The 144,179-nt window shown below is 43.2% G+C and overlaps 4 protein-coding genes across 9 annotated transcripts; 2 read left to right on the forward strand and 2 right to left on the reverse strand.

Annotated features, from left to right (window-relative positions):
* Window positions 1-19,310: 19,310 nt before the first annotated feature.
* Window positions 19,311-28,887, forward strand: TMEM221 (transmembrane protein 221). Its single transcript, XM_070732463.1, has 3 exons — window positions 19,311-19,699; window positions 25,269-25,354; window positions 28,382-28,887. The coding sequence occupies exons 1-3, from the start codon at window positions 19,422-19,424 to the stop codon at window positions 28,885-28,887; spliced, it is 870 nt and encodes a 289-aa protein (XP_070588564.1). The 5' UTR covers window positions 19,311-19,421.
* A 7,176-nt stretch (window positions 28,888-36,063) lies between these two features.
* On the reverse strand, window positions 36,064-45,140 carry BORCS8 (BLOC-1 related complex subunit 8). 2 transcript variants are annotated; one of them, XM_070746245.1, is made up of 4 exons: window positions 45,010-45,140; window positions 41,245-41,357; window positions 38,342-38,406; window positions 36,064-36,424 (listed from the first exon to the last, which is right to left on the reverse strand). In XM_070746245.1, the coding sequence occupies exons 1-4, from the start codon at window positions 45,044-45,046 to the stop codon at window positions 36,319-36,321; spliced, it is 321 nt and encodes a 106-aa protein (XP_070602346.1). In that variant the 5' UTR covers window positions 45,047-45,140; the 3' UTR covers window positions 36,064-36,318. The 2 variants fall into 2 exon arrangements, with proteins under 2 accessions (XP_070602346.1, XP_070602357.1); XM_070746256.1 differs by lacking the exon at window positions 45,010-45,140 and adding an exon at window positions 44,819-44,897.
* Window positions 45,023-69,801, forward strand: RFXANK (regulatory factor X associated ankyrin containing protein). 5 transcript variants are annotated; one of them, XM_070746212.1, is made up of 9 exons: window positions 45,023-45,186; window positions 49,871-50,046; window positions 53,076-53,159; window positions 60,444-60,509; window positions 64,212-64,312; window positions 64,507-64,632; window positions 65,960-66,026; window positions 66,333-66,413; window positions 69,055-69,801. In XM_070746212.1, the coding sequence occupies exons 2-9, from the start codon at window positions 49,917-49,919 to the stop codon at window positions 69,132-69,134; spliced, it is 735 nt and encodes a 244-aa protein (XP_070602313.1). In that variant the 5' UTR covers window positions 45,023-45,186; window positions 49,871-49,916; the 3' UTR covers window positions 69,135-69,801. The 5 variants fall into 5 exon arrangements, with proteins under 5 accessions (XP_070602313.1, XP_070602296.1, XP_070602305.1 ...); XM_070746195.1 differs by lacking the exon at window positions 45,023-45,186 and adding an exon at window positions 45,236-45,427; XM_070746204.1 differs by lacking the exon at window positions 45,023-45,186 and adding an exon at window positions 46,347-47,152.
* Window positions 69,802-73,021: 3,220 nt separating this feature from the next.
* On the reverse strand, window positions 73,022-92,897 carry NR2C2AP (nuclear receptor 2C2 associated protein). The gene is made up of 6 exons (XM_070732474.1): window positions 92,724-92,897; window positions 85,596-85,735; window positions 82,879-82,969; window positions 79,967-80,072; window positions 74,627-74,695; window positions 73,022-73,503 (listed from the first exon to the last, which is right to left on the reverse strand). The coding sequence occupies exons 2-6, from the start codon at window positions 85,634-85,636 to the stop codon at window positions 73,388-73,390; spliced, it is 423 nt and encodes a 140-aa protein (XP_070588575.1). The 5' UTR covers window positions 85,637-85,735; window positions 92,724-92,897; the 3' UTR covers window positions 73,022-73,387.
* Between the last annotated feature and the right edge of the window lie 51,282 nt (window positions 92,898-144,179).

Below are 144,179 nucleotides of genomic sequence, written 5' to 3' on the forward strand. Positions count from 1 at the left end.
AACGATTTGCCTCGAGAAGTTGTGAATGCACCAACAGTGGAAGTTATAAAGAAGAAATCGGATAACTATTTGACTGAAATAGTGTAGGATTTCCTGTTTGAGCAGGGGGTTGGACTAGAAGATCTTCAAGGTGCCTTCCAATTCTGTCCTGTCATGTCCTATCCCAGTGCGCCTGCGCGGAAGCGAAAAAACCCAAAAATCGGTGAAATCTCACGCGCAAGAGTCCTCACGTGAGATTACGCTTACTGGGCATGTGCAGAAACTGAATCTTGCGCCAATGGGTGCGTGCCCGCCTACTGTCCTGCCGGGCTCTCTGGTATGAGCCTCCCGAAAATTCAAGGGTACAAATTTCAGACACACACACACACACTTGAAAATTCAAAACAATGTTCTTTATCACAAAATTCAAAAGAAACAAAGCACCCTTTTTGTATTGCAAAGAGCACTCGTCCCAAAACAACCTTGTAGGCTGTACAATCCCCTTAATCAGTCCTTAAGTACTTAGCTTGCAGCTGTGAAGGAACGTCACAGCCCTCCTTCTTCCATGAAGTGAAACACACACACATTTTGCTCTGCTTTGGCTTCAAAGTCATGAAAAATCAACAAAGTACGGAGACAGCAAGGCCATCCTGAAGAAGAACGATCAAATAATCTTCCACAACGGCCAAACCCACACGCTGCTATTTATATCAGCAGCACTAATTACTGGAGCCCCACCCAAACACAGGTGGCCTCTCTTATCTCCTGTAATATTTCTGCAATAGGTCTCTTCTACGCATAATACTGCGCCTGCGTGGGTCCAAGACTTCTGCATCCAAATCGACCGAAGATAATGGAGATTGGCTTCTTCGGCTGTGTGCCAAGCCCCCCTCTTCCTAGTCACTCCCACCTTCTTCTTCGTCCGAAGAAACTGCACTACCTGACTCTGTCGGCAATAACACAGGCCTGTGACATGTTGAAGTTTCCCCCACATCCACCTCCACATTCCCTGGGGCAGGAGCTGGGCCAGAGCCAACCACAACACCTACTGGTTATGGAGAAGCCAAATCTCACACATGCACACGTGTGCATGCATCAGGGGCATAGAAATGCGTGCGCATCTCCATTTTTACTACCGGAACCCCTGATTCCAGCTGTACCGGCTGCAACCCATTACTACACAGGGGTGAAATTCAAAAATTTTCCCTACTGGTTCTGTGGGCGTGGCTTGTTTGTGGGCGTGGTAGGGGAAGGATACTGCAAAAATCCCCATTCCCACAATACTCTGGAGCCGAACTGCTCAAAATTTCCGCTACCAGAAACCTGTCACAAGCTGCTGGATTGCACCCCTGGCACAACATATTAATTTAATTTTAATTTAATTTATTAGATTTGTATGCCGACCCTCTCCGCAGACTCGGGGCGGCTCACAACAACAATAAAAATAATATAAAATGTAACAAATCTAATGTTTAACAGAAAACACATTAAAAACCCAACATTTAAAAACCATTCAACACAAGCATACCATACATAAAACTATATAAGCCTGGTGCAGATGTCTCAATTCCCCCTTGCCTGGCGATATAGGTGAGTCTTAAGCAATTTACGAAAGACAAGGAGGGTGGCGGCAGTTCTAATCACTGGAGGGGAGTTGATTCCAGGGGGCCGGGGCCACCACAGAGAAGGCTCTTCCCCTGGGTCCTGCCAGACGACATTGTTTAGTCGACGGGACCCGGAGAAGGCCAACTCTGTGGGACCTTATCAGCCGCTGGGATTCGTGCGGCAGAAGACGGTCCCGGATATTGCGAAATCCCTGCCAGTTACTCCCCTGACTGGTCCTGTAGGACAGTGTTTCCCAACCTTGGCAACTTGTAGATATCTGGACTTCAACTCCCAGAATTCTCCAGCCAGCATTCGCTGGCTGGGGAATTCTGGGAGTTGAAGTCCAAATATCTTCAAGTTGCCAAGGTTGGGAAACACTGCTGTAGGATGTACAAACCCCAGGAGACAGATTGGTATGAAGAGCCCAGACAGAATAATATGCCAAAGACATATTTTTTATATTTTTTTTCAGAATTAGTTTCTCAATTTCCCTGGGGTGCAAGAAACCCAGCTTATACCGTACCACCAACGCAAGAGACCAAACGGGCATCCGTGGGCGCTTCCGTGTTGACTGAAGGGTCTGGTTTTCTTCCTGTGCTGGGGTAGAAGAGGGTTATTGGAAAGGGCAAAGCTGGATAGTGGAGGATATCTATATTCAAAAATAGGACGTCGACTGGTGTATTTTGGCCAGGCTGAAATTGTTGCAAATTTAGGGATACGGTAATAAAAGTGGAAATCCAGGAGGCTAAATCTCACCCCAGTGGGGAAAAAAGAGTTTTTGAATCAGCTTGGGGCCTTGGTTTTGAATGCCTTCTTCCCAGGGACCGAGCGTAGGAATTCCCAGGGCTCGATTTGTTAAGCCGCATATTTCCCATTTATCACCCCCTGAGTAATCATTTAAATCCGGACACAAAAGATACGCATGGTTTTATTAATGGGTTTTAAACTGTCTTTTGAATCGTTCCTTTTTAAATCCTGTTTTTTGCTGTAGGCCTCCGGGAGTTGGGCGGCATATAGATTAAATTAATTAATAAATAATAAATAAATAAACCAGAAACCTTCAACTATAAATACAGGATTAATGCCTGCTTCTAAATCGAATGGATGTTTTCATGCTAGTTATCCTTACCAAGTAGAATAGAATAGAATAGAATTTTTATTGGCCAAGTGTGATTGGACACACAAGGAATTTGTCTTGGTGCATATGCTCTCAACATACATAAAAGAAAATATACATTTGTCAAGAATCATGTAGTACAACACTTAATGATTGTCATAGGGGTCAAATAAGCAATGAAGAAGCAATATTAATAAAAATCTTAGGATATAAGCAGCAAGTTACAATCATACAGTCAACATGGGAGGAAATGGGTGATAGGAATGATGAGAAAAACTAGTAGAATAGAAGTGCAGATTTAGTAGAAAGTCTGACAGTGTTGAGGGAATTATTTGTTTAGCAGAGTGATGGCGTTCGGAAAAAAACTGTTCTTGTGTCTAGTTGTCTTTGTGTGCAGTGCTCTGTAGCGACGTTTTGAGGGTAGGAGTTGAAACAATTTGTGTCCAGGATGTGAGGGGTCAGTAAATATTTTCCTCACCCTCTTTTTGACTCGTGCAGTATACAGGTCCTCAATGGAAGGCAGGTTGGCAGCAATTGTTTTTTCTGCAGTTCTGATTGTCCTCTGAGGTCTGTGTCGGTCCTGTTGGGTTGCAGCACCAAACCAGACAGTATTGAAGAGAAACATAAATGCTGACCACAAAATTTCCCTGTGCAAAATTGAAAAATTCCTCTCCTTTCGAAACTGTCTTCTGCTTCATGTGTCCCAGCGGCTGGTCAGATCCCACAGAGTCGGCCTTCTCCGGGTCCTGTCAGCTAAGCAAGTACCAGCTGATGGACCACGAGGAAGGGCCTTCTCTGTGGTGGTCCTGGCCCTCTGGAATCAACCCCCCCTGGAGATTTGTACTGCCCCCACCCTCCTGGCCTTTTGAAAGGCTTTAAAAACTCAGCTTTGATTGCAGGCCTGGGGCCCTTGAGCGATAACAACCAGTAGTGGGTTAGTGGAGTGGACGAGTGATGGATGATTGTCTTTTAAATTGGGCGGTTTTATATTGTATTTTGGTTTTTAATTTTGTATGCCGCCCTGAGTCCATTGGAGAAGGGCAGCCTATACATTTGATTAAATAAATAAATAAATAAATAGTGGAAACCTTTCCAATTGTTAAAATCTGTGGTGGTGCTGAGGGGAGGGCTTCCCTTTAAAAGTGCAGATAATCATTTAGGTTGTAGTTGTTGTTCCAATGTTGTTTTTACAAAAGGCAACTGAATGTTCTTCGGTTTTTTGCTATTTATTTATTTATTTATTTATTTATTTATTTATTTATTTAGTTAGTTAGTTAGTTAGTTAGTTAGTTAGTTAGTTAGTTAGTTAGTCCAATACACAATGAGGGTTTTAGTGGGTATATATCTATATACACATAGTAAAATACGTGATGAAGGTTATAGAGGAGATACTCATAGTAAAATATATCTAAGAAATGATAGAAAAGAAGCTAGAGTAATAGAACATATCAATGAAAGAATAGAAGAAGAGATATAGGAATAGAAGAAAGGTATAGGAGATATAGGAGAATAATAAGACAGGGGACGGAAGGCACTCTAGTGCACTTGTACTCGCCCCTTACTGACCTCTTAGCAATCTGGATAGGTCAACTGTTGTATCCTTGTAAATAGTTTGTTCCTTTTGAAAACGCTGTCTGAGCTGGAAACAGGAAGTCGCTCCTGATTGGCTCAGACGCGGGCTGCTCTCTTTTGGCGGGAGCCGCAAATGTATAAAAAGAGCGGTTTCTCCCCTGGTAGAGCAGACGTGTTCCGCTGATTGTCACTTCCCCTTTTAAGAGCTGAATAAAGGAACCGTCTTTACTTAGCCTGTATCCGGACTCTTCACTGGCGACGACGGACGGAAGAACCACGCGTGCAAAATGAACAACCTTCAAATCGGCCGGGCTCCTGAGTTCTTCGATCCGGAGAAATCCTCCTGGGACGCCTACATAGCCAAGTTCGAGATCTTCCTTGAAGCCGCGGGAATAAGGGACGCCGACGCCGAACGAAAGCGGGCAATCTTCCTGAACTACTGCGGCCCAGAAATATTCGATCTCGCCCAGACTCTCACCGATCCGCTCCCAGCCAAATCCGTCGCTTGGGACGTCCTGCAAACCAAGCTCGCGAGCCATTTCAAGCCTACGAAACCAGCCGTCGTTTTCCGGCACCAGTTTTCAAGAATGGCCCAGCTCGAATCCGAATCCATTAATCAGTTCGCTATGCGTCTTCGAACGGTGCTTTCAAAATGCAAGTTTGATAGCCCGGAAGCTCGCCTCACTGCTGCCTTAATTTTCGGCATGAGAAATGCCATGGTCCGGAACAAACTCCTCACCGAAGACGAGCTGTCTCTCCAGGCAGTAATCAAGCTGGCACAAACCGCAGAGGTCGCCGACGCTGCTGCCAAAGAGTTGAAGGAGCACGACAAGCGAGAAGTCATCGCCAAGATCGACTCCACGTTTTCCCGCGCTGAGGCCCCAGACGACCTCAGCCCACCAGCCCTCAACGAGGACAGCTGTTTCCTGCTGCAACAGGACCAACCGAGACAACCCAGATACCCTCGCCCCGTCGCCCCCTGCGCCGGCTGCCGAGGAAACCATCCGCACCAACGCTGCCCCTTCCGGGACGCCATTTGCCGCCGCTGCAACCGACGCGGCCATATCGCCGAAGCCTGCAGAGCACCTTTACCCGAGGAATCTTTCTCCACTCCTCGTCCTCCTCATTTCCAGACTCAAACACCTCAACCGCGCGAAAACCGGTTTCCCCGGTTTTCCGGCCGCAAGAACTACTCAACCGCTAACCGCGACTACTCAAGAGGTAACAATCAATTTTCCGTGAATAGCACGGCAACAAAAAATGGGGGCAAGATTGTAATCTCACTGCTCCTAAACAACAAGCCATGCTCTATGGAACTTGATACGGGGTCTAAATACACCATTATGCCGTGGGAAAAGCTTATAATGTACATGCCTAGCCTCTCAAAGTCTGACCTTTTACAAACCTCATTGGTAATTAGAGATTTTCAAGGGGGAATAATACCTGTTCTAGGCCAAGTGAATGTACCTATTATGTTTAAGACTGTTAAATGTACCCTTCCTATGATTGTTGTTACAGGGGCTAGACACTCTCTCCTGGGTTTGGCTTGGATGGAACCATTGGGAATTGAAATTTCTGGTATATGTACTGTTAACTCTGATAGCATGCCTAACTTCTTACAGGAATTCCCAGAAGCGTTTAGCCCCACCTTGGGATCGTATAAAGGGCCCCCTATCTCCTTTTCTATTGACCCCAAGGTCCCTCCTGTCCGGCTCAAACCTCGCAGGGTACCCCTCCCGCTCCTTCCCAAGGTTGACCTACAGCTAGACAAGCTCATAAGCCAGGGCATTTTAGTTCCTGTAGAGCAGGGGCCATGGGAAACACCCATAGTTACGCCTCTTAAACCGGATGGCTCTTTGAGGGTTTGCGCTGACTATAAGTCTACGCTCAACAAAGCCCTCCAACATCACCCTTACCCCATTCCAGTGGTACAACAGCTCCTTCACTCCCTGGGGGAAGGGAAAGTGTTCGCAAAAATCGATTTAGCCCAAGCTTACCAGCAACTCCCTGTCGATGAACCCACAGCACTCGCACAGACAATTGTCACCCACAGGGGTGCATTTAAATGTACCAGATTACAATTTGGGGTAAGCATAGCTCCCGGGATTTTTCAAAGCATAATGGAACGTTTATTGTCAGGAATTAAAGGGACCATTCCCTATTTTGATGACATTTTAATTTCAGGAGAAAACCAATCTCAACTCAACAAAAGAATAAGAGAAGTATTACAAAGACTACAAGATAAAGGGTTAAGAATCAAACCTGACAAATGTGTGTGGGGAACCAACAGTGTAGAATTCTTAGGATATAGAATCGATGGGGAAGGCATACACCCCACTACTGAAAAATTAAAAGCCATCAGGGAAGCCCCAGAGCCACAGAATAGAACAGAATTGCAGGCATTTTTAGGCCTCCTAAACTTTTACACTGTCTTTTTAAAACAGAAGGCAACAGCAGCAGAGCCTCTACACCGACTACTTCAGAAAGGAACTCTTTGGACATGGGGGAGAACTGAGCATGAAGCCTTTTTACAAATAAAGCAGTTGTTAACTTCCGCAAGTGTAGTAGTCCAGTATAGCACTTTGTTACCCGTCAGGCTTACGTGCGATGCATCCCCATATGGCGTGGGAGGGGTCTTGGCACATGTGTTGCCTAATAATACAGAGGCCCTAATTGCCTTCCTTTCAAGGACAATGACCAATACGGAGAGAAATTACAGCCAACTAGATAAGGAGGCTCTAGCGTTAGTGGCTGGGGTGAAGAAATTTCATAATTATCACTTTGGCAGGAGTTTTGAATTGGTTACCGACCACAAGCCTTTATTAGGCCTCTTAGCCCCCAACAAACCAACTCCCCCATTTATGTCTCCAAGATTAATCAGGTGGGCCTTGTTCCTCTCAGGATACCAGTACGAGCTCATTCACAAAGGGGGTAAAACCATCAACCACGCAGATGGTCTCAGTAGGTGCCCAATGGCAGAGTTAGTAGAGGACCCTGCCCCATCTGCTGATGTTTTAATGATAGAGCTCGAAGATAACCCACTAACAACAGCAAGGGAGGTGGCTGCGCACACGCAGCAAGATCCAATTTTGAAAAAGGTGGTAAACTGTGTACTTAAGGGGTGGCAGAATGACTCTGTAGAATCTGACTTAAGTGATTTTAAAACCAAAAGATTGGAATTGTCATATGTTAAAGGTTGCCTGTTGTGGGGTGATCGAGTAATCATTCCTGAGAGTCTAAAGACCAAAGTACTCACAATAATACATGTGGGCCATCCTGGTATTGTCAGGATGAAGGGCCTAGCTAGGGGGCACTTATGGTGGCCAGGTCTGGATACTGATATTGAAAAGTGGGTAGCCAAGTGTGATCCATGCCAAGAGTCTCGGCCTAACCCCCCCAAAACAACTCCAGCAGAGTGGGAACAATCTGCAGGGCCTTGGTCCAGGGTCCATATTGATTTTGCAGGGCCAGTGGGGTCACAATATTTCTTAATAGTGGTAGATGCATTTTCCAAGTGGGTGGAAATCATTGCAATGAATAATATAACCACGAGTGCCACAATTAAGGTTCTGCACCATTTGTTTGCCACCCATGGCTGTCCTGACATCTTAGTGTCAGACAATGGACCCCAATTGACAGCCAGGCAATTTGAATTATTTTTAGATAACTTGGGGGTCAGACATGCTCTCATCTCGCCTTACTCACCCTGGGCTAATGGTTTGGCAGAACGATACATTTGGGTGGCAAAAGAGGCATTGCGCAGGTCAGGCCCTGGAGATGTACAACAGCATCTGGACCAATTTTTGTTAACACAACATATTACACCAAATTCCCACACACGCATAAGCCCTGCTGAAATACTAATGGGAAGGAAACTTAGGTCTCCACTGGATAGGTTACACCCAAGGTTTTGTACTCATAATCCTATGTATGTGAACCCTGAAAGACAATTGTATTTGGGTCAAAGTGTTTTTGCAAAGAATTTTGATGGGGGTTTGAATTGGATGAAGGGAATAATTGTACAACAAACTGCTCCTAAAACATACATTGTAAAATTGGATGATGGTCGAATGTGGAAGCGGCACATTGACCATGTACGAAAGTGCATTGAAACCTCACCTGAGCAAACCACTAAAACAGACTCTCCCACTCTAATAGACTGTAACGCGCAACCCACATTAATGGACATTCAAATGGACTTATCCAGTCAGGAAGGGTCCTCCAGCGACGCCGAGCCGTCTTCATCCTCAGAGGTCGGTGTTGTGCCTGCCCAATCGACTCAGCGGGCCGGAGCCCAAACTAGGCCCCAGCCGCACTGGGGAAGTACAGGCGAACCGACCTCCACCGTTGGAAGCGAGGACTCAAATGAACTGCGCAGGTCGGAGCGAGCCCTGCGAAGACCGAGCAGATTGGAGGACTTCGTCACGTGGCTTTCTTGAGTGATGTATTCTGACTAAGGAGGGAGGGGTGTTGTATCCTTGTAAATAGTTTGTTCCTTTTGAAAACGCTGTCTGAGCTGGAAACAGGAAGTCGCTCCTGATTGGCTCAGACGCGGGCTGCTCTCTTTTGGCGGGAGCCGCAAATGTATAAAAAGAGCGGTTTCTCCCCAGGTAGAGCAGACGTGTTCCGCTGATTGTCACTTCCCCTTTTAAGAGTTGAATAAAGGAACCGTCTTTACTTAGCCTGTCTCCGGACTCTTCATCAACCATAGATAACCTAAGGGTAAATTGTTGGGGGTTTGGGGATGACACTACGGAGTCTGGTAATGAGTTCCATGCTTCGACAACTCAGTTACTGAAGTCATATTTTTTACAGTCAAGTTTAGAGCAGTTTCTCCAGTTCAGGTCAGCAGAGAGTTGCTTCTAGTTTGGACCAGTTCTAAGAATTGGTATAACGTTTTGCTAGGTGCCCTAAGTAGTTGCCACAGGATATACAGGTAGTCTTCAACTTACAGTTGTTTTCAGGGACTGTTAAAAGTTACAACAGTATTGAAAAATGTGATTTATGACCAGTTCTTTTATTTATGACCTTTGCAGCATCCCTATGATCAGTCATCTCATTGTTGGAATGACTCTAGGTGGCTTTTTGAATAACACATCCATGCAGTTCAGTGAAAAACCTTATTGAGTTGTGTTCTGCCGGGCTCTCTGATAGGAGCCTCCCGAAAATTCAAGGGTACAAATTTCAGACACACACACGTTTGAAAATTCAAAACAATGTTCTTTATCACAAAATTCAAAATAAACTAAGCACTCCTTTTGTATTGCAAAGAGCACTTTTCCCAAAACAACCGGGTAGTCTGTACAATTTCCCTTAAGCAGTCATTAAGTACTTAGCTAGCAGCTGTGAAGAAACTTCACACCCCTTCTTCTTCCAACGAAGTGAGACACACACACACACACGTTGCTCTGCTTTGTTTTCCACAGCATAAAAAAGCAACAAAGTCCAGAAAACACAAGATTCCTGATGAACTCCGATCAGATATTCTTCCACAACGGCCAAACCCATATGCTGCTATTTATAGCAGCAGCCCTAATTACTGGAGCCCCACCCAAACACAGGTGGCCTCCCTTATTTCCTGTAATATGTTCTTACTTGGTCTCTTCTACGCATAATTCTGCGCTTGCGTGGGTCCAAAATGTCATCATCTGAATCAAGGGAAGATAAGGGAGAGTGACTGCCTGGGCTGTGTGCCAAGCCTTCCTCTGCCGAGTCACTCCCACCTTCTTCTTCGTCCGAGGAAACTAAACTCTGAACTGATTCTGTCGGCAATAACACAGGCCTGTGACATGTTGAATTTTCCCCTGCATCCATTTCCCCATTCCCTGGGGCAGGAGCTGGGCCAGAGCCAACCACAAGTTGAGCTCAACTTTGGCAGTGGCAATGACACAGATGTGCAGTTTTATTGGCAACACTGTGGAGGCGACATAAATTTCGCTTCTTTTCAAGGTATTCTTGGAATGGATACGGTGCAGTAGTGAGTGTATCACTACTGATGAGAGGGATAGCATAAGTGAAATAAATCAATACATTTGATTTACAGTATGTTAGAGATGCTATTTATATAAAGCACCACAGAGCAAACTAAGGGCACAGTCACCATGTGCTTTACTGCTCAGCTATATAACTGTAACAGGAAACTAGAAACTCTATTCAGAACAAAAGAGCATTGAGCAGTGATGGCGAACCTTTTTTGCCTCGGGTGCTGAAAGAGTGTGTGTGTGCGCTATCGCACATGCCAAGTGCCCACATCCATAATTCAATGCCTGGGGAGGGCGAAAACAGCTTCCCACATCCCCCAGAGGCCCTTTGGACGCCAGAAATGGACTGTATCACAAATTCTGGGGGCCCAGTAGGCTCGTGTTTCACCCTCCCCAGGCTCCAAAGGCTGCCCTCCAGCTGGGGAAAGGTAAAAATGCCCTTGCTCATCAACCGCAACAACACAAGAGCACGCAACAGATTCAAACTTAATATTAACCGTTACAAACTTGACTGTAAAAAATATGACTTTAACAATTGAGTTGTCGAAGCGTGGAACTCATTACCGGACTCAATTGTGTCAACCCCCAATCCCCTACACTTCTCCATTAAACTCTCCACGATTGACCTCTCCAGGTTTCTAATAGGTCAGTAAGGGGCGTACATAAGTGCACCAGTGTGCCTTTCGTCCCCTGTCCAATTGTCTTTCCTTTATCTCATATATCATATATATTTTCTTCCTTTCATATATCTTCTCCTCTATTTTTACATATTATCTTTATATATATATTACTTCATGTCTATTCTCTTCCATATGTATTGTGTATTGGACAAAATGAAGAAATAAAACAAACAAACAAACAGACCGCAGAGGCTCTCTGGAAGCCAAAAACGCCCTTCCAGACCCTCTGTGCGAAGCAAAAATCAGCTGGCCGGCACACGCATGCAGTTGAGTTTGGGCAATGGCTCGTGTGCCAGAAAATATGGCTCCATGTGCCACCTGTGGCACTCGTGCCATAGGTTCGCCGTCACTGGCATAGAGTATATACCATAGATCCAAACTTGTAAGTGCTGCCATCTACTGGCTGAATACGCCTGTAGTTGTTTCATAGAAATACATTCCAACAATGGATTCCAATACAGGAAGTGTTATGTCTTGCAAAGCTATTGAAAAGCTGTGCGCTGATTGGTTAAGACGCGGCAAGTCAAATAGACTTGCCGCCAAAAACGAATAACTGTCAAAAGGTTTCCCCGCACTTTTGAAAGTATAAATAGACGCGGCTTTTGCCGTTGTCCTCAGTTGAAGTCTGTTAGCAGAGCTGAACACTGATTGTTCTCTTCAATAAAAAGAGCTTTATTTATTTATCTATCTATCTATCTATCTATCTATCTATCTATCTATCTATCTATCTATCTATCTATTTATTATTTATTTATTAATTAGATTTGTATGCCGCCCCTCTCCGTAGACTCGGGGCGGCTGTTATCAACTCGAGGTTTCCAGCCTCTGATTTAACAGGAAGTCCTCAATTGATTATGCCAATTGAGATCAATTTTCCACTGGAAATCAAGGTAGATGGCAAGTACATTGCACCTGATTTTACTTTTTTTTTTGCCCCAGTTGTTAAGTGAATCACTGCAGTTGTTAAGTTAATCATGCAGTCATCAAGCAAATCCAATTCCCCCCCCTCAATTTTGTTTCTCAGAAGCTTCTGGGAACGATGCAAATGATGAGCACATGACCCAAGGGCACTGTAACCATCATTTTTTAAACGTTTATTTATAATGCCCCTTTAACAAAGGGCATAACAGCATGTTAGCAATAGCACTTTTCAACAGAGCCAGCCTATTGCCCCCCACAATCCGGGTCCTCATTTTACCCACCTCGGAAGGAGGGAAGGCTGAGTCAACCTTGAGCCGGTGATGAGATTTGAACCGCTGACCTGCAGATCTACAGTCAGCTTCAGTGGGCTGCAGTACAGCACTCTACCCCCTACGCCACCTCTGCTCATTAGTACATGTTGGTTGCCAAGCGCCCAAATTTTAATCATATGATCATGATAACCCGGGGATGCCACAACAGCGGTAAATGTGAAGATTTATTTATTTATTTATTTATTTATTTATTTATTTAGTTAGTTAGTTAGTTAGTTAGTTAGTTAGTTAGTCCAATACACAATAATATGCAATGAAGCTTATAGAGATATAGTATTTATTTATTTATTTGTTTGTTTGTTTATTTATTAATTAAATTTGTATGCTGCCCCTCTCCGTAGACTCGGGGCGGCTCACAGCAGTGATATAAACAATGTACAATACAAATCTAATAATACGAAGTTAAAACCCATCATTTAAAAAACATGCACACAACACACCAGACATAAATTATATAGGCCTGGGGAAGATATTTCAATTCACCCATGCCTGACGGTAGAGGTGGGTTTTGAGAAGTTTACAAAAGGCAAGGAGGGTGGGGGCAATTCTGATCTCTGGGGGGAGTTGGTTCCAGAGGGTCGAGGCCGCCACAGAGAAAGCTCTTCCCCTGGGTCCCGCCAAATGACATTGTTTAGTCAAAGGGACCTGGAGAAGGCCAACTCTGTGGGACCTAACCGGTCGCTGGGATTCTTGCGGCAGAAGGCTGTGCTGGAGATATTCTGGTCTGATGCCATGAAGGGCTTTATAGGTCATAACCAACACTTTCAATTGTGACCGGAAACTGATCGGCAAGCAATGCAGACTGCGGAGTGTTGGTGAAACATGGGCATACTTGGGAAAGCCCATGATTGCTCTCGCAGCTGCATTCTGCACGATCTGAAGTTTCCGAACACTTAGTAGAGAAGATATACGAGATATAGGAGAGACTATAGGACAGGGGACGGAAGGCACTCTAGTGCACTTATGTACACCCCTTACTGACCTCTTAGGAATCTGGAGAGGTCAAGTGTGGATAGTCTAAGGGTAAAATGTTGGGGGTTAGGGAATGATACTACGGAGTCTGGTAATGAGTTCCACGCTTCGACAACTCGATGACTAAAGTCGTATTTTTTACAGTCATGTTTGGAGCGGTTAATATTAAGCTTGAATCTGTTGTGTGCTCTTGTGTTGTTGTGGTTGAAGCTGAAGTAGTCTTTGATAGGCAGGACATTGCAGCATATGATCTTGTGGGCAATGGCCCTAAGTCACTTTCTTCAGTACTGTTGTAACTTTGAAGAGTCACTAAGCAAATTTATTTATTTATTTTTATTTATTTATTAATTAGATTTGTATGCCGCCCCTCTAACCTGTAAAATGTCTAAAGAAAGGCACAACAAGACTGTCATAGAATGTCCAGTTACAGAGAATACACATTGTACTCAAATTCCTAGCATAGCCAACTAAAACATGAATAAGATTGTGGTCTTCAGCTGCCACTTTGGTTCTGAAAGTGCTGGGTTTCCTGTTCTCTAGGTCAGCAATATCTATATTTATCCATTTTTTCCTTTCGCATTACTGCTCGAAGTTTGATAAGGAGAGCAAAAAAGGACAATGTATTTTTGTTTCATAAATAAATAAATGAAGAATTGGCCAACATGAAAATTAACTCGATTTAAGGGTATGTGATAAAATAGGAAGAGAAAGGCACAAGAATGAAGGGTGTGACTTTGTGTAGAAAGAAGCACTAGTAAAATGAAATTCATTGGTGAGGAGGAGGTTAGGTCATAAAGAGAGAATGAGTAAGATTCAAACTGCAGCTTCGAAAGGAAGAATTAGTCGGTCGAGACTGAGAAAACTGTGGTTGAGATGAAATTGCCGAGTTCTTCAGAAGAAAAGAAGTGAGAAGAACAACAGGAAATGCATGGAAACATGGAGAGAAAGATCAGCAGCGAGTAAATTGTGGTAGTGTAAACTTGATTCGGCTAGATTTATCATTTCCCTGATTTGCTATTGCATATAATACGTTCCAAGAAAGAAATGAATAAAATGCTAGCCAAAAAAACAGAGAATTGTGTATGTGTGCATGCACATATTATCAATGCCCTTTATTATCAACTACTATTAATCTTCTCAACATTTCCATCACCCATCTCCTCCCACAAATGACTGTAACTTTGCTGCTTTTTATTTTATTTATTTATTTTATTTATTTTTGTCTAATATACAATACATATGGAAGAGAATAGACATTAAGTAATATATATGAAGATAGAAAGTAAAAAAGAAGAGAAGTGGATGGGAGGGAGAGGATATATATGATATAAGAGATAAGGAGAGAATACATATGATATATATATATATATATAGATAGATAGATAGATAGATAGATAGATAGATAGATAGATAGATAAGGAGAGAATATGTATGATATTTAAGATAAGGGAAGACAATTGGACAGGGGACGATAGGCACACCAGTGCACTTATGTACGCCCCTTACTGGCCTCTTAGGAACCTGGAGAGGTCAATCGTGGAGAGTCTAAGGGAGAAATGTTGGGGGTTAGGGGTTGACACTATTGAGTCCGGTAATGAGTTCCACGCTTCGACAACTCGATTGTTAAAGTCATATTTTTTACAGTCAAGTTTGGAGCGGTTAATATTAAGTTTGAATCTGTTGAGTGCTCTTGTGCTGTTGCGGTTGAAGCTGAAGTAGTCGTTGACCGGAAGGACGTTGCAGCATATGATCTTGTGGGCAATACTTAAATCGTGTTTTAGGCGCCACAGTTCTAAGCTTTCTAGACCCAGGATAGTTAGTCTATTTTCGTAGGGTATTCTGTTTCGAGTGGAGGAGTGAAGGGCTCTTCTGGTGAAATATCTTTGGACATTTTCAAGAGTGTTGATGTCTGAAATGTGGTGTGGGTTCCAGATAGATGAGCTGTATTCGAGAATGGGTCTGGCATAGGTTTTGTAAGCTCTAGTCAGTAGTGTGAGATTGCCAGAGCAGAAGCTACGTAGGATCAGGTTAACAACTCTGGAAGCCTTTTTGGCGATATTGTTGCAGTGGGCTTTAGCTTGTATCCTTACAATTTATATTGACTGGTTCCTAATATGATTTGATTGCTTATTTGTATCTGGACTCTCATTAAGTATTGTACCTCAAGATTCTTGACAAATGCATATTTTATTTTATGTACGCTGAGAGCATCTGCACCAAAGACAAATTCCTTGTGTGTCCAATTACACTTGGCCAATAAAGAATTCTATTCTATTCTATTCTATTCTATTCTATTCTATTCTATTGAAGTACGTGACAATATTTATTCTCAGTAACTTTAAGATCTATGGAAATGCCTGGGAAATTCTGGGGGTTGAAGTCCACACATTAAGAAGTTTATTATTTTTATTTATTTATTTGTTTTGTCAAGTACATATTGGAGATAGGTAAGAATATAATAATATTCATACACATATTAGTAACAAGAAAAAAATAAGAAGAAACATTAGATAGAATAATATTCATAATCAAGGTCCTAATAAAAAAGAAAGAAAACACATTAAGGACAGGGCATGGAAGGCTCGCCCCTTACAGACCTCTTACGAATTGGGAGAGGTCAACAGTGGATAGTCTAAAGGTAAAGTTTTGGGGGTTAGGAGATGATTAATTTAATTTAATTTAATTTATTAGACTTGTATACCGCCTCTCTCCGAAGACTTGGAGCGGCTACAGTCAGGTAGTGAGTTCTATGCATCAGCTACTTGGTTACTGAAGTCGTATTTCCTGCAGTCAAGTTTGGAGCGGTTTACTTTAAGTTTGTATCTGTTGTGTGCTTGTGTGTTGTTGTTGTTGAAGCATAAGTAGTCGTTGACAGGAAGGGTGTTGTAGCAAATGATTTTGTGGGCTATGCTTAGGTGCTGTTTAAGGCGACGTAATTCTAAGCTTTCTAAACCTAGGATTGTAAGTCTACTTGCATAGAGTGTTCTGTTGTGAGTGGAGGAGTGGAGGGCTCTTCTGGTAAAGTATCTCTGGACTGGGCATGGATAGCCTAGAGAAAAGGAGGGACAGAGGGGACATGATAGCTGTGTACAGGTATACGAGGGGTTGCCACAGAGAGGAGGGGGTCACTCTATTCTCCAGAGCAGTGTTTTTCAACCAGTGTGCCATGGCACACTAGTGTGCCGCGAGACATGGTCAGGTGTGCCGCGAAGAAGGAAGCTCAGGTTCCGGTCTCGCAACTTTTTGCTGAGAGAGTGAGAGTGAGAAAGAGAGAGAGAGAGAAAGAGAGTGAGAGAAAGAAAGCAAGAGAGAAAGAAAAGAGAGAAAGCGAGAGAAAGCAAGAGTAAGAGAGAAAGAAGGCGAGAGAGAAAGAAAGCAAGAGAGAGAGAGAAAAGGAGAGGAAGGGAGAGAGAGAGAGAGAGAAATGAGCAAAAAGGGGAAGAAAAAAGAAATGAGAAAATGATTGAGACAGAGAATGAGAGGAAAGAGAGAGAAACAAAAGAGAGAGAGAGAAGTGACTCTTGATTTAAAGCATATGATAAAAAGCACCCAAAGAATAAGAGAGAGAAAAACCCAGCCCTCACCTGTTTTTATACACACACACATACACACAAGGGTGGGGAGGAGACAGGGATGGAAAAAGAGAGGAGAGTGTCTTAGGGTGTTATTTTGTGTCATTTTGGTTGGTGGTGTGCCCCAGGATTTTGTAAATGTAAAAAATGTGCCGCGGCTCAAAAAAGGTTGAAAATCACTGCTCCAGAGCACCAGAGGGCCGGACGATGAACAATGGCTGGAAGCTGACCAAGGAGAGATTCAACCTAGAAGTAAGGAAGAACTTCTTGATGGTGAGAGCGATCAACCAGTGGAACAACCTGCCTGCGGAGGTTGTGAACTCCCCAACTCTGGACATTTTCAAGAGGAGATTGGACTGTCACTTGGCTGGGGTGCTTTAGGATTCCTGCTCAGGCAGGGGGTTGGACTTGATGACCTGCATGATCCCTTTCAACTCTATCAATCAATCAATCAATCAATCAATCAATCAAAGTATCTTCTGGTAAAATTGCTGTGCTTATGAAACATAGGAAGTGCTCGATTTATGACCGGCCATTGGCAATCATTCAAAGTCATGACGCACCTCCTCAGAATTATTTATGGCTTGGGTTTGAAGTTATGACTGCTGTTTGTGCGCGTGCGCGCGTGTGTTTTCTTTTGGGGCATCTGGAAACCAGCCCACATTTTACAGCCCTTTGCAGCACCCCCACTGTCACACAGGATCACAATACAGTATAGGACTTTTTTTTTTCTTTTTTGGCCAGTCACCAGCATTTACTTCTGATTTCCAGCAAAAAAAAAAAACCCCATTGGAGAAAATATGTTTTAGCTAGCATAACTGGCTGGAGAATTCTGGAAGTTGAAGTCCACAAGACTTAAAAGTTGAAGCCCACAGATCTTAAGGGGACCCCTGGTGTAGGGACTCCTGCTTGGGGGTGGGTGAGCCCACTGCAACAACATTGCCAAAAAGGCTTTAAGAGTTGTTAACCTAATCCTCACAGCTTCTTCTCTGGCAATTTTGAACTACTAACAAGAGCTTACAAAACATTTGTCAGACCAATCCTAGAATACAGCTCGCCTGCATGGAACCCACATTGCATATCTGACATCAACACAATTGAGAGAGTCCAGAAATATTTCACAAGAAGAGTCCTTGATTCCTCTTCTCAAAACAAAATACCTTTCTCCACCAGACTTGAAATTCTTGGTTTAGACAATTTACAACTCTGTCGTCTCTGTTCCGACTTAATTATAGTTCATAAAATCATATACCAAAATGTCCTACCTGTTAACGACTACTACACCTTCAACTGCAACAACACACGAGCACGAAATCAATTCAAATTAAATGTCAACCGCTCCAAACTTGACTGCAAAAAATACGACTTCAGCAGCAGAGTAATCAACGCCTGGAATGCACTACCGGATTCTGTGGTTTCTACTCCTAATCCCAAAACCTTTAACCTTAGACTATCTACAATTGACCTCTCCTCCTTTCTAAGAGGTCTGTAAGGGGCGGGCATAAGCGCACCATTGTGCCTACCATCCCTGCCCTATTGTCTTTCTTTTGTTACTTTTTATAATTACTTATCTAATGTTTAATTTGTACAAAGTACCACCCTATAATTGTTTGACAAATAAATAAAATAAAATATCAGGGGTAGGCAAAGTTGGCTCTTCTATGACTTGTGGACTTCAACTCCCAGAATTCCTGAGCCAATCATGCTAGCTCAGGAATTCTGGGAGTTGAAGTCCACATGTCACAGAAGGGCCAACTTTGCTTTATTTTATTTTTTATTTATTCATTTGTCCAATACACAAATACATAGGAAGAAAAATAGACATGTAGTAATACTGTATATATAAGGGTAAAGTGAACTTAGAGGAGAGAATATATGAAAGAAAGAAAATATATATGATAAGTGAGAGAAAGGAAAGACAATTGGACAGGGGACGAAAGGCACACCAGTGCACTTATGTACGCCCCTTACTGGCCTCTTAGGAACCTGGAGAGGTCAATCGTGGAGAGTCTAAGGGAGAAATGTTGGGGGTTAGGGCTTGACACAATTGAGTCCGGCAATGAGTTCCACGCTTCGATAACTCGATTGTTGAAATCATATTTTTTACAGTCTAGTTTGGAACGGTTCGTATTAAGTTTGAATCTGTTGTGTGCTCTTGTGTTGTTGCGGTTGAAGCTGAAGTAGTCATTGACCGGTAGGACGTTGCAGCATATGATCTTGTGGGGAATACTCAAATTGTGTTTTAGGCACTGTAGTTCTAGGCTTTCTAGGCCCAGGATTGTTAGTCTATTTTCGTAGGATATTCTGTTTCGAGTGGAGGAGTGAAGGGCTCTTCTGGTGAAATATCTTTGGACATTTTCAAGGGTGTTGATGTCTTCCCTTGAAAGACATCAACCCTGGACTAGGTCCCTTCCAAAGCTTGTAATCTGTAAATAGCGGCGGAGGACGATGTCAGCGATGGGATCTAGGCTCTCAATTGGATCGGCGGTTGCGAGGATCTGGCGCGGCTTCAGCGGCGACAAAAGCCCCCCGCGGCCCCCTTCCCTCCGCCCAGCCACTTCACTTCGGCCGCGCCTCCTTCCTCCTTGGAAAGCGCCGCTTCGACGCAACTTCGGGGTGTGTGTGGAGAAAAGTTTTAGGCCGACCTGGTCCCCCGCGGTCCGGTCTTTCCCGGACCCGTTCCGCCCTCCATGCTCTCCCAATACGGACACCGCGCTTTGGGCGCGCTGCTGCTCTTGGGCACCGCCTCGGGCTTGGTGGCCGTGCTGGCTTCGATGCTGCTCTTCCAGATCGAAGGATTCGTCAGCCGCTTCCAGACCCCGTGGATCCTGAGACTGAGCCCCGTCTCGGCCGCCCTGGCTTCGCTGGGCTTGGTGCTGAGCCTGAGCTGCCTGCTCCTCAGCCTCCTGCACGGCTACTGCGGCGCCGAGCGGTGCGCGGCCTCGGGAGGCGCGCTGGGCAGCGAGAGGTGCGTATGCCAAGGGGGAGCCCCGAAGGCGACAGACAGAAGGTCCCCTGTGGCAGGGGTAGGCCAAGGTCGCGCTTCTATAACTTGTAGACTTCAACTCCCAGAATTCCTGAGCTAGCATGATTGGCTCAGGAATTCTGGGAGTTGAAGTCCACAAGTCATAGAAGAGCCACCTTGGCCTACCCCTGCCCTGGGGAAACGATGAGGGAAGGTGTCTCGGAGGGGAGGGGGCGCTGAGGAGGATGTAATATGGGTTAATGGTCTAAAAGCCGAGATGTACAATCATTAAGTGTTGTACCTCATAATTCTTGACAAATGTATCTTTTTCTTTTATGATCATATGCACCAAGACAAATTCCTTGTGTGTCCAATCACACTTGGCCAATAAAATTCTATTCTATTCTATTCTATTCTATTCTATTGTGGCCTGTGTTTGGCTGAGGGCATAATATACCTGTGGAAACCCTTCTGGTGCTCTGGAAAACAGCCTGACCCCCTCCTCTCTGTGGAAGCCCCTCAAGTATTGGAACACTGTTATAGTGCCAATTGTGAGCCAGTGATGCCCTTTCCTGGACCAGCAACCCCTATTCAGTCACCCATGCCGTAATCATTTCCAGTCTTGACTGTTGTAACTTGCTCTACATGGGGCTTCCCTTGAAGAGCATCCAGAAGCGCCAATTGGTGCAAAATGCAGCGGCTCACATGGTTTTGTGCAGACCCCAGTGTGGACATGTGTTACCTCTCCTGCAGGAGCTGCATTGGTTGCTGATTTGCTTCTGGGTGCACTTCAAGGTGCTGGTTGTCACCTTGAAATCCCTTCCTGGCTTGGGACCACGTTATCTGAAAGACCATCTCTTGCTGGTCACATCTACCCGACCCATCGGAGCAGGGAGGCAGGGAATGTTGCAGATCCTATCCCAGAGGGAGATACGCTTGGTGGGACCCAGAAGAAGGGCCTTCTCTGTGGCGGCTCCTCATTTCCCCACTCTAATTCTCTTCCAGAAGACACTGAAGACCTGGTTGTGCCAGCGGGCTTCAGGAACTCAGAGTGGGATGGAGCCTGTTAAGCGGCTCGTGTGATTGGCTGTCACTGGGGCGGGAGGTGGTTTTATTACATTAATTTATTTGATTTTTTAAAATTAGTTTTACTGTTTTTAATTTGGTTTTTATATTCTGTAAGCTGCCTTGAGTCGCCATAAGTGAATAGGTGGCAATATAAATTCAATCAAATCAAATCAAATCAATCAATATGATTGGCCTGTGGGTTGACTTGGTCATTTTCTTGCAGAAGTTTCTTTACCTGCCTAGAAATACTGATTTCTCATTCTTGACAGGTTTAAGATGTGTGGATTCTAATTCCCAGGATTCTGCAGTCCACAAGCTGGTTGGGGAATTCTGGGAATTGAAGTCCATGCATCTTAAAATGGCTGAAGTTGAGAAACACCACTATAGGGAATCGATCCAAAAGTGGACCAAATTAAGCAATGTCTGTTAGGATTAGGCCTCACCTGATATAATATCCCAATGCAGGAGGAATAATTGTAATGACTATTATAACGCAAAGAATGCTGAACCATTGTGAGTAATCAAAATATGCTACAACCTGGTTGGTTGATAAATATATAAAAATGTAAGATACCTTTGCATAGGTGTGATTGTAGTGGTTGTTGATTAGTTGTAGTATAGAAACATAGAAACTGTCTGACGGCAGAAAAATACCTCATGGTCCATCTAGTCTGCCCTTATACTATTTTCTGGATTTTATCTTAGAATACATATATGTTTATCCCAGGCATGTTTAAATTCAGTTACTGTGGATTTATCTACTACATCTGCTGGAAGTTTGTTCCAAGGATCTACTACTTTTTCAGTAAAATAATATTTTCTCATGTTGCTTTTGATCTTTCCCCCAACTAACTTCAGATTGTGTCCCCTTGTTCTTGTGTTCACTTTCCTATTAAAAACACTTCCCTCCTGGACCTTATTTAACCCTTTAATATATTTAAATGTTTCGATCATGTCCCCCCTTTTCCTTCTGTCCTCCAGACTATACAGATGGAGTTCATGAAGTCTTTCCTGATACGTTTTATGCTTAAGACCTTCCACCATTCTTGTAGCCCGTCTTTGGACCTGTTCAATTTTGTCAATATCTTTTTGTAGGTGAGGTCTCCAGAACTGAACACAGTATTCCAAATGTGGTCTCACCAGCATTCTATATAGCGGGATCATAATCTCCCTCTTCCTGCTTGTTATACCTCTAGCTATGCAGCCAAGCATCCTACTTGCTTTCCCTACCGCCTGACTTCACTGGACTGTAGTCTGAAGGACTGTAATAATTGTAATGACCATTATAACGCAAAGAATGCTGAACCATTGTGAGTCAACAAAATATGCTACAACACCTGATTGGTTGATAAATATATAAAAATGTAAGATATCTTTGCATAGGTGTGATTGTAGTGGTTGTTGGTTAGTTGTAGTATGGCTCGTGTATAGTGAGATAGAGTAAAGATAATAGTGTAAATAGATAATTTTTGCTACAAAGAAGTAAATATATTTTCTCAAGAGCTCCTGCTGCAGTGTGTTCATTTGAAGACTTCAGTTTCTTATACAGTATCTTGGTCTGTGGCTGGTTGGTTGGATTGGGTTACCTTCCAAAATTGTAGCTCCAACAATATCTTCTTGTGTTGCCTTTTGGGCTTGACATAATTTTTAAGTCTTTCTTTTGGCTTTGATTTTGATTGAGCTAAGCCACACAATGGCTGGGTTTACATCATACACTAAACCAGGGTTTAAAAAAAACCTCAGAGTGTTTGTGTTTACATTAAATCCTCTACCTAAACATAGGAACCCGAGTTGGGCTTACTATAATAGTCTGATTCACAAAACATGTTGAACTGCAATCCAGAGTTGGCTAGTGTAACTTGCACAAACCCCACAAAGGCTCTAGTGTGCTTGTTGCTAATATTTACATACTCCCAAGGTCGACAACATTTATTAAAACTGCAATAGAAACGCAGGGAAATATTTTTTGTACAAGTCTCCCATTCTAGAGTTTTGCTCCAGGCTCACATCAGCCTTGAGGCATTGATCAAGTTATTGTGCAAAGTGCAATAGACGCGACACACTTGCATGTGCCAGCCTTTATAAAGTGAAATTCCATTTTAATGAGAAATTTTGGAATACAGCCTGCTGGCACTCACTGTATTGATTATGCTTTCATCTCAGCTCCTCCGTGTTTCCTAAGTTGCTGTGGTGATTCCGAATGAGCAACGTCAAATGTTCTTTCTGGCTGCCACTTGATATCTCATCTCCCCCCTTGCCTTCCCTCTCTGCCCCATGATCCACATTAAATTCCTTTCCTTTCCCTCTCCCCTTCCTCTCTTAATAATTAATTTATAATAATAATTTATTACGGTAGATTTGTATGCCACCCCTTTCCGCAGACTCGGGGGGGCTCACAACAACCTTCCTTTTCCTTCCCTCTCCCTTGTTTCCTTCTTTCCTTTCCCTGTCCCTCCTTCTCATTTCCCCTTTCCTTTCCCTCTTCCCTTCCTCTCTTCCTTTTCCTTCCCCCTCCCTTCTTCTTTCCTTTGTCATTTTCCCTATCTTTCCTTCCTTTTTATTTCCCTCTCTCTCCTTCTCATTTCCCCTTTTCTTTCTCTCTTCCCTTCCTCTCTTCCTTTTCCTTCCCCCTCCCTTCTTTCCTTTCCCATTTCCCTCTTTCCTTCCTCCTTTTCCTTTCCCTGTCCCTCCTTCTCATTTCCCCTTTCCTTTCCCTCTTCCCTTCCTCTCTTCCTTTTCCTCCCCCCTCCCTTCTTTCCTTTCCCATTTCTCCTTTCCCTCTTTCCTTCCTCCTTTTCCTTTCCCTCTCCCTCCTTCTCATTTCCCCTTTCCCTTCCCTCTTCCATTCCTCTCTTCCTTTTCTTTCCCCCTCCCTTCTTTCCTTTCCCATTTCCCTTTCCTTCCTTCTTTTCATCTTCCTCTCCCTCCTTCTCATTTCCTTTCCTTTCCCTCTTCCCTTCCTCTCTTCCTTTTCCTCCCCCCTCCCTTCTTTCCTTTCCCATTTCCCTTTCCTTCCTTCTTTTCATCTTCCTCTCCCTCCTTCTCATTTCCTTTCCTTTCCCTCTTCCCTTCCTCTCTTCCTTTTCCTCCCCCTCCCTTCTTTCCTTCCTCCCTTTTCCTCTTCCCTTCCCCTCTCCTTTCTTCCCATCTTTCCTTTCCTCTTTCCTCTATGTCTGCCAAGGGGAGGGTGGTGGAATTCTTCCTGCAAATTGACAAAACAAGACTCAATGCTTCAAGGTGCTAGAAGACGGGCAGTGATCCCATCCTCTCCCACCTCCCAGGCCCTGGTCTTCAGACTCTTGGTGTGAAGATGGAAGTCTCAACTCTGCTCACCAACTGTTCCTTTCCCACCAAAGCTCCATATTCTTCTTCCCCCAGTAACTGCTTGAATTCCTGCATGTTGAAGGAAACTGCAACTGCTCCAACAAAACAACAGCTCTGGCCGGAGTAAGAGTTTAGAAGAGTTGTTTTATAAAAAAAACGGGCCAGGCATTAATAAAAAGCGATCTGTTTTTTGAGTTTGAGCTGACCCCCCCCCCCCCCCATTTCCCAAAACAAAGGAGCTATTTCACCCATGGATAGAGTTGATGGCTTTGTTCCTCAGATCTTGGTCAGCTTCCATATACTGTACAGTGTTCCCTCGATTTCCGTGGGGGATGCGTTCCGAGATCGCCCGCGAAAGTTGAATTTCCGCGAAGTAGGGATGCGGAAGTAAATACACCATTTTTGGCTATGGACAGTATCACAAGCCTTCCCTTAACACTTTAAACCCCTAAATTACCATTTCCCATTCCCTTAACAACCATTTACTCACCATTATTACTGGTACTCCCCATTGAATAAGGCACTTAGTGGTCCTGATATTTATAAACATAATTATTTATTAACAATAATTATTTTTTTTGTTATTTATTTGCAAAAATTATTACTTTGGCGATGACATATGATATGTCATCAGGTGGGAAAAAACGTGGTATAGGAAAAAAACCATGAAGTATTTTTTAATTAATACTTTTTGAAAAACCGTGGTATGGGCTATTTGTGAAGTTCGAACCTGTGAAAATCAAGGGAACATTGTATTGCTTTTTTTGTTGCGCTCTTCCCATTTTGCTGACGATGATCTAGTCTACAGGACAAGGAGTCCTTGACTTATGACCGCGATTGGAAACGGAAAGTCTGTTGCCAAGGAAGGTGGTGGTGGAGTGAGTTGCCCCCCAAAAATCTCCATTCCCACTCCACTCTGGGGCCAGCCAGAGATGGCATTTGCCGGTTCTCTGAAGTAGTTAAAATTTCCGCTACCGGTTCTCCAGAACCTGTAAGGACCTGCTGGATTTCACACCCGGTTGAACGGTCCCTAATGAAACTTGAGGACTGTTTGTGTTTTAGAGCAAAATGTAAGCTCATCAACATTACAGCAGCTTTCCACGTGAGATATTTGGAGCAGGGAATCTGTCTACTTTGCAGACAAAAATAATTTTTAAAAAATATTGTTTTTATGTCACAGAGGCGACTGGTTCCTGCTGCAGAGTCGAAAAGTGAGGCATGTAGCTGTTGGTGTGTTTTGCTGCGCTGTTTTAGCCTACCTAGCAGGTGAGTCGTTCCTCCCTTCCCTTTCTGTGCTTCCCTTGCTTGTCGAAGAAGTGTTCAAAAAGCGGTTTGAAAGTTACGTTTGAGTTAAGGAAATAAAATTTCCCATCCATATGATTTCTTGAGTATTGAGAACCATCCTTTAAAAAACAAATTAGACACAAAGGAAAGACATGGAGAGAAGCTTACAAAAGCATCCAATCTATTTTATGTTGTACTTATATCTGTGGCAGTGATGGCGAACTTATGGCATGGATGCCATAGGTGGCACGCAGAGCCATATCTGCTGGCACATGAGTCATCATCATAATCATTATTATTATTATTATTATTATTATTATTATTATTATTAATAATTAGATTTGTATGCCGCCCCTTTCCACAGACTCGGGGCGGCTCACAACAGTAGTAAAACAGTGTACAATAAACTAATATAATATCTAATAATCTAATCCCAGCGACCGGTTAGGTCCCACAGAGTTGGCCTTCTCCGGGTCCCGTCGACTAAGCAATGTCATTTGGCGGGACCCAGGAGAAGAGCCTTCTCTGTGGTGGCCCCGGCCCTCTGGAACCAGCTCACCCCAGATATCAGAGTAGCCCCCACCCTCCTTGCCTTTTGCAAGCTCCTTAAAACCCACCTCTGTCGTCAGGCATGGGGGAATTGAGATATTCCCTTCCCCCTAGGCTTATAGAATTGATACATGGTATGCTTGTATGTATGAGTGGTTCTTTAAATTGGGGTTTTTTAGATTATTTTTAATATTAGATTTGTTTACGTTGTCTTTTTATACTGTTGTTAGCCACCCTGAGTCTTCGGAGAGGGGCGGCATACAAATCTAATAAATAAATAAATAAATTTTTAAAAAATATTTTAAAAAACCATTAATTTAGAAACATACAACGCAAGCATACCATACATAAAACTATATAAGCCTGGGGGAGATGTCTCAATTCCCCCATGCCTGATGGCAGAGGTGGGTTTTAAGGAGTTTGCGAAAGGCAAGGAGGGTGGGGGCTACTCTGATATCTGGGGTGAGCTGGTTCCAGAGGGCCGGGGCCACCACAGAGAAGGCTCTTCCCCTGGGTCACGCAATTGCCCTAGCTCAGCTCCAATGTGCATGTGTGGGCCAACCAGATGATCTTTGGCTCGCGTAGAGGCTCTGGGAGGGCCTTTTTGGCTCCCAGAGAGCCTCCAGGGGGATGGGGGAGGGCATTTTTACCCTCCTTCGGCTCCAAACACAAGCCTAACTGGGCCCACCAGAAGTTGGGAAACGGGGCATTTCTGGCCTCCAGGGGTGGAAAGCTGTTTTCGCCCTGTCCAGGCATTGAATTATGGGTGTGGTCACTCATGCATGCACAATAGCGCATACCCATGCTCTTTCGGCACCCAAGGGAAAAAAAGGTTCACCATCCCTGATCTATGGTCTATCTCAGCGATGGCGAAACTTTTTTTGTTCAGGCGCCACTTGTGCAGGCAATAACGTGTGGGCCCGTGCTCACACCCATAATGCAATGCCCTCCCCTTGTGCATGCATGCATAACCCCCGTCCCACGCTTCCCACCATGCATGCAGGCCTCACTGAAGCCTCTGGACTTCCGCTAGGCCTGTTGGGCCTTTTTTAGCCCTCCATACCCTCCAGAGGCTTTCCTGAAGCCTGGGGAGAGCTACAGCTGCTTCCTCCCACTCCCCTGAAGGCCCAAAATCAGTTGGGCAGTGTGCACATGTGCGTTGGAGCTGACATAGGGCAACACCTCGCATGCCCTCAGATATGCCATAGGTTTTGCCATCACGGGTCTATGTTTTCATTCGAATCGTACTTTTTTAAAGAGTGTTTTATTATAAACTGCACAGTGTTCTGACATGGGGCTGCCCTTGAAGAGTGTTCGGAAACTTCAGATCGTGCAGAATGCGGCCACGAGAGCAATCATGGGCTTTCCTAGATATGCCCACATCTCTCCAACACTGCGCGGCCTGCACTGGCTGCCGATCAGTTTCCGGTCACAATTCAAAGTGCTGGTAATGACCTATAAAGCCCTTCATGGCATCGGACCAGAATACCTACGAGACTGCCTTCTGCCGCACGAATCCCAGCGGCCGATTAAGTCCCACAGAGTCGACCTTCTCATCTGGCGGGACCCGGGGGAAGAGCCTTCTCTGTGGCGGCCCCGGCCCTCTGGAATCAACTCCCCCTGGACATTCGAACTGTCCCTACCTTCCTCGCCTTCGGCAAAATGTTGAAGACACATCTCTGCCGCCAAGCGTGGGGGGATTAATCCCCCCTCTTTTTTGTTTGACCTCTGTATAATGATTAGTTGGACTGAATCTATATGACTGTGTAGACGATTGCTATGACAATGTATTTTTAAATTAGTTTTTTAACTTTTTAATATTGTATTTGTATTTGTACTGTATTATTGTTATGTTGTGAGCCACCCCGAGTCCTTGGACAGGGGCGGCATACAAATCTAATAAATTATTATTATTAATTATTATTGGGTGGTTTAATTTAAAATAAAGAAATTGCAATAAAGGACACACATAGTCCTCGACATACGACCCCAATGCAGGCCAAAATTGATATCGCTAAACATTTGTTAAATAGGCTTTGCCCCCTTCTACACCCTTTCTTGCCACAGCTGTTAAGTGAATTATGACAGTTGTTAAATTAGTAACATGGCTGTTAAGTGAATCTGGCTTCCCCATTTAATTTGCTCAGCAGGTGGTCACGGAAGCAGATCACATGACCTCAGGACACTGAGGCCGTCATAAATACGAACCAGTTGCCAAGTGTCCGAATCCTGCATTGAGCAGGGGGTTGGACCCGATGACCCTGGAGGTCCCTTCCAACTCTATGATTCTTTGAACCCTCTTCTGATGCTAATGGAGGGGACAATTGCGAGTCAGTGTGTTGAGGGACTCCAGTTCTTAGCGTCTTGCGTGAACGCACGAGTCACAAACTTGGTTAATACCCAATTCCTTGTTTTAAGCTTTGGTGGTGGCTAACAATTTCCCTCTCTGCCGCCCTCCAGCCCTCTTGATCTACGCGATGATGGCATTTGAGAGACCAACAGGAATTGCCTGTGCTTGTATCTTCTCCTCTGGGATCGTCGTTTTGATCATTACGGTGATCCACGCAATCGTCCGGGCATCCAGGCCTAGCCCAGGAGAATTGTCACACGATCTTTACGAGAACAACTCGGCCCAGAGCATCGAAACGCCAGCCGTCGTCCCGCCTCCCAGCGATGGTCCGAAAGTGACCTCTTCACAGTCGCGTCCGGAAATCCACCCGGAGCTTTCGTACCTGCCCTACGTGGAACAGAAGTCCCACCAAACCACCCCAGCGAGCAGCACCAATGTCACGTCCGTGGACAGTATTGCACCAACCCTGGAGAAAGAAGGCTGTAGTGTCCCCAGAATGCACCGGACACTTTCGGTGGAGTCCGGCCTTCTGTTGAGCCACGGGGTGAGGCAGGAAATGAGGAAAATCCTGTCTCACAAACCGGGGAGATCAGGCAAAGGTTCGACCTTGGTGTGAAATCTCAGAAAGCGGAGGGATTCCAACCTCCAGATCAGGAGTCTCCAACCTTGGCCACTTTTAAGACTTGTGGACTTCAATTCCCAGAATTCCACAGCCGGCTGAGGAACTCTAGGAGTTGAACTCCGGAAGTCTTAACGTTGCCAAGGTTGGAGACTCCTTCTTCAGATGGCTCTTGCTTGGAAAGAACAATTACTACCACGTTGCTCTAGCTCAGCTCCAACGTGCATGTGTGTGTGTGTGCTGGCCAGCTGATTTTTGGCTTGCACAGAGGCTCTGGGAGGGCGTTTTTGGCTTCCAGAGAGCCACCAGGGGGATGGGGGCAGTGAAGGGCTGCCAACATTTTTACTACCACACTGTGGGCATGGCTTCTGCAGGACACCCTGCATTTTCTTTCAACCACTTTCAGTGCAAATTGGGTGCTCTGGGGTGGAGCTCCATTTTTGCTACCCCACTACGTCCCCACTGGTCTGGGCAGAAGCCCACCCCTGGATGGGGGAGGGCGTTTTTACCCTCCCCCAGCTCCAGAGAAGCCATTGGAGCCTGGGGAGGGTGAGACACGAGCCTACTGGGCCCACCTGAAGTCGAGAAATAGGCCATTTCCAACCTCCAGAGCGCCTCGGGGGGGGGGGCAGGGAGAGCTGTTTTCGCCCTCCCCACGCATTGAATTATGAGTGTGGGCATTAGTACATGCACAATAGCACATGCCCACACTCTTTCGGCACCCGAGGAAGGAAAGGTTCGTCATCACCAGCTTAGAGAGAGCTGTCAAAGCACTATGAAGCAGTATATAAATCTAGATGCTATTGCATTTAACCATATATGTAGCTGGTCCTCACTATTTCCTCTAGTTAGAGTTAGTGAGACAGAGCTGGAAATCAGGTAAGACGGCAAGAGAAGCCCTGTTTTGTGCCATGCGCCCCCAAAATAAGACCTCCCCGAAAATAAGGCCAAGCGCTTATATCGGGGTTCAAAAAATTATAAGATACAGTGTTCCCTCGATTTCCGCGGGGGATGCGTTCCGAGACCACCTGCGAAAGTCAAATTTCCGCGAAGTAGAGATGCGGAAGTAAATACATCATTTTTGGCTATGGACAGTATCACAAGCCTTCCCTTAACACTTTAAACCCCTAAATTACCATTTCCCATTCCCTTAACAACCATTTACTCACCATTATTACTGGTACTCACCGTTGAATAAGACACTTAGTGATCCTGATATTTATAAACATAATTATTTATTAACAATAATTATTTTCTTTGTTATTTAATTGCAAAAATTATTAGTTTGGTGATGACGTATGACGTAATTGGGCGGGAAAAATCGTGGTATAGAAAAAAACCCGCGAAGTATTTTTTAATTAATACAGTGGTACCTCATCTTATGAACGTCTCTTCTAACGAACTTTTCAAGATACGAACCAGGTGTTTAAGATTTTTTTGCCTCTTCTTCCAAACTATTTTCACCGTAGGAACCCAAGCAGCTGCTGCTGGGATGAAGGGGTTTCTTTCCCCCTCCTTTTTTGTAGAAAGAAAAGGGAGGGGCTGCTTGGAGTAGGAAACATTTTGCAGAGAACAACGTGCTTGCAAAGGAACTGAAAGGGTGTCTTTTTAAGAAAGAAAAGGGAGGAGGGAGGGGCAGCTTGGGGGAGGAAAAATTTTGCAGAGAATAACGTGCCTGCAAAGGAACTGAAACGGTGTCTTTTGAAGAAAGAAAGGGGAGGAGGGAGGGGCAGCTTGGGGGAGGAAAAATTTTGCAGAGAATAACGTGCCTGCAAAGGAACTGAAACGGTGTCTTTTGAAGAAAGAAAAGGGAGGGGCTGCTTGGAGTAGGAAACATTTTGCAGAGAACAACGTGCTTGCAAAGGAACTGAAAGGGTGTCTTTTTAAGAAAGAAAGGGGAGGAGGGAGGGGCAGCTTGGGGGAGGAAAATTTTTGCAGAGAACAACGTGCCTGCAAAGGAACTGAAACGGTGTCTTTTGAAGAAAGAAAAGGGAGGGGCGCCCCCCTTGCCTTTCTTCCTTCCCACTCACCCTTTAGCCTAGCCTTGCTTCTTCCACCCGCCCCCTTTAGCTGCTCCTCCCTGCCCTCTGTTCGCCTCCCTTCTAAAGTTTGGGATTTTCCTGAAGGATTTGCACCCATTATTTGCTTTTACATTGATTCCTATGGGAAACATTGTTTCATCTTACGAACTTTTCACCTTACGAACCTCCTCCTGGAACCAATTAAGTTCGTATCATGAGGTACCACTGTATTTTTTAAAAAACCGTGGTATAGGCTATTCGCGAAGTTCAGACCCGCGAAAATTGAGGGAACATTGTAGTGTCTTATTTTGGGGGAAACAGAGGTGGGTTCCTGTCAGTTCAGACCAGTTCTATAGAACCGGTAGTGGGAATTCCCCACTCGCTTGCCGAACCGGCAGTGATGGCCAGCTGCACACTGCCCCGCCGAACCAGCTTCCTTGGCGGTGCCATAGGGGGCGCCATCTTGTTTTTTTGCTTCTGCACATGCACATTTTAGCACTGCGTGCATGTGCCCACGTGGCGCATGGGGAAGCGAATTGGCAGCAAAGTAAGCCAGAATCTGTTAGATGATAAGGGGTAAGCTGCGCTACTCCTACGTTGCAAAGGCTCTACAGAGGAAAACGTGGAAGTAGAAAATATCCAGCTAATAACCCAGGGATATGAGTAGTACTACATATAACCAGACCAGATAGCTTGAGTACATAATTATTTACATTTATCAAATATCGTAGTCGGTAACAATCCTAGTCATTCACAAATACATCAACCAATCTTATCAATGCACATAAAGGGGTGGACAAAAAACTGGAAACACCTTGCAGCTCTTCTGTGGAATCCAGATTTGTGAAGCTCCCTTCAAACAGTTTTTGTGGAAACTGGGTTCTGTACGTGTCTATTGATCTCTGCAGTGATTTTAGGAGCTGCAGTCTTGCGATCCGCTCTAACCATTCGCTTTAGAGTCCGACGGTCTCTCTCGGACAACTTCGACTTTCGACCAGACTTGTGCTTGGCTGAGGACGTTTTCCCTTCTCTTTCAAGAGCAGTCATTACTTTTGAGACATGACCTCTTGAAACGCCAAACATTCGGGCACTTTCTGTTACACTAGCGCCTGCCATTCAAGCACAACAATTTGGCCTCTTTGAAAGATTTGACAGGTCTGCCATTTCTAGAAGGTTATAACCAATTTCCTTAAATTTTTGTAAACAAAAAGGTAGTTTAGAAAAACATATCAAATAACAGAATTTAAAAAAAAACATTAAAATAAGTGAAGTTTTGATTGATTTGAACATGTTCAAACATTATGATGCCAAAAAGTCAAGTGTTTCCATTTTTTTGTCTATCCCCTGTACAAACCAATATTATTATTATTATTATTATTATTATTATTATTATTATTATTATTATTATTATTATTAATTAGATTTGTATGCCGCCCCTTTCCATAGACTCGGGGCGGCTCACAACAATAACAAAGACAATGTAACAAATCTAATAATTTAAAAAACACTAAAAACCCCATTATTAAAAGCAAGCATACACACAATCATACCATGTATAAACTATATAGGCTCGGGGGAGATATCTCAGTTCCCCCATGCCTGACGGCAGAGATGGGTCTTAAGAGCTTTACGAAAGGCAAGGAGGGTGGGGGCAGTTCTAATCTCCGGGGAGAGCTGGTTCCAGAGGGTCGGGGGCGCCACAGAGAAGGCTCTTCTCCTGGGTCCTGCCAAACGACATTGTTTAGTCGACGGGACCCAGAGAAGGCCAACTCTGTGGGACCAATATGAGAACACATAGTTCGTACTATACACAGTAGGTCTAAAAACAATTCTCCCACAAGAGAGATGCTGCTGGCTCCCTCTTACTGCATCACTAACTCTTAAAGTAACAATACACTAAGCCTTTTAAACATACATTGCTGGTTTGCTTTACATATTGTAACACCAACTAGTTATGCACATAGCATTGATAGAACCCACCCCCAGGAAACACAGTATCGCTTCATTGCTTCACATGCTTTCTCCTTCTCCTCTTTTTTTTTAAGACTTGTGGACTTCAACTCCTAGAATTCTCCAGCCAGAGGATTCTGGGAGTTGAAGTCCACAAGTCTTAAAGTTGGCAAGTTTGAAGACCTCTGATGTAAGCAAAATAATAATAGTAAATGAAATGTAATTTCAAACAGAATTTTCCACTTCCGGAGAGAGAAGATTGACACCTTTCCAGCCTCCACACCTTTCCAGCCTCGTGATAATGGCTGAAAAGCGTCATCTGGACTTACCCTGCAAAATCCCTGTAGGTAAAGCATCCTCAGAATAGTTCGAAAAAACTTCCCCTAACCCCAACACTAAAAAAACCCCCCAGTGAGTACACAGTATATATAATAAGAACTATATCTGAAGCTTAGCTCAAATTCCTTAGGCTGTTGCTGAAAACATAACCTTAACCCATAGTTCCAAATTCAGGCTAAGAGGTGGGATGGGCAGGGAGCTTATCATGAATATTTTGGACACTTCCCCCTTAGATTTGGAATGGGAGAGGGGAGGAATTTTCCTGTTAATTACATTCATCTGACTTCAGGGATTCTTACACTTTGGTGTGTTGTGATCCCCATTTCAAAAGGGTAAGAGAAGCGTCTCTGACTTTCATCCTTTGAGGTTGGAGGGGGCTCTGGAGACCATGAAAAGTTGATGGAGGGCGGGGTAGGTGCAATGAAGCAGAGGTGAGATTCACATTATTTACCTACCGGTTTGTCCAGCACCGGAAATTTGATCGTACGGAGGCGCTCTCGCAAGCGCCTCTCCTGCGTCTTCAACACATTTGTGTTGCACATTTCCACTTTTGTGTGCAGCTTCAAAACGTCCCTAAATAAGACGGCATAGCACCAATTTGCCCCAACTGCAGGTCACTACCACCAGTTCCCCCCCCCAAACAGGTTACTACCAGCAGTTCGTCCCACACGCAAGTCGCTACCACCAGTTCCCCCCCCCCAAACAGGTTACTACCAGCAGTTCGTCCCACACGCAGGTCGCTACCACCAGTTTCCCCCCACAAACAGGTTACTATCAGCAGTTCGTCCCACACGCAGGTCGCTACCACCAGTTTCCCCCCACAAACAGGTTACTACCAGCAGTTCGTCCCACACGCAGGTCGCTACCACCAGTTCCCCCCCCCCCCAAACAGGTTACTATCAGCAGTTCGTCCCACACACAGGTCGCTACCATCAGTTTCCCCCCACAAACAGGTTACTACCAGCAGTTCGTCCCACACGCAGGTCGCTACCACCAGTTTCCCCCCCACAAACAGGTTACTATCAGCAGTTCGTCCCACACGCAGGTCGCTACCACCAGTTTCCCCCCACAAACAGGTTACTACCAGCAGTTCGTCCCACACGCAGGTCGCTACCACCAGTTCGCCCCCCCCAAACAGGTTACTATCAGCAGTTCGTCCCACACACAGGTCGCTACCATCAGTTTCCCCCCCACAAACAGGTTACTATCAGCAGTTCGTCCCACACGCAGGTCGCTACCACCAGTTTCCCCCCACAAACAGGTTACTACCAGCAGTTCGTCCCACACGCAGGTCGCTACCACCAGTTCCCCCCCCCAACAGGTTACTACCAGCAGTTCGTCCCACACGCAGGTCGCTACCACCAGTTTCCCCCCCCCCAAACAGGTTACTATCAGCAGTTCATCCCACACGCAGGTCGCTACCACCAGTTTCCCCCCACAAACAGGTTACTATCAGCAGTTCGTCCCACACGCAGGTCGCTACCACCAGTTTCCCCCCACAAACAGGTTACTACCAGCAGTTCGTCCCACACGCAGGTCGCTACCACCAGTTTCCCCCCACAAACAGGTTACTATCAGCAGTTCGTCCCACACGCAGGTCGCTACCATCAGTTCCCCCCCCCCCCCCGCCACAAACAGGTTACTACCAGCAGTTCATCCCACACGCAGGTCGCTACCACCAATTCGCCCAAACCGATTGGAACCAGCTCAATACCACCTCTGAAATGAGGGCTGGCGAATTCTCTCCCTTCATACAGAACCAGACACCTGTTGGATTCAGCGAGAGAAGAGTAGTAGTGTGTAAAACAGAATGCCTGCTTTGAGCACACGGAGAGGGGAGGCATACAAATCTAATAAATAATAATAATAATAATAATAATAATAATAATAACAACAACAACAACAACAACAACACTAAGGCTGAAGTCAAATTTGGCGTGATGTTGGTTCCTGGAGCACAAGCGACTGGCTGCATTCCTAGTTAATATCTTTACCGTTCTGAATCTATGATATGTATTTATCTGTCAAGAAAACTAAATCCTCCACCTAAATAATTGAGCTTGAACTGGGAGGGTTGAATTTGATGGTTATAAAACAGTGGGAGCATTCAAGGGTTTCTCTCAATCTTCTTTATTAGGGTTGGCTAGGGCAGGGGTCCACTTAAATATAAGGTTGCAGGCAGGAGATGGCAAAATCTACCTTGACTGTGAGAATACAAGGAAAAGCACTTGGGGCATTTCGAAAGGGGAAAGAGAGGAGAAGATGGAGTAGGTAGAACTGGGAAAAGGAGGGGCAGCCGGTGAGAAGGCACAACACTTACTTTGCAAAAAAAAAAAGCCCTGGGTTTAAAATCTGAGATTTCCATATAGACATGGCACATTTGAGGCTCAGAAGAGGTGTGGCCAACTTGCCATCCATCATGAGCTACACCAGTGGTTCTCAACCTTTCTAATGCTGCAACCCCTTAATGCAGTTCCTCATGTTGTGGTGACCCCCAACCATAAGTCTAGCGCCAGTTCTCCCAACCAACCTTGAAGCTGATTGGCGGGAAGGTCAGAGGGTCACTCCCACTGTAAATGCCTGATTGGTTGGATTAGGTTCCAAGGCACCAGAATAGAAGCTATAGTTCCCAACACCATGGGAAACTTGTCTTTTTCCAGGGTCTTAGGCGACCCCTGTGAAATGGTTGTTTGACACCCAAAGGAGACCTGAGTCCCCCAGGTTGAGAACCACTGAGCTACACGGACCAACAGTTTGGCTCGATATAACGGCGTTCTGTCTATTGTCTCCCCACTCACTTCTTCCACCAAATCAAATCCTGTTTCATCCGGGCTTTTGTACAAGCACATGACACAACAACGAGAAAGATCTTGCTTGCGGTATTTCTTCCTTGGACACTAAGTATTGTTAACATACGTTCTTTGACTGTAGTATTTTTTTAAACAAAAATTAACAGTAATTATTGATGTTAAACCGTGATTAAACCTGGAGAGTGGTTAATATAAAATGTGTCTTGGTCGTGTTGGGGTGTACAGCAGCTTCCCCTTGGCATCTGAAGTTTCTCTCCATTAATACAGAGGACCTCTGTGATGGTTTTCCCAGATCTGGATCTCTAGAGTTACCTCCGTGCAGAATTCAACCGATCTTTTACGGCAATGGCTTGTCTCAGGAGCCCTTCGATGTTCTTGAAATACATGCTACTGTCCTTCATATTCTTGATGGCACTGGAGAGAGGTGGGAAAAGCACTTGGTTAGAAACATCATCATCATTATTATTATTATTATTATTATTATTATTATTATTATTATTATTATTAATTATATTTGTATGCCGCCCCTCTCTGTAGACTCAGGGCGGCTCCCAACAGTGATAAAAACAATACATGGTAACAAATCTAATAATTAAAATCTGAAATAACAGTTTTACATTAAAAAGTCTAAAAAAACAACAACAACAATAAATAAAATACATACACAGAGTCATATTATGCACAAAATTACATAGGCAAGGGGGGATGTCTCAGTTCGCCCAAGTCTGATGACAGAGGTGGGTTTTAAGGAGTTTACGAAAGACAAGGAGGGTGGGGGCAGTCCTAATCTCTGGGGGGGAGTTGATTTCAGAGGGTCGGAGCCGCCACAGAGAAGGCTCTTCCCCTGGGTCCTGCCAGACGACATTGTTTAGTCGACGGGACCCGGAGAAGACCAACTCTGTGGGACCTAACCGGCCGCTGGGATTCATGCGACAGAAGGCGGTCTCGCAGATATCCTGGTCCGGTGCCATGAAGGGCTTTATAGGTCATAACCAACACTTTGAATTGTGACCGGAAACTGATCGGCAACCAATGCAGACTGCGGAGTATTGGTGTAACATGGGCATACTTAGGCAAACATAGAAGACTGATGGCAGAAAAAGACCTCATGGTCCATCTAGTCTGCCCTTATACTATTTATTTTATTTTAATTTATTTATTTTGTCCAATACACAAATACATATAGAAGAGAATAGACATGAGGTAATATATATAAAGAAAAATATAAAAATAGAGAAGATATATGAAAGGAAGAAAATATACAGTATATAATATATGAGATAAGGAAAGACAATTGGACAGGGGACGAAAGGCACACTAGTGCACTTACGTACGCTCCTTACTGACCTCTTAGGAACCTGGAGAGGTCAATCGTGGAGAGTCTAAGGGAGAAATGTTGGGGGTTAGGGGTTGACACTATTGAGTCTGCTAATGAGTTCCACGCTTCGACAACTCGATTGTTAAAGTCATATTTTTTACAGTCAAGTTTGTAGCGGTTAATATTAAGTTTGAATCTGTTGCGTGCTCTTGTGTTGTTGCGGTTGAAGCTGAAGCAGTCATTGACAGGTAGGACGTTGCAGCATATGATCTTGTGGGCAATACTTAAATCGTGTTTTAGGCGTCGTAGTTCTAAGCTTTCTAGAACCAGGATTGTTAGTCTATTTTCGTAGAGTATTCTGTTTTGAGTGGAGGAGTGAAGGGCTCTTCTGGTGAAATATCTTTGGACGTTTTCAAAGGTGTTGATGTCCGAGATGTGGTATGGGTTCCAGACAGATGAGCTGTATTCTAGGATGGGTCTGGCAAAAGTTTTGTAGGCTCTTGTGAGTAGTGTGAGATTGCCGGAGCAGAAGCTACGTAGGATCAGGTTAACTATTTCCTGTATTTTATCTTAGGATGGATCTAAGTTCATCCCAGGCATGTTTAAATTCAGTTACTGTGGATTTACCAACCACATCTGCTGGAAGTTTGTTCCAAGCATCTACTACTCTTTCAGTAAAATATTTTTTTCTCCCGTTGCTTCTGATCTTTCCCCTAACTAACCTCAGATTGTGCCCCCTTGTTCTTGTGTTCTCTCTCCTATTAAAAACACTTCCCTCCTGAACCTTATTGAACCCTTTCACATATTTAAATGTTTCGATCATGTCCCCCCTTTTCCCTTTTGTCCACCAGACTATACAGATTGAGTTCATTAGATTAGAATTACAAGAGTTGGGATCAAGAGTGTCCCGTCCTCAGAAATCCAGGAATAGGGAGAGATAGAAAAGTATTTCAGGTGGGGGCGCAGTAGTGGTTAGAATGGTTTAAAAAAAATGAATTTTTAAGAGGGGTCACCTGCAGGCATATTCTACGGTGTAAATGGCTCCTTGACTCTGTTCTTCCCAGCTCTGCATGTCAGCCTGCAAAGAGAAAAGACAGCTGATATTTTGCCAAGTAGAGAGAGAAGCGCAATAGCCATGGTGGCCCAGTGGTTAGAATGCAGCATTGCAGGCTAATTCTGCCCACTGCCAGGAGTTTGTTTGTTTGTTTGTTTATTTATTTGTTTGTTTATTGATTGATTGATTGATTGGATTTGTATGCCGCCCCTCTCCGTGGACTCGGGGAGGCTAACAACAATGATAAAAACAGCATGTAACAATCCAATACTAAAACAACTAAAAAACCCTTATTATAAAACCAAACATACATACAGACATACCATGCATAAATTGTAAAGGCCTAGGGGGAAAGAATATCTCAGTTCCCCCATGCCTGACGGCAGAGGTGGGTTTTAAGGAGCTTGCGAAAGGCGAGGAGGGAGGGGGCAATTCTAATCTCTAGGGGGAGTTGGTTCCAGAGGGCCGGGGCCACCACAGAGAAGGCTCTTCCCCTGGGTCCCGCCAAACGACATTGTTTAGTTGACGGGACTCGGAGAAGGCCCACTCTGTAGGACCTAACTGGTCGCTGGGATTCGTGCGGCAGAAGGCGGCCCCGGAGATAATCTGGTCTGGTGCCATGAAGGGCTTTATAGGTCATGACCAACACTTTGAATTGTGACCGGAAACTGATCGGCAACCAATGCAGTTTGATCCCAATCAGCTCAAGGTTGACTCAGTCTTTCAACCTTCCGATGACAGTCAGTCAAATGAGGCCCCAGATTGCGGGGGCAATAGGCTGACTGTGTAAAATTGCTTAGAGAAGGTTGTAAAGCACTGTGAAGCGGAATATAAGACGCACCCCCCCCCCTCAAATAGGTTGATAATTTGGATGTGTCTTACACTCTGAATGTAGCTTTTTCAAAGCTTTCCCCCCCCAGCCCTAATTGGTCAGTGGATGGGGTTTTGACGTACAGTATAACTTTTAACCCAATATTTTGTTTTCATGTGTTCTGGTTTCTGGTAGAAATTTAGCAATTACAAATAACTCTTATTAAATGCATTATTTAATAAACAAAGAAACTCCATGTTATTCTCTTCTCTTCCAGATTCAAACACATTTCATACTGGCACATATTTCCTGGCCCATTATCTTCCTTAATTGCATTTCTCACATTCCTTCTCCTTCTCCACTTAACAAGATTTATTTCCTAACAGCATGATCTCTAAAACAGCAGAACTGACTGTTAATTAACACAGAATACTTTTGCTTACTTGGGAGCGGCACGGAAAAACCTCCATATTTCTCTTCAGCAACGTTGAAACTCCACCCTTCTTCCCCACTGACCCCCTGACGTGCCAAATACATCACTACAGTTTTTAACCCATTCCTCCCCTTAATATCTTCTTCCAGACACCTGTTTTCTATGTTTTTGGGCCCTTCTGAATTTAGGGTTTACCCAGCGAACGTCTGATTCTTCCTCACTAGATCCTGAACTCATAGCCCCATCCTGTGGCTGGCCTCCCACCTGTTCTACTACCTGTAACCCCGGGGCCCCCACTAATTCATAAACAGTATCTGTATCAGAGTCCTCAATTTCTTCATCATCCTCCAACTGACCAGGAGTATGTACAACACCACGTGGGAACTTTGGATCCTGCCTATTCTCCTTGCTATCACTATCTTCCAATGAAAGTTCCTTTTGAAATGCTACCTGAGATGTTTCAAGAGTTTGGCTCTCTTGAGGGGATAGCTGAGGCAAGACCTGGCAGGAGACTTCAATAAGCATATATGCATAAATATACCATATTTCTCATAACAGCCTCCACATCGGTCCGATACCTTGCACACTGAAAACTAACATATCATGATAAAAATGTCCCATATACTACTTTTCTGCCTGGAAGGAATTACAAAGTATGGAGGGACAGTTAAACATCTGAGCCACTAAGTCCTGTCGGTCACAGAATAGGTTTATTAAACTATAGAGCAGTGATGGTGAACCTTTCTTCCCTCGGGTGTCAAAAGAGTTTGTGTGTGCGCTATCGCGCATGTGCAAGTGCCCACACCCATAATTCAATGCCTGGGGAGGGCAAAAACAGCTTTCCCCGCCCCTAAGAGGCCAGAAACTGCCTATTTGCCAACTTCTGGTTGGCCCAGTAGGCTCGTGTTTCACCCTCCCCAGTGTCCAAAGGCTTCCTTGGAGCCCGGGGAGGGTAAAAACACCCTCCCCCATCCCCTCCGGAGCCTCTCTGGAAGCCAATAATGTCCCCTAGGGCCTCTTTGCGACCCAAAGGTCAGCTGCTGGCATAAACATACACATTTGAGATGAGCTAGGGCAGTGGCTTGCGTGCCAGCAGATATGGCTCCGTGTGCCACCCATGGCACCCATGCCATAGGTTCGCCATCACTGCTATAGAGCAGTGATGGTGATCTTTTTTTTCTCTGGTGCCGAAAGCACACGTGTGCTCATTGATGCGCATGCCCACATCCATAATGCAATATCCCTCCTGCATACTCCACTTCCTGCACATGCGCACGCAATTCCTGTGCTCCCCTCACCCCCATACATACATGTGATCCCCACATGCTCCTCCCAAATACGCAACCACCCTTCGCCCCATTTTGGCCTTGCGTCTCAAAACAGCGCTGGGAGGAAAAATAAGCCTCCCAAAACAGCGCTGAGAGCGAAAAAAAGAGACCAAAAAATCAGCTGGACACATGCACATGCTCAGTGAAGCTGGGTAATGACTCCCATGCCCGCAGAATGAGCTCCATATACCACCTGTGGCACGTGCGCCATAATTCCCCATCACTGCTATAGACCATTTCTAGGAATGATCCTACATCCATTCTCATTTACAGTTCAGACCACAGCTTACTTTGTGTTCAGCCAGTTCTGGGAGAGAGCGCCTGACATGTTCTTGAAGCCGATACAATGCAACAGAAGGTTCATTGGCCAGGACATACATGCTCTCGGTGAACTTGTCGGTCACTATAAGAAAAAAAGAAAGCATATTTTTTCTCACAGCTTTGCTTCCACACAAAAAAATGGGTCCAGATACATGTCATGACTATAAGAAAGGGATGTTTAGGTTTGGAGGAATTCAAAAGTATAAAAACCAATCAGAACCAGGAAAAAAGTTAAGATAGAGTTGGCAGTCTAAAAAAAGACAATTGCTTCAGAATGATAGATGAACTGGTGTGGCCTTACCAAGGCATTGTAAAGTGGTATAAACACTTCACATGATCTTGATTCTATCTCTTTGTTAATGCAGCTTAGAACTGTGCTGGCTTTTTTGGCAGCTGTTGCACACGGCTGGCTCATATTTAAATGTTTGTCCACTAGGACTCCAAGATCCCTCTCTCAGTTACTACTGTTGAGCAAGGTACTACATATACTGTACCTGTGCATTTTGTTTTTCTAAATGTAGAATCTTACTTTTTTCTCCATTGAATTTCATTCTGTTAGCTAGCGCCCAATGTTCATATCTGTCAAGATCCTTCTGTAGGTTTTTATTTATTTATTTTATTTTATTTTATTTATTTATTTTGTCCAATACACAATGAGGGTTTTAGTGGGTATATATCTATATACACATAGTAAATTACATGATGAAAGTCTTCTAGTCCAACCCCCTGCTCAGACAAATATTAGACCTAATACTAACAAACAGGGAAGAAACAATAGAGGGAACAGAAGAAGAAGGGAAACTGGGAGAGAGTGACCACGTCATCCTCAAATTCAACATAGTGCAATCACTAGCTACTATACCCAACACCACTACAGTCCCAGACTTCAGAAAAGCGGACTTTAACAAGCTCAGAGCGAACCTTGAACAATGCCCCTGGAACGAACTCTTAGAAGGAAAAACCACTCAGGAAGCCTGGGCGATCCTAAAAAACAGCATCATAGACGCCCAAAACAACGCAATCCCCATGAAAAGGAAAAACAGGAAAACCAAAACTAAACCTGCATGGCTAAACAAAGCCCTCCCAGATGACATAAAAGGAAAAAAAGGTAAGTACAAACAATGGAAAGAAGGACTCATAACCAAAGCGGAATATCAGCAAACAGCCAGTTCCTGCAAACAAAAAATAAAAACAGCAAAGGCACAATATGAACAACACCTTGCAGCGGAAGTCAAAGACAACAAAAAAAGATTCTTCCAACACATCAACAATAAGAAGAAAATCAAAGAAACAATCGTCACACTAAAAAATGAAGAGGGTAGAGAAATCACAGACAGCAATGACCAAGCACAGCTACTCAATGCTACTTTGCATCAGTCTTCACACAAAAGGGAACCTCCCTCCAACCAATCTGCAATTTAACTGCAACAAACTGCCCCAGAACCGAACTCAACATAGACAAAAGCACAGTGAGGGACTATCTGAGGGAACTCAACGAATACAAATCACCAGGGCCAGACGGACTTCACCCCAAAGTCCTAAAAGAATTGGCAGACACCATAGCGGAACCACTCCTCCTCATCTACCAAATATCCTGGATCACTGGAGACCTACCGGAAGACTGGAAGCGAGCTGACGTAGTCCCCCATCCACAAGAAAGGCAAAAAGACCGACCCAGGTAACTACAGACCAATCAGTCTGACCTCTATACCTGGAAAAATACTGGAGAAAATAATCAAAAAACAACTTACCCACTTCCTAGAAACAAACAAGATCATATCCAATAGCCAGCACGGATTCATCAGAAACAAATCATGCCAAACCAATCTCATATCATTTTTCAACACCATAACCAAGTCAGTTGACCAACGCAACTCAGTGGACCTCATATACTTGGACTTCAGTAAGGCTTTCGATAAAGTCGACCACAATCTCCTAATCCACAAACTAGAAAAAAATGGAGTAGATTACTACACATGTAGATGGATAAACAGTTGGCTGACCAACCGCACCCAACGAGTTGTCCTCAACGGCACCAAATCCACATGGAAAAAAGTAGACAGTGGAGTACCACAGGGCTCTGTCCTGGGTCCTGTACTCTTTAACATCTTCATCAACGACCTGGACGAGGAATAAAAGGGGAACTAATAAAATTTGCAGATGACACCAAGCTGGCGGGGGTAGCCAACACCCTTGAGGACAGGCTCAGAGTACAAGAAGACCTAGACAGACTATCACAGTGGGCCCATACCAACAAAATGAGGTTCAACACCGACAAATGCAGAGTCCTCCACCTCGGCAAAAAGAACCCTAGACATACATACAGCCTGGGAGATACCCCACTCAGCAGTAGTGACTGCGAAAGAGATCTTGGAGTCTTGGTGGACAATCAACTAAACATGAGTCAGCAATGTGCAGCAGCAGCCAAAAAAGCCAACTCAATCCTAAGCTGCATCAACAGAGGAATACGCTCCAAGACCAGGGAAGTACTAATACCACTCTACTATGCCCTGGTCAGACCCCACCTGGAGTACTGCATCCAATTTTGGTCACCTCACTACAAAAAAGACATCGAAACACTGGAGAAGGTGCAAAAAAAAGCAACCAAAATGATTAGGGGACTCGAAACCAAGACTTACGAAGAGAGATTGAGAGAACTGGACATGGACAGCCTAGAAAAAAGAAGGTCTAGAGGGGACATGATAGAAGTTTACAGATACTTGAGGGGTTGCCACGGTGAGGAGGGGGTCTCTTTATTCCCCAGGGCACCAGAGGGCCGGACGAGGAACAATGGTTGGAAGCTGACCAAGGAGAGATTCAACCTGGAAATAAGGAAGAACTTCCTGACGGTCAGAGCGATCAACCAATGGAACTGCCTGCCAGGGGAGGTGGTGAACTCCCCAACTCTGGACACCTTCAAGAGGAGATTGGACTTCCATTTGGCTGGGGTGCTGTAGGGTTTCCTGCTCAGGCAGGGGGTTGGACTCGATGACCTAACGGTCCCTTTCAACTCTATTAATTAAAAAAATAAAAATAAAAAATGGTTGTCTAATCTCTTGGTGAGGCCCCAGGGATGGAGCACCCACAACTTCTGAAGTTATTCCATTGGTAGACTGCTTTCAGCTGTAGGAAATTTATCCTTAGTACTAAGTTGCTTCTTGGCCACAACAACCTATATTTATATTTTATTATATTTATATTTTATTACACTCCTATGTTGCCCAATACTTTGGTACTCAGCTTTTTGGCAACAACACAACAGTTAGCTTGCCATTGCCATTCTCCACTCTCAGGTTGGATATTTTTCAGGAATTACTTAGCGGTCTCCCATCCATGCATTAACCAGTTGCAACTGTGGTTAGCTTATTTTGAGACCAGGTTAGGTGAGAATGCCTGCACAGAGGCAACCCAGAATAATAAAAATGGAATCTCTCATTCTATGCAACAGAACTTTTTCGTCCCATTTCTAGCTTAGGAGGAAAATGCCTGGTCCGTACAGAAACAGGGTCATTTATTCAACATTTAAAATGGTTGGTATTCTACCTCGATAGGCAGAAATGGCCCAGGCATGGATCCCGCAAGCCAACTCTAGAGCCGTAACCAAGTTTTACTTTTGCTCCATTAATACCCAAATCTCAACCCTGAGGGATGGGGAAAAAACAAGCATCCCTCTCTCCATTCTTCCCCGGACTCATTTTGGTGTAACATAACCCGGAAGCAGCCGCCATTGTTACCCTTCTTCACTTTCAGCTGCATTTCAGCCTCCTCCATGATACCGAACCGAGTCCGAGCCGGCGTGAGAAAAAGCGGACCACGGAGCCGGGGCGGAACGTCAGCCGAGCGGCAACTTCCGGAAAGCTGGGTGCATCGTCAGAAACGTACCTGTGCGGAAACAGCGCCTGAGGAGAAAGGTTCTTACTGGGGTCTTTTTTATTATTATTTAATCAAAACGGTGCGGAAAACGTACTTTATTTCATCCATTAGGATTTATTGATTTATTTGATGCCCGGATTTCCCGTGCTGGGGTATCAGGCCTAAAATGACGACAAGGCTTTGTAAAAAATGCAATTAAAAACATTAAAAAAAAGATGACCAGGCTTAATGAAGAGAGCATTTTCCTTTCCAAATGAAAAGGACGTCACCAGTCCCTAAGTACTTAATGAATATTCTTTCTTTTTTTCTATTGTGTTCAGAGAGGCTTTCTAGCACGATCAATGGATCCTGGAAAAAAATCCCGCAGTGGAATCGTGTGTTGCATTTGCCTAATTCAGAAAACCAAGCACAAAAATCTAGTGCAATTAAAAAAAAAATCTCAATTTGGCAAAATAGACAATCCCCTGCCTGAATGCAAAGGGATCTTCTTCCAGGAATCATGGAATGTTCTAAAGACTATTTTTTTAAAAAAAAAATTGGTTTCTTCCTGTGCCCCCCCCCCCCTTTTCCCATTTATTCTTTTTTATGCCGTGTGGGTTTTAGTGTCCTTTTATTTATTATACTTCTTATATCAGTGTTTCCCAACCTTGGCAACTGGAAGATATCTGGACTTCAACTCCCAGAGCTCCCCAGCCAGCAAATGCTGGCTGGGGAACTCTGGGAGTTGAAGTCCAAATATCTTCCAGTTGCCAAGGTTGGGAAACACTGTCTTATATCATACTGGGGAATTCTTGAAAGTTGCTATGCTTATGAAACACTGTTTTACTATATAGAATTAGTTGTTCTGTCTGACCCACCAAAAAGTGTGTGTGTGTGTGTGTGGATATTTCGTCTGTATTTGTAATGTTGAGCATGGAAAATGGAAGGCTTGTTTAGGCTTCATTCTGTTGTAGGATGGCCTAGAAAGTTTGAAACCCTTCTTGTTTTGATTAGTTTGACATTGGACTATGCACACCCAGAAAATGGATTAAAAGTAGTAGCCAAATTGAACATGTGTAACCTTAAGGAGAGTAATTGGACTGTTTTGCAAGGCAAGGAACAGGCTTTGAAAGGGGTGGGCCAATAGGATCACTTTTATTTCAAATTTGTTAACCGTTTAAACATTTTTTTTAAAAAAAATAATTGAAACGTGTCTCTCGTGGTTTTGGAGGGTTAGTTTTAGATGAATTTTTTAAGCCAAAAGAAGAGAGAAGGAAGGGAACATAGAGAGAAGGAAGGGAAAGGGAAAAAGAAGGGAAGGGGGAGGGAGGGAGGGAGGGAGGGAGGGAGGGAGGAAAAGGACATGTAAAAAAAGGAAGGAAAGGAAGAGATGAGCAATATCTTATTTTATTAATCGTTGTTTTGGGATCATTTTGACTTTCTTTAGCTATTCTTAGGCAAGGAAGGAAATCAAGCCAGCCCCGGATATCTTACATTTATTTTTAATAGCTGCCTCGCAATCTGAAATCTTACATCGGGATTTCCCGAAATTGCAAGGAAATAATTAATTTTTGCATTATGAGAGTCGAGAGCCCTTTACAGTACAGTACTTTGGTTTGGGTTTAAGAACCAAAACAGAAGAGCGGTCCCTTTAAGGCTAAACATTCCGGGGGGAGAAGCAGCTCCGCCCCCTCCTGACAAATAATAGGCGGAGTGTTCGGGTGGGCGGAGCAAATTCCGTCGGCTCATTCATAAAATTTCATAAACTCTCGGGAATCCCTTAAAGGGCCCACCAGCCAGGTGTGTGGGTTTAAAAAAATAATAATAATCAGAGCTTCAGAATCAGAATTGTGGGAAGGGAAGAAAGTTATTTTCACTTTGCAATCGGAGGGCAGCAGAGGAACGGATGGCGTAGGAGCCGTTAACATTACTTCCTGTCGAAACTGGTATTGGGGACAATCATGCTTTGATTGTTCGGTATTCATCCTTCTAAAACCGGGTTCAAGAAGTCTCGGGAAAAGAAAGGTGAGTTAAGAATGGCGTCTTTTTAATTTAATTTTATATTTATTTTGTCAAGTACGTATTGGTAGTACACATAGATATAATACTGTTTATATACGTGAGATGGGTACTAATAACATTAATACATTAACATTAGGGACCATAGGCACACTGGTGCCCTTATGCATGCCTCTTACTGACCTCTTAGGAATCGGGTGAGGTCAACAGTGGATAGTCTGACTCTAAGGCAAGAGTAGGCAAAGTTGGTTTTTCTATGACTTGTGGACTTCAACTCCCAGAATTCCTGAGCCAATCATGCTAGCCCAGGAATTCTGGGAGTTGAAGTTCACATGTCACAGAAGAGCCATCTTTGCTTACCCCTGGTCTAAGGGTAAAGTTTTTGGGTATTTGGTGATGAAGCTACAGAGTCAGGTAGTGAGTTCTAGGCATTAAGTACTCGGTTATTGAAGTCGTATTTCCTACAGTCAAGTTTGGGGCGGTTCAACTTTGAGTTTGTATCCGTTGTATGCTCATCTGTTGTTGTGGTTGAAGCTGAAGTAGTCGTTGACAGGAAGCAGGTTGCAGCAGATGCTTTAGGTCAGTGTTTTTCAACCAGTGTGCCGTGGCACACTAGTGTGCCGCGAGACATAGTCAGGTGTGCCGCGAAGCTCAGAGAGAGAAAGAAAGCAAGAGAGAGAGAAAGAGAAAGAAAGAGAAAGAAAGAAAGAAAGAGAAGAAAGAAAGAAGAGAGAAAGAAAGAAAGAGAGAGAGAGAAAGAAAAAGAAAGAGAGAGAGAAAGAAAGAGAGAGAGAAAGAAAGAGAGAGAAAGAAAGCAAGAGAGAGAGAGAAAGAAAGAGAAAGAAAGAAAGCAAGAGAGAGAGAGAGAAAGAAAGCAAGAGAGAGAGAAAGAGAACAAGAGAAAGCAAGCAAGAGAGAGAGCAAGAGAGAGAAAGAAAGCAAGAGAGAGAGAGAAAGAGAGGGAGGGAAGGAGAGAGAGAGAAAGACATAGAGGGAGGTAAGGAGGGGAGAGAAAGAGAGCAAAAAAGACAGGAAGGAAGGAAGAGAAAGAAAGAGGGATGGAGAGAGAGAAAGAAAGAGGAAGGAAGGGAGAGAGAGAGAATTTTTTTGTCCAAACTTTTTTTTAGCCCCCCCTCCCACCCCGCTCAATGTGCCCCAGGGTTTCGTAAATGTAAAAAATGTGCCGCGGCTCAAAAAAGGTTGAAAATCACTGCTTTAGGTAATTTAGTTCTAAGCTTTAAAAGCCTAGTATTTCAAGTTTGTTTGTGTGAAGTATTCTGTTGCGAGTAGAGGAGTGGAGGGCTCTTCTAGTAAAGCATCTCTGGACATTTTCTAGAATAGAATTAGAATTAGAATAGAATAGAATTCTTTATTGGCCAAGTGTCATTGGACACACTAGGAATTTGTTTTGAGTGCATATGTTCTCTGTATACATAAAAGAAAAGATACATTTGTCAAGAATCATGAGGTACAGCACTTAATATTATAGGGGTCAAATAAACAATGAGGAAACAATATTAATAAAAATCTTAAGGATACAAACAATAAGTTACAGTCATACAGTCATTAGTCATTCTAATTTATTTATGTCCAAAATGTGGCGTGGAAGACTTTTGTTGTTCCTGTTTGAAAATGCTTCACTGCATCTTCTTTGGCTATTGCTAATCAGTAGCTTTATGTTATGTAATCATCCATTAGCTCAGTGTTTTTCAACCACAGCCACATAGGGGTGGACTTAACTCCCAGAATTCCCCAGCCAGCTTTCTTACCGGACCGCCTCCTGTCGCACAAATCCCAGCAACCGGTTAGCTCCCACAAAGCTGGCCTTCTACAGGACCCGTCAATTAGACAATGTCACTTGGCGGGACCCAGGGGAAGAGCCTTTTCTGTGGGGGCCCCGGTCCTCTGGAATCAGCTCCCCCCAGAGATTTGTGTTGCCCCCACCCTCCTCGCCTTCCATAAGAGTCTAAAGACTCATCTATGCTGCCAAGCCTGGGGTCATAGAAACATAGAATACTGACGGCAGAAAAAGACCTCATGATCCATCTAGTCTGCCCTTGTACTATTTCCTGTATTTTATCTTAGGATGGATATATGTTTATCCCAGGCATGTTTAAATTCAGTTACTGTGGATTTACCAATCACGTCTACTGGAAGTTTGTTCCAAGGATCTACAACTCTTTCAGTAAAATAATATTTTCTCATGTTGCTTTTGATCTTTCCCCCAACTAACTTCAGATTGTGTCTCCTTGTTCTTGTGTTCACTTTCCTACTAAAAACACTTCCCTCCTGAACCTTATTTAACCCTTTAACATATTTAAATGTTTCGATCATGTCCCCCCTTTTCCTTCTGTCCAGACTATCCAAAATTGGCAACTTTTAAGACTTGTAGACTTTAACTTAGATTCTATCCCCTGGCCAATTAAATTGAATGTATAGTGGGTTTGTTTGAATGAGTACGTGTACATGTTTTTAAATGTAATTCTTAATTTTAATTATTATATCTCGATGTATACTGTTTTTATATGCTGTGATCCGCCCTGAGTCTTCGGAGAGGGGCGACACATAAATTTAATAAATAGTAATAATATTAAAGTGACCAAGGTTGAAAAAGCTAATAAATAAATTAGCTAATTGTGGTTCTACCCTGCCAGGCATGGTGCATCCCTCCACAAGCTTCCAATCCAGCCAATCTCATGCAGTGTTCTCACTTTTCTTTCACAGTGTATCAACACACCTGCAGACACAAGAACAACGCTGCGATTCTAACATGATCCGGGGCCAGAGGGATCCTGAAGTTTCAGCTAGTGACGGAAGAGAGGAGCAGGAGGAGGAGGAGGACGAAACGATAATAAGCCTGCAGTTATTTCCATATTCGGAAGCTGGGGACGATTTAAATGGTAATTTATTTATTTTTATTTTATTTATTCTTTGTCCAATATACAATACATATGGAAGAGAATAGACATTAAGTAATATATATAAAGATAGAAAGTAAAAAAGAAGAGAAGTAGATGGGAGGGAGAGAATATATATGATATAAGAGATAAGGAGAGAATATATATGATATATAAATATATATGGTTTTTTTATGTCGGATCACCCTGATATATTGTAGGAACGTCACAGCTCCTTTTTGCCTCTAGGCCCAACCCAGGACCATTTCAAGGCAGTTAATTTATTTATAGCCAACAACTATATTCTGTATGTGTCAAATGTTTTTTTAGCTGGAATTTTAAAATTAAGGGAGACTAGGATGGTCCCATTTCGGCCGAAATGGGACCATCCTAGTCTCCCTTAATTTTAAAATTCCAGCTAAAAAAACATTTCACACACACACACATATATAGGTAGATAGATAGATAAGGAGAGAATATATATGATATATGAGATAAGGAAAGACAATTGGACAGGGGATGATAGGCACATCAGTGCACTTATATACGCCCCTTACTGGCCTCTTAGTAATGAGTTCCACCCTTCGACAACTCGATTGTTAAAGTCATATTTTTTACAGTCAAGTTTGGAGCGGTTAATATTAAGTTTGAATCTGTTTTGTGCTCTTGTGTTGTTGCGGTTGAAGCTGAAGTAGTCGTTGACCGGAAGGACGTTGCAGCATATGATCTTGTGGGCAATACTTAAATCGTGTTTTAGGCGCCGCAGTTCTAAGCTTTCAAGACCCAGGATAGTTAGTCTATTTTCGTAAGGTATTCTGTTTCGAGTGGAGGAGTGAAGGGCTCTTCTGGTGAAATATCTTTGGACATTTTCAAGGGTGTTGATGTCTGAGATGTGGTATGGGTGCCAGACAGATGAGCTGTATTCGAGAATGGGTCTGGCATAGGTTTTGTAGGCTCTAGTCAGTAGTGTGAGATTGCCAGAGCAGAAGCTACGTAGGATCAGGTTAACAACTCTGGAAGTTTATAAACTTCCCAAGTCCGAATGGAGGGAGTTCTGAGGGGAAGATTAGATATGAGAGGAGAACGGCAGCAGAATTCAGCTTGCTAAAATCTCTTTTTTCCCCCGCCCCTCTCCGTAGACTCGGGGCGGCTAACAACAATAATAAACACAACATGTACAATCCAATAATAAAAAACAACTAAAAAACCCTATTATAAAACCAAACATACACACAAACATACCATGCATAACTTGTAATGGCCTAGGGGGAAGAGCTATCTCAACTCCCCCATGCCTGGCGGTATAAATGAGTCTTGAGTAGTTTACGAAGGACAGGGAGGGTGGGGGCAGTTCTAATCTCCGGGGGGAGTTGGTTCCAGAGGGCCGGGGCCGCCACAGAGAAGGCTCTTCCCCTGGGGCCCGCCAAACGACATTGTTTAGTCGACGGGACCCTGAGAAGGCCAACTCTGTGGGACCTTATCGGTCGCTGGGATTCGTGCAGTAGCAGGTGGTTCCGGAGGTAATCTGGTCCATTGCCATGTAGGGCTTTAAAGGTCATGACCAACACTTTTACAAGTTGGGAAGCAAATTGCTGCAGTTGCTAAATAAGTGATGTGAATCTGGCTTCCCCTTAACTCTGAGACATTGCAACCGTCATAACTATGAGGCTGCAAGAGTGAAAAACAGTCATAATTCACTTTTTTCCCATGCTGTTGTAACTTCGGATGGCCATTTAGTGAATGGTCGCAAATCGGACTATCTGTATTCAAGTTAAATTGTGATGAGTAGTGGAATATTGTATCTTTAATTTAAAGTGCAATCCTGCATACACTGAAAAAATAAACGTCATTTAATTTGCCCGGATACATTTTATAAGTCTTGAGAGGGCTTGAGTGTCTTGCATAAATATAATGAGAAAAGATGCAGATGTCACTCGGATGGGAAGTTTCTCTGCTATGTATTCTGCCGAAACATCTAAGAATGGTTCATTTGTTGAATCTTTTCCAACCCGTGGAATAAATTTGCCCAGTTTAAATTGTCCCAAAAAGTGGAAGGCAGATCTGGAGGGAAAAAGTTAATTCTTCATTATGAATCATTTTTATTTTTATTATATATAATACAAAGAAGAAAATAGGAAATTAAGAGAGGGAAAGGGAGTGGGGAAAAGGATGTGTGAGATACAAGGGGTAAGAGCTTTAAAATGTGTGAAATACTAGGGAGGAGAGCCTATAAAGCCTTTTGTGGCTTAGGGCCAGGCTATTTATGGGACTGTCTTCTGCCACGTATGTCCCAGGGACCAATTAGATCCCACAGGCTTGGTTTCCTCTGGGTGCTGTTGGCTAGACAATGTCGTCTGGTGGGGCCATGTGGGAGAGCCTTCTCTGTGGCAGCACCGGCTCTCTAGAACCAACTGCCCCTGGAAGTCTACCGCCCCAACCCTCCTGGCCTTCTGTTAAAACCTGGCTCTGCCGACAGACCTGGGGCCATACTACCTAGCTCTGGCCAAAGAAGAAATGAATGATTTTATTCTTAAGGGTTTTAATTGTTTTTATACTGTCTTTTTAATTGGATGTAGTTGGGCAGCTTGTAAAAAGGAAGAAAGGAAGGAAGGAGGGAGGGAGGGAAGGAAGAAAAATAAACAAACAAACAAATTAAAAAAAATTGAAGCTGGAGTGTGTTTATCTTGTACTGTGCTAGGAAGAGTTGGAAGAAAAAATGTTCATTCTTAACTAAAATGGCATGAATTTAATGCCTTCCCTTTCTCTTATTTGTTCGTTGCCTTTGAGCAGGGCCATAATAAAAAAAAAAATCAAGATGGCCACCACAGAAACAGGCAAAGCTTCAAAATGGTGCTGGGGCAGCCATTTTGATTTTTTTTTTTGTCCCCACCCTGGGGATACTCCCGCTTAAGGGTTTATCTTGAAGAAATTCAACTGGGCTTCTAAAGCAAGGCTACAATTTAGCAAGCCAAGTGAATCTTGTTATTTGTGGGGAATTCAATTTTCTTTTTCTTTCATTTCTCAAAATGTAGATGGGGGCACCCTGAAGCGTTCCAACACCCTGACGAATCGCCAACGTGGCAATGAAGCGTCTGCCTTGCCGGCTACTTTGGATAGTAAGTTTTTTTTCTGTGTCACAAAAGGAAACCCCTTTTGTTAGGGCTCCAAATATCATCTGAAATTAAATCAGAGTCTGAGGCCTACCATTCCTCAAAGATCCTCAAAGATTTATTAGCAAAGCCATGTTACATGAAAAAGAGTAAGCAGTGCTACTCTTAAGTTACAAAGGGTATACAGAGGAACATGTGGAGGTAGAAGATATCCAGCTAATAACTCAGAGATATGAGTAGTACTACATATAACAAGACCAGATAACTTGAGTATATAAATATCATTTACATTTATCAAATATCGTAGTCAATAACAATCCTAGTCTTTCACAAATACAGTGTTCCCTCGATTTTCGCAGGGGATGCGTTCCGAGACCGCCCGCGAAAGTCAAATTTCCGCAAAATAGAGATGCGGAAGTAAATACAGTACATCATTTTTGGCTATGGACAGTATCACAAGCTATCCCTAAACCCTTTAAACCGCTAAATTACCATTTCCCATTCCCTTAACAACCATTTACTCACCATTATTACTGGTATTCACCATTGAATAAGACACTTAGTAATTATTATTATTATTATTATTATTATTATTATTATTATTATTATTATTATTATTATTATTATTATTAATTTATTAGATTTGTATGCTGCCCCTCTCCAAAGACTCCTAATCCTGGTATTTATAAACATAATTATTTATTAACAATAATAATTATTTTTATTTTTATTTGCAAAAATTATTAGTTTGGAGATGATGTATGACGTCATCGGGCGGGAAAAACCGTGGTATAGAAAAAAAAACCGCGAAGTATTTTTTAATTAATATTTTTTGAAAAACCGTGGTATAGGCTATTCGCAAAGTTCGAACCCGCGAAAATCGAGGGAACACTGTACATCAATCAATCTTCTCAATACATATACACATACCAAGCAACATGAGAACACAGAGTTCTTACTACACACAGTAGTTCTTACAACAACCCCCCCCCCCCAAAGATACTGCTGGCTCCCTATGGTTTACTGCATCATCAGCTATTAAAGCAACAATGTATTAAATCCTGTAAACATACATTGCTGCTTTGCTTTACATATTGTAATTCCCAGCGGTCCCCAAACTACGGCCCGCGGGCCACATGCGGCCCGCTGAAGCCATTTATCTGGCTCGCAGGTCTTTTCCAAGGCCACACTGGAAAAGCAGTGAGAACGTCCCCCTCAATCTCATCTCATCCGAGGTAAAGTAAGACTTGCCGAAAGCCAAGCTGGGCACAACACACACACACACATACACACACACACCTGCCTCCTCCTCTTTGAGTTGCTAGCTCCTGTTTTCTGAATGGGGATTGAATGGGAGTCCGGGGTTGGAGGGTGGAGGCTTGTCGGGGGAGTCCTCCACGGGGAGAGAAGAGGGAGGGTGAAGGAGGGAAAAGAGAGAGAGAGAAGTGGAAAGAGAGAAAGAAAAGGGAAAGAGAAGGGGAAAAGAGCGAGGGAAAGAGAAGTGGAGAGGAAGGAAGGAAGGACGGAAGGGAGGGAGGGAGGGAAGGAAGGAAGGAAGGGGGAGAAAGAGAGGGAGAGAGAAAGGGAGGGAGGGAGGAAGAGAGATAGCAAGAGAGAGTAAGAAAGAGACAGAGAGCAAGAGAGAGAGAGAAAGCAAGGGAGAGAGAGAAAGAGAGAAAGTGAGAGAGAAAGAAATAAGGTATGTGCAGTGTGCATAGGAATCTGTTCATAGGTTTTTTTATAGTCCGGCCCTCCAACAGTCCGAGGGACAGTGAACTGGCCCCCCTGTGTAAAAAGTTTGGGGACCCCATACCCAACACCACAATGTAACACCCAACCATGAACAGAAACCCGAATCCAAAGTCCCATGGGTTTCTCCACCCAGTTTAAAGTTCATCCTTTTGTTCCCATACGCACAAGTTCATCACATGGTTCAGCCGCTCCGAGTCTTCAGAGAGGGGTGGCCTACAAATCTAAATAATAATAATAATAATAATAATAATAATAATAATAATAATAATAATAATAATAATAATAATAAGTTCTGCCAATGTGTCTGGTACTCCCATCAACCTCCGGGCAGGTGTCAAACAAAGGATGACCTTGAGAATCTAGAAGGAATTTGTTATGGCTACATCTCTACATCCCTCATGCAACAGCCCCTCCCAATTTCCCACAACAAGAATACATTCCAAAATACACGGCTGAAAAATTAAAGGGAACACTTAAATAACACAATATAATTCCAAGTAAATCAAACCTCTGTGAAATCAAACTGTCCACTTAGGAAGCAACACTGATTGACGATCAATTTCACCTGCTGTTGTGCACAGTCAACTTTGTTCAGAACAAAGTATTCAATGAGAATATTTCATTCATTCAGATCTAGGGTGTGTTCTTTGAGTGTTCCCTTTATTTTTTTGAGCAGTATATAAAGTGTGGCAGGCCAAAAGTCTCCCATTCAAATGATGGCCTGAGACCTTTAGATTGTGTGAGTCCAGCACATTCAGCTGTTGAAATTAAGCACAGTTAATTTGTTGAAGTGGAAGCGAAATGGGCAAAAGGAATTCAAATGTTATTTTAAAGATTTTATCTGAGAAACAATGGGAGAAATAACAACAACAACAATAACAACAACAGAGTTGGAAGGGACCTTGGAGGTCTTCTATTCCAACCCCCTTCTTAGGCAGGAAAGCCTACACTATTTCAGACGAATGGTTGTCCAACATCATTTTAACAACTTCTAGTGTTGGAGCATTCACAACTTCTGGAGGCAAGCTGTTTCACTGATTAATTATTCTAACAGGAAATTTCTCCTTAGTTCTAAATTACTTATCTTCTTGTTTAGTTTCCACCCATTGCTTCTTGTTCTACCCTTGTTCTACCCTTGTTCTACCCTCAGGTGTTTTGGAGAATTAGTTAACCCCTTCTTCTTTTTGGCAACCCCTGAGATATTGGAAGACTGATATCATGTCTTCCCTGGCCCTTCTCTTCATTAGCCATGCCCAGTTACTCAATCACTTCAGTTACTCTTAATTTGATACATTCAGAAATGAAAGATTGACATCTAAAACTTTTTTTCACTTTATGTTGCAGCTTCTGCAACTTAAAAGCTCCTGCTGTACACTACTGAATTTGTTTCTGTTAAAAACATAATCCTTTGGAAGAAAGAAAAAACATCGTTTCACTCCTTATTATGAAAAATCTGCTAGTCTTTTGCCAATATGTGATTCATTGAATTGATTAATCAATTTAAATATGGGTGAATCAAGCAAGGACAATTCATTTGGTGGTTTTTAAAAAAACATTTAATGGTCTGATTTAGAGATTAGGGCCAAATCAATTTATATGAATTAATTTGAATGTTGGAAGAGAAATGGAACCAATGTTAGCCTTTTAATAATATAATACATGCTATACAAGGCGCTGCATGAAAATTTCAGTTTCCTTATAATCAAGCTTTTGTATTCATTGTTCTTTGATTCAATTTTTTGTCCCACAGGTTTATTTATTTATTTATTTATTTATTACTTAGATTTGTATGCCGCCCCTCTCCGAAGACTCGGGGCGGCTCACAACATGTAAAAAACAAATCATAAGCAATCAGATAATTTAAAATATTTAAATATTTAAAAAACCCCATATGCTAACAGTCACACACACAGACATACCATGCATAAATTAAACGTGCCCAGGGGAGATGTTTCAGTTCCCCCATGCCTGACGGCAAAGGTGGGTTTTAAGGAGTTTACGGAAGGCAGGAAGAGTAGGGGCAGTTCTAATCTCCGGGGGGAGTTGGTTCCAGAGAGTCGGTGCCGCCACAGAGAAGGCTCTTCCCCTGGGGCCCGCCAACCGACATTGTTTAGTTGACGGGACCCGGAGAAGGCCCACTCTGTGGGACCTAATCGGTCGCTGGGATTCGTGCGGCAGGAGACGGTCTCGGAGATATTCTGGTCCGATGCCATGAAGGGCTTTAAAGGTCATAACCAACACTTTGAATTGTGACCGGAAATTGATCGGCAACCAATGCAGACTGCGGAGTGATGGTGAAACATGGGCATACCTGGGTAGGCCCATGACTGCTCTCGCAGCTGCATTTTGCACGATCTGAAGTTTCCGAACACTTTTCAAAGGTAGCCCCATGTAGAGAGCATTACAGTAGTCGAACCTCGAGGTGATGAGGGCATGAGTGACTGTGAGCAATGAGTCCCGGTCCAGATAGGGCCGCAACTGGTGCACCAGGCGAACCTGGGCAAACGCCCCCCTCGCCACAGCTGAGAGATGTTGTTCTAATGTGAGCTGTGGATCGAGGAGGACGCCCAAGTTGCGGACCCTCTCTGAGGGGGTCAATAATTCCCCCCCCAGGGTGATGGACGGACAGATGGAATTGTCCTTGGGAGGCAGAACCCACAGCCACTCCGTCTTATCCGGGTTGAGCTTGAGTCTGTTGACACCCATCCAGGCCCCAACAGCCTCCAGGCACCGGCACATCACTTCCACCGCTTCGTTGACTGGGCATGGGGTGGAGATGTAAAGCTGGGTATCATCCGCATATTGATGATACCTCACCCCATGTCCTTGGATGATCTCGCCCAGCGGTTTCATGTAGATGTTGAATAGCAGGGGGGAGAGGACCGACCCCTGAGGCACCCCACAAGGGAGAAACCTAGGAGTCGACCTCTGGCCCCCCACTAACACCGACTGCGACCGGCCAGAGAGGTAGGAGGAGAACCACTGAAGGACAGTGCCTCCCACTCCCAACCCCTCCAGCCGGTGCAGAAGGATACCATGGTCGATGGTATCGAAAGCCGCTGAGAGGTCAAGGAGCACCAGGACAGAGGATAAACCCCTGTCCCGGGCCCGCCAGAGATCATCCATCAACGCGACCAAAGCGGTTTCCGTGCTGTAACCGGCCCTGAAACCCGACTGCCGGGGACCTAGATAATCGGCTTCTTCCAAGGACCGCTGGAGCTGGAGTGCCACCACCTTCTCGACAACCTTCCCCATAAAGGGAAGGTTGGAGACTGGACGATAGTTGTTAAGTACGGCTGGGTCCAGGGAGGGCTTCTTGAGGAGGGGGCGCACAAGCGCTTCTTTATAGAGTGATGGAAAAACTCCCCTCCCCAAGGAAGCGTTGGTAATCTCCTGGGCCCAGCTCCGTGTCACCTCCCTGCTGGCCGAAACCAACCAGGAGGGACACGGATCCAGTAAACAGGTGGCGGAACTCACAGCTCCGATGGCCTTGTCCACTTCATCAGGTGTCACCAGATCAAACTCCTCCCAGACAGGTGGACAAGTACGTGCCCCAGTCACCTCGACTGACTCATTGTCAGTCGACTCTGTTATACAATTGGAGTCGAGATCGGCCCGGATCCGAGCGACTTTATCAGCGAAAAACGTGTTAAAATCCTCGGCACTACTCTGCAAGGGCTCCCCAACTCCCCCCTGGTTGAGAAGGGAGCGGGTCACCCTAAACAGAGCGGCCGGGCGGGATTCCGCTGATGCAATCAAGGCGGCATGGTACGCGCATCTTGCCGCCTTGAGCGCCACTTTGTAAGTCTTAATAAAAGCTCTTACAAGTGTTCGATCGGATTCAGACCTACTCTTCCTCCATCGCTTCTCTAGACGTCTCTTTTGGCGTTTCAACTCCCGGAGCTCCTCGTTGAACCATGGGGCTCTACGGGGTCTAACGCCTCGGAGAGGTCGCAAAGGCGCAATCCGGTCAAGAGCCCCCGCTGCAGCCGTGTTCCAGGCCTCCGCGAGAGACTCCGCCGAACTGTGGACGAGTGCCTCTGGAATAACCCCAAGCGCCGTCTGAAAGCCCTCTGGGTCCATCAGGCGCCTGGGGCGGAACATCTTCATTGGTTCCGCCTCCCTGCGGGGGAGGATTGGAGCCAGGAAGTCAAGCCGTAGTAGAAAATGGTCTGACCATGACAAAGGCAACACTTCTAAGCCCCTTAGTCTCAGACCATTACTCAATTGCTCGGAAAGGAATACCATGTCAGGTGCGTGCCCTCCCTCGTGAGTCGGACCCTGAACTACTTGAGTCAGGTCCACGGCTGTCATGGTGGCCATGAACTCCTGTGCCAACCCAGAGGTTTCGCCGAGTGACGGCAGATTGAAGTCCCCCAAGACAATAAGTCTGGGGAACTCTACCGCCAACCCGGCTACCTCCTCGAGTAGCACAGGCAGGGCTTTTGACACGCAGCTGGGAGGCAGGTACGTGAGAAACAAGCCCACCTGAACTCCTAAGTCCAACTTCATCAAGAGAGACTCGCAACCCGCTATTTCCAGAGCAATGAGTCTACGCAGGCAAAGGCTCTCCCTGGCTACAATAGCCACTCCTCCCCCCCTCCCCTGGGGTCGCGGTTGATGCCATATCTGAAACCCGGCTGGGCAAATTTCAGAGAGAGGAACACCTCCCTCCGGGCCCAGCCAGGTTTCAGTAATACATGCCAGGTCGGCCTCCTCATCCAGGATCAAATCCCGGATGAGGAGAGCTTTATTAACCACCGACCTGGCATTCAACAGCAGCAACCTGAGCCCAGGGCCAGAGTTACACTCATCACCAGTACCCAAGATTGGGCTCACAGAGCCAGAACAGGGGACCGTTATTAAGCAACGGTCCCTCGTTCCCCTGGAACGGCTAACTCTGTGGCCCCCGCCATATCTGCCTCTCCCCAGCAACACAGGGATATTCCGACCCCCTGCCACCCCAGAGATCGGTGCCCCTCCCTCTCCTGTCTCCCGGGCGTCAGGTGGGCCAGACATATCATTCACACTACTATCGATACACTCATCCATACCATACCCCCCCCCACCCCCGCCCATCCAATCGTACCAGTCATTCCATTCGTAACCACAAGTATGTTTATCCCAGTCATCCATTACTTAAAGCCCCAATTTCGTTAAAAATCAATTAAATTAATAATAGTATAAAAAGACAGTTCAATTTAAACACTAAAAACATTAAAATATAAATATATAAAATATACGCTAAAATTATAAAATTGATATCGATGGTAGTATAAACAGATCTTTAACAGAGGTTTGTCAAGATAATGTATGTTTTGCTACAGGGATGAATAAGATTTCTCCAAGTTTAAAAATGTAGCGCTTAGCTCCTTGTCCACCCACTGAAATCAATATCAATTACGTCATATAAAACATACTTGAATTAGCAACTTTATGTCCCTGTAAATCTGAAATGTGCTTGATTGTTAAAAAGATATTCAAAATGAGTTAACCCTTAAGGTGTCTTGATCATTGTCTTCTCTTTTGATTTTCTAGCTCTGTCCATTCACCAGCTTGCAGCTCAGGGTGAACTGGTCTTGTTAAAGGAAAACCTCCGAAAAGGTGAGGCATGAAAAATTCTCAGTTTCTTACTCTTTTGCTAGAGAACCTTAGTTTGAACAACTTTAAGAGTCATATATGGTGATACCTTGTCTTACAAACTTAATTGGTTCCGGGACGATGTTCTTAAGGTGAAAAGTTTGTAAAACGAGACAATGTTTCCCATAGGAATCAATGGAAAAGTGATTAATGCGTGCAAGCCCAAAAGTCACCCCTTTTGCCAGTCAAAGGGCCCGTTTTTGCACTGCTGGGATTTCACTGAGGCTCCCCTCGCTGGGAAACCCCAACTCCGGACTTCCGTTGCCAGCAAAATGCCCATTTTTGCACTGCTGGGATTCCCCTGCTGGGATTCCCCTGGAGCATCACAAAAACATGAAAGTCCGGAGGTGGGGTTTCCCATGGAGGGGAGCCTCAGGGCAATCCCAGCAGCGCAAAAATGGGTGCTTCGCTGGCAACGGAAGTCCGGAGGCGGGGCATCCCAGCAGCGGCGGTGGGTTTGTAAGGTGAAAATAGTTTGTAAGAAGAGGCAAAAAAAGTTTAAACCCCTGGTTTGTATCTCGAAAAGTTTGTATGACGAGGCATTTGTAAGACGAGGTATCACTGTACTTCAATTCCCAGAATTTCTCAGAATGCAGGCTGAGGAAATTTGGGGAGTTGAAGTCCACACCTCAGTTGCTGTTTGTGAATTGCTCTACGAGAGCAATGTTTCTTAAATTTTCTATCAGGACCCCTTCTCACTTTTAAAAGTTGTGGAGGACCCAAAAGAGCTTTTATTTGTATGAGTTACATTCGCCGTATTAAAAATTAAAACCAACAGATTTTTTATTGCTACATGTTTGATTAATTTTATTTATATATATGATTGGGTGAATGTGAGCGAGTGGTTTTAAGAAATTGGGATTTTAGGATGCTTTTAGATTTAGATTTCTAGATGTTTTGTATTTTTCTTGTTGTGAGTTGCCCTGAGTCAAACAAACAAACAATGGGATTTTAATACGAGACCGCCTTCTGCCACACGAATCCCAGCGACCGGTTAGGTCCCACAGAGTGGGCCTTCTCCGGGTCCCGTCAACAAAGCAATGTCGTTTGGCGGGGCCCAGGGGAAAAGCCTTCTCTGTGGCGGCCCCGGCCCTCTGGAACCAACTCCCCCAGAGATTAGAATTGCCCCCACCCCCCTTGCCTTTTGTAAACTCCTTAAAACCCACCTCTGTCGTCAAGCGTGGGGGAACTAAGACATCTCCCTCTGCCTATGTAGTTCTAGTGCATGATATGACTGTATGTATGTTTGTTATATTGGGGTTTCTTGCTTTTAGATTTTTAAATGTGTAATTGTTATCTTAGATTTTTAATTATTAGATTTGTCAACATATATTGTTTTTGTCGCTGTTGTGAGCCGCCCCGAGTCTGCAGAGAGGGGCAGCAGACAAATCTAATAAATCAAATCAAATCAAATACTTTATTATTTTTCAATATAGGCCGGCAATTTATTTTGACTTTGAGGACTCCTGAGAGAACCCCTGATAGTTTAGTGCCATACTTCAAAGAAGCATTGTGCTAGAACAGTGATAGTGAACCTTTTTTTGTTTGGGTGCCAAAAGGGTACACGTGCCCACACCCATAATACAATATCTTCCCTCCCATTTATGCATGCGCGCTGGTGGGTGGGTGGGTCACTGAAGCTTCCGAAGCCTGTGGATGGTGAAAAATGGACCCAACGGTCCTACCAGAAGTTCGGAAATGAACTTCTGGTTGGACTGTTGGGCCATTTTTTCACCCTCCCCAGGCTTGCTTGGGATGGCTGAAACATTGTCCAACAGCCCAACGGAAAGTTTGTTTCCGAACTTCCGTTGGGTCCATTTTCCAGCATCCATAGGCTTTGTAGGCTTATCTGAAGCCCGAGGAAGGTAAAAACTGCCTCTCCCTGCCCTTTGGAAGCCTGAAAATCAGCTGGCCAGTGTTCACATGTGCACTGGAGCTGAGATAGGGCAACACAATGTCGCTTGGTGGGACCCAGGGGAAGAGCCTTCTCTGTGGTGGCCCCGGCCCTGTGGAACCAACTCCCCCCAGAGGTTAGAATTGCCTCCACCCTCCTTGCCTTTCGTAAGCTTCTTAAAACCCACCTCTGCCGCCAGGCATGGGGGAACTGAGATACTCTTTCCCCCTAGGCCTTTACAATTTTATGCATGGTGTGTCTGTATGTATGTTTGGTTTCATAATAAGAGTTTTAATTGTTTTAATATTGGATTGTTATATGCTGTTTTTATTATTGTTGTTAGCTGCCCCGAGTCTACAGAGAGGGGCGGCATACAAATCCAATAAACAAACAAACAAACAAACAAACAAACAAACACCTTGCGTGCCTTCAGATATGGCTCACAGGTAGCACACATGCCATAGGTTCGCCATTAGGGATCTAGACGAATACAGCCTTGTTAGTACCATGTACAAGACAGTTGGGTTTGAAATATATAAACAAGCTAACAATGAACGTTTGTTTGTACTGAAGTGCTATAGCTTTAGGAGGTAGTGTTGCAAATTGCCATAAGAGGGAGCTAGTAAGCATGATTCGCTCTCTTTGCTCTCTCTGTTCTTTCTGCTGATTCACTGTGACTGATGTGGTAAACTCTGTGTTAGTTTGATGTATTTGTAAGCTGTAATGTATGTCTGATATGTAAAACAAAGACAGGCTTGCAATATTATTATTGTATTGTGTTCTGTGGGGCTCTCTGGTAGACTCCTTCCGAAAATTCACAGGTACAAATTTCAGACACACACACGTTTGAAAATTCAAAACAATGTTCTTTATAATGAAAATTCACTTAAACTAAGCCCTCTTTTTGTAGGGCAAAGAGCACTTGTCTCCAAACAAACTGGTAATTTGTACAAGTCCCTTATCAGTTCTGTGATACTTAGCTTGCAGCTGTGAGGCAATTCACAGTCCTCCTTCTTTCACAAAGTGAAACACACTTTGCTCTGGTTTAGTTTCAAAGCGGGGAAAAATAAGCACACAAAAGGTCAAAGTCAGCAAAGCAGGCACGAAACACAACGATCAGATAATCCTCCACAATGGCCAAACCCACAGGCTGCTATTTATAGCAGTCTCACTAATGACCACAGCCCCACCCAACCACAGGTGGCCTCATTTTCTTTAATAGTAATCTCTCAGTTGTTGCTGCCTATGCATCGCTCTCCGCATGCGTGGCTGTATCATTAACTCTTGTTCTGAATCCAAGGAGGAGCTAGATAATTGATCTCCTTCTGAGCTGTCTGCCCCACTCTCCTCCTCCCTGTCACTCATGTCTTCTTGGTCAGAGGAGCCTTCATCATCAGATTCCACCAGGAGCAAAACAGGCCTGTAGCATGTGGATGTCTCCCCCATATCCACAATCCTTGGGGCAGGAGCTGGGCCAGAGCTAACCACAACATATTGAGAGATATTGACTGATTTGAATGTGCATGACAGGACTGTTTAACTTGACTGTACTATTTCTAAAGTAAGCACTATTTTATATGCTTTAATGTATCTGTCTTGTATGACTGAATAATTGCTCACATCTCCTGGATATCTGCTGGAATCCCACGTTTCCTCTGTGCATGTCCTTGAAAACTCAAGGGTTCTGCACACTGCTTAAATGTTTCCGTAAATGTTTCTCCAAAGCATGGATTTCGATCAGGCCCCAGTGCCCACTTCATTCCTTTTTACAGGTGAGAACCTGCTAAATAAGCCAGATGAGCGAGGATTCACCCCCCTGATGTGGGCCTCGGCTTTCGGAGAGATCGAAACCGTCCGCAGCATGCTAGAATTGGTATGAAAATATGCCTGGGGATAATAGCCAATATTTCTGGCAGCAGTATTGATCGTTCTCTAAATCTGGGGTCTCCAAACCTTGGTTAAGACTTGTGGACTTCAAAGCTGGCTGAGGAATTCTGGGAGTTGGAGTCCATAAGTCTTAAAGGTTGGAGAACCCGGCTCTAAATCTTTCTGTTACTCTTTTTCTAGGGTGCAGATCCCCACGTCCTTGCTAAGGAGCGAGAGAGTGCCTTGTCCCTCGCCAGCACAGGGGGATACACAGGCATTGTTACCATGTTGTTGGAGAAATCAGTGGACATCAACATCTATGATTGGGTAACTGTCTGGATAGAGCTAAAGTAGAAACATAGAAGACTGACGGCAGAAAAAGACCTCAAGGTCCATCTAGTCTGCCCTTATACTATTTCCTATGTTTTATCTTAGGATGGATCTATGTTTATCCCAGGCATGTTTCAATTCATTTACTGTGGATTGACCAACCACGTCTGCTGGAAGTTTGTTCCAAGCATCTACTACTCTTTCAGTGAAATAATATTTCCTCACGTTGCTTTTGATCTTTCCCCCAACTAACTTCAGATTGTGTCCCCTTGTTCTTGTGTTCACTTTCCTATTAAAAACACCTCCCTCACTTTTTTCACTTCCAGCAGATCTTTCATCTTCTTTTGTCCACCAGTCTTGTGACCCTGGGAAAACTTTAATAGTTGCATTTTTAAGAGATTGGTAGACATGACTAAATGCTTTTTCTATTTTTAGAATTAGTTGGGCACATAAACCAGGGAGTTTGAAGATGTGGCTTGGCGGTGTGGCTTGGCGGGTGTGTCAGGGGAAGGATATTGTAAAATCTTCATTCCCTCCCCTCTCCAGGGGAAGATTACTGCAAAATCCCCATTTCTTCCAATCAGCTGAGACCTGGTAGGCAGAGAATAGATGGGGATGGGGCCAGTCAGCGGCGGTATGTACCGGTTCTCCGAACTACTCAAAAATTTACACTACCGGTTCTTCAGAATTGGTCAGAACCTGCTGAAACCCATCTCTGGTTTGAACATTGACCTCAATTGTATTGAATTGTGGCCCAGAGTGAGGAACCACCTGCTACCACATCAATCCCAGTGACCGATAAGGTCCCACAGAGTTGGCCTTCTCTGGGTCCCGTCGACTAAACAATGTTGTTTGGCGGGCCCCAGGGGAAGAGCCTTCTCTGTGGCAGCCCCGGCCCTCTGGAATCAATTCCCCCCGGAGATTAGAATTGCCCCCACCCTCCCTGTCTTTCGTAAACTACTCAAGACTCACTTATATCGCCAGGCATGGGGGAGTTGAGACACCTTTCCCCCAGGCTCTTTTATACTCTGTTTTATGTTTGGTATGAATGTGTTGTTTGGTTTTTTAAATAATGATAGGGTTTTATATGTTTTTTAATATTAGATTTGTTCTACTATAATATTGTTTTTATTATTGTGAGCCGCCCCAAGTCTTTGGAGAGGGGCGGCATACAAATCTAATAAATTATTATTATTATTACTGTATTATTATTGGTGAGTCAGAAACTTCCCTAGCGAAAAGCTGCATCAATGTTCTCGAAACCATTCCCCCCCTTGCCCAAATTGGGACAACTGTGGCTTAACTTTATCAACCATCTTTACAGAATGGTGGGACTCCACTGCTTTATGCTGTACGGGGCAATCATGTGAAATGTGTCGAGGCCTTGCTAGGTAAGTCAAAATCACCTGCTCTGCTTTGATCTTATTGAAATTTGAAAATAATTTACAAAGAAAACAAACATATTTACAAACAACAAAGGAGAAGGAGGAAAAAAATATAAAAGAAAATAAAGGCCATTTCGGCCTCGGCTGCAATGTTTTTCCTTGTCTTTTAAGCTGCTACAAAATGATTCCCAGTTTGGTTGCAGCGGAGTCCACTGTCTATGATGTAGTCATTCAATGTAAATTATTGGTGATTTTTAGCTTGTTACGTTGACAACAGACCCCCCAATTTTTTTTTTGCTCTGTGTTTTTCAGCTCACGGTGCAGACCTTACCACCGAAGCGGATTCTGGCTATACTGCAATAGACCTGGCGGTGGCTTTGGGTCACAAGAAAGGTATGGGGTGTTTTAATATTGGATTGTTATATGCTGTTTTTATTACTGTTGTTAGCCGCCCCGAGTCTGCGGAGAGGGGCGGCATACAAATCCAATAAATAGATAGATAGATAGATAGATAGATAGATAGATAGATAGATAGATAGATAGATGATAGATAGATAGATAGATGATAGATAGATAGATAGATAGATGATAGATAGATAGATAGATAGATAGATAGATGATAGATAGATAGATAGATAGATAGATGATAGATAGATAGATAGATAGATGATAGATAGATAGATGATAGATAGATAGATGATAGATAGATAGATGATAGATAGATAGATAGATGATAGATAGATAGATGATAGATAGATAGATAGATGATAGATAGATAGATAGATGATAGATAGATAGATGATAGATAGATAGATGATAGATAGATAGATGATAGATAGATAGATGATAGATAGATAGATGATAGATAGATGATAGATAGATAGATAGATGATAGATAGATAGATAGAAAGATAGATAGATAGATAGATGATAGATAGATAGATAGATGATAGATAGATAAATGATAGATAGATGATAGATAGATAGATAGATGATAGATAGATAGATGATAGATAGATAGATAGATGATAGATAGATAGATAGATGATAGATAGATAGATAGATGATAGATAGATAGATAGATAGATAGATAGATGATAGATAGATAGATAGATGATAGATAGATAGATAGATAGATAGATGATAGATAGATAGATAGATGATAGATAGATAGAAAGATAGATAGATAGATAGATGATAGATAGATAGATAGATGATAGATAGATAAATGATAGATAGATGATAGATAGATAGATAGATGATAGATAGATAGATAGATAGATGATAGATAGATAGATAGATGATAGATAGATAGATAGATAGATGATAGATAGATAGATAGATGATAGATAGATAGAAAGATAGATAGATAGATAGATGATAGATAGATAGATAGATGATAGATAGATAAATGATAGATAGATGATAGATAGATAGATAGATGATAGATAGATAGATAGATGATAGATAGATAGATAGATGATAGATAGATAGATAGATGATAGATAGATAGATAGATGATAGATAGATAGATAGATAGATGATAGATAGATAGATGATAGATAGATAGATAGATAGATAGATAGATAGATAGATAGATAGATAGATAGATAGATAGATAGATAGATAGATAGATAGATAGAAGCCTCTTCCTCCTCAGCACTGCTGTAAATTGCTGGAGGTTCCGAAGGCCCTAGCTGAACCTCTTTCTATGTTTCTTCTATGTCTCCCATGAGGTCTGTCAGCATTCCGCACTGGTCTAACCAGCCAGTGATAGAAATATTGTATTTAAACCAGAGTACATGTGGTAGTGGTGGTTGTTCAGATAATAATACAAGCCAACTTATAGTAAAGGTATTATTTATAAGATACAGTAATACCTTGTCTTACGAACTTAATTGGTTCCCGGAGGAGGTTCGTAGGGTGAAACGTTCGTAAGATGAAACATTGTTTCCCATAGGAAACAATGTAAAATGAATTAATGTGTGCAAGGGGAAAAAAATGCAAAAAAACGCCGCCTCCTGGCTGTCACCTTTTGAAACAGCCGGGCGCTTCTCAGCGTTCTCCCAATGCTGAACCTGGAAGTTCGGCAAAAGTTTGGGTTTGGGTGGCCGCTGAGAAGTCCCGCCGCCCGGCTGTCACCTTTTGAAACAGCCAGGGGGCTTCTCAGCATCCTCCTGAACCCGAACGCCAAACCCGAACTTTTGCCGAACTTCTGGGTTCGGCGTTCGGGAGGCCACCGAGAAGCCCTACCGCCCGGCTGTCGCCTTTTGAAACAGCCCGAATGCCGAACCCGGAAGTTCGGCAAAAGTTCGGGGTCGGCCTTTGGGTTCAGGAGGACGCTGAGAAGCCTCGCCGTCCAGCTGTTAGCTTTTTAAAAGAGCCGCGGAGCTGTCCCGCAGGTCAGGAGGCTGGAAAGGAGGTGGGGAATCCCAATAGGGAATTCCATGGGCGGAGCTTTGACGTCACAAAGACGTCCTTCCTGGCCGGCCAGGTTTCGCCTTGGTCTCTTCAGCCTTGAAAGACGGCGTTGATCGAAGTGTATAAAATCATGCATGGGATAGAAAAGGTGGATAGAGAAAAAATCCTTTCTCTATCATACAATAATAGGATGAGGGGCACTCCCTAAAGCTCATAGGTAAGAAAGCGAGGACAAATAAAGGGAAATATTTCTTCAGAGGGTCATTGGTTTAGGAGAGGTTGTGACAGCCGTCAGCCTGGATAGCTTCAAGGCAGGATTAGACAGATTCATGGGTGCCAAGTGTATCGGTGGTTATTGAAATGGATGTCCAAGCGCTACCTCTATGTTGGTTGAGGCAGGCAGGGGTCCCTTGAGTACCATTTGTTGGGGGTCAAGGGAAAGGGAGGGTTTTGCCTTCTCTTTCTGCTCAAGATCCCCATGGGCCAATGTGTGACACAGAACGCTGGACTCGATGGGCTTTGGCCAGATTCAGCGTGGCTCTTCTTAGGTTCACTGCCAAAAATGATGAATATACTTTTCCCAACAATAAAAAAAATCTCCTTTGCTTTCCAGTCCAGCAAGTGATTGAAAAACACATTCTCAAATTATTGCGGAACAAGCAAAGAGATGAGAAAAGAGAAACGTCTGAGTGAGGAATATCTCCGTTTTTTTCCTCCGGAATCAAGGAAGTGGATGGAAAGGGGTCTTTGAGATGGGCACCTTCTCATGCCAACCTGCAGAGATGATGCAGAAGTGGGCATTTTCAAACAACAGGGTACAGTAAGAAGTTTTTCAAAAGAAGCTACGTTGAATTTTTCAAAAGAAACTCCGTTTTCTTGAACAGTGGGTTACAGGATCCCAATATCAAGCTGACTTTCTCCTCAAGGAATTGCTAATTTACCTCTCCTGAAGATTTATGGAAATTTCTGCTGGATGCCAAACCATGAATTTGGGTGGGTGGGCGACTATTGAGCAGAGCTCTGATTTAAGCCGGGTGCCTCCAAATTTAGCAACTGTAAGAGTTGTGGTCTTCAACTCCCCAGGTTTCCTCATTCAGCATAGTTTAAGCGGAGGAACTCTGGGAATTGAAGTCCGCAAGTCTTAAAAGTTGGCAAGTTTGGAGGCTCCTGCTTTTAAGCCGTACAAAAATCATCTTCGTGGTTCCTACACGTGGGCAAAAGAGAGGTGGGGAAAATGCTGTTTCCTCCGTTGCTGGGGGTGAATCAGGGTTGGGTCAAAAGAAGCTGACCGAGAAGTTATCACAAGATTTGAAGAGAATATTTTTGTTTAACATAAATAAATAAATATATATATGTGTAATAGGCTTGTTCAGTGATTTTCATTTTCAAATCGGCTGCTTCGGGTCTGGTTTTTACATTTTACTCCTGGTGTTCCTCATCTCCACGAATGTATCTGATTTAAGTTTGCAAGTATAGGTACTCCTCGGATTGATTGATTGATAGTGTCCTCGGAGAGGGGCGTCATATAAATCAAATCTACAGTCTACCTACCTACCTACCATCTATCCATCCATCCATCTTTATCTATCTATCTATCTATCTATCTATCTATCTATCTATCTATCTATCTCTCTCTCTCTCTCTCTCTCTCTCTCTCTATCTATCTATCCAACTTTATCTATCTATCTATCTATCTATCTCTATCTATCTATCCAACTTTATCTATCTATCTATCTATCTATCTCTATCTATCTATCTATCTCTCTCTCTCTCTCTATCTATCCAACTTTATCTATCTATCTATCTATCTATCTCTATTTATCTATCCAACTTTATCTATCTATCTATCTATCTATCTATCTATCTATCTATCTATCTATCTCTCTCTATCTATCCAACTTTATCTATCTATCTATCTATCTATCTATCTATCTATCTATCTATCTATCTATCTATCTATCTATCTATCTATCTTTATCTCTCTATCTCCATCCATCCGAAGGACTGGGCAGCTTACCACAATAAAATAGTATAAAAAACCATTTAAAATCACATTAATGCAATCCTACCATGTTATGCATACCGTATCATATCTTATTGGGGTCAGAACTAAAGATGTCAATTGCTCACAGCCCCCAGGCCTGCAGTCAGAGGCAGGTTTTCAAAGGTTTCCAGAAAGCCAGTAGGGTACGGGCAATACGGATCTCAGGGAGTAGCTGGTTCCAGAGAGCCGGGGCCACCACAGAGAAGGCCCTCCCTCGCAGCCCAGTCAGCCAACACTGCTTCGACGATGGGATTCTGTGGGATCTAATTGGTCTCTGGGAGGTGTGCGGCAGGAGGCGGTCCTGTAGATCAGAGGTCCCCAACCGCCGGTCCGCGGACCGGGACCGGGCCGTTGGGGTTTTCCAGCCGGTCCGCGGCGTCGGAGACCCAAAGCCCATCCTGCGTGGAGGGAGACGGAGCCAAGCGGGGCCACCCGGAGACCTTTTCCCGTCTTCTTCTCCTCGCTCGCTCCCCTCATAACCAGCAGCCCCGCTCGCGGGGGGATGCCCGTTCGTAGCTACGCCAGCCCGCCAAGCGTCGAGGGGGCTTCTGAGGCTGAAGGGAAGAGCCGGAATGCCCTTCCCGCATTTAGATTGCTTGCCGTTGGGGGAAACGGAGGAGGCGGCGGCGGCGGTGGGGCGCGATCGCCTAGTTTCTGGAGCGAGGAGAAAAGAACCGCCGCCTCCTCCGTTTCCCCCAACGGCAAGCAATCTAAACCCGGGAAGGGCATTCCGGCGCTTCCCTTCAGCCTCAGAAGCCCCCTCGACGCTGGAGGGATGGTTATGAGGGGAGCGAGCGAGGAGAAGAAGACGTCCCACTCATCGCTCCTGAGGGAACGGGCGAGGGCGTCGGAGACCCAAAGCCCATCCTGCGTGGAGGGAGACGGAGCCAAGCGGGGCCACCCGGAGACCTTTTCCCGTCTTCTTCTCCTCGCTCGCTCCCCTCATAACCAGCAGCCCCGCTCGCGGGGGGATGCCCGTTCGTAGCTACGCCAGCCCGCCAAGCGTCGAGGGGGCTTCTGAGGCTGAAGGGAAGAGCCGGAATGCCCTTCCCGCGTTTAGATTGCTTGCCGTTGGGGGAAACGGAGGAGGCGGCGGCGGCGGTGGGGCGCGATCGCCTAGTTTCTGGAGCGAGGAGAAAACAACCGCCGCCTCCTCTGTTTCCCCCAATCTAAACGCGGGAAGGGCATTCCGGCTCTTCCCTTCAGCCTCAGAAGCCCCCTCGACGCTTGGCGGGCTGGTAGCTACGAACGGGCATCCCCCCGCGAGCGGGGCGGCTGGTTATGAGGGGAGCGAGCGAGGAGAAGAAGACGGGAAAAGGTCTCCGGGTGTGTGCGTGTGTGCGCCCGCGCGCGCCCCGGGCAGCCAAAGAGCCTCTGTTGTTAAACTCTCCCGAGAGCGGAGAGCCTCTTGCAGCAGCTGCCAAAGCCACCGGCTTTGGCGCCGCTCGTCCCGCTCATCGCCCGTATCCAGCAGATAGGCTTTGAGTTTTTGGCTGGGGGGGGGGAGAAGTAGGACCTTCCTAAGTCCCCCCCCAGTCAAAATCACAAAGCCAGGCAGCCGCCAAAGGAGCCTCCTCATTCTCCCCGCCCTGTGGAGAAGTGTGGAGGGCTGCGTCACTAAGCTCCACCCCTCCATAACCCCACCCCCATATGACCAAAGCCCCCCCCCCCACCGGGCCGTAGAAAACTCGTCTAACTTAAAGCCGGTCCCTGGTGCTAAAAAGGTTGGGGACCTCTGCTGTAGATAGTCTGGCCCTGAGCCATGTAGGCCTTTATAAGTGATAACCAACACCTTGAATTATGACCAGAGACCAACTGGAAGTCAGTGCAGCACACGGAGTGGTGGTGTAATGTGGGTGTACCTAGGTACACCCACAACAGGTCGCGTGGGCCCATTCTGGACAAGCTGAAGTCTCCTAACACTTTTTAAGAGTAGCCCCATGTAGTGCGCAATCGCAATAATTGGGACCAGAATTTCAGTTGCTGAGGCCTAGTTCAGTGATGGCGAAACTATGGCATCTGGGCCCACTGAGTAATCGGGAAACGGGCTGTTTCCAGCCTCCGGAGGGGGTGGGGAAGGCCTGTTTCTTTGCTCTCCCCAACCTCCAGAGACTTTCTAGGAGGGCGAAAATGGCAGGTGTAATGGGGGTGGGCCATGGCCCCCCCTTGCTCATGGCACGCATGTTAGCCCGAAGCCATTTTGGAGTTAGAGACTTTGGCCTGCTACAAATAGAATAGCACTGTGGGAATTGGGGAGGGGTGGTTGCATGAGAGGGAAAGATACCAGCCACAACAAATTATTTCCAGAAGATTCAAGGTCATCCTTTGTTCAGCACCAGCCGGAAGTACAGGGGAGGATCGTGGACGTTGAAAGAACCGGAGCGGTCCATGTGATAGATTTGTGGGTGTGGGGACAAGGGATGAACCTTAACCTGGGTGGATCACTGTAGTAAACGTTACTATCGGTTTGACCACAGTTTGCATCCCACATGGTTCTGTTAATAAATTAGAACTTGAAGAGGGCCAAGATTTGAACTCTGATTTATTTCTCGTATGTTTATTGAGACGTTGATACTGTTTTCTTTCCAGCTGTTCAAAGTGCTCCTGACATAGGAGAAAAACAGGAAGGAAGGAAATTTGCTTTATTTTATTTATTATTTTATTAATCAGATTTGTATGCCGCCCCTCTCCGCAGACTGTCAAAGCACCAAACTGAAACCAGTCAAATCTAGTTCACATTAAGTCCCAGACTTGTATTTAACCGATTAACAGAGTTGGGACCCTGTAGGTCATCTAGTCCAGCCTTACGCCCAAGCAGGAGATCCTACGCCATTTCTGACAGATGGCAATCCAGTCTGCCAGCTACACAAATCCTTCAGCTTTTGCTTCCTTCTCTTCTTTCTCAAAGTTTCTGCCCGAGGACGTCGAGATGGTAGACGATAATTCGCCCAAAAAAATCCGAGCTGTTTTGAAAAGTAATTTTCAAGTTATCCAGTGGTTCTGCTTTGAAGAGGAAGCTGTAGAGGAAGTGGGAGTTAAGGAGCAGGTCATGTGAATAGAAATAGAATAGAAATACAAACCCCAAAATAAAACACAACTGGGGGTGAAGATCCTTTATGGAGGGGTTACACAATGTAGCCCTCCCAAATTAATATGCACAGGAATAACAATAGCACTTAGACTTATATACTATTTAATGTTGCTTTATAGACCGCTTTTACAGAGACAGCATCTTGCCCCTAACAATTTCGGTTCTCATTTTAGCGACCTCGGAAGACTGGGTCAACCTTGAGCCGGTGAGGATCGAACTACTGGCAGTGAGCAGAGTCACCCTGCAATACTGCATTCTAACCACAGGGTGGCTAAGGCTTAATTTATTGAAGAACTCATCCATAGGGCAGGAAGGAACATTCAGAACATGGGGAAACCAGGATGTGGATAAAAGAGTTTGTGGGAATGCAAGGAGAGACGGCAGAAGAACAAAATATAGATGTTATTGTTTATTTATTGTTTTTATATGTACAATAAATATATTGTGTGGTTAAATTATGGGGGGTTTTAATCAGGGTTTTAGAGTTTTAGATAATATATTCAACTTCTTTTGATTGCTGTTGTATTTATACTGTTATTGTAAGCCGCCCTGAGACCTTCGGGATTGGGCGGCATAGAAGTCTAAATCAATCAATCAATCAATCAATCAATCAATCAATCAATGTTGTTTTTATATGTTGTAAGCTGCCCTGAGTTTTGGAGATATGCATATAAGTCCAAATAATAAATAAATAAAATTTTAAAACTAGGAAACAAACCAGAAATCACCCCAGAAAATCCTGCATATGAGCCTCGGTGGTGCAGTGGTTAGAGTGCAGTACTGCAGGCTATTTCTGCTGCCTGCCAGCTGCCTGCAGTTTGGTAGTTCGAATCTCACCAGGTCCAAGGTTGACTCAGTTTTCCATCCTTAACGAGGTGGGTCAAATGAGAACCCAAATTGTTGGGGGAAGAGGCTGACTCCGTAAAGAGCTTAGAGAGGGCTGTAAAGCACCGTGAAGAAGTATAAATCTAAATGATAATTGCTGTTGCTATAGATCCACACATTTTGTTATTTCGGCTCTTGGTGTTCTGAATTAGTTGTCAAAGGATATCTGGAGAGAATTGTTATCTTCAGGGTAGACTTCAGCAACAGTGGAGAGATTTTCTCCTTTCCGGCCACCTTTGGAAGTTTGAATGCAGAAAAACAAGATGTGCAGTTGGTTAAAATATTTGGGAAGTGTTTTTTTACTGCTATTATTGGGCACTCCTGATTTCACAATGAAAAGAATTTGGAAAGGAAAAATACCTGGAAAGAGACAGTACTTGCAGTCCTCAACTTACAAGTGACTATTTAGTAACCATGCTGAGTTATGACAGATCTCCCTGAGGTTATTTATGACATAGTTCAGAAGTTCTAACAGTCGAATAATAGAGCTGGAAGGGACCTTGGAGGTCTTCTAGTATAATAATAATAATAATAATAATAATAATAATAATAACAACAACAACAACAACAACCACAACAACAACAACCACAACAACAATTTGTATGCCGCCTCTCTCTGAGGACTAATCTAATCTAATCTAATCTAATCTAATCTCTGCAAGACCTCTAGCCACTGCCTGGTTCCAGCCAATCACCCTTTTCCTGCAAGACATAATAAGCTATGATGGGCAAGCAACTACCATATTTTTGGGAATATAAAATGCACCTTTTTTCTCCCTAAAAGAGGCTGATAATTTGGATGCGTCTTATACTCTGAATGTAGCTTCCCCCCCTTCCCCACCAGCCCTAGCTAGCTGTAGGGCTTTATAGGTCATAACTAGGGGTGGGCTGCTGCCTGGAACGCAGTGGGGTAGCAAAAATGGGGCTCCACCCCTGAGCACCCAGTTTGCACTAAAAGACATTGAAAGAAAATGGAGGGCGTCTTGCATAAGCCACGCCCACCGTGCGTAGTAAAAATTTTGGTAGCTCTTCACTGGTCATAACCAACACTTTAGACTGAGTCCGGAAACCAATTGGCAGCCAAGTTTTAAGGACTGATTTGCTTATTTCTAACACTGGTCAGGTTTCTGCCCTCAAATTTGACCATAAAAGTTTATTTTGCTGTTCTCTCAGCATCTAATGATAAAAAAATACGACTTTTGCTCATGAAGCACTTACAGCTGGCTCATTAGTATGACGTTTATTTTATACAGATTTCCACAGCAAGACGGTTTAAAAAAATACCTCAGAGCTGCCTGCATCCTATTAAAAAATACTCAATATAATATTATTTTACTAACATTTATTTATTTATTTAATTTGTTTGTTTCTATTTATATGCCGCTCAATCCCATGGGACTCAGAGTGGATATACAGAATACTAAATAAAATACAACATTAAACATTATATACATTATATACTGTCCAATTCAACTCTAGGGGGTGGTGCTGATCTCCGTTTCTTAGCCGAGGCGACCAGTGTAGTCATATGGCTGATGTGACTGTACGCCGAGGTGCATGGAATTCTGTTACAGAAATATAGAAGATTGAGGCAGAAAAAGACCTCATGGTCCATCTAGTCTGCCCTTATACTATTTTCTGTATTTTATCTTAGGATGGATCTATGTTTATCCCAGGCATGTTTAAATTCAGTTACTGTGGATTTACCAACCACGTCTGCTGGAAGTTTGTTCCAAGCGTCTATGACTCTTTCAGTGAAATAATATTTTCTCACGTTGCTTCTGATCTTTCCCCCAACTAACCTCAGATTGTGTCCCCTTGTTCTTGTGTTCACTTTCCTGTTAAAAACACTTCCCTCCTGAACCCTATTTAACCCTTTAACATATTTAAATGTTTCGATCATGTCCCCCCTTTTCCTTCTGTCTTCCAGACTATACAGATTGAGTTCATTAAGTCTTTCCTGATACGTTTTATACTTAAGACCTTCCACCATTCTTGTAGCCCGTCTTTGGACCCGTTCAATTTTGTCAATATCTTTTTGTAGGTGAGGTCTCCAGAACTGAACACAGTACTGTACTCCAAATGTGGTCTCACCAGCGCTCTATATAAGGGGATCACAATCTCCCTCTTCCTTCTTGTTATACCTCTAGCTATGCAGCCAAGCATCCTACTTGCCTTTCCTACCGCCCGACCACACTGCTCACCCATTTTGAGACTGTCAGAAATCACTACCCCTAAATCCTTCTCTTCTGAAGTTTTTGCTAACACAGAACTGCCAATGCAATACTCAGATTGAGGATTCCTTTTCCCCAAGTGCATTATTTTACATTTGGAAACATTAAACTGCAGTTTCCATTGCTTTGACCATTTATCTAGTAAAGCTAAATCATTTACCATATTACAGACTCCTCCAGGAATATCAACCCTATTGCACACTTTAGAGTCATCGGCAAATAGGCAAACCTTCCCTACCAGACCTTCCCCTATGTCACTCACAAACATATTAAAAAGAATAGGACCCAGAACAGACCCTTGTGGCACACCGCTTGTAACCTGTCTCTGCTCAGAATACTCGCAATTAACAATAACTCTCTGATGTCTACACTTCAGCCAGCTTGAAATCCACTGAACTATCCAGGGATTAAGTCCAATCTTCACTAATTTATCTATCAGCTCTTTATGTGGAACCGTATCAAAGGCTTTGCTGAAGTCCAGATAGGCAATATCCACGGCACCACCTTGATCCAACACCTTTGTGACATAGTCAAAGAAATCAATGAGATTAGTCTGACATGATTTGCCTTCAGTAAAGCCATGCTGATTTGGGTCCAAGAAGTTATTGTTTTTTAGGTGCTGATTTATCCCCTTTTTGAGTAGAGTCTCCATCATTTTAACTATAACTGATGTCAAGCTAACTGGCCTGTAGTTACCAGCTTCTTCTCTACTGCCCTTCTTGTGGATAGGCACAACACTGGCCATTCTCCAATCCTCAGGAACATCTCCTGTTAACAGGGATTGGTTAAACAAATCAGTCAGGGGGGCAGCAATGACAGATCTGAGTTCTTTAAGAACTCTGGGGTGGATGCCATCTGGACCCATTGCCTTATCTATCTTTAATCGTTCAAGTTCTTCTAAGACATCGGCTTCTAAGATCACTGGAGCTGAATCCATACAGCTGGAAGCAATGCTATATCCCTTTATAGTATTATTTTGTAAGGTGTTTTTTGAGAAAACTGAACAGAAGTAGCTATTGAAATGGTCAGCGATCTCCTTATTCCCATTAATGCATTAATTATTCCTGGTACTAAGCTTTGTGATGCTGCAGTTTTTCTTCTTCCTATCACTAATATATCTGAAGAAGGTTTTATCCCCCTTCTTTACAGATTTTGCAATTTCTTCCTCTTTTGAGGCTTTAGCAGCATATATTATCTGTTTCGCCTCCTTCTGTCTCATTTTGTACACCTCTCTATCAGCTATACTTCCAGACTCTTTATACCTCCTATAGGCAGCCTTTTTTTCATTGACTATAGCCCTTACATCATTGCTAAACCATAGCGGTTTCTTCTTCCTTTTACCTTTAGTTATTTGCTTTACATAAAGTCTTGTGGCTTTTAAGATGGCCTTTTTTAATACAGTCTACTGGGTGCTCGCTCCTGCCATTTTATCCCTCCCCTTTAATTCATTATTTAAATATTCCCCCATTGCATTAAAATTTGTTTTTCTGAAATCCAATACTTTGGTTGCAGTATAGGATTGCTCACAATCAGTTTTTACATCAAACCACAAACATGGATGGTCACTGCAACCTAAATTTTCTCCCACCTTGACCTCTGAAATCCAATTCCCATTTGTAAAAACTAAATCTAGAATATTCTCCCCTCTAGTTGGTGTCTTAACTAGCTGTGCCAGAGCTGCTCCTGTAAAGGCCTCTACTATATTCTTACTTTTGCATGTAAGGGCATTGGGGATATTCCAGTCAACATCAGGCATGTTGAAATCACCCATAACCACAATATCTCCCTTTACTGCCATTAGGGTAATTTCATCCACCATCTTGTTGTCATGTTCCTCAGATTTCCCTGGAGGCCTATAGATCACCCCAATTCTAATGACATAACCGTCTTTATTTTGCATGCAAATCTAGAGGGTCTCCAGATCTTTACATGTATTTTGAATTAGTATTGTTTTTAGACTTTCTTTAACATAAATGGCTACTCCACCTCCCCTTCTCTCTATTCTATCCTTCCTATACAGTGTATATCCTGGTATGGATATTTCCCATTCATTAGAATCCTTAAACCATGTCTCAGTTATGGCAACCAGGTCCAAATTATCTCTAGATATTATGGCCATTAACTCACAGAGCTTGTTGCTCAAGCTTTGAGAATTCGTGCACATTACCCGAAGAACATTATTTTCATTATTAGTTTGCCCCTTATCATCAACAACTACATCTATTTTATTTACAGCTCCCTTTTCATAAGCTTCCAGAAACTGATTTATCCTCATTGGTCGGGGACAGAAATCATCCACATCTGGTACATCTCTGTCCCCTTTACCTAGTTTAAATGCCTGTCCAAAAAAGTTCTGAATTCCTCACCGAGCACCTGGGTACCACTGTATGATGGATGCAAACCATCCCTCTTAAACAACTCCCTATTAGACCACCTACTGACATCATGACTTACATAGCCAAAACCTTCAGCTTTACACCACTGTCTTAACCACACATTAAACTCTCTGATACAAGTTGTTTTATCCTCCTGGCCACAAACCGGTAACACCTCTGAGAAAGTCACTGAATCAGTTATTTTACCCAGCTCCACACTTAGACATTGAAAATCTCTTTTTACTACATTAACATTTCTCTGGGACAAATCATTTGTGCCAAGATGCACCACCACATCAACGTTATTACCTTTACTCACAGCCTTGACAATGTTTGTTATCTGCCTCCTGTCCCTGCGGGCAGTGGCTCCTGGAAGACACCTCATCACCTTCACCGCATCCTTCCTCTGTCCCAAATCAACACCTCTGACAATCGAGTCACCCACAAGAACATGTGTCCTCTTTTTATTTCTACTAACTGGACTTGGTTTGGTGACACTATGCACCTCATTTACAACAACTTCTCCTTTGAACATCCCCTCATTCTCCGCCTGAGGGGCCTTGCTAATACCTACAACATCCTTATTATTTAAATCCGCAAGAACATTATAGGAATTGGATACAGAGAGACCAAATGTCTTCCCACAGAAGTGGTACCTATTCATCTATTCACATTTGCATGCTTTCAAACTACAAGGAACTGGGGCAAGTAATAGGAACTCACTTCCATTGCACAGCGCTCAGGTCTCAAATCTGGGCCCTCAGCTTTGCAGCTTAACACCATCACATTAAATACATTTACATATGGAAAATACACACACACACCCCTCTATAACTCAGATAGAAAAAAAACCCTGAGCAACGACATGTATTTTTAATTGTGGGTGAGCTGTTTACCTTGAAGAATGCATTTTCGGCTTGCAAAGCCCCCCTGGAACTGAATCTGAATTTGAGAAGCCTGGACAGTCTGAGGAAATTCCATTGTGAGCCACTGGATGGCGCCCTAATACAGCAAAAACAGGACATCACTGGCTTAAGAGAAATTCAAACCAATAGAAAAATATAGAAGGGCAGATAATTGTTAAAAGGAAAACTTTCTGTTCAAGTTTTCTCTCCCCCACTCTACCCCTCCCTCCCTCCCTCACACACACACACACACACACACACACACACAAACACACAAACACACAGAAATGGTAGTTGCACCGGCCTAATTCAGTATTTTTCAACTTTTGCAACCTTTAAACAGTGGTTCCTCATGTTGTGGTGACCCCCAACCATACGTCCAGCACCCATTCTCCCAACAGAGCTTTATTGGCAGGAAGGTCAGAGGGACACCCCCACTGTAAACACCTGATTGGTCAGATTGTAAAAAGGCACCAGAATAGAAGCTATAGTTCCCAACACCATGGGGAGATCACTTAATACAAAGATGTCAAAATGCCTGATTGTATGCTCCAAGACGCCAGAAGAGAAGCTTCAGTTCCTAACACCATGGGAAATTTGTCTTTTCCCGTGGCCTTAGGTGACTCCTGTGAAACGGTGAAAAAATGGCCAAACCGGAAGTTTTATTTATTTATATTTATTTATTTTGCCAAGTACGTATTTATAATATACATACAGGGGGTGGACAAAAAAACGGAAACACCTGACTTTTTGGCATCATAATGTTTGCACATGTTCAAATCAATCAAAACTTGACATATTTTAATGTTTTTTTAAAAAGAAATTCTGTTATTTGATATGTTTTTTTAAACTACCTTTTTTAAAACAGAAATTTAAGGAAATTGGTTATAACCTTCTAGAAATGGCAGAACTCTCAGACTTTCAAAGAGGCCAAATTGTTGGTGCTCAAATGGCAGGCGCTAGTGTAACAGAAAGTGCCCGAATGTTTGGCGTTTCAAGAGGTCATGTCTCAAAAGTAATGACTGCCTTTGAAAGAGAAGTGGAAACGTCCTCAGCCAAGCACAGGTCTGGTCGAAAGTTGTCCGAGAAAGTCCGTCGAACTCTAAAGCGAATTGTTAGAGCGGATCGCAAGACCGCAGCTCCTAAAATCACTGCAGAGCTCAATAGACACGCACAGAACCCAATTTCCAGAAAAACTGTTCGAAGGGAGCTTCACAAATCTGGATTCCAAATCTGGATTTTTAAGGTGTTTCCATTTTTTTGTACACCCCCTGTAGATATAACATTGTTTATATGCATGAGTCTCAGGAGAAGGGCGGCCTAGAAATCGAATTAAATAAGCAAGCAAGCAAATAAATAAATAAATAATGGGTACTGATAAGAGGGAACAATTGGACAGGGATGGTAGGCACGCTGGTGCTCTCTGTTGGGCTGTTTTCAACACTCTGGAGCCTTCAGGGAAGCTTCCTAAAGCCTCGGAGTGCGAAAAACAGCACAACAAGCAAACCGGAAGTCTGTTTTTGTGAACTTCCGGTTTTCCCATTGGGCGTTTTTTTGTACTCTGAGGCTCCAGGGAAGCTTCCCTGAAGCCTCCAGAGGGTGAAAGGGCTTTCCCCAAGGCCGAAAATCAGTTGGCTAGTACGCACAGGCACGCTGGAACTGACATAGGGCAACAGCTTGCCTGCCCTCTGATGTGACTCTGCGTCCCACAGATTGCCATAGATTCGCTATCACTGCTTTAAGGTGTATGGACTTCCACTCCCAGAATTCCCTAGTTTTTTTCCCCCTCCAGCAATCCCCAAATTTGGGCCAGTCACTCACTAATCTAAGAAATGGAATTCTTTATTGGCCAAGTGTATTTGAACACACAAGGAATTTGTCTTTGATGCATATGCTCTCAGTGTACATAAAAGAAAATATATACTGCTGAAAAAAATAAAGGGAACGCTCAAATAACACATCCTAGATCTGAATGAATGAAATATTCTCATTGAATACAGTGTTCCCTCGATTTTTGCGGGTTCGAACTTCACAAATAGCCTATACCACGGTTTTTCAAAAAATATTAATGAAAAAATACTTCGCAGTTTTTTTTCTATACCACGGTTTTTCCCGCCCGATGACGTCATACATCATCGCCAAACAAATAATTTTTGCAAATAAATAACAAAAAAAATAATTATTGTTAATAAATAATTATGTTTATAAATATCAGGATTACTAAGTGTCTTATTTAATGGTGAGTACCAGTAATAAGGGTGAGTAAATGGTTGTTAAGGGAATGGGAAATGGTAATTTAGGGGTTTAAAGTGTTAAGGGAAGGCTTGCGATACTGTCCGTAGCCAAAAATGGTGTATTTACTTCCGCATCTCTACTTCGCGGAAATTCGACTTTCGCGGGCGGTCTTGGAACACATCCCTGCGAAAATCGAGGGAACACTGTACTTCGTTCTGTACAAAGCTGACTGTGCACAACAGCATGTGAAATTGATTGTCTATCAGTGTTGCTTCATAAGTGGACAGTTTGATTTCACAGAAGTTTGATTTACTTGGAGTTATATTGTGTTGTTTAAGTGTTACCTTTGGGGTTTTTTTGAGCAGTGTACATTTGTCGAGAATCATGAAGTACAACACTTAATGATTGTCATAGGAGTCAAATAAGCAATCAGGAAACAATCAATATTCATAAAAATCTTAAGGATACAAGCAACAAGTTACAGTCGAAAGTTGGAGGAAATGGGTGATAGGAATGATGAGAAAAAACTAGCAGTATTAGTAATGCAGACTTAGAAAATAAACAAACAAGCATTGGTCTAGCTCGCAAATGAGTTGTCAGGTTCACAAGAAGTGTGTATGGGTGTGAATGCTCCAGGCAAAAGTAGGATGTTATTTATAAGACTTCACCTGGTCTGAACTCCAACTGGTTTCCTCATTTCCGTCAAACATGTACTTCTTTCCAAATTGTTTCACCTCTCGGTTGAGGACAGAGCTCACCCTAAGAATGCAGAAAATAAAAAGGAAGAGTGAAGGGGATTTTCTTTTCCGGATCTCAATGCCAAACTAACTGGTAGAAGAGAAATTTTGCACTTGTAATTACAGAGTAATCAAATTGGAAGGGACCTTGAATGTCTTCTAGTCCAGGGGTAGACAAAGTTTGGGGGAAAGATCAAAAGCAACGTGAGAAAATATTATTTTACTGAAAGAGTAGTAGATCCTTGGAACAAACTTCCAGCAGACGTAATAGATAAATCCACAGTAACTGAATTTAAACATGCCTGGGATAAACATATATCCATCCTAAGATAAAATACAAAAAATAGTATAAGGGCAGACTAGATGGATCATGAGATCTTTTTCTGACGTCAGGCTTCTATGTTTCTATGACAAAGTTTTATTTATTTATATTTATTTATTTTGTCAAGTATATATTTGTAATATACAGTGATACCTCGTCTTACAAACGTCTCGTCATACAAACTTTTCGAGATACAAACCTGGGGTTTAAGATTTTTTTGCCTCTTCTTACAAACTATTTTCACCTTACAAACCCACCGCCGCTGGGATGCCCCGCCTCCAGACTTCCGTTGCCAGCCAGCAAAGCACTAGTTTTTGCGCTGCTGGGATTCCCCTGAGGCTCCCCTCCATGGGAAACCCCACCTCTGGACTTCTGTGTTTTTGTGATGCTGCAGGGGAATCCCAGCAGCACAAAAATGGGTGCTTCGCTGGCGACGGAAGTCCGGAGGTGGGGTTTCCCAGCAAGGGGAGCCTCAGGGGAATCCCAGCATCGCAAAAACACAGATGTCCGGAGGTGGGGTTTTGAGGACTTTGGTGTTTTTGCAATGCTGCGATTTCACTGATGCTCCCTTCACTGGGAAACGCCACCTCCGGACTTCCGTTGCCAGCGAAGCGCTGGTTTTTGCGATGCTGGGATTCCCCTGCAGCATCGCAAAAACACAGAAGTCCAGAGGTGGGGTTTCCCATGGAGGGGAACCTCAGGGAATCCCAGTAGCACAAAAACGGGCACTTCGGCTGGCAAAAGGGATGAATTTTGGGCTTGCACGCATTAATCGCTTTTCCATTGATTCCTACGGGAAACATTGTTTCGTCTTACAAACTTTTCACCTATTAAGTCTGTAAGACAAGGTATCACTGTATATAGATATAACCCTGTTTATATACATAAGATGGACACTGTGAAGAGGGAACAATTGGACTGTTTTCCTCTTGATGTCATATCACTCCCTTCTTCCTCTCATCCCTCTACTTTCTTTCTCCTTCTCTCCGCTTCTTCCCTTCCTTCTCTACTCCCTTTTCTCCCGCTTAACCAGTAGCGGGTTCCTACCAGTATGGCTGACACCATCATACTGGCAGGGAAAATTGAGCTGAAGCACATATCTCCATGTCTCTGGTGTGTGCCCGAGCAAGATTTTGCTTCTCTGCATGTGCAGTGGGAGCAGCAACCCCTGCCTGCTCTATAGTTAACAGACAGGTAAGATTCAATCTGCTCTTTTTTAGAAACATAGAAGATTGACGGCAGAAAAAGACCTGGTCCATCTAGTCTGCCTTTATACTATTTCCTGTATTTTGTCTTAGGATGGATCTATGTTAATCCCAGGCATGTTTAAATTCAGTTACTGTGGATTTACCAACCACGTCTGCTGGAAGTTTGTTCCAAGCATCTACTCCTCTTTCAGTAAAATATTTTCTCACGTTGCTTTTGATCTTTCCCCCAATTAACCTCAGATTGTGCCTCCTTGTTCTTCTGTTCACTTTCCTATTAAAAACACTTCCCTCCTGAACCTTATTGAACCATTTAACATATTTAAATGTTTCGATCATATCCCCCCTTTCCCTTCTGTCCTCCAGACTATACAGATTGAGTTCATGAAGTCTTTCCTGATAGGTTTTATGCTTAAGACCTTCCATCATTTTTGTAGCCCCTCTTTGGACCAATTCAATTTTATCCATATCTTTTTGTAGGTGAGGTCTCCAGAACTGAACACAGTACAGTGTTCCCTCGATTTTCGCGAGTTCGAACTTCGCGAAAAGTCTATACCACGGTTTTTCAAAAATATTAATGAAAAAATATTTGGCGGTTTTTTCCCTATAACATGGTTTTTCCCGCCCGATGACATCATACGTCATCGCCAAACTTTCCTCTGCTTTTAATAAATATTTTTTAAAATAAACTTTAATAAATAAATATGGTGAGTAATATTCTAAATGGTTGCTAAGGGAATGGGAAATTGTAATTTAGGGGTTTGTGATACTGTTCATAGCCAAAAATAGTGTATTTACTTCCGCATCTCTACTTTGTGGAAATTTGACTTTCGCGGGCAGTCTTGGAACGCATCCCCCGCGAAAATTGAGGGAACCCTGTACTCCAAATGGGGCCTCACCAGCGCTCTCTACAGTGGGATCACAATCTCCCTCTTCCTGCTTGTTATACCTCTAGCTATGCAGCCAAGCATTCTACTTGCTTTCCTACTGCCCGACCACACTGCTCACCCATTTTGACACTGTCAGAAATCACTACCTCTAAATCCTTCTCTTCTGAAGTTTTTGCTAACACAGAACTGCAGAATTTTTCAAAAACTGAAGATCCAAAGAAATACACTTACCTGCTTATCGTTTCAGAGCAAATCAGGGAAGACCCAGCCATGTTTGGCTTCCGGTCAAGTAAAACACAACAAAGGTGACTCAATACCAAACGGAACAGCGTGCGCGCACATTCGTGTCCTCTTCCGAAGATTGTAGTCGACTGTGTTTTTTATTAAAGAAGAATCAGAACAAAATGAATTTAGAACCAGTCTTGTCAGATCATTCTTAGAATTAACACACATTGAGATAATCAACACCGCAGATCAGCGGGTTCTTAACTTTGGCAGCTTGAAGGTGAGTGGACTTCAACTCCCAGAATTCCCCAGCTGGCTGTGGAATTCTGGGAGTTGAAGTTCACTCATCTTCAAGCTGCTAATGTTTTTTTTAAATATATTTTAATTGGTTTTGCAGATGAGTTTACATAAAACAAACATAAAACAGTGCACAGTACATCGTGCCATCAGCTTCTCCAATTTATTTTCATCAAAGTTGTTTAATCTTATTTCCATGATTTCAAAATGAATGTGATCCACCATGTACCAGTACCAGTTCTGTAGTGTCCATTTTATAGACTCTTTCCAACCCAATACCACTACCGCTTGAGCGCTTTCTAATGCTGCAGTTTTTATTTTTTTAAATCTCTTAGTTCTCTTTGTTTAATTAATATCGCTATTTCTTTTGTAATTATCCAATTAATATTTAGCATTTTATTTATTTCATTCTGCACTTCCTTTCAATATTTCTGAATTTCAACACACTCCCAGAACATAAGCATGAAAATTCCTTTCTTTTGGCAACCATGCCAACAATTACCTTTCTCTTTCCCCTGGAAGTGTGCAAGTTGTGCTGGTGTATAATACCATTTATGTATTCAAGCTGCTAATGTTGAGAAACATTGCTCTAGGCCTGTGGGGTGGTCACAGGTACGCGCATACCCACACCTATAATTCCATGCAGGAAGCCCCATGTGTGCGCATGTGATTCCGCATGCGTGCATGACCTCAGGGACCACTAAATTCATAATTTTAAATCCGGCGGACCACTAATATGATCTGCCTAACGACCGGCTGGGTGGGAGTGGTTAGGCGATCATGTGACTGAGTGGGCGTGGCCAATGCAATGTCACTCACATCAAGAGGCGCCTTGCCAGTCTCTACTCGCCCCTTCCCACCCAGCCTGCCCGCTTGGGCTCCTTAGGGCCCCAACAAGAAGCAGTTGTTGGAGCTGAGCCCCATGAAAAAGAGTTGGCAAAACAGCTGGCTCAGTTCAAATTGGATCCGACCAGGAAGGAGGCTCAGAAGAAGCACCTCACTGAAGACTAGGAACATAGGCTTTCCAAGCAGAGGGAAGACCTGTGGGAGTCCAAGGCCAGATAATGGTGCCTGGAGGGAGGCTCAGCGGGCTGAAATGGTCAGCCAGTTTCAGACCATGATGCTGACCCAATAGAATAAGGCCCTCTGGCTCTTCGCCATCAGTAGCACTTACTTCCAGCCTTCACCCAAAGCTCAGCACCAGGAGGATGAAGGAGTAGTTTCAGGACCCCTGATTTAGTGCAATATAAAAAATGCAAATAATTTTTCTCATGGACCACCAAGATTTTCTTACGGACCACTAGTGGTCCATGGACTACTCGTTGGTGACCACTGTTCTAGTCCAATCCCCTGATCAGGCAAGAAACTCTATACCATTTTAGACAACTGGCTATCCAACATCTGCTTAAAAACTTCCGGTGTTGGAACATTCACAAATTCTGGAGGCAAGCTGTTCCACAGATTCATTGTTCTAACTGTCAGGAAGTTTCTCCTTAGTTCTAAGTTGCTTCTCTCCTTGATTAGTTTCCACCCATTGCTTTTTGTTCTGCCCTCAGGTGCTTTGGAGAATAGGTTGACTCCTTTTTCTTTGTGGTAACCCCTGAGATACTGGAAGACTGCTATCATGTCTCCCCTTGTGGGGAAAATGGGAGGAGGAAAGAATATTAGCTTTGCAGGCTGCCTTGAGTTTTTATAAAAAATAATAATAAAGGCGAGACGTAAGAAATATATAAAGAATAAAATTAATTGAACCCATTAGAGAGCAATAGAAAGAAGGATCCGTGCTGGGCTCACCGAAGGAGGAACTATTCAAAATATAGCGCAAACAGACCTATCAGCGATAACAATAAAAGCAACTGGATTTAATCGGTAGAATTATATGAGGCTTTTATTTTAACTGCTGGCTTCCCACTTTCTCTCGGCTCTAATTTTTTAAAGTCAACCTATTTAAAGGTTATTTTGCAGCACAACGTGTTTTAGAATATTGTTAAAGTGATTCAAAGAGTATTTTAATTAAAGTAAATTTAAAAAGAGTTCAAGTTCCAGAAATCTACCAGTGTCTCACATGTGGTTATATATAGTTTATTCTTTATTTAATTAAATCACAAGTGTTATTATTATTTATTAGATTTGTATGCCGCCCCGAGATTTCAGGGAAGGAGGCATACAAATCTAATAAATAAATTAATTGTAACCTGACTTTGCTCAGAATACTCGCCATTAACAATAACTCTCTGATGTCTATGCTTCAGCCAGCTTGAAATCCACTGAACTATCCAGGAATTAAGTCCAATCTCCACTAATTTATCTATCAGCTCTTTATGTGGAACCGTATCAAAGGCTTTGCTGAAGTCCAGATAGGCAATATCCACGGCACCACCTTCATCCAACACCTTTGTGACATAGTCAAAGAATTCAATGAGATTAGTCTGACATGATTTGCCTTCAGTGAAGCCATGCTGATTTGGGTCCAATAAGTTAGTGTTTTTTAGGTGCTGATTTATCCTCTTTTTGAGTAGAGTCTCCATCATTTTAACTATAACTGATGTCAAGCTAACTGGCCTGTAGTTACCAGCTTCTTCTCTACTGCCCTTCTTGTGAATAGGCACAACACTGGCCATTCTCCAATCCTCAGGAACATTTATTTTTTATTTTTTATTTTATTTATTCTTTGTCCAATATACAATACATATGGAAGAGAATAGACATTAAGCAATATATATAAAGATAGAAAGTAAAAAAGAAGAGAATATATATGATATAAGAGATACGGAGAGAATATACAGTATATGATATATACATACAATACACATACATACAAACATACATACATACATACATACATACATATATATATGTCAAATGTTTTTGCTGAATTTGAAAATACACATATATATCAAATGTTCCCAGCCGAACCCCCAAAATTAAGGGAAACTAGGACGGCATCTCCTGTTAACAGGGATTGGTTAAACAAATCAGTCAGGGGGGTAGCAATGACAGATCTGAGTTCTTTAAGAACTCTGGGGTGGATGCCATCTGGATCACATTAACGCCAACGTCAAACTAACCACACTGTGGATTAGTAGGATATCTGGGCCCCACCAATAATGAAGGCTGTTTATTTTACTAGAGTTTCTGTCGTCCTCTTGTCTCAACTTCAGTTCTCAAAATTCCCCAACTAGCACAACTAAGTCTCTCTGCCAAGGATTCTGGGAACCGAAGTCCACTCATCTTCCCAGAATGCCTAGATAGAGAAAGGCTTATTTTAAATCTCTGCTTGGTTTATGAAGCCACCCACTTATTATACTTAGCCTTACAATTAAGCCACGGTTAAAAACTTTGTAGCTTTTAATTAGGCTTTAAACTGAATTAACATTTTAATTAAAACACTAACACTCAAAAGCCTAAACGACTATAAAGATTAGGTTTTAACATTAGTATGAATAGCCACAATGTTTACCAAATTTTACTCCCAGGAAATCCCCCCCTCTGTTTCCCTTGAGGCCTGTTTTAATTTATTTAGCTCTCTTTGAAGATAAAAAATTGTCCTGGCACAGGAACCTATGACCACAATTAAACTCAAAATTTATGTCGTTAAAGTGAGAAATCTGTTAAGTGAGTTTTGCCCCATTTTATGACTTTTCTCACATTTATTAATAGAATCACTGTGGTTCTTAAATTAGGGATATGGGTTGTTAAATTTGGTTTTCCCCGTGTTTGTCAGAAGTTTGCAAAAGGTGATCATACGATTCTGAGAAATTGCAACTGTCATAAATGTGAGTCAGCTGTCAAGCATCTGAATGTAAATTACGAGGACCAATGGTTATAAGTGTGAAAAATTGTCATAATAAGTCAATTTTTCAGTGCCGTTTTAACTTTGAACGGTCACTAAATGAACTGTTGTAAGTCAAGGATTGTCTGTATACAGAGGAATGCCACCTGCTCCCAATTCACATTTAGTGACTGTTCAAAGTTACAACAGCACTGAAAAAAGTGACTTACTGTATGACTGTTTTTCACACGATTGTTGTAGGATCTCCATGATCACTTGATTTACATCCACTGACTCACATTTATGACGGTTGCAGTGTCTCGGGGTCACCCGACCTCCTTTTGCGACCTTCCGATGAAGTCAATGGGAAAGCCAAATTCACTTAACAACCGTATTATTAATTTAACGACTGTAGGGGATTCACTTAGCAAATGTGGCCAGGAAAGTTGTAAGATGGGGCAAAAACTCACTTAACAATTTTCTCACTTAACATCAATTTTGGGCTCAATTGTGGTTGTAAATTGAGGACTACCTGTTCACCGAGCTTTCCCCATTTAGATTAGATTAGATTTATTGGATTTATATGCCGCCCCTCTCCGCAGACTCGGGGCGGCTCACAACAATGGCAAAAACAGTACATGGTAACAAAGCTAATATTTAGCAATCTAAATTACAGTTTTAAGTTAAAAAGTCCATAAAAGCAACCCCAATGTATATAAAAAACAAGCACACAATCAATCATAGACCAAAACTACATGGGCAAGGGGGAGATGTTTCAATTCCCCCATGCCTGACGGCAGAGATGGGTTTTAAGGAGTTTACGAAAGGCAAGGAGGGTGGTGGCAATCCTAATCTGTGGGGGGTGGGTGGTTCCAGAGGGTCGGAGCCACCACAGAGAAGGCTCTTCCCCTGGGTCCCGCCAGACGACATTGTTTAGTCGACGGGACCCGGTGAAGGCCAACTCTGTGGGACCTAACCGGTTGCTGGGATTCGTGCGGCCGAAGGCGGTCCCGGAGATTATAGGTCATAACCAACACTTTGAATTGTGACCGGAAACTGATCGGCAACCAATGCAGACTGCGGAGTGTTGGAGTAACATGGGCAAAGCCCATGATTGCTCTCGGAGCTGCATTCTGCACGATCTGGAGTTTCCAAACATTCTTCAAAGGTAGCCCCATGTGGAGAGCATTATAAGCCATTATAAGCATGTTCTGTGTGTGAGCTCTCACTGGGAATTTAATCCCCGAATCAATGTTTTTTAAGCTTGGCAAACTTCTAAGCGGTGTGCATGTCAACTCCCACAATTTAGCAGGGCTGACTGGGGAATTCTGGGAATTGAAGTCCCTTTCATCTTAAAGAAGCTAAGCTTGAAAAACACTGATCTATAGCTGGCCCCAAGAAGATGTGTTGGAAATGCAAAAAAGAGCAAGACACTTTCTACCATATGTGGTGGATATGTCCCGAAGCTAAACAATACTGGAGGAAAATACATAAATGGATACAAGAAGTAATAGGTACAATCATTGAATATACATCTGAATTTTTTTCTGTTAGGAATTGTTAAGAAATAATACCCCCAAAATATTAAGTCTACAGAGTCTACGGAGAGGGGCGGCAGTCTACGGAGAGGGGCAGCATACAAATCTAATAAATAAATTAAGTATTTAATGCTACACATTGGAACAGCGGCAAGAATTACCTACGTGCAACATTGGAAATACTCCCAGATACCTTTGGAGACGGAAATTATTTTTTAAAAATTGCAATTGTGCTGAGATGGAGAGATTAACAATGGAACTGAACGGTCAAAAAGACTCTGAGTATCATAATATATCAGTGGTTCTCCATCTGGGGGTCGGGACCCCTTTGGGGTTGAATGACCGTTTCGCAGAGGTCACCTAAGACCAGGGGAAAAGACAAATTTCCCATGGTGTCAGGAACTAAAGTTTTTATTCCGGCGCCTTGGAATATATTTTTACAATCCGACCAATCAGGCGTTTACAGTGGGGGTGTCTCTCTGAGCTTCCTGCCAATTAGCTTAAAGCTCTATTGGGAGAATTGGCGCTAGATTTATGGTTGGGGATCATTACAACATAAGGAACTGCATTAAGGGGTTGCGGCATTAGAAAGGTTGAGAACCACTGTAATACATGGACTATATTGTGATCCCGCTGTATAGACCGCTGGTGAGACCATATTTGGGATACTGTGTTCAGTTCTGGAGACCTCACCTACAAAAAGATATGGATAAAATTGAACGGGTCCAAAGACGGGCTACAAGACTGGTGGAAGGTCTTAAGCATAAAACTGATAGTCTGGAGGACAGAAGGGAAAGGGGGGACACGATCATTTAAATAGGTTAAAGGGTTAAATAAGGTTCAGGAGGGAAGTGTTTTTAATAGGAAAGTGAACACAAGAACGACGGGGCACAATCTGAGGTTAGTTGGAGGAAAGATCGGAAGAAACATGAGAAAATATTATGTTACTGAAAGAGTAGTAGATGTTTGGAACAAATTTCCAGCAGATGTGGTCGGTAAATCCACAGTAACTGAATTTAAACATGCCTGCGATAAGCATATATCCATCCTAAGATAAAATACAAGAAATAGTATAAGGGCAGACTAGATGGACCATGAGGTCTTTTTCTGCCGTCAATTTTCTGTTTCTATGACTAAATGGTATGAAGCTTCAAAAAAAGAGAGAAATATCTAGAATTAATAGGAGATGGATGTGGAAGAAAATACTATAAGGATAAACAATGAAAAATTATAAATTATGTAAGTATTAATACCAATGTATATACACTGCTCAAAAAAAATAAAGGGGACCCCTAAACAACACAATATAACTCCAAGTAAATCAAACTTCTGTGAAATCAAACTGTCCACAATATGAAAACCAATAAAAATTATTGCAAAAAAGAAAAGAAAAGATAAACACTGACCTGTAGATTCAATCTTTGCCCCCCTCCCCCTTTCCAGCATGGACATTTAAACCATGTTCTTTGGACTAAGCAATTGCATGCACAAGAGGCGAAGGGCAGGGGCCAGGCTTTTCCTACTGACCTGCAAACTTTGCAAAAAAGGAGCAGACACCGAAAACGACCTCGAGGCACTCGCTTCCTATGTGTATTTCTTCTTCTCTCCCATCCAGGCTGGAGAAAGAAAGCCACAAGAAGCACGAACAGAAGCGAAGAGCAGGAGAAATTCGCCCCGTGCCGCTCACACTTCCGGCTTCCTGCAGCCCTGGAAAATCTTAAAGAGACACGACAGAAAAGACCTGCACAAAAAAATAAAATTACAATCCCAAGTGGCAGGGTTGCGTTACGCTTGGCCGTCCACTAGATGGCGGTAGCGGCGCAGCGGAGAACAAATCAGGAGAGGATCTTTTAAAACGAAGTTCAGTGATGGGAAGGGAGTTTTTAGGTCATCGTCCAACCCCGCGCCCACTTCCCAAGCAGGAGACCTTACCTACACCATTTCTGGATGAGAGCAGTTCTGGTTTCTCTTTAGGAAGCAGCAACAACCATGCAAAATTTATTTATTTATTGGATTTGTATGCCGCTCCTCTCCAGAGACTCGGGGCGGCTAACAGCGACAATAAAACAGTGTACAAAATTGCAGAATAGATTTCCAAGAGGTTTAAGGGAAAGCTCAACCTTGTTAGGTGAGATCTTTTTTGGGAAAGTGAGAAAAATTAAATGGGATAACAGCAATGGTAATAATACAGGTAGTCCTCAACTTACGTCCACGATAAAACATTTGTTAAGTGACTTTTGCCTAATGTGACAACCTTTCTTGCCACAGTTGTGAATCACTGCAGATATTTAGTTAGTATTTATTTATTTTTATTTATTTTATTAGATTTATAGGGCCGTTGTAACTTTCAGCAGTCACTAAGTGAACTGTTGTAACTTGAGGACTAGAATAGAATAGAATTAGAAAAGAATAGAAATTTGTGAATAGCAATTCTGGCCGATACGAGATATGATTGGATTGGATGAATGTGTGTGAGTGTACAAGGGTTCTTTTAAAATGTTTTAGTAAATTGTCATATTTTATAGTTATTAGATTTCGTATATATTGTTATATTAGATTTCATATATATTGTTACGTTAGATTTCATATATATTGTTATATTTAATGTTGTACGCTGCCCTGAGTCACCTTGAGAAGGGCGGCATAGAAATCAAATAAATAAATAAATGAATGAATGAATGAATGAACGAACGAACGAACGAACGAACGAACAAACAAACAAACAAACAAACAAACAAGTAAGTAAGTAAGTAAGTAAATAAATAAATAAATAAGAATAAAATAGAATATAATAGCAATTAGAATAGAAATATAATAGAATAGCAATTAGAATAGAATAGAATTAGAATGGAATGGAATAGAATAGTAATTAGAATAGAATAGAAATAGAATAGAATGGAATAGAATACCAATTAGAATAGAATAGAATAGAATAGAATAGGAATAGGAATAGGAATAGGAACAGAGCAGAACAGAACAGAACAGAGTTCTTTATTGGCCAAGTGTGATTGGATGCACAAGGAATTTGTCTTTGGTGCACTTGCTCTCAGTGTACATAAAATAAAAGATGCATTTGTCAAGAATCATGAGATACAACACTTAATGATTGTCACCAGATACAAATAAGCAATCAGGAAACAATATTAATATAAATTGTAAGGATACAGGCAACAAAGTTACATTCATGCAGTCATAAGTGGGAGGAAATGGGTGATAGGAACGATGAGAAGACCAATAGTAATAGTAATGCAGCCTTAGTGAATAGTTTGACAGTGGTGAAGGAATTATTTGTGTAGCAGAGGGATGGCGTTTGGGGAAAAAAACTGTTCTTGTGTGCAGTGCTCTGTATAAATCTACCTGTGTATATAATAAATAATAACTTTCATTATATCTGTTCTGCCGGGCTCTCTGGTAGAAGCCTCCCGAAAATTCACGGGTACAAATTTCAGACACACACACATTTGAAAATTCAAAACAATGTTCTTTATTACAAAATTCAAAAGAAGCAAAGCACCCTTTTTGTATTGCAAAGAGCACTCTTCCCCAAAACAACCTTGAAGGCTGTACAAGTCCCTTAATCAGTCCTTAAGTACTTAGCTAGTAGCTGTGAAGAAACGTCACAGCCCTCCTCCTTCCCACGAAGTGAAACACACACACACTTTACTCTGCTTTGGCGTCAAAGGCGTGAAAAATCCACAAACAAAGTTCAGACACAGCGAGGCACGATCCTGAAGAACTGCGATCAGATAATCTTCCACAACGGCCAAACCCACATGCTGCTATTTATATCAGCAGCTCTAATTACTGGAGCCCCACCCAAACACAGGTGGCTTCTCTTATCTCCTGTAATATTTCCTCAATTGGTCTCTTCGATGCATAACTCTGCGCCTGCGTGGGTCTAACACTTCGTCATCCGAATCGACCAAAGATAATGGAGATTGGCTTCCTGGGCTGTGTGCCAAGCCCCCCCTCTTCCAAGTCACCCCCACCTTCTTCTTCGTCCGAGGAAACTGCACTCCCTGACTCTGCCGGCAACAAAACAGGCCTAGGACATGTTGACGTTTCCCCTGCATCCACCTCCACATTCCCTGGGCCAGGAGCTGGACCAGAGCCAACCACAACAATATCCTACTTGAATAACTTTTATGTAGCCGGAAACTATCTTTGGTCTCTTTGGGCAGTTCCGTCCGAACAGAACTTCTGATTCATATCTGGTTTGCGCACTAGCTCCTGTTCCGAAATTAGAAACATAGAAACATAGAAGACTGACGGCAGAAAAAGACCTCATGGTCCATCTAGTCTGCCCTTATACTATTTTCTGTATTTTATCTTAGGATGGATATATGTTTATCCCAGGCATGTTTAAATTCAGTTACTGTGGATTTATCTACCACATCTGCTGGAAGTTTGTTCCAAGGATCTACTACTCTTTCAGTAAAATAATATTTTCTCATGTTGCTTTTGATCTTTCCCCCAACTAACTTCAGATTGTGTCCCCTTGAAGTTAGTTGGGGGAAAGATCAAAAGCAACATGAGAAAATATTATTTTTTTGCTGTTTTGAATTGCTGTTTTGAATGAAGCACGATTGTCAGGTCAGGGATCCTCCCGCCGCACACCTGCGTATTTAATTCTTCCTACCCTTCGTGGAGAAATTGCATTTGCAAATTGCACGCTGCGAGTCTCGCAGCCCATTTTACCCGAAGGAGGGAGGGGCTGTTTTGAATGTTGCATTTCAAGCCTGCAAGGTCTGATAAGCGTTCCCTTTCGCCTCCTTCAACCTAGCAATTAAAGAGAAAAAGTTAGGGTGAAAAAGAGGCTACGGAACTGAACTTTGGGGCAGCTCCCACCCCTTCCGATCATTTCCCTGGTTTGATGAGGAATTTCTGAGGAGCCCACTCGGATACTTAGCTCCGGGCCTCCTTAACTGCCATGCCATCCGACCCCACTTGCAAATTGAACGCCATCCTATCTCAAAAGAGCCACGTAATTCCATTCCGTGCTCAAGTGCTTCTCATTAGAGAATTCACAACATGAACGGAACATGTATCTTTTCTACCTTTAAAATATGCCCTTCTGGACAAAATAGTCCCCTTGTGTCTCCACTTAGCAATGGCTTATCTCTAGCTTGAAAATTAGCTTTGTGACTTTCCTAAATCCTAAATTGATTTAGCGGGAAGAGGGTGTGAATCCCCCACTATTGGGGAAGGTTCCGAGTCGAGGTAAAGAGGTCCTGCTTTTTGTGACGTGGAACCGCTCAACGGCCTCAAGCCTGACAGCAAAGATGTGTTTTTAGAGCCTTATGAAAAGCCAGGAGGGTGGGGGCGGCACAAATCTCCCGGGTGAGCTGATTCCAAAGTTTCAGAGCCACCACAGAGAAGGCCCTTACCCTAGGCCCTGCCAAGCGACATTGCTTAGCTGACAGGACCCGGAGACGGCCAACTCTGTGGGCTCCAACCAGTCGCTGAGATACATGAGGCAGTATGCGGTGTTGTAAGTAATCTGGTCCTCAGTGAAGTAGTCCTCACAACGTGGCGTCAAACGCTTCGACAGGCCCTTTCTGAAAAACAAGAAGTAAAAAAGATGTTAAACGTCAAAAAGAGCCAATGAAATGATTTGATTTCATTTTGCTGTGGTGACATGGAACAATCCTACGTAGCTTCTGCTCTGGCAATCTCACACTACTTACCAGAGCTTACAAAACTTTTGCCAGACCCATCCTCAAATACAGCTCATCTGTTCGGAACATGGAATGTTTGTGTGTGTGTTTGCTTTTAATAATGGGGTTTTTAGTGTTTTTTAAATTATTAGATTTGTTCTTACATTGTTCTTGTTATTGTTGTGAGCCGCCCCGAGTCTACGGAGAGGGGCGGCATACAAATCTAATAAATAAATAAATAAATAAATAAATAAATAAATAAATAAATAAATAAATAAATAAATAAATAAATAAATAAATAAATAAATAAATAAATAAATAATTAAATAATTAAATAAATACATAAATAAATAAATAAATAAATAAATAAATAAACAAACAAACAAACAAATAAACAAATAAACAAATAAATAAATAATAAATAATAAATAAATAAATAATAAACAAACAAACAAACAAACAAACAAACAAACAAACCCATATCGCATCTCAGACATTAACACCCTTGAAAATGTCCAAAGATACTTCACCAGAAGAGCCCTTCATTCCTGCACTCAAAATAGAATACCCTACGAGACTAGACTTTCAATCCTGGGCTTAGAAAGTTTAGAACTAAGACGTCTTAAACAAGATCTAAGTATTGCCCGCAAGATCATATGCTGCAACGTCCTGCCTGTCGGTGACTACTTCAGCTTCAACCACAACAACACAAGAGCACACAACAGATTTAAACTTAATATTAACCGCTCCAAACTTGACTGTAAAAAATATGACTTCAGTAACCGAGTTGTCGAAGTGTGGAACTCATTACCGGACTCCATTGTGTCATCCCCAAACCCCCAACACTTTACCTTTAGATTATCTACGGTTGACCTATCCAGATTCCTAAGAGATCAGTAAGGGGCGAGTACAAGTGCACTAGAGTGCCTTCCGTCCCCTGTCCTATTGCTCTCCTATATCTCCTATACCTTCCTTCTATTCCTATATCTCTTCTATTCTTTCATTGATATGTTCTATTACTATACCTTCTTTTCTATTATTTCTTAGATATATTTTCCTATGAGTATCTCCTCTATAACCTTCATCATGTATTTTACTATGTGTATATAGATATATACCCACTAAAACCCTCATTGTGTATTGGACAAAATAAATAAATAAATAAATAAAATGAATAAAAGGGACCGAACACCTCAACACTCTGACCGTGCGCTTGGAACCATGTCACCATCGAGGTCCTGCCATTCTTTCCTTGTCCGCTGAAAATACGGGAAAATAACAATTCATTTTCCCCAGCTGCCCCCCCCCCCCAAAAAAAAAAGCATGCATAGAGTCTTTCTTGATCTACGCGGAATGTTTTGGGTGCCCTTCATCTGCATTCTTCTTTGGCGCTCTTGTGTTGATATGCAACATAATCAATTTGCAAAACTCTAAAAAGATTACAGAGAGATCACGGGGGGAGGGACACACACTCTATTTATACATCCCCCACCCTTCTGGGCTGGGGGGGGGTCGGCTAGTAAGGACGACGCTGGATGAATTCCAACTTCCTCGATCCAAGAACCATATTAGAATTGGGAATTCAAGCTCCCAGGCAGTCCTTGATTTAGAAACTTTTCTTTAACAACCATTTGAAATTAGAATGGCACTGGGGGGAAAAGTTACTTGTTTACTTATTTGTTTTATTTAGATTTAAACTTAATATTAACCGCTCCAAACTTGACTGTAAAAAATATGACTTCAGTAACAGAGTTGTCGAAGCGTGGAACTCATTACCGGACTCCATAGTGTCATCCCCAAACCCCCAACACTGTACCCTTAGATTATCCACGGTTGACCTATCCAGATTCCTAAGAGGTCAGTAAGGGGCGAGTACAAGTGCACTAGAGTGCCTTCCGTCCCCTGTCCTATTACTCTCCTATATCTCCTATATCTCTTCTTCTATTCTTTCATGATATACTCTATTCCTATATATATATATATATATATATATATGTATGTATGTATGTATGTATGTATATGTATGTGTATATGTATGTGTATATGTATGTATATAAGGCCGAAATAGATCTATCCTAGTCTCCCTTAATTTTCAAAATTCAGCTTAAACATGTGACATATATATATGCTGCAGAGGGGAGGGAAGGGTGTGGCCCAGTGACGCGGGCTATGAGCAGACTGAGTAATGCTTTATAAATGTGATTGTCTCCCATGGCATTTTAATACTCTGACGAAGTTAGCAGCACGCTAACGAAAGCTAAGTTGTTTTATTAAAGTTTTTATGTTCCGGTGATCGAGATGGCTGCTGCCTCATCATTCACATATGTATGTGTGTGTATATATATATATATATATATATATGTAGATTGTTCTGAGTTCGGGTTTTGCCCTGTGTAATGTTTTGCATGTCTATGCGACGTTTCGGTAAAATCACATTTACCATCATCAGGCTGGAGTTCCAATCTCTGTGTTTTTGCAAATGAATATTAGCAACTGACATTCCTTCTTAGCATGTAGTGTGGGGGTGGAGATTTGCTTTGAATGTAGCAAATAGATTGGGTGACTATGCTTCCGTGATCTGATTGGTTGGTGTAATCATGGTTATAGAAGGAATGGTATGAAGATTATGAAGTGTTTTGTTTAAGTCTGATTTCCAAATATAAAATTCTAAAATCATAATAATTAAAGGATTGACATATTGATTATAATGAAGTTTTTATTTTGTTTAAGGCTGGTTTCCAAATCTCTGGCAGACGTGAGGTATCATCCCGTTTATTTAAACAAAAAGATCTTTTTTCAATTTCAATAGCTTCTAGAGAGATTCTTTTATATAAATTCTCTGTTTTGTGGAGTAATTTAGTTTTTTCAAAGTCAATTTCGTGCCCTGTTCTTTTAATGTGCTGGACAAGGGAGGAGGTCTTCTCCTGTTTCTTGACTGCATTCATATGTTCTGCCATGCGCTGGCTCACTCTTCGGTTAGTTTGTCCAATGTATGTGGCTGCACATGTTTTGCAAGGGATTTCATAGATACCTTGGTATTCTAATTGGATTTTATCTTTGGGGCTCCTTAGGATATTAGATATTTTTTGGTTAGTGCAAAATGAGGTTTTGATGTTATGTTTTTGTAGAATTTTACTAATTTTATCCGTGGTGCCTTTGATGTAAGGAAGGATGGTGGTGCCATTGTCCTGTTCTTGATCTTGTTTTTTGGGGGGTGTCTCTTTATTGATTAGGTTTGTTATTGTTTTCTCTTTGAATCCATTAGAAATTAGTACATCTTTGAGTTTGTTCAATTCTGTTTTTAAGTGCTCATGGTCAGCTAAGCGTTTGGTTCTGGTGATGAGAGTTTTGGCCACTGAGGTGATTTGTGCGGGGTGGTGGTGTGAGTGTGCATTTAGATAACGGTTGGTATGGGTTTTCTTTTGGTAGATAGTATGTCCTAGGCTGCCATTGGGTTTTTTATAGACCAGTACATCTAGAAAGGGAAGTTGATCATTGATTTCTGTTTCCATAGTAAACTGTATTTTGGGGTGTAGGCTGTTGAGATGAGTGAGGAAATTGTCTAGTTTTTCTTTACCATGTGGCCAAATTACAAAGGTATCATCAACATATCTCAGCCAAAGTTTGGGTTTGTATTTGGCTTGCTCTAAAGCATTATTTTCGAAATATTCCATATAGAGGTTGGCTATGACAGGTGATAGAGGTGATCCCATGGGGGCTCCCTCTATTTGTTTATATCTTTATATTACACAGGGCAAAACCCGAACTCAGAACAATCTACATACATATACCCGTGAAAATTTACGAAAACATATATATATATATATATATATATATATATATATATGTATGTGTGTATATATATATATATATATATATATATATATATATATATATATATTCTGTTACTATATTCTATATATTCTATATATTCTATTCCTATATCTTCTTTTCTATTCTTTCTTAGATATACTGTATTTTACTATGAGTATCTCCTCTATAACCTTCATCATGTATTTTACTATGTGTATATTGATATATACTCACTAAAACCCTCATTGTGTATTGGACAAAATAAATAAATAAATAAATAAATTTAGATTTATAAGATGACCCTCTGCTGATGGACTCAGGGTGGCGTACAGCAGTAAAACCAAATACACTGGTAGAGTGATGGGCTACCAAAATTTTTACTACCACACTGCGAGCGTGGCTTATGCATTTTGTTTCAACATCAAGAGCCGAGGTGGCGCAGCAGGTAGAGTGCTGTACTGCAGGCCACTGAAGCTGACTGTAGATCTGAAGGTCAGCGGTTCAAATCTCATCACCGGCTCAAGGTTGACTCAGCCTTCCATCCTTCCGAGGTGGGTCAAATGAGGACCCGGATCGTGGGGGCAATATGCCGGCTCTGTTTAAAAAAAAAAAGAAAAAGTGCTATTGCTAACATGTTGTAAGCCGCCCTGAGTCTAAGGAGAAGGGCGGCATAAAAATCGAATAAATAAAATAATAAATAAAATAAATAAATCTTTCAGTGCAAGTTGGGTGTTATGGGGTGGAGCTCCATTTTCGCTACCCCACTGCGTTCCCCCCCACCATCTGGGCAGTACAGTGTAGAGATACCTCTACACTGGTACCTCTACACATGAACGCCTCTATTTATGAACTTTTTTAGATAAGAACCAGGTGTCCAAGATTTTTTTGCCTCTTATCAAGAACCATTTTCCACATACAAACCCGAGCCTCCGAAACTGTAACTGGAAAAGGCAGGGAGAAGCCTCCGTGGGGCCTCTCTAGGAATCTCCTGGGAGGAAACGGGGCCGGAAAAGGCGGGGAGAGGCCTCCGTGGGGCCTCTCTAGGAATCTCCTGGGAGGAAACGGGGCCAGAAAAGGTGGGGAGAAGCCTCCGTGGGGCCTCTCTAGGAATCTCCTGGGAGGAAACAGGGCTGGAAAAGGTGGGGAGAAGCCTCCGTGGGGCCTCTCTAGGAATCTCCTGGGAGGAAACGGGGCCAGAAAAGGCAGGGAGAAGCCTCCGTGGGGCCTCTCTAGGAATCTCCTGGGAGGAAACGGGGCCAGAAAAGGCAGGGAGAAGTCTCTGTGGGGCCTCTCTAGGAATCTCCTGGGAGGAAATGGGGCCAGAAAAGGTGGGGAGAAGCCTCCGTGGGGCCTCTCTAGGAATCTCCTGGGAGGAAATAGGGCTGGAAAAGGTGGGGAGAAGCCCCTGTGGGACATTTCTAGGAATCTCCTGGGGGGAAACAGGGCTGGAAAAGGTGGGGAGAAGCCAATGTGGGGCCTCTCTAGGAATCTCCTAGGAGGAAACAGGGCTGGAAAAGGTGGGGAGAAGCCCCCGTGGGGCCTCTAGAAATCTCCTGGGAGGAAACAGGGCTGGAAAAGGTGGGGAGAAGCCCCCATGGGGCCTCTCTAGGAATCTCCTGGGAGGAAACGGTGTCGAAAACTGCAGGGAGAAGCCTCCATGGGACCTCTCTAGGAATCTCCTGGGAGGAAACGGGATCGGAAAAGGCAGGGAGAAGCCTCCATGGGGCCTCTCTAGGAATCTCCTGGGAGGAAACGGGATCGGAAAAGGCAGGGAGAAGCCTCCATGGGGCCTCTCTAGGAATCTCCTCAGTGGAAATGGGGCCGGAAAAGGAGGGGAGAAGCCTCCATGGGACCTCTCTAGGAATCTCCTGGTAGGAAAGAGGGCCGGAAAAGGCAGGGAGAACACTCTGTGGGCCTTTATGGTATAGGTACCACTGTACCTGTCTTTCATCCAGCTGGATGTATTTGGCTGAATGGATCAATGATCCATTAACCTGTAGCGCCTACCTGGGTTCCTCTTATTCTTAACGTACCGGTTGCAGTCAAACAAAACGAAAGAGCAGAGATTGTCCAAAATCCAGCAGGAGCCATTGGAAAAGGCCGTTTTCTCTGTACCGTAAAGGGCTAATAGCTATTTCTTCAAAGAACGCTGCCTTTTCTTCCCTGTCTGTAATAGTGGTAATTAAAGATAGGGAGGGGGGATTTCTTTGCTTGCATGTCTGTCGTTCTTCATTGTCTGTGTTGGCTTGACCCTCGTTGAAAACAGCTTCCTCCATCGGCAACTAGGACAGCGGCAAACAGGAAGAAAAATGACTGGGTAACACAACGGGGTAAGAATCTGCCGAGTATAAATCAAAAATAAAATTGAAAACGGATGGGTTTCCCCCCCCACCCCATTGTTCATATTCAATCATCTGGCAACTTCCACCGACAGCTCAGATAAATTAAAATTTCCCGTTATTGTATTGAAACACGAGCTTGCTTTTTTTATTTTTTGGGGCATCTTTTCAACCGAATCTTGCAGCTTCTTTGCTTTCTCTTTGATATTCTGTTTTACTTTGTATTCTTTTCCCCGCTTTGAAAGTTTTTAATAATTTCATGATTTATACAGACAAGTTAGGGTTTGCTGGGCAGATTGGGAAAAAAAATACAAATAATATTACCGCTAATGCTAAAAATATCTAAGAAGATCCGGCTATATATATATCCATCCTTCCAGTTTAAGACAAGCCCACCCCCCCTCCCCGTAGATGCTGAGGTCTAAAAATGATGGAAAAAACATTTCCTTTTAGTTTTCTGAGTCTACGGAGAGGGGCGGCATACAAATCTAAATAATAATAATAATAATAATAATAATAATAATAATAATAATAATAATAATGACTTTTCAATCCAATCAATCTCTAGGAAGGAAGAAAAAAGAGATAGGTTTGTATGTGGGTCTTCAAAGGAGTGGTCCTTGTGGGATATTTTTGTAATAATAATAATAATAATAATAATAATAATAATAATAATAACAGCAGCAGCAGCAGCAGCAGCAGCAACAGCAATAGCAACAACAACAACAGAGTTGGAAGGGACCTTGGAGGTCTTCTAGTCCAACCCCCTGCTTGGGCAGGAAACCCTTTACTACTTCAGACAGATGGTTATCCAACATCTTCTTAAAAACTTCCAGTGTTGGAGCATTCACAACTTCTGGAGGCAAGCAGTTCCACAGATCAATTTCTCAGGAAATTTCTCCTTAGTTCTAAGTTGCTTCTCTCCTTGTTTAGTTTCCACCCATTGCTTATTCTTCTACCCTCAGGTGCTTTTGGAGAATAGGTTGACTCCCTCTTCTTTGTGGCAACCTCTGAGATATTGGAAGACTGCTATCATGTCTCCCCTGGTCCTTCTTTTCATTAAACCAGCCATGCCTGATTCCTGCAACCATTCTTCATATGTTTTAGCCTCCAGTCCCATAACAACAACAATAATAATAATAATAATAATAATAATAATAATAATCATCATCATCATCATCATCACATCATCATCATTTATTAGATTTGTTTACTGTCCTTCTCCAAAGACTCGGGACGGCTCACCACAATCATCTTTGTTGCTCTTCTCTGCACACTTTCATAGAAACATAGAAACATAGAAACATAGAAGATTGACGGCAGAAAAAGACCTCATGGTCCATCTAGTCTGCCCTTATACTATTTTCTGTATTTTATCTTAGGATGGATCTATATTTATCCCATGTTTAAATTCAGTTACTGTGGATTTATCTACCACGTCTGCTGGAAGTTTGTTCCAAGCATCTACTACTCTTTCAGTCAAATAATATTTTCTCATTTTGCTTTTGATCTTTCCCCCAACTAACTTCAGATTGTGTCCCCTTGTTCTTGTGTTCACTTTCCTATTAAAAACACTTCCCTCCTGGACCTTATTTAACCCTTTCACATATTTAAGTGTTTCGATCATGTCCCCCTTTTTCCTTCTGTCCTCCAGACTATACAGATTGAGTTCATGAAGTTTTTCCTGATACGTTTTATGCTTAAGACCTTCCACCATTCTTGTAGCCCGTCTTTGGACCCGTTCAATTTTGTCAATATCTTTCAAGATTTGTTAAGCAAATCTGGCTTCTCCCATTTGACTATGCCTGTCGGAAGCTGGTTGGGAAGGTTGCAAATGGTGATTAAGTGACCCTGATATGCTGCAACCATTGTAAACACAAGTAGCCCTGAACATACGACCGCAATTGAGCCCCAAATTTACATTGCTAGGTGAGAAATATGTTCAGTAAACTTGCCACATTTTTCCCATGCATTTATTAAGTGAATTCCCTGCAGTTCTTACATTAATAACACGGTTGTTAAGTGAATTGGGATTCCCTGTTGACCTGGCTTGTCAGGACATCGCAAAGGGGGACAACACATGACTCCAGGACACTGCAAAAGTCATAAAGCAGGTAGAGTGCTGTACTGCAGGCCACTAAAGCTGACTGTAGATCTGCAGGTCAGCAGTTCAAATCTCATCCCTGGCTCAAGGTCAACTCAGCCTTCCATCCTTCCGAGGTGGGTAAAATGAGGACCCGGATTGTGGGGGCAATATGCTGGCTCTGTTAAAAAGTGCTATTGCTAACATGTTGTAAGCCGCCCTGAGTCTAAGTAGAAGGGCGGCATAAAAATTGAATAAATAAAATTAGATAAATAGAAAATATTATTTCGCTGAAAGAGTAGTAGATCCTTGGAACAAACTTCCAGCAGACGTGGTTGGTAAATCCACAGTAACTGAATTTAAACATGCCTGGGATAAACATATATCCATTGTAAGATAAAATACAGGAAATAGTATAAGGGCAGACTAGATGGACCATGAGGTCTTTTTCTGCCGTCAGTCTTCTATGTAATAAATAAATAAATAAATAAATAAATAAATAAAGGTGAGTCAGTTGCCAGGCATCCAAATGTAAATCCCGTGACCCGCAGGGATGCTGCAACAGCCATCAGTACGAAAAAATGGTTGTTAAGTGTTGTGGCTAGCTCTGGCCTAGCTCCTGCCCCAAGGAATGTGCAGGTGGATGTGGGGGAGACATCCACATGCTGCATGCCTGTTTTGCTCCCGATGGAATCTTCCGATGAAGCCTCCTCTGACCAAGGCAGCGTGAGTGACAGGGAAGAGGGGAGTTTGGCAGACAGCCCAGGAGGAGATCAATCATCTCTATCATCCCTGGATTCTGAACAAGAATTAATGACACATCCACGCATGCGTAGAGTGATGCATAGGAGGCAACAACTGAAGGATTATTACAAGAGAAAATGAGGCCACCTGTGGTTGGGTGGGGCTGCTGTAATTAGGGCTGCTGCTATAAATAGCAGTGTGTGGGTTTGGCCGTTGTGAAAGAGTATCTGATCGCAGTTCGTCAGGAATCCTGGGTTGCTGGTTTCTGGACTTTGCTTGTTGCTTTTTCACACCTTTGAAAACAAAGCAGAGCAACGTGTGTGTTTGTGTGTGTGTCTCACTTTGTTGGATGAAGAAGGGGTGTGAAGTTTCTTCACAGCTGCTAGCTAAGTACTTAATGACTGCTTAAGGTTAATTGTACAGACTACCCGGTTGTTTTGGGACGAGTGCTCTTTGCAATACAAAAAGAGTGCTTAGTTTATTTTGACTTTGGGGATAAAGAACATTGTTTTGAATTTTCAAACGTTTGTGTGTCTGAAGTTTGCACCCTTGAAGTTTCGGGAGGCTCCTACCAGAGAGCCCGGCAGAACATTAAGTTGCTTTTAGCCACCTACAGGGGGTTCATTTTGTATTCCTTTAATTTTCCTTATTATGGATTTGCCAATCCACCCCCCTTCCTAAGTCCCTGTCTCCCATGTTCAATTTGAATGCCAGCTTCCCACCCACCCCCAGGGTCCCTCGGATGGCAGACCCTCTGATCAGTCTCTTCTGCCAGCCTTGCAAACAGGTGTTGGCCTTTTGCACCGCTGTATCCATTTACAAAGATGATATAACATGGACCATGTAACAAAACAGCGATAGTGCACATGTTCGACATCTAACCTCAACCTAAGTCGTGAATCTCTTTCAGGCTTCCTTCTTCCCTTGCTTACGGTGATCCCAGCCAAAACTGTCTCTAGCAGGCTGCCAAGGCTAGGTTTTTGGGAGGATGGAATGTGTGTGTGGGGGAAGATGTTGAAGAGAACAACAGGTGTCACCTGCAGAGAAAACAGATCTAAAGGAAAGCTCATGGAGACATAGAAACATAGAAGATTGACGGCAGAGAAAGACCTCATGGTCCATCTAGTCTGCCCTTATACTATTTCCTGTATTTTATCTTAGGATGGATATATGTTTATCCCAGGCTACTGTGGATTTACCAACCCCATCTGCTGGAAGTTTGTTCCAAGCATCTACTACTTTTTCAGTAAAATAATATTTTCTCATGTTGCTTCTGATCTTTCCCCCAACTAACCTCAGATCGTGCCGCCTTGTTCTTGTGTTCACTTTCCTATTAAAAACACTTCCCTCCTGAACCATATTGAATCCTTTAACATATTTAAATGTTTTGATCATGTCCCCCCTTTTCCTTTTGTCCTCCAGATTATGCAGATTGAGTTCATTAAGTCTTTCCTGATAAGTTTTATGCTTAAGACCTTCCACCATTTTTGTAGCCAGTGCAGTTTGCATTTTATTTTATTTTATTTTATTTTATTTTATTTTGTTTTGTTTTGTTTTGTTTCGTTTTCATTTCATTTCATTTCATTTCATTTTATTTTATTTTATTTATTTAGTCAAGTACATATTGGTAGTAGTATGCAAAGATACCGTGGTACCTCTATCTAAGAATGCCTCTACTTATGAATTTTTCTAGATAAGAACTGGGTGTTCAAGATTTCTTTGCCTCTTCTCAAGAACCATTTTCCACTTACAAACCTGAGCCTCTGAAACTGTAACCGGAAAAGGCAGGGAGAAGCCTCTGTGGGGCCTCTCTAGGAATCTCCTGGGAGGAAACAGGGCCGAAAAAGGCAGGGAGAAGCCTCCATGGGGCCTCTCTAGGAATATCCTGGGAGGAAACAGGACCGGAAAAGGTGGGGAGAAGCCTCCATGGGGCCTCTCTAGGAATCTTCTGGGAGGAAACAGTGCCGGAAAAGATGGGGAGAAGCCTCCGTGGGGCCTCTCTAGGAATCTTCTGGGAGGAAACAGTGCCGGAAAAGGTGGGGAGAAGCCTCCATGGGGCCTCTCTAGGAATCTCCTGGGAGGAAACAGGGCCGGAAAAGGTGGGGAGAAGCCTCTGTGGGGCCTCTAGGAATCTCCTGGGAGGAAACAGGGCCTCCACCCTCCCTGTGGTTTCCCCAATCACACGCATTATTTGCTTTTACATTGATTCCTATGGGAAAAATGGCTTCTTCTTACAAACTTTTCTACTTAAGATCCTGGTCACGGAATGAATTAAGTTTGTAAGTAGAGGTACCACTGTATAAAAATGTTTATACGCGCGATACTCCACATCTGGTCGTCTTTGTTTCTGACCATGTGAAAAGTCTGACCGTTGACCAATTCAAGGATCTGAAGCCACAAATGCAGAGTTGGGAGGAGAGAGCCCAGATCCTGGCACTGCTTCCTCAACTGAATGGCATCCAGCCGGACAAGCCCACCTCTGTCTTAAGCCCAGCCTGCCTCAGCTTCCCTGTCCGGATATGGGAAATCAATTGACACAGCTAATTAACTAAGAGGAAGCATTGGGCTTTGTTCCTTGCAAGGCAGCATCTTGGCACAGCGGCCGGGGCAATGGCTCGATTCAGAAGACATAATGCAACCCAGTGTTCTCGCTGCCAGGGGAATCAATGGGCTCATCAGCTCAGGCCCATTGAAAGGGTCCTCAGTCTTTCTTTTCCTTTTCCCTAATCACCAGCTTGCCTGGGGGTGGGTGGGAGATAAGGAAACTGGGACGGGGCCATGGGCCATCTACGAGACTAGACTTTCAATCCTGCGCCTAGAAAGCTTAGAACAAAGACGCCTTAAATATGATCTAAGTATTGCCCACAAGATCATAGGCTGCAACGTCCTGCCTGTCGGCGACTACTGCAGCTTCAACCACAACAACACAAGAGCACACAACAGATTCAAACTTAATATTAACCGCTCCAAACTTGACTGTAAAAAATACGACTTCAGTAACCGACTCGTCGAAGCGTGGAACTCATTACCGGACTCTGTAGTGTCATCCCCAAACCCCCAACACTTTACCCTTAGATTATCCACGGTTGACCTCTCCAGATTCCTAAGAGGTCAGTAAGGGGTGAGTATAAGTGCCCTAGAGTGCCTTCCGTCCCCTGTCCTATTGCTCTCCTATATCTCCTATCTTCTATTCCTATATCTCTTCTTCTATTCTTTTACTATGTTGTTAATGCTTTTCTTAAATTGATTTAATTTTTATTATTGGATTTGTAATGCATTGTATTACTGTTATGCTGTGAGCCGCCCCGAGTCTTCAGAGAGGGGCAGCATACAAATCTAATAAACTAAACTAAACTTCCATTGGTATATTTTATTCTTATATCTTCTCTTCTATTCTTTCTTAGATATATTTTACTATGAGTATATCCTCTATAACCTTCATTATGTATTTAACTTTGTGTATACCTACATTGTGTATTGGACAAAATCAATCAATAAATTACTGGTCTCAGCTTGGTTCTGCTGTGTGCTCCTCACTTTTTTCCTCTTTCCTCCTTCCTGGCCTCGGACAAGCTTCCCTCTCTCCTGCCCGGCTCCCCTCCAGCCTCACGGGGCCACCTCCCAAGGCCAGGAGAGCCGCCCCGCCCCGAAGCAGTCTGGACTGCGGGTTTCCCCCCCCTCGTGAAGCCCTCACTCTGCTCACAGCTGAGATGAAAAGGCAGCAATAACAGTTCACTTGAACGATGATGATCGTTCAAGCCACTCCCACCTGATCCCATGGCTGGCAAGCCACTCCTACCCAGTCACATAACCATCAAGCCACACCCACAAAACAGGCCTTTCCTGATAACTTTTATGCTTAAGACCTTCCACCATTCTTGTAGCCCGTCTTTGGACCCGTTCAATTTTATCAATCTCTTTTTGTAGGCGAGGTCTCCAGAACTGAACACAGTATTATTCAAAATGCGGCCTCACCAGCACTCTATACAGTGGGATCACAATCTCCCTCTTTCTGCTTGTTATACCTCTAGCTATGCAGCCAAGCATCCTACCTGCTTTCCCTACCTCCTGACTGCACCGTTCACCCATTTTGAGACTGTCAGAAATCACTACCCCTAAATCCTTTTCTTCTGAAGTTTTTGCTAACACAGAACTGCCAATACAATATTCAGACTGAGGATTCCTTTTCCCCAAGTGCATTATTTTACATTTGGAAACATTAAACTGCAGTTTCCATTGCTTTGACCACTTATCTAGTAATGACCACTTATTTGGCCAAGGTTGCCAAACCGGTGGCGATTGCTGTTTGGCCACCCCCCTAAACTGGTTCTTCAGTCCCTGTGGCTGTCAAATGAAGCCTCTGCACAACACAATGGGGCATGCACACAAAGCGAGGAAAATGCACATTTCTATCGCGATGCGAACCGGTATGGAAGTTAAATAGAACTTAAGCCTGGATCGGGTCCCCAAGTCCCGGTCCGCAGCCCAGTACTGGTCCATGGCTCATTGGGCGCGAATAGAATAGAAATTAGAATAGAATGGAATAATAATAATAATAATAATAATAATAATAATAATAATAATAATAATAATAAATAATTTATTAGACTTGTATGCCACCCCTCTCTGGAGACTCTGGGCGGCTCACAACAACAATAACACAATATAAATACAAATCTAATAATTAAAACTCTGACTAAAAACCCATTATCTTAAAAACAAGCAGTAATTCAGAATCATTGCTCAATATTACAATCATTTATTTATTTATTGTTAGAGTTGAAAGGGACCATGAAGGCCATCAAGTTCAACCCCCTGCCCAAGCAGGAACCCTATAGCACACCAGTCAAGTGGCAGTTCAATCTTCTCTTAAAAATGTCCAGAGTGTTGGAGTTCACAATGTCCGCTGGTAGGTTGTTCCATTGGTTGATCGCTCTGACCGTCAGGAAGTTCCTCCTTATCTCCATGTTGAATCTCTCCTTGGTCAGCTTCCAGCCATTGTTCCTCTGGTGCCCTGGAGAATAAAGTGATCCCCTCCTCTCTGTGACATCCCCTTGTATACTTGTAGACTGCTATCATGTCCGCTCTGGTCCTCCTTTTCTCTAGGCTATCCATGCCCAGTTCCCTCAGTCTGTTTTCGTAAGTTTGGTTTCCAATCCCTTAATCATCTTGGTTGCTCTTTTTTGCACCTTCTCCAGAGTTTCAATGTCTCTTTTGAAGTGTGGTGACCAGAACTGAATACAGTACTCCAGGTGTGGTCGGACCAGGGCGTAGTAGAGTGGTATTAAGACTTCCCTGGTCTTGGAGTGTATTCCCCTGTTGATGCAGCTTAGGATTGCGTTGGCTTTTTTAGCTGCTGCTGCACATTGTTGGCTCATCTTTTATTTATTTATTTATTTATTTATTTATTTATTTATTTATTTATTTATTTATTTATTTATTTATTTATTTATTATTTAGATTTGTATGCCGCCCCTCTCCGAAGACTTGAACAAATCATAGAACAAATCATAAATAATCCAAATAACTTTTAAATATTTAAAGATTTAAAAGAACCCCATATACTAACAGACATACACACAAGCATACCATGTATAAATTGAACATGCCCGGGGGAGGTGTTTCAATTCCCCCATGCCTGATGGCAAAGGTGGGTTTTAAGGAGTTTACGGAAGGCAGGAAGAGTAGGGGCAGTTCTAATCTCTGGGGGGAGTTGGTCCCAGAGAGTTGGGGCCGCCACAGAGAAGGCTCTTCCCCTGGGGCCCGCCAACCGACATTGTTTAGTTGACGGGACCCGGAGAAGGCCCACTCTGTGGGACCTATCGGTCGCTGGGATTCGTGCGGCAGGAGGCGGTCTCGGAGATATTCTGGTCCAGTGCCATGAAGGGCTTTAAAGGTCATAACCAACACTTTGAATCGTGACCGGAAATTGATCGGCAGCCAATGCAGACTGCGGAGTGTTGGTGAAACATGGGCATACCTAGGTAAGCCCATGACTGCTCTCGCAGCTGCATTCTGCACGATCTGAAGTTTCCGAACACTTTTCAAAGGTAGCCTCATCATACCCATACATACCTTTTAATGGTTAGAAGGGGGAGGGGGCATATGCTAGTTTAAGGCTTAAGGCTTAAGGCTCTTGCGAAAGGCGGGGAGGGTGGGGGCAGTCCGGATCTCCGTAGGGAGCTGGTTCCAGAGGGCCAGGGCCACCACAGAGAAGGCTCTTCCCCTACACCCTGCCAGACTACATTGTCTGGGCGACGGGACCTGGAGAAGGCAACTCTGTGGGACCTGATCGGCTGTTGGAATTTATGTGGCAGAAGGCGGTCCCGTAAGTAGTCTGGTCCGATGGAATGGAATAGAATAGAATAGAATAGATCTTGGAAACTGCAAGAGGCACTTTCAACTCTTACTGAGTTCATTAAGGCAGAGTCTTTTTGAAATGTTTCTTCCCAGCTTCTTCGCCACCTGGGCTGAGTTGCTCTTTACGAGAGTAATTACCTGTAGACTCCTCTTCCTTTTCTCGGTTGTTTACACCTAATCAGTCTTCTTTCCTATCTCTTGCGTCCCTGTGGAACAGACAACAACAGGATTCGCACACTGGGTTTGCACACACTGGCTCTCAAGAGGTTTTTCTGGTGGAATTGTTTTTACCCTGGGGTAAAATCACGGCGTGTTAAAAATGGAGATGTTTCATTCAAGTCTAAGTTTTCTCCACGGAGAAAATATTGTATCTTGGGACAGAAGTTCATTCATTTATGTGTTTGCTTGGCTGAGGAATTCTGGGAGTTGAAGTCCACAAGTCTTAAAAGTTGCCAAGGTTGAAGACTCTTCCATAAACCCATCTCATGTAGTCCTCAATTGACTATCATAACTATTAAATTATGTTCATCATAAGTCATTGCAGTTGTTAAGTGGGTCACCATGCTTGGGACCATTTTGGCAGTGGTTGTCAATCAAATGTAGTGGTCATTAAGTGTATCTGTTTTATCCAATGGGTTAAGGAAGGAACATCCCAGTCACATAGAATTTTTTACTGGCCAAGTGTGATTGGACACACAAGGAATTTGTCTTTGGTGCAGATGCTCTCAATGTACTAAAAGAAAATATACATTTGTCAAGAATCATGAGATGTAACATTTAATGATTGTCTTATCAGAAATATTTTATGTTTGGTATAGATGTGTTGTTTGGTTTTTAAATATGATAGGGTTTTATATCCTTCTTTTAATATTAGATTTGTTTCACTATAATGTTGTTTTTATTATTGTTGTGAGCCGCCCCGATTCTTCGGAGAGGGGCAGCATACAAATCTAATAAATAATAATAATTAATAATAATAATAATAATAATAATAATAATAATAAGGCAGACTGTTTTCGCTCTCCTAGAGGCTCAGGGAAAGAGGGGATACACCCCACTTTCCACTCATGCATGGCACATACCTGACTGTTGTGGTTAGCTCTGGCCCAGCTCCTGCCCCAAGGAATGTGCAGGTGGATGTGGGGGAAACATCCACATGCTGCAGGCCTGTTTTGCTCCCAGTGGAATCTGCCGACAAAGTCTCCTCTGACCAAGGAGGCCTGAGTGACAGGGAGGAGGAGGGTTTGGCAGACAGCCCAGGAGATCAATCATCTGTATCATCTTTGGATTCTGAACAAGAATTAATGACACATCCACACATGTGTAGAGTGATGCATAGGAAGCAACAACTAAAGGATTATTACAAGAGAAAATGAGGCCACCTGTGGTTGGGTGGGGCTGCTGTAATTAGTGCTGCTGCTATAAATAGCAGCGTGTGGGTTTGGCTGTTGTGGAGAATTCTCTGATCATTGTGTTTCATGAATGTCTTGCTGACTCCGGCCTTTGTTTGTTGACTTTTCACCACTTTGAAACCAAAGCAGAGCAGTGTGTTTCACTTCGTGGAAGAAGAAGGGCTGTGACTTTCTTCACAGCTGCAAGCTAAGTACTTACGAACTGATAAGGGTTGTTTTGGGACGCGTGCTCTTTGCAATACAAAAAGAGTGCTTAGTTTATTTTGACTTTTGTGATAAAGAACATTGTTTTGAATTTTCAAACGTGTGTGTGTCTGAAATTTGTACCTTTGAATTTTTGGGAGGCTCCTACCAGAGAGTCCGGCAGAACACCTGACAATCAGGTGACCAATGGGATTGGTGTGCACATGGGCGGTGGAGCTGAGCTGGGTAATGGTTCACATCAAAGAGGGCTCTGTGTGCCACCTGTGGCATGTGTGCCATAGGTTCTCCATTTATTTATTTATTCTATTTTATTTTATAAATAAAATGCAATAAATAAAATAAATGAAATTAATATTTTATAATATTTATTTCATTTATTGCATTTATATGCCGCTCACTCCGAAACGAACTCTGAGCAGCTAACAACAGTTATAAATATAATACAAGTAATAATAATAATAATAATAATTAATAATAACAATAATAATTTATTAGATTTGTATGCCGCCCCTCTCTACAGACTCGGGGCAGCTCACAACAATAATAACAGCATACAATAGACAAATCTAATATTTAAAAGAAGAAAAATATCTAAAAGCCTGTTATATAAAACCATACAGCACAAGTAAAAAGAGCAATAAATACATCAGTAAAATCTACAATACCATAGAAACTACTATATCATTAAAAAAAAAAACCCCAGTCAATCCTAATTCCAGGCCTGCCGGAAAAGCCAGGTCTTGACAGCTTTCCAGAAGACTGGTAAGGAGGAGATAGTGTGGATCTCTGGAGGCAGTTGATTCCAAAGGGTTGGAGCCACCACAGAGAAGGCTCTTCCCCATGGTCCTGCCAACCGACATTGTTTGGCGGATGGGACCTGGAGAAGGCCAACTCTGTGGGCCTGTACTGGCTGCAGCGAGGGAGGAGGGAGGAGGCACTCCCGTAAATAGTCTGGCTCTGAGCCATGTAGGGCTTTAAAGGTAATAACCAATACCTTGAATTGCGTTCGGAAACTGACTGGCAACCAATGCAGCTCGCATAAAGATGGAGTAATACGGGTGTACCTTGGTTACACCCGTAATTGCACGCGCCGGTGCATTTTGCACCAGCTGAAGTCTCCGAACGCTCTTCAAGGGTAGCCCCATGTAGAGCGCATTGCAATAGTCAAGAGTATAAGGTTTCCTGCTTGAGCAGGGATTGGACTAGAACAGTGTTTCCCAACCTTGGCAACTTGAAGCTATTTGGACTTCAACTGCCAGAATTCCCCAGCCAGCATTCACTGGCTGGGGAATTCTGGGAGTTGAAGTCCAGATAGCTTCAAGTTGCCAAGGATGGGAAACACTGGACTAGAAGACCTCCAAGGTCCCTTCCAACTCTGTTTGTTTCTGTCCTGTTAATTTGAATGATTTCTGGATCAGCAGACTTTGCTTTCCTAAGCACACAGTCGTTGTATCACACGGATTGCCATTGTGAGTCTTGTGTAGAAATCCAGTTTCTGTAGATTTGGCGTCTCCCTCCCTCCGACTGGATGGTTTGGAATTTATGGATTCTGCCCTGGGCTGAACTCCTGGCAGACCTTGTTGTGGTTAGCTCTGGCCCGGCTCCTGCCCCAAGGACTGTGGATGTGGGGGAGACATCCACATGCTGCAGGCCTGTTTTGCCCCTGGAAGAATCTGCTGATGAAGGCTCCTCTGACCAAGAAGACATGAGTGACAGGGAGGAGGAGAGTGTGGCAGACAGCTCAGAAGGAGATCAATTATCTAGCTCCTCCTTGGATTCGGAACAAGAGTTAATGATACAGCCATGCATACAGAGAGCGATGCATGGGCAGCAACAACTGAGAGATTATTATCAAAGAAAATGAGGCCACCTGTGGTTGGGTGGGGCTGTGGTCATTAGTGAGGCTGCTATAAATAGCAGCCTGTGGGTTTGGCCATTGTGGAGGATTATCTGATCGTTGTGTTTCGTGACTGCTTTACTGACTTTGACCTTTTTTGTGCTGATTTTTCCCCACTTTGAAACTAAACCAGAGCAAAGTGTGTTTCACTTTGTGAAAGAAGAAGGACTGTGAATTGCCTCACAGCTGCAAGCTAAGTATCTCAGAACTGATAAGGGACTTGTACAAATTACCAGTTTGTTTGGAGACGAGTGCTCTTTGCTATACAAAAAGAGTGCTTAGTTTATTTGGATTTTCATTATAACGAACATTGTTTTGAATTTTCAAACGCGTGTGTGTGAAATTTGTACCTGTGAATTTTTGGGAGGTGTCTATCAGAGAGCCCGACAGAACAGATGTGGACGTGGGAGTAGAAGGGGAACCAATCAAATTCGCAGATGACACCAAGCTGGCAGGGGTAGCCAACACCCTAGAGGACAGGCTCAAAATACAGAAAGATCTAGACAGATTAACACTATGGGCCCACAATAACAACATGATGTTCAACGTCGACAAGAGTCCTTCACCTTGGTAAAAAAAAAACTAGACACACATACAGCCTGGGAGAAACCCCACTTAGCAGTAGTGACTGCGAAAGAGATCTTGGAGTCTTGGTGGATAATCAACTAAACATGAGCCAGCAATGTGCAGCAGCGGCTAAAAACGCCAACACAATCTTAAGCTGCATCAACAGGGGGATACACTCCAAGACCAGGGAAGTATTAATACCACTCTACTACGCCCTGGTCAGACCACATCTGGAGTACTGCATCCAGTCCTGGTCACCACACTTCAAAAGAGACATTGAAACTCTGGAGAAGGTGCAGAAAAGAGCAACCAAAATGATTAGGGGAGTTGAAACCAAGACTTACGAAGAGAGATTGTGGGAACTGGGCATGGATAGCCTAGAGAAAAGGAGGGCCAGAGGGGACATGATAGCTGTATATAGGTATATGAGGGGTTGCCACAGAGAGGAGGGGGCCACTCTATTCTCCAGAGCACCAGAGGGCCGGACGAGGAACAACGGCTGGAAGCTGACCAAGGAGAGATTCAACCTAGAAGTAAGGAAGAACTTCCTGACGGTCAGAGCGATCTACCAGTGGAACAACCTGCCTGCGGAGGTTGTGAACTCCCCAACTCTGGACACTTTCAAGAGGGAGATTGGACTGCCATTTGGTTGGGGTGCTTTAGGATTCCTGCTCAGACAGGGGGTTGGACTTGATGACCTGCATGGTCCCTTTTAACTCTAACAATAAGTAAGTAAGTAAGTAAGTAAGTAAGTAAGTAAGTAAGTAAGTAAGTAAGTAAGTAAGTAAGTAAGTAAGTAAGTAAACAAACAAACAAACAAACAAACAAACAAACAAACAAACAAATAAAAAAAGTTAAAGCTTCGATTTTTGGACCTGCCAAAGAGTCTGCGGGCAATATAAAGAAATGAATGATTTATTATTTGGGAAAATATATATTTTTTTCCAAGCATATGATCCAGTCAGAGGAATTATGTAAATTATTTACAAGAGTTGTCTCTGTTGTATGAATGTGCTTTCATGGGGAAAGGCCTGATTAAAATCCAATTAAATGATTTCCTTTTGAATCTACTACTCAATTTAATTATCTTATTAAGCAATGAATAAATGTTTCTGGACCTATTTCTCTACAAAATTCCCCGTCCTCTATTTTTCCACTTTATACTATTAATGATATACCCTTATTAATACTAACTCCTTGGATATCTCACCCATGCATCTTTTAACCAGTGAAAGGTAGATTTACCTACACCATGAGTTAAAGAGAACCTGCATATTTAGTGGTAGTTTACCTGTAATTTGCCACAATGTGCAGAGGAAACTCCCGGAGTTAGTTAATAGATGGGCAGCTATATAAATGTTTTAAATGAATAAATAAACCACTATAGTACAATTAAATTGACCATGGTATCCTTCTGCGCTGGCTGGAGGGGTTGGGAGTGGGAGGCACTGTTCTTCAGTGGTTCTCCTCCTACCTCTCTGGTCGGTCGCAGTCAGTGTTAGTGGGGGGTCAGAGGTCGACCTCTAGGTCTCTCCCTTGTGGGGTGCCTCAGGGATCGGTCCTCTCTGCCCTGCTATTTAATATCTACATGAAACCGCTGGGTGAGATCATCCAAGGGCATGGGGTGAGGTATCATCAGTACGCTGATGATACCCAGCTGTACATCTCCACCCCATGTCCAGTCAGCGAAGCAGTGGAAGTGATGTGCTGGTGCCTGGAGGCTGTTGGGGTTTTGATGGGTGTGAACAAGCTCAAACTCAACCATGACAAGACGGAGTGGCTGTGGGTTCTGCCTCCCAAGGACAATTCCATCCGTCCGTCCATCACCCGGGGGGGACTTTTGACCCCCTCAGAGAGGGTCCACAACTTGGGCATCCTCCTCAATCCACAGCTGACATTGGAACATCATCTTTCGGCTGTGGCGAGGAGGGCGTTTGCCCAGGTTCGCCTGGTGCACCAGTTGCAGCCCTATTTGGACAGGGAGTCATTGCTCACAGTCGTTCATGCCCTCATCACCTCGATGTTCGACTACTGCAACGCTCTCTACATGGGGCTACCTTTGAAGAGTGTTCGGAAACTCCAGATCGTTCAGAATGCAGCCGCGAGAGCTATCGTGGGGTTACCTAGGTTCGCCCACATCTCTCCAACACTCCGTGGCTTGCATTGGCTGCCGATCAGTTTCCGGTCACAATTCAAAGTGTTGGTAATGACCTTTAAAGCCCTACATGGCATCTGACCAGAATATCTCGGAGACCGTCTTCTGCCGCACGAATCCCAGCGGCCGATTAGGTTCCACAGAGTTGGCCTTCTCCGGCTCCCGTCGACTAAACAATGCTGTTTGGCAGGCCCCAGGGGAAGAGCCTTCTCTGATAATAATAATAACAACAGAGTTGGAAGGGACCTTGGAGGTCTTGTAGTCCAACCCCCTGCTTAGGCAGGAAACCCTACGCTACTTCAAACAATGGTTGTCCAACATCTTCTTAAACACTTCCAGTGTTGGAGCATTCACAATTTCCGGAGGCAAGCTGTCCCACTGATTAATTGTTCTGTCAGGAATTTTCTCCTTAGTTCTAAGTTACTACTGTAATAGTCCTGCCAAATAATTATAATATTGGCTAGCGTCCAATTTTATTTCATATTATTTAATGTAACCAATCTTCTACATCAGCGAGCCCTAAAGAGTGTTTAACAAACACCAAATAGCTGATAAAATTCAGATTAAAATTGAAAACAAAGTAACCACCGAATTACAATCTTCTAATGAGCTACGGTGGTGCAGTGGTTAGAGTGCAGAACTGCAGGTTATTTCTGCTGCCTGCTGGCTGCCTGCAATTTGGCAGTTCGAATCCCACCAGGCTCAAGGTTGACTCAGCCTTCCATCCTTCCAAGCTGGGTAAAACGAGGACCCAGATTGTTGGGGGCAATAGGCTGACTCTGCAAACCGTTTAATTGCATTAATTTCCGATAAACAGTGTGGATTCCAGGCAGATGAACTCAGGGGTGGTTTCAGTTCAGACCGATTCACCTGAACTGGTAGCACGACCCTCTGGTGATGTCATGATGATGTCATCAAGCTGGATTGGTCAGTGCTGGTCCATGGGGATCGCCATCTTTTTTTAAAAAAAATGTAATTTTTTTTATTTTTCTTCTGTGCATGTGCAGAAGCCGAGTTTCTGGCACTGGGCATGTGGTCGCCATCTTGAGGAAGCAAACCACCAGAAAGGTAAGTTAGAACATCTGCTTGTGTCCCCTCAACTTTTCAGTCCCAGAAACAATGTAGGGCTGCAAAATGAAAAATGCCCTCCCGTGCGAGATTTCGCCGATTTTCCACGATTGCTTGCATTGGCTGCTGATCAGTTTCCGGTCACAATTCAAAGTGTTGGTCATGACCTTTAAAGCCCTACATGGCATTGGACCAGATTACCTCTGGAACCGCCTGCTACCGCACGAATCCCAGCGGCCGATAAGGTCCCACAGAGTTGGCCTTCTCCGGGTCCCGTCGACTAAACAATGTCATTTGGCGGGCCCCAGGGGAAGAGCCTTCTCTGTGGCGGCCCCGGCCCTCTAGAACCAACGCCCCCCGGAGATTAGAACTGCCCCCACCCTTCCTGTCTTTCGTAAACTACTGAAGACTCATTTATACCGCCAGGCATGGGGGAGTTGAGATATTCCTTCCCCCTAGGCCATTACAAGTTATGCATGGTGTGTTTGTGTGTATGTTTGGTTTTATAATAAGGGTTTTTAGTTGTTTTATTATTGGATTGTCACATGCTGTTTTTATTATTGTTGTTAGCCACCCCGAGTCTACGGAGAGGGGCGGCATACAAATCTAATAAATTATTTATTATTATTATTATTATTATTATGTAGGTAGGTGATAGATAGATAGATAGATAGATAGATAGATAGATAGATAGATAGATAGAAAGTAGGTAGATAAGTAGGTAGGTAGATAGATAGAAAGTAGGTAGATAGATAGATAGATAGGTAGATAGGTAGATAGGTAGATAGGTAGATAGGTAGATAGATAGATAGGTAGATAGGTAGATAGAAAGTAGGTAGATAGGTAGGTAGATAGGTAGATAGGTAGATAGGTAGATAGGTAGATAGGTAGATAGGTAGATAGGTAGATAGGTAGATAGATAGATAGATAGATAAGTAGGTAGGTAGATAGATAGATAGGTAGATAGGTAGGTAGGTAGATAGGTAGATAGATAAGTAGGTAGATAGGTAGATAGATAAGTAGGTAGATAGGTAGATAGGTAGATAGGTAGATAGGTAGATAGGTAGATAGGTAGATAGGTAGATAGGTAGATAGGTAGATAGGTAGATATATGAATTAGTGACAGAACAACCGCAATAAGAATAAGGCCCTAATGAAGATAGAAGTCCAGGCGTCTCCACTGTTCTCATGCCCTCCGGTGACTCTCAGTGAGCTTCACAGTTCAGCCTTCCCCCATTCAAAAGGGCAGAGATGCTTAGAACGTTGTTAAATCTTCCCTCCAGGGCTGCCCAGGGCTGAGCATTAAAGCAGCCTTTGGAGAAGGCCCAGCAGTCTTTAAGTTTAGCTAAGTGGTTTTAAGGGCTTTCCTCCACTACAGCCCTAAGCTCTTTGAGGCGTGTTCCTGATCTGGAGGGGAAAGAAAGAGGACGTCAGGAATCCTTCTCTGGACTTCAGGACCCCCCCCCTCCATTTGGCCTGCAGGGAAAGTTTTGGTGGGTTGCCTGGGACGCTTCTTTCCCACGGCTCCTGCTTGGGGGGGGGGGGAGGATCCTCTGGGTTTTGCCCCTCCCGTCATTGGCTCTCTGAGAATGAGCACTGATGGTTTTTCTTTCTTTGGGGAAAACTTTGATGGACTTTCTGAATAACCTTCTCTTTTGGGGAACATCTGAGAGCTGACACCCGTCTCTTCTGATGCCTCCTTTGGAGGCCAGGACTCTGGGCAATTCCACTCGGGAAGGGTTGGAGGGAGGGAAGGAAGGAAGGAAAGAAAAGAGGCAGGGAGTGGAGGAGGGGCAAGGTGATGGGGGAGGGAGTAGAGGAAAGGAGGGAGGGAATGAAGGAAGGAAAGAAGGGAGGAAGGGACGGGAGGGAGGAAATAAAGGAGAGAAAAAGAAGGAAGGAAATGAATGAATGAATGAATGGAGGGAGGGAGGGAGGGAATGAAGGAATGGAGGGAGGGAGTGAAGGAAGGAAGGAAGGAAGGAAAGGAGGAAATGAAGGAGAACAAGGAAGGAAATGGATGAATGAATGAAGAAAGGGAGGAGGGAGGGGAAGGAGACAGGTGGAAGGGAATAAAGGAAAGGAGGGAGGGAGGGGAGGGGAGGGAGGGAGGGACAGAGGGAGGAAGGGGAGAGGAAAGGAATGAAGGAAGGAAGGAAGGGATGGATGGGAGAGAGGGAGGAAATGAGGGAAAGAAGAAGGAAGGAAGGAAATGAATGAATTAATGGATGGATGGAGGGAATGAATGAATGAATGAATGAATGATGAAAGGGAGGGACGGGAAAGGAGACAGGGGAAAGGGAATCAAGGAAAGTAGGAAGGGAGTGAATGGAGGAAGGAAGGGAGGGAGGGGGGAGGAGAGAAGGAAGGAAGAAAGGAAGGAGAGAGAGAGGGAGGACGGGAAGGAGAGGGAAGGAGACAAAAGGGAAGGGGATGAAGGAAAGGAAGGAGAGAATAAAGGAAGAAAGGGAGAGAAGGAGGAAGGGGGGAAGGAAAGGAATAAAGGAAGGAAGGGAAGGGGGAGGAAATGAGGAAGAGAAGGTGGAAAGAAGGAAGGAAATGAATGAATGGATGGATGAATGGATGAAGGAAGGAAGGAAGGAAGGAAGGAGCGAGGGAGTGTGTAGAGATGTGAAAACCTATGACACAGAGCCATGGTTTCTGGAGTGCTTTGTGCTTTATTGGTCTCTCTGAGCGAGCAGCTTCTGGTGTGTGAAGCTCTGATTTTTAGGAGCTACACTTTATTATTTATAATAAAATTCTTGTGTCAGTAATCATAATGATTTGACTCGGTCCAAAGATAGCTAACTAGTGACAGCTTAATACACAGCAGAGTGAAAGCTCATACTAAGCAAACAGGCAAGCATAGTTTAACCTTTTGCTCTTAGCTAAAACAAAAGAAAAGCAGAACAAGCAAGTAACCTTTAACCCTGGATACAGAAAAGAGTCTCAGTTACCTTAGGGGAAGGGAAGACAAAGGGAATAATCATTTCCTTGAGCTACCAAAGGAGTGGGTTACCTTTAACCAGGCATGCAGGTTTGATTCAATCCTACAGCCTGTTAGACTTAAATAATTCAGAATAACCAGAGGCTTTATTATGGACAAGATTGTTTTTCCACATCGTTGCAATAATTTGGCAATAGCTTACAGGAGGGAGTGAAAAGAATGAAGAATGGAGGGAGAAGAGGGAGGGAAGGAGGGAATGAAACGAAGGAGGGAAAGGAAAGGAAAGGAAAGGGGGAGGCAGGCAGAATTAGTCCTGCAACGTAGACCAGAGAAGAAGCACCACCAGCAGTTCTAGATCCGTTTTTACTGTAAAGTTACATTAACAGAATATTGCAAGTATTTCCCCCCTACTTTCCTTTTGCTTTCTGGAGAATGGTGGTGGTGGGGGCTTCTGAAACATTTCCCACACCCTCCCGCCTTCTGTGGGATGACCTACCTTTTGCCTATCACTTGCCTAGCGTGTGTCTCTCCCTCCTGTCTTTCAAAGCTGTTCCGTCACACCATTAAAGAAAGGCAGGAAAGGAAGAGAAATGGAAGGAAACAAAGAAGGGAGGAAACAGTCTTCACACTTTTAGCTGTGATTTTGCAAATAATAATAATAATAATAATAATAATAATAATAATAATAATAATAATAATTTATTTGATTTGTATGCTGCCCCTCTCCGTAGACTCGGGGCGGCTAACAACAATAATAAACACAACATGTACAATCCAATAATAAAAATCAACTAAAACCCCTATTATAAAACCAAACATACACACAAACATACCATGCATAACTTGTAATGGCCTAGGGGGAAGAGCTATCTCAACTCCTCCATGCTTGGCGGTATAAATGAGTCTTGAGTAGTTTACGAAAGACAGGGAGGGTGCGGGCAGTTCTGATCTCCAGGGGGAGTTGGTTCCAGAGGGCCGGAGCCACCACAGAGAAGGCTCTAACCCTCAACTTACAACCATTCATTTACTGACCGTTTAGAGTTACAAAAAAAAAAGCAATAGCAAAAGCACTTCACAATTCTCCTTTACCATTTCACAATACACTGAGACAAATTCCTTGTGTGTCCAATCACACTTGGTCAATACAGAATTCTATTCTATTCTATTCCACTCCATTCCATTCCTATATTCTATTCCAATCCACTCCATTCCATTCCTCTATTCTATTCTATTCTATTCCATTCCATTCCATTCTATTTGCAGTGCTTTACGGCTCTCCCTAAGTGGTTTACAGAGCCAGCATCTAGAGTCTCAACATCCTTTTTACATTGTGGCGACCAAAACTGAATGCAGTATTCCAAGTGTGGCCTTACCAATGCCTTATAAAGTGGTACTAACACTTCACGTGATTATTATTATTTATTTATTTATTTATTATTATTTATTAGATTTGTATGCCGCCCCTCTCCATGATCTTGATTCTATCTCTCTGTTAATGCAGTCTCGAACTGTGTTGGCTTTTTGGGCAACAACTGCACACTGCTGGCTCAGATTTAAATAGTTGTCCACTAGGATATTTATGATGACTGCTGTCGTTAGAAGGCAGCACAGCAGGCTAACTCTGCCTGCAGCCAGGAATTCTATCCTGCTTGGCTCAAGGTTGACTCAGCCTTCTGTCCTTCTGAAGTCAGATAAAATGAGGATGCAGATTGTGGAGGGCAGTATACAGTGGAACCTCTATTTACAAACTTAATTCGTTCTGTTACCAGGTTCTTAAGTAGAAAGGTTTGTAAGAAGAAGCAATTTTTCCCATAGGAATCAATGTAAAAGCAAATAATGTGTGTGATTGGGGAAACCACAGGGAGGGTGGAGGCCCTGTTTCCTCCCAGGAGATTCCTAGAGAGGCGCTACGGAGGCTTCTTCCCACCTTTTCCAGCCCTGTTTCCTCCCAGGAGATATCTAGAGAGGCCCCACGGAGGCTTCTCCTCACCTTTTCTGGCCCTGTTTCCTCCCAGGAGATTCCTAGAGAGGCCCCACAGAGGCTTCTCCCCACCTTTTCCGGCCCTGTTTCCTCCCAGGAGATTCCTAGAGAGTCCCCACGGAGGCTTCTCCCCACCTTTTCCGACCCTGTTTCCTCCCAGGAGATTCTTAGAGAGGCCCCACGGAGGCTTCTCCCTGCCTTTTCCAGTTATATTTTCAGAGGCTAGGGTTTGTAAGTGGAAAATGTTCTACACATCGGCAAAAAGAATCAGAACTTCAAATACAAACTTAATAAACAAATTATCACAGATAATCCCCACTCGGTCAAGGACCTTGGAATACTAATAACTAAAGATCTAAGTGCCAAAGCCCACTGCAACAACATCGCCAAGAAGGCCTCAAGAGTTGTTAATCTAATCCTACGTAGCTTCTGCTCTGGAAATCTCACACTACTTACTAGAGCTTACAAAACTTTCGCTAGACCCATCCAGGAATACAGCTCATCTGATTGGAACTCATACCACATTTCTGACATTAACACCCTTGAAAATGTCCAAAGATACTTCACCAGAAGAGCCCTTCATTCCTCCGCTCGAAACAGAATTCCCTACGAAACTAGAGTTACAATCCTGGGTCTTCAATGTTTAGAACTACAATGTCTTAAACATGATCTTTGTATTGCCCACAAGATCATATGCTGCAATGTCCTGCCTATCAAAGACTACTTCAGCTTCAACCACAACAACACAAGAGCACACCAGATCCAAGCTTATTATTAACCGCTCCAAACTTGACTGTAAAAAATACGACTTTAGTAATCGAGTTGTTGAAGCGTGGAACTCATTACCGGACTCCATAGTATCATCCCCAACCCCCAACACTTTACCCTTAGACTATCCACAGTTGACCTCTCCAGATTCCTAAGAGGTCAGTAAGGGGCGTGCATAAGCGCACTAAAATGCCTTCCGTCCCCTATCCTATAGTCTCTCCTATATATCCTATATCTTCTCTACTATATCTCTATAAACTTCACTGAAATAGTAGTAGATCCTTGGAACAAACTTCCAGCAGACTTGGTAGATAAATCCACAGTAACTGAATTTAAGCATGCCCGGGATAAACATATATCCATCCTAAGATAAAATACAGAAAATAGTACAAGGGCAGACTAGATGGACCATGAGGTCTTTTTCTGCCGTCAGACTTCTATGTTTCTGTTTCTATTGTATATTATTGTGTATTGGACTAACTAACTAACTAACTAACTAACTAACTAACTAACTAACTAACTAACTAACTAAACAAATAAATAAACAAACAAACAAACACACAATTCAATTCAAATCAATTTATTAGATTTGTATGCCGCCCCTCTCCGAAGACTCGGGGCGGCTCACAACAACAATAAAAACAATATTCTAGCGAAAACAAATCTAATATTAAAAAGCACATAAAAACCCTATCAAATTTAAAAAGCAAACAACACATACATATCCAAACATAAATGTTAAAAAAGCCTGGGGGAAAGGTGTCTCAACTCCCCCATGCCTGGCGGTATAGATGGGTCTTGAGTAATTTACGAAACAAACAAACAAACAAACAAACACACACACACACACACACAAACAAATAAATAAATACTAATTTAACCATTGCCTTCCTTAGCAACAAAAAGTCAGATCCCAATTTTGCTCATCATTTGAAGACTGTCTGGGAAAAGGCAACACACTACATACAGAGACATACACACGCACATCTACACACATGAGTCCAAATAAATGTTCAGAATAATATCACAGACTTTTTCTAACATCTGGAGGTTTGGCTGGCTTTACATTCTTACATCCTCAATCTGTTGTTTGTTTATTTAGCTAGTCAATTTCTAGAGCGGCTCACTTGCCAACAACAAAATACAACAGGTATAAATAATAATAATTTTATTAAAAAAACCCACCGCCGAACATAATGATTTCCTTAGCTTCGTCTAAGCCGGAACTTAGCAGGTATTCAGGGAACCGCCTGCAAATGTGAAATTTATTTATAATATTTCCCTGTGTGAATCAATGCCTTCCTATGCTATTAGTGGGAACAACCCTGCAGGTTGCCAAATTGAGCCTTAGCCAAGGATCTTGCCTTGGCTTTCCCAACGTTGCCGTCTGTTCTGGGGCAGACTGACTTTTAATCTCAATGTCGTGCATCTAAGCTCTTAAAGGACTTTCTGTATTTTTCATAAGCAGTGAAATTGGAAAAGGGACTTAATTGACTCCCATACAGAGCTGAGCCGCTGTTGTTTGGGCAGCCAATAAATCAAATGCATCTAGAAAAACAGCTCTCGCCCCAAATCTGGCTTGTTTTTTGCGTCAATCTTGTGCTCTTTGGGGTGAGCCAAGGAAAGAAACAGGTGGTCTTCAAATAGTGACCACAAGTGAGCCTAGAATTACTGTTGCTAAGTGAGGTAGTTTGTCGAGTGGGTTATGCTCCATTGCAGACCCTTCTTGCTACAGTCATTAAGTAAATTAAGTCAATTATGTGCAAAATGCAGCTGCCCATGTCACACCAACACTCCACAGTCTGCATTGGTTGCTGATCAATTTCCGGTCACAATTCAAAGTGTTGATTATGACCTATAAAGCCCTTCATGGCATCAGGCCAGAATATCTCAGAGACCGCCTTCTGTTGCACGAATCCCAGTGACCGGTTAGGTCCCACAGAGTTGGCCTTCTCCAGTCCCGTCGACTAAACAATGTCGTCTGGCGGGACCCAGGGGAAGAACCTTCTCTGTGGCGGCCCCGACCCTCTGGAACCAGCTGCCCCCGGAGATTAGAATTGCCCCCACCCTCCTTGTCTTTCGTAAACTCCTTAAAACGCACCTCTGCCGCCAGGTATGGTGGAACTGAGACATCTCCCCTGGGCCTACACAGTTTATGCATGGTATGTTTGTGTGTATGTTTTGTTTTTTAATAAGGGGTTTTTAGTGACTTTTAATTATTGGATTTGTTATACATTGTTTTTATTATTGTTGTGAGCCGCCCCGAGTCTCCGGAGAGGGTCAGCATACAAAATTATTTATTTATTTATTTATTGGATTTGTATGCCGCCCCTCTCTGTAGACTCGGGGCGGCTAAAAACAGTGATAAAAAACAGCATGTAACAATCCAATACTAAAACAACTAAAAAACCCTTATTATAAAACCAAACATACATACAAACATACCATGCATAAATTGTAAAGGCCTAGGGGGAAAGAATATCTCAGTTTTAAAAAGCTTACGAAAGGCGAGGAGGGTGGGGGCAATTCTAATCTCTGGGGGGAGTTGGTTCCAGAGGGCTGGGGCCGCCACAGAGAAGGCTCTTCCCCTGGATCCCGCCAAACGACATTGTTTAGTTGACGGGACCCGGAGAAGGCCCACTCTGTGGAACCTAACTGGTCGCTGGGATTCATGGGGCAGAAGGTGGTCCCTGAGATAATCTAAATTTAATCTAAATTAAATGGGCAGTCCTCAATCAAGGATTAGCTGTATTACATATGTCCGTACTGCTCCCACCCTACTTCAGGAAAGCTGGAAAGAATTGGCTTTGCCGGCAGGCATGAGGTCCGTAAATATTTACACCTGTCACAGCCGAAATCTGTTGATGGGTGCGTGTCGTTTGGTACGATTATATGGTGGGTTTTATAATGGAATTTTATAATGGTCGTAATGGGGTTTTTATAATTTGGTATTTATTTGACTTCTTACTATTGTTGTTGTACTGTATTATTATTTTGTTGTAAGTCTAAACAAACAAATACACACACACATACATACACAATACATATGTTGTGGTTAGCTCTGGCCCTGCTCCTACCCCAAGCACTGTGGATGTGGGGGAGTCATCCACATGCTGCAGGCCTGTTTTGCTCCCGGTGGAATCTGCTGATGAAGGCTTCTCTGACCAAGAAGACATGAGTGACAGAGAGGCAGACAGCTCAGAAGGAGATCAATTATCTAGCTCCTCCTTGGATTCAGAACAAGAGTTAATGATATAGCCACGCATGCGGAGAGCGATGCATAGGCAGCAACAACTGAGAGATTATTATCAAAGGAAATGAGGCCACCTGTGGTTGGGTGGGGCTGTGGTCATTAGTGAGGCTGCTATAAATAGCAGCCTGTGGGTTTGGCCATTGTGGAGGATTATATGATCGTTGTGTTTCGTGACTGCTTTACTGACTTTGACCTTTTGTGTGCTGATTTTCCCCCCGCTTTGAAACTAAACCAGGGCAAAGTGTGTTTCACTTTGTGAAAGAAGAAGGGCTGTGAATTGCCTCACAGCTGCAAGCTAAGTATCACAGGACTGATAAGGGACTTGTACAAATTACCAGTTTGGTTGGAGACGAGTGCTCTTGGCTATACCAAAAGAGGGCTTGGTTTAAGTGAATTTTCATTATAAAGAACATTGTTTTGAATTTTCAAACATGTGTGTGTCTGAAATTTGTACCTGTGAATTTTTGGGAGGATTCTACCAGAGAGCCCGACAGAACAACATACATACATACATACATACATACATACATACATACATACATACATACAGTACATAGTTACTTCAGTGGAAATGTTTAAGGCTGACTGACCCCATTCCTTAGATTTTACCATAATTTATTCCCTACTTTTAATTCAATCCCTAATTGTAGCCTACGTTTAACCCACAATTTGCTGCTCTTATCTGAACAAGGATGCCCTGTTCTAGCTGGCTGTTCTCCGTTACATTTATTTGCAGCAGGTTTAGCTCTTTTGAGCTTTATGGCCCCAGTATCAAAGCAAACAGGTTTGCTGTTCTGTTATTTTATTCTTCTGGAAATGCACTGTGTTCTGTTTTCCCTCCTTTTAATAGTAAACCCAGCTAGTACATGCTGACACGTCTGGGGTAATCAGAAATCTGTCTGCTGAGAAACAAGAGGGAGTTATTGACATGCTCTGGGAAAGCCTAAGATTTGCAAGAAATATTATAATAATAGCAATGTAATAATAGTAATAACACCCTTCCCCGAACAACAGTAAGAATAGAGAAGGCTCATTAGTGGCAGAATGCTGGATGTCAGCCAGGCAAGAAAAATAAAATGGAACAAAAATCAGAGACGCGACTGGCTGGGTAACTGGGAGGAATGCTATTACGGAGGCTACAATGCCATACAGATAGTCCTCCATTTACCAACGTTTGTTTAATGAATGTCGGAACTTGCGACGTGGAAAAAAAGGACTTACAACTGGTCCTCACACTTATTTATTTATTGGATTTGCATGCCGCCCCTCTCTGAGGACTCGGGGTGGCTCACAACATGTCAATAAAACAATAAATAATAATAATAATAATAATAATAATAATAATAATAATAATTTATTAGATTTGTATTCCGCCCCTCTCCGTAGACTTGGGGTGGCTAACAACAATGATAAAACAACATGAACAATCCAATAATAAAAAACAACTAAAAACCCTTATTATAAAACCAAACATACACACAAACATACCATGCATAACTTGTAATGGCCTAGGGGGAAGGAATATCTCAACTCCCCCATGCCTGGCGGTATAAGTGAGTCTTGAGTAGTTTACGAAAGACAGGGAGGGTGGCGCAATTCTAATCTCAGGGGGGAGTTGGTTCCAGAGGGCCAGGGCGGCCACAGAGAAGGCTCTTCTCCTGGGGCCCGCCAAACAACATTGTTTAGTCGACGGGACCCGGAGAAGGCCAACTCTGTGGGACCTTATTGGTAGCTGGGACTCGTGCAGTAGCAGGTGGTTCCGGAGGTAATCTGGTCCAATGCCATGTAGGGCTTTAAAGGTCATGACCAACACTTTGAATTGTGACCGGAAACTGATCGGCAGCCAATGCAAGCCACGGAGTGTTGAAGAAACGTGGGCGAATCTTGGAATAATTTATTAGATTTGTATGCCGCCCCTCTCCGGAGACTCGGGGCGGCTCACAACAATAACACTGTAATAACAATATGACAATGTAACAAATCTAAAGCTTCTAGAGTTGTTAACCTGATCCTATGCAGCTTCTGCTCAGGCAATCTCACACTACTCACAAGAGCCTACAAAACTTTTGCCAGACCCATCCTAGACTACTGCTCATCTGTCTGGAACCCATACCACATCTCAGACATCAACACCCTTGAAAATGTCCAAAGATATTTCACCAGAAGAGCCCTTCACTCCTCCACTCGAAACAGAATATCCTACGAAAACAGACTAACAATCCTGGGCCTAGAAAGCCTAGAACTACGGGGCCTAAAACACAATTTGAGTATTGCCCACAAGATCATATGCTGCAACGTCTTACCGGTCAATGACTACTTCAGCTTCAACCGCAACAACACAAGAGCACGCAACAGATTCAAACTTAATACGCACCGCTCCAAACTTGACTGTAAAAAATATGATTTCAACAATCGAGTTATCGAAGCGTGGAACTCATTACCGGACTCAATTGTGTCAACCCCTAACCCCCAACATTTCTCCCTTAGACTCTCCACGATTGACCTCTCCAGGTTCCTAAGAGGCCAGTAAGGGGCGTACATAAGTGCACTGGTGTGCCTTTTGTCCCCTGTCCAATTGTCTTTCCTTTCTCTCACTTATCATATATATTTTATTTCTTTCATATATCCTCTCCTCTAAGTTCACTTTTACCCTTATATATATTACTACATGTCTATTTTTCTTCCTATGTATTTGTGTATTGGACAAATGAATAAATGAATAAATGAAATGAATAAGAATGCTGGACTCGATGGGCTTTGGCCTGATTCAGCATGACTCTTCTTATGTTCTTACAGAACGGGTAGAAAATGTTTGGCCAGGTAGACAGAACCAGTAGAAACAATTTGATTTTTTCCCTTTTTTTCCCTTCTGGGCTCTGGGTATGTTTTTCCTGTTATTGTAAATGAGGTTGAATGTTTATAATTTTAGAAGAGCTCTGCATGTGTATGTGTGTGCATACACATAAAGTTTATTTAGTAGATAATGTATATTTTTGTGTGCCTGTGTGTAATATGTATGTACACCTTCGGCACATATACATAGAATTAAAGAGTCTATTTTGGATGTTTAATAATAGTAAATAGATAGGGAAATTGTATCTCTTTGAGGTGAGGAGAGGCCAGGCACTCTAACCCAAATCCTTGATGTGAGTGACGGCCATCTTTAAGCAAGTCACCTGACCTTTAAGCCACCCCCAGTCACACGACCATCAAGCCACTCCCACCTGGTCACATGGCCAGCAAGCCCACAAAATAAGCCACACCCACAGTGTTTGTTGTGGGCAATATACTGCCTCTGTAAAGAGGGCTGTTAAGCACTATGAAGCGGTAGCTTAATAACCATCCCTCTCCCTCACAGAGGGGCTTTGTTGTTTAACAACAGGACCTGTGTTCCCAATCGTGGTCACAAGTCGAGAGCTACTCCTATGTTGGTGCAGGTCTATTTGATGCCTCAATACTAATTAATTTATTTTATTTATTTATTTTGTCCAATACACAATGAGGGTTTTAGTGGGTATATAGCTATATACACATAGTAAAATACATGATGAAGGTTATAGAGGTGATACTCATAGTAAAATATATCTAAGAAATAATAGAAAAGAAGGTATAGTAATAGAACATATCAATGAAAGAATAGGAGAAGAGATATAGGAATAGAAGAAAGGTATAGGAGATATAGGAGAGCAATAGGACAGGGGACGGAAGGCACTCTAGTGCACTTGTATTCGCCCCTTACTGACCTCTTAGGAATCTGGATAGGTCAACAATAGATAATCTAAGGGTAAAATGTTGGGGGTTTGGGGATGACACTATGGAGTCCGGTAATGAGTTCCACGCTTCGACAACTCGGTTACTGAAGTCATATTTTTTACAGTCAAGTTTGTAGCGGTTAATATTAATTTTAAACCTGTTGTGTGCTCTTGTGTTGTTGTGGTTGAAGCTGAAGTAGTCGCCGACAGGCAGGACGTTGCAGCATATGATCTTGTGGGCAATACTTAGATCTTGTTTAAGGCGTCTTAGTTCTAAACTTTCTAGGCCCAGGATTGAAAGTCTAGTTTTGTAGGGTATTCTGTTATGGGTAGAGGAGTGAAAGGCTCTTCTGGTGAAGTATCTTTGGACATTTTCAAGGGTGTTAATGTCTGAGATGCGATATGGGTTCCAAACAGATGAGCTGTATTCGAGGATGGGTCTGGCGAAAGTTTTGTAAGCTCTGGTAAGTAGGGTGAGATTGCCAGAGCAGAAGCTAGGTAGGATTAGGTTTACAACTCTTGAAGCCTTCTTGGCTATGTTGTTGCAGTGGGCTTTGGCACTTAAATCTTTTGTTATTAGTATACCAAGGACTTTAACCGAATGGGGAATTAGAGCAATTTTCCCCCCTTTAAAATTCTTTCCATGCATAAGAGGGCGGCTATTGGGAGAAGAGAGGTGACGAAGAAAATCATTCTTTCTGGTTGCCCTTACTGGGCCCTGGCTGACAAGGATTGATTGACGTAACGTTTTGCTTTGTCTTCCTTATCTAAGAGATGAGGGAGAGGAGAGAGGTTATGTTTCATTTAGAGATGGCGATAAGCAATTAAAACTGTCCCCCCCCCCCTGCTGGGATGAAGAAAGAGGTTACATTCCCCCTCTCTTCCCTTTTTTCCTCCCCCCCTTTTTCACAGCCTCTTTTTCTTTTTTGTGTTTTTTGCGGTGTGTATTTTTTTTTTTACAAAAACTCCTTATGTATAATTCTTAATAAAATTATTAAATAAAAATTCTTTCCCTGTACTAGGCTATCTTTCACCTTGCTGAACTGAGTGCATCAATGCAAAATGGAGGAAAAGAAAGACATTTTATTTTATTTATATTTTATTTTATTTATATTTATTTTATTTTATTTTATTTTATTTTATTTATATTTATTTTATTTTATTTTATTTTATTTTATTTTATTTTACTTTACTTTACTTTACTTTACTTTACTTTACTTTACTTTACTTTACTTTACTTTACTTTACTTTACTTTACTTTATTTATTTTATTTTATTTTATTTTATTTTATTTTATTTATTTTATTTTATTTTATTTTATTTTATTATTTTGTTTTATTTTATTTTATTTTATTTTACTTTACTTTATTTTATTTTATTCTATTTTATTTTATTTTTTATTTAGTCAAGTACGTATTGGTGGTATACAAAGATATAACAATGTTTATATACAAAATACTAGTAAGAGAGAAACATTAGGACAGGGGATGGAAGGCACGCTGGTGCACTTATGCACACCCCTTATTGACCTCTTAGGAATTGGTAGAGGTCAAAAGTGGACAGTCCAAGGTAAAGTTTTGGGGGTTAGGTGATGATACTACAGAGTCAGGTAGTGAGTTCCATGCATCAACTACTCAGTTACTAAAGTTGTATTTCCTGCAATTGAGTTTGGAGCGGTTTACTTTAAGTTTGAAACATAGAAGTCTGACGGCAGAAAAAGACCTCCTGGTCCATCTACTCTGCCCTTATACTATTTTCTGCATTTTATCTTACGATGGATATGTGTTTATCCCAGGCATGTTTAAATTCAGTTACTGTGGATTTATCTACCACGTCTGCTGGAAGTTTGTTCCAAGGATCTACTACTCTTTCAGTAAAATAATATTTTCTCAGGTTGCTTTTGATCTTTCCCCCAACTAACTTCAGATTGTGTCCCCTTGTTCTTGTGTTCACTTTCCTATTAAAAACACTTCCCTCCTGGACCTTATTTAACCCTTTAATATATTTAAATGTTTCGATCATGTCCCCTCTTTCCCTTCTGTCCTCCAGACTATACAGATTGAGTTCATTAAGTCTTTCCTGATACGTTTTATGCTTAAGACCTTCCACCATTCTTGTAGCCCGTCTTTGGACCGTTCAATTTTGTCAATATCTTTTTGTAGGTGAGGTCTCCAGAACTGAACACAGTATTCCAAATGTGGTCTCACCAGCATTCTATATAGCGGGATCATAATCTCCCTCTTCCTGCTTGTTATACCTCTAGCTATGCAGCCAAGCATCCTACTTGCTTTCCCTACCGCCTGACTGCACTGTTCACCCATTTTGAGACTGTCAGAAATCACTACCCCTAAATCCTTTTCTTCTGAAGTATTTGCTAACACAGAACTGCCGATACAATACTCAGATTGAGGATTCCTTTTGTATCTGTTGTGTGCTCGTGTGTTGTTCTGGTTGAAGCTGAAGTAGTCGTTGACAGGAAGGACGTTGTAGCAGATGATTTTATGGGCTATGCTTAGGTCGTGTTTAAGGTGTAATAGTTGTAAGCTTTCTAAATCTAGGGTTATAAGTCTAGTTGCGAATGGAGGAGTGGAGGGCTCTTCTAGTAAAGTATCTCTGGACATTTTCTAGACTAGAGTGTTTATGTCTGAAATGCGGTGTAGGTTCCAGACAGATGAGCTGTATTCAAGGATTGGTCTGGTGAAAGTTTTATATGCTCTGGTTAGTAGTGTTAGATTACCGGAGCAGAAGCTATGTAGGATTAGGTTAACAACTCTTGAAGCCTTTTTGGTGATGTTGTTGCAGTGGGCTTAGGTCCCACTATCTTCTTCAGGAAAAAAATAGGGACAAGCTCTCTCTACTGGGACTGGCTGTTCCCAAATACTTGAAAGTTCTGCATGGTCTAAATCTGGTCATTAAAATAGGTGGACCTGCTAGAAAGCTTTTGAGATACAGTGGTACTTCTACTTACGAACTTAATTCGTTCTGTGACCAGGATCTTAAGTAGAAAACTTTGTAAGAAGAAGCAATTTTCCCCATAGGAATCAATGTAAAAGTAAATAATGCGATTGGGGAAACCACAGGGAGGGTGGAGGCGGGAGGCCCTGTTTCCTCCCAGGAGATTCCTAGAGAGGCCCCATGGAGGCTTCTCCCCGCCTTTTCTGCCCCTGCTTCCTCCCAGGAGATTCCTAGAGAGGCCCCACGGAGGCTTCTCCCTGCCTTTTCCGGTTACAGTTTCAGAGGCTCGGGTTTGTATATGGAAAATGATTCTTCAGAAGAAGCAAAAAAATCTTGAACACCCAGTTCTTATCTAGAAAAGTTCGTAAGTAGAGGCGTTCTTAGGTAGAGGTACCACTGTATATGTATGTGTGTGTGTGTGTGTGTGTGTGTGTGTGTGTGTATATATATATATATATATATATATATATATATATATATATATATATATTTAATATAGAAGTATGGCAGATTCCTGTTCAGAGGGAGCCCAGTTCTGAATCTTACTCACTCAGAAAACGGGATAGTCCTCAAATTACAACCACATTAGAGCCCAAAATTTCTGCTGGTAAACGAGACATTTGTTAAGTGAGTGTTGCCCCGTTTTGCGACTTTTCGTGCCACGGTTGTTAATTGAATCACTGTACTTCTCAAGGTCAGTAATATGGGCTGTTAAGTCCATGCAGAAGCCAAGTTTCACTTAAGGACCGCACAATTCATTGCTCATCGACCGAGGCAAAAGTAATAAAATCCGGTGCGACTTGTTTAACAACCACCTGGCTTAAAAAGGATCCCAATTGTGGTCGTAGGTTGAGGAGCACCTATTGTAGGAAAGCGCCCCCCCCCTTCCCCAGAATAAAATATTATTTGTTCTTAATATTAAAAAAATAGACAGAATAGAATATTTCCACCAATGGAGGAGAACCTTCTTCTTTTTTTAAAAAAATATTTTTTATTAATTTTTAACAAGTTTATATACACACAACATAAAACAGTGCATAGTGAAATATGCCCACCACCCAGACACACACACATTCCCCACCACCAAATCGGGGGTGTTTCTTGTATAGTCCACTTGACCCAAGAGCAATATATCTATTTACATATTATAGAGTGATTCCAATTTATTTCTTGTAGCTTGGTCTCGGATTCTGCTCATCATATATGGTCTTACCTTGTCCCACCGTCCCATCAGTTGTCCCAACTCAGTTTCATTATCCGAATTTATCCTTTTATCCATAATTTCAAATTGAATATGGTCCACCATGTACCTATACCAATTTTGCATTGTCCATTTTGTCGCATCCTTCCAACCCAGAACTATTACCGCCTGAGCGCTTTCTATTGCTGCTTTTTTTATTTCTCTAAATTCTCCCATCGCATTGCTTTTAACTAGTACTGCCATTTCCTTAGTGATTGTCCATTGTATTTTTAGCATTCTATTGATATCCTCTTTCACTTTTTTCATTCCCGTCAACTAAACAATGCCGCTTGGCGGGACCCAGGGGAAGAGCCTTCTTTGTGGCGGCCCCGGCCCTCTGGAACCAACTCCCCCCAGAGATTAGAATTGCCCCACCCTCCTTGCCTTTCGTAAGCTACTTAAAACCCACCTCTGCCGCCAGGCATGGGGGAATTGAGATACCTTTTCCCCCTAGGCCTTTACAATTTTATGCATGGTATGTCTGTATGTCTGTTTGGTTTTTATTATAATGGGTTTTTAATTGTTTTTAGTATTGGATTATTGTTATACGCAGTCTTATTATTGCTGTTAGTTCTCCGGAGAGGGGCGGCATACAAATCCAATAAATAGATAGATAGATAGGTAGGTAGGTAGGTAGGTAGGTAGGTAGATAGATAGATAGATAGATAGATAGATAAATATGCATAAACACTCCTTTATCTTGACACCCATGTCAACAATTCCCCCTGACATTCTGCTGAAAGTGTGCGAGTTGAACGGGAGTAAAATACCACTTATGTAATATTTTCCTTCTCATTTCCCTGATTCTTGTATTTTTAATTTTCCTTATATTTTCTACTTTATTTTCCATCTCTTGTACCTCTACTTGTATCTCAAGTAGATACGAGAACCATCTTCTTGAAGGAAGGAAGCAGCCCCAGCCTTCCTCTTGTAGGAAAACAGCTTCAAGCAGAAGCACGAAGAGGTTTGTCTTTAGGAATGGAGATTTTTGTACCCCCTTCAGAAAGACGGAGCCAATCCTATTCATCAACAAAGAGCAGCCAGAAACTCCGAACAAGCAACACAAGAGGCAAGGAGCCAAAGCTGACAAGATTAGCTCAGACGGACAAAACACCTAGGATTTGCATTTCCTTTTTTGCCCGTAGAGCCAGCCATGACCCCTACATGACCCCAGAGGAATGTGGCAAAATCCATTCAAATAGTAAAAGACATATTCTGGCACAGGAACAGGCATCTCAATGACAAAGCCCCAGTGAATGCATAAAAGCCCACCTATTTTCAATCGTATTTTATCAGCAACCTCAGAAACATGCTGCTGTTCCCCTGTACTCTCAGGCTACCAAATAAACAGAAACATAGAAACATAGAAGATTGACGGCAGGAAGAGACTCATGGTCCATCTAGTCTGCCCCTATATTATTTTCCTGTATTTTATCTTAGGACGGATATATGCTTATCTCAGGCGTGTTTAAATTCAGCTACCGTGAATTTACCAACCACGTCTGCTGGAAGTTTGTTCCAAGCATCTACTACTCTTCCAGTAAAATAATATTTTCTCACGTTGCTTTTGATCTTTCCCCCCAACTAACCTCAGATTGTGCCCTCTTGTTCTTGTGTTCACTTTCCTATTAAAAACACTTCCCTCCTGAACCTTATTGAACCCTTTAACATATTTAAATGTTTTGATCATGTTCCCCCTTTTTCTTTGTCCTCCAGACTATACAGATTGAGTTCATGAAGTCTTTCCTGATAAGTTTTATGCTTAACGCCTTCCACTATTCTTGTAGCCCATTCAATTGTATCAATATCTTTTTGTAGGCGAGGTCTCCAAAACTGAGCACAATATTCCAAATGGGGTCTCATCAGTGCTCTATACAGCGGGATCACAATCTCCCTCTTCCTGCTTGTTATACCTCTAGCTAAGCAGCCAAGCATTCTACTTGCTTTCCCTACTGCCTGACTGCACTGTTCACCCATTTTGAGACTGTCAGAAATCACTACTGTTGTATCCTGAAATGGCTACCTTGTAATTCCTGTAAATAGTTTGTTCCTCTTTCCAGCGCTGTCTGAGCCGAAGCAGGAAGTCGCTCCTGATTGGCTCAGACGCGGCCGGCTCTAGCTTTGGCGGGAACCGCAAATGTATAAAAGGAGCGGTTTCTCCAAGCAGAGTCAGTCGGTACTCGCTGAATTGTCACTTTGCCTTGCTGAGCTGTCACTTGTTCTCTGAGCTGAATAAAAGTACCGATTGCTTGAACCCTGCCTCTGGGTCTACTTCACTGGCGACGAACGGACGGAAGAAACATCGCGTGCAACATGAACAAAGTCCAGATCGGCCAGGCTCCGGAACTCTTCGATCCCGAGAAAACAACCTGGGACGAATACATGGCCACCTTCGAGATCTTCCTCGAGGCGGCGGGAATACAGGACGCCGAAGCCGATCGCAGACGGGCTATTTTCCTTAATTACTGCGGCCCAGAAATCCGTGGACTTGCCCAGACTCTCACCGAACCGCAGCAAGCAAGAACCGTAGCGTGGGACGTCCTACAAGAAAAGCTAGCGAGCCATTTCAAACCGACCAAACCAGCCATGGTTTTTCGGCATCAATTTTCCATGATGGCTCAGAAGGAAACCGAGTCAATCAACCAGTTTACAACGCGACTTCGAACGGTACTTGCTCAATGCAAGTTTAAAGACCCGGAAGCTCGCCTCACCGACGCCCTGGTTTTCGGCATGAAAAGCGCCACGGTGAGAAATAAACTCCTCACCGAAGAAGAGCCGACTCTACAGACCGTGATTAAACTAGCGCAAACCGCAGAAGCAGCCGACGCAGCAGCTAGAGAATTGAAAGAGCACGGAAGGCGAGAACTCATTGCCAAGATTGACTCCGCGTCTCCCCACGCCGTGGAAACAGACGACCTCAGCCAACCAGCTCACAGCGGGGACAACTGCCTCCTGGTACAAGACCAGCCGAGACACCATAGAGCTACTCACCCAGCCCCCTGCGCGGGCTGCCGGGGAAATCACCAGCGCCTTCGATGCCCTTTCCGAGACGCTACATGCCGCCGCTGTAACCGTAGAGGCCACATCGCCATCGCATGCAGAGCAACAGCACCAGAAGAAACATTCGCCACACCGCAATACCAGCGACCACAAAACCAGACCCCCCAATCGCGAGAAAGGAGACCGTTCCGCAACTCGGGTCAAAGGAACTACTCAACCGCTAACCGCGACTACTATAGAGGTAACTCTCAATTTTCCGTGAATAACACGGCAACCAAAAAGGGGGCTAAAATTGTTATCTCACTGTTACTAAATAACCAGCCTTGCTCAATGGAGCTGGATACGGGCTCTAGATATACTATCATGCCTTGGGAGAAGTTTAAACTGTATATGCCTAATGTGTCTAAGGCTGACCTAAATCAAACCTCTTTGGTGATCAGAGACTTTCAAGGGGGGGTAATCTCGGTCCTGGGAACAGCAAATGTACCTATTGCATTCAAGAATGTTAAATGTACCCTTCCCATGCTTATTGTAACGGGGGCCAAGCACTCTCTTCTGGGTTTAGCGTGGATGGAACCGTTGGGGATCGAAATTTCGGGTGTGTGTAATGTAAACTGTGATAATATGCCTAACTTTGTGAAAGAGTTCCCTGAAGTGTTCAGCCCCACCTTGGGATTGTATAAGGGGCCCCCTATATCATTCTCTATTGACCCCAAGGTCCCACCGATCAGACTAAAACCTCGCAGGGTCCCCCTTCCGCTTCTCCCCAAACTAGACATACAGCTGGATAAACTCATTAGCCAAGGTATTTTGGTCCCTGTGGAACAGGGGCCATGGGAAACTCCCATAGTTACACCTCTGAAGCCAGATGGTTCTTTAAGAGTTTGCGCTGATTACAAATCGACCCTGAATAAGGCACTCCAACACCACCCCTACCCCATCCCGGTTGTGCAACAACTTCTACACTCCCTGGGGGAGGGGAAAAGGTTCGCAAAGATCGACCTGGCGCAAGCTTACCAGCAACTTCCGGTCGATGAACAAACAGCAAACGCCCAAACAATTGTAACGCACAGGGGGGCTTTCAAATGCACGAGGTTACAGTTTGGGGTAAGCATAGCCCCAGGAATATTCCAGAGCATTATGGAACGCCTATTGTCAGGGGTAAATGGGGCCATTCCATACTTTGATGACATCTTAATTGCAGGGGAAAACCAGGAACAAGTAAACAAAAGAATAAGGGAAGTACTTAAGAGGTTACAGGACAAAGGGTTAAGAATCAAGCCTGATAAATGTGTCTGGGGAACCAACAGTATAGAATTCCTAGGATATAAAATAGATAAAGAAGGCATCCACCCCACAACAGAAAAGCTGAGAGCAATTAGAGAAGCCCCAGAACCACGAGATAAGAATGAGCTGCAGGCATTTTTAGGCCTCCTTAATTTTTATTCCGTTTTTTTAAAGCAGAAGGCAACAGTAGCAGAGCCTCTCCATCGTTTACTCCAGAAGGAAGCCCGCTGGACATGGGGGAAAACTGAACGTGAAGCTTTTTCTCAAATAAAGAATTTATTAACTTCTAAAAGTGTAGTAGTCCAATATAGTGCTTCACTACCCATTAGGCTCACGTGCGACGCTTCGCCGTACGGCATAGGAGGAGTCCTAGCTCACGTTCTACCTAATAAGACAGAGGCCCCAATAGCATTTTTCTCAAGAACCATGACCAGCACAGAGAGGAATTATAGCCAGTTAGACAAGGAGGCTCTAGCATTAGTGGCAGGGGTAAAGAAGTTTCACAATTATATTTTTGGAAGAAGTTTTGAACTAGTCAGTGACCACAAGTCACTACTAGGTCTGCTAGCCCCCAACAAGCCCACTCCACCTTTTATGTCTCCAAGACTAATCAGATGGGCTCTTTTCCTCTCAGGGTACCAGTATGAGCTCACCCACAAGGGGGGGAAGGAAATCAATCACGCAGACGGCCTCAGCAGGTGCCCCATAACAGACTTAGTGGAAGACCCTGTTCCTTCCACAGATGTGTTAATGATAGAACTCGAGGATAACCCACTAACCACGGCCAAAGAGGTAGCTGCACACACGCAGCAAGATCAAATCCTTAAACAAGTGGTGAACTGTGTTCTAAAGGGATGGCAAAATGATGTTGTGAAACCTGAATTGTGTGATTTTAAAAACAAAAGACTTGAGTTATCTTATGTAAAGGGTTGTCTGCTGTGGGGGGATAGAGTGATCATCCCCAGAAGCCTAAGGGAAAAGGTACTCAAAATGTTACATGTGGGTCATCCTGGGATTGTCAGGATGAAGAGCCTGGCAAGGGGGCATTTATGGTGGCCAGGGCTGGATGCTGATATTGAAAGTTGGGTTTCAAAGTGTGAACCGTGCCAAGAGTCACGGCCTAGTCCCCCCAAAACAACTCCGGCTGAGTGGGAACAGCCTGCTGGTCCTTGGTCTAGAATCCACATTGATTTTGCTGGCCCAGTGGGGTCCCAGTATTTTTTAATAGTGGTTGATGCCTTCTCCAAATGGGTGGAAATAATAGCAATGAACAACATAACCACGAGTGCCACCATCAAGGTATTGAGTAGACTGTTTGCATCCCATGGTTGCCCAGATATCTTAGTGTCTGACAATGGGCCACAGCTAACAGCCAGGCAATTCGAATTGTTCCTAGATGGCCTAGGGGTCAGGCATGCCCTCATCTCGCCCTGGGCTAATGGATTGGCAGAACGTTACGTGCGGGTGGCAAAGGAGGCATTGCGCAGGTCAGGCCCTGGGGATGTGCAACAAAACTTGGACCAATTCTTACTCACCCAACACATCACCCCTAACTCGCACACACATGTAAGCCCTGCAGAGTTATTGATGGGAAGGAAATTGAGGTCACCACTAGACAGGTTAAACCCAAGGTTCTGTGTTAACAATAACCAAATGTGTGTAAAACCTGAAAGAGAAATGTATTTGGGACAAAATGTATATGTAAAAAGTTTTGATGGAAATGTAAACTGGATGAAAGGAATTGTTGTTAAGCAAAATGCACCAAAGACTTATATTGTAAAACTAGAGGATGGTCGTTTGTGGAAACGACACATAGACCACATTCGGAAGCGAACAGAAAATCAATTGACACAAACCGCTGACATGGACTCTCCCCCTTCAACAGACTTTAGCACATTGCCCGAATTAACAAACATGCAAAGAGACTTATCGGGCCAGGGGGAACCATCCAGCGACGCCGAGCCATCCTCGTCCTCCGAAGCCTTCGTTGGGCCCGCCAGACCAAGTCCACCGCGCCGGGAGAACAGCGGCGAGCCATCCTCCACAATCGGTGGCGAAGAAGAAATTGAACTGCGCAGGTCAGCGCGAGCTCCTCGGAGGCCCCACCGATTGGACGACTTTGTCACATGGCTTTCGTGATGGATGTGTCCAACTATGAGGGGAGGGGTGTTGTATCCTGAAATGGCTACCTTGTAATTCCTGTAAATAGTTTGTTCCTCTTTCCAGCGCTGTCTGAGCCGAAGCAGGAAGTCGCTCCTGATTGGCTCAGACGCGGCCGGCTCTAGCTTTGGCGGGAACCGCAAATGTATAAAAGGAGCGGTTTCTCCAAGCAGAGTCAGTCGGTACTCGCTGAATTGTCACTTTGCCTTGCTGAGCTGTCACTTGTTCTCTGAGCTGAATAAAAGTACCGATTGCTTGAACCCTGCCTCTGGGTCTACTTCAACTACCTCTTAATCCTTCTCTTCTGAATTTTTTGCTAGCACAGAACTGCCAATACAATACTCAGATTGAGGATTCCTTTTCCCCAAGTGCATTATTTTACATTTGGAAACATTAAACTGCAGTTTCTATTTCTTTGACCACTTATTTATTTATTTATTTATTTATTTATTTATTTATTTAATTTATTTATTTTGTCCAATACGCAATGAGGGTTTTAGTGGGTATATATCTATATACACATAGTAAAATACATGATGAAGGTTATAGAGGAGATACTCACAGTAAAATATATCTAAGAAATAATATAAAAGAAGTTATAGTAATAGAACATATCAATGAAAGAATAGAAGAAGAGATATAGAAATAGAAGAAAGGTATAGGAGATATAGGAGAGCAATAGGACAGGGGACGGAAGGCACTCTAGTACACTTGTACTCACTCCTTACTGACCTCTTAGGAACCTGGAGAGGTCAATCGTGGATAGTCTAAGGGTAAAGTGTTGGGTGTTTGGGGATGACAGTATGGAGTTCGGTAATGAGTTCCACGCTTCGACAACTCGGTTACTGAAGTCATATTTTTTACAGTCAAGTTTGGAGCGGTTAATATTAAGTTTAAATCTGTTGTGTGCTCTTGTGTTGTTGTGGTTGAAGCTGAAGTAGTCTTTGACAGGCAGGACGTTGCAGCATATGATTTTGTGGGCAATACTTAGATCTTGTTTAAGGCGTCTTAGTTCTAAACTTTCTAGGCCCAAGATTGAAAGTCTAGTCTCGTAGGGTATTCTATTTTGAGTGGAGGAGTGAAGGGCTCTTCTGGTGAAGTATCTTTGGACACTTTTGAGGGTGTTGATCTCTGAGATGAAAACAGAGACTTCCCTTTCCCAAAAATGCAGCATGCCTCCAGTTCATTTCTATAGCCCCCTTCCCCTGGTTTGGAACAGGACCAGATTCTTCTTCCAACACTATCACATGGAAACACCACTGGCCTTCATAATTTCCTGGTGGACAGTGGCTGCAACATTTTGGTCAACAGAGACAGGAGGCTGACACGGACGGCGTGATC

This window comes from Erythrolamprus reginae, chromosome 1 (genome assembly GCF_031021105.1).
Source record: "Erythrolamprus reginae isolate rEryReg1 chromosome 1, rEryReg1.hap1, whole genome shotgun sequence".
Taxonomy (NCBI): domain Eukaryota; kingdom Metazoa; phylum Chordata; class Lepidosauria; order Squamata; family Dipsadidae; genus Erythrolamprus; species Erythrolamprus reginae.

What these genes read in the sequence shown, in the direction of transcription:
- TMEM221 (XM_070732463.1), top strand. Translation starts at nt 19,422, where the DNA reads ATGCTCTCCCAATACGGACACCGCGCTTTGGGCGCGCTGCTGCTCTTG. An exon ending in GGCGCGCTGGGCAGCGAGAG is followed by an intron (nt 19,700 to 25,268) that starts GTGCGTATGCCA and finishes TTTATGTCACAG; the next exon opens with AGGCGACTGGTTCCTGCTGC. An exon ending in TGTTTTAGCCTACCTAGCAG is followed by an intron (nt 25,355 to 28,381) that starts GTGAGTCGTTCC and finishes GCCGCCCTCCAG; the next exon opens with CCCTCTTGATCTACGCGATG.
- BORCS8 (XM_070746245.1), bottom strand. Translation starts at nt 45,046, where the DNA reads ATGGAGGAGGCTGAAATGCAGCTGAAAGTGAAGAAGG. An exon ending in GCAGCTGAAAGTGAAGAAGG is followed by an intron (nt 41,358 to 45,009) that starts GTAACAATGGCG and finishes TTTTTCTTATAG; the next exon opens with TGACCGACAAGTTCACCGAG. An exon ending in ACCGTAGAATATGCCTGCAG is followed by an intron (nt 36,425 to 38,341) that starts GTGACCCCTCTT and finishes ACCTCTCTCCAG; the next exon opens with TGCCATCAAGAATATGAAGG.
- RFXANK (XM_070746195.1), top strand. Translation starts at nt 45,402, where the DNA reads ATGAAAAGGACGTCACCAGTCCCTAA. An exon ending in AGGACGTCACCAGTCCCTAA is followed by an intron (nt 45,428 to 49,870) that starts GTACTTAATGAA and finishes TTTCTTTCACAG; the next exon opens with TGTATCAACACACCTGCAGA. An exon ending in AGCTGGGGACGATTTAAATG is followed by an intron (nt 50,047 to 53,075) that starts GTAATTTATTTA and finishes CTCAAAATGTAG; the next exon opens with ATGGGGGCACCCTGAAGCGT.
- NR2C2AP (XM_070732474.1), bottom strand. Translation starts at nt 85,636, where the DNA reads ATGGCTGGGTCTTCCCTGATTTGCTCTGAAACGATAAGCAG. An exon ending in CCGAAAATGCATTCTTCAAG is followed by an intron (nt 74,696 to 79,966) that starts GTAAACAGCTCA and finishes AAACTTCCAAAG; the next exon opens with GTGGCCGGAAAGGAGAAAAT. An exon ending in AGATAACAATTCTCTCCAGA is followed by an intron (nt 73,504 to 74,626) that starts TATCCTTTGACA and finishes ACTTCCTCTACA; the next exon opens with GCTTCCTCTTCAAAGCAGAA.